Consider the following 130,802-nt stretch of genomic DNA (forward strand, 5'->3'; position numbering starts at 1 on the left):
GGAACAGTGAGTCTTTCAGCTTTGCTCTTTTTCAAGATTGTTTTGGCAACTCTGGGTCCCTGGAATTTCCATATGAATCTTGAGTGAGCTTGTGAATTTCTACAAAAAATCCAGCTAGGATTTTGAGGTGGATTATGTTGAATCTGTAGATCAATTTTAAGAGCATTGGTGTCTTAACCATATTGTCTTCTGATCCATGAACGTAGGATGTCTATTAATTAGGTGCACGTCTGATTTTTTATTTTATTTTTACTAAGCAGGAAGCTAAAATATCAGAAGGTTCTGGTTCACTCTCAAACATCTGGGTACCTTGAATAAAGCCTACTAAGCAGGTGGGTGTCATTCAGCACAGCTTGAGGATAACACTCCCTCCCTTTGCAGTACAGACAGTTGCTCAGAATAACTTGGAGTTGTTGCCACAAATGGCTGGTTTTGTATTGTAAGAAAGTTTGGGTAAGTTTTCTCTGGACTTACTTTCCTTACCTGTAAGAAAGGTAATAACTATGATTACCTCAATCACTTTAGTAAAAAATTGCTAAATGAAAAAAAAGTTTAATTATAAAAAATCAATAGAAAAAAGATTTGAACAGACATTTCACTAAAGAAGATATACAAATGGCCAATAAACAAATGAAATATGCTCAGTGTCATTAGCCAACATGCAAATTGAGACCATGTTGAGATACATACCCACCAGAATGGCTAAAATTTAAAAGACTGACAAAGCCTTTTACTGGTGAGAATACAGAACAATTGGGACTCTCATTCACTGCTGGTGGGAGTGTTAAATGGTACAACCACTTTGGAAAAGATTGGCTGTTTTTTGGAAAGTTAACATACATAACAGTATGTGGTATTTACCCAAGAGAAATGAAAATATACATCTATAGAAAGATTTGTACATGAATATTCAGAGCAGTTTTATTCACAATAACCAAAAACCAGAAACAACCCAAGACCCATTGACAGGAGAATGGATAAATAAATCGTGGTATATCCAATACTATTAACGACAAGTCAGTAATTTAAGAGAACAAATTACTGATACACACAACATGCATGAATCTTAAAAATATGCTGAATGTAAGAAGCCAAACACGATGATTTCATTTGTATGAAATTCTAGAGCAGACTAAGCTAAGCTATAGTAACAGCAGATGAGTTGTTTCCTGGTGACAATGCGGGTTGGAGGAATGACTGCAAAGAGGCTTAAGGAAACTTTCTGAGGTGATGGAAGTGCTCTGTCTTCATTGGAGGCGTGGTTATATGAGTTTACACCTTTGGAAAAACTCGATCGAGCTGCTTTTAGTGTACTTGATGTACGTTAGAATTCGTATACTTAAAAGGATACATTCGTGATAAAATAAAATTAATATACTTAAAATGGGTATACTTTATTATATGTTGATTTGAAAATAAGTCCACACTCCAGAGTTGACTATTACAAGTGCTCCAGCTATCTTTCTATCTTATCTGTATCAGGTGCTTCACTAATTATCAGAAGGAATGTTAGAAATGGGTTTTCCTTGGTGAAAATACTTATTGATCAATAAATTAATAAATGCCTCCCTCAGTATTGTTGCGAGGATCAAATGTGATAACATGTGCAAGTACCACTTTGATGGGCTTTACAAGCAAGTCTTGGCTTACGAGTCAGAAATCCCCCAGGCTTCCAGCGTCCCCACAACCCTGACCTAAATGCCTGAGAGGTCCCTCTGGCTGTCCCCTCCCAGAGTCTTGACTTGCTTACAGTCACCTCCAGGTCACTCGCCCACAATGTCTGGCCCCACCCAGTGCCCAGGCCCCTGGGGGTTCATACTCTGGTGTCTCTCCTTAGGTATAAATAAAACAGTGTCCTGAATAATTGCACATCTCGTCCTTGGCTCTTTTCTCCCTGACCCTGCAAGTTACTTTGAGTAGTGGTTGGAAGTGGTTGGGCTTTACTGTTCTTTCCCGCCGAGAGAGCAGGAGTAAAGACCCTCCCAACAACGACTCCTCTGAGCAGCCTGGTGTGCGCGTGGGCTGCCCGCTGCAGCCTCACCTCCCACGATGTGGGCTCTGTAGACCAGATCCTGGGAAAGCTAAAGCTGCTCACACCCCAGGGGTAAACACAGTTGACAGTGCTCACTATCCTTCCAGAACTTTTTTTAGGCACATGAAAATATATGGGCTTGTTTATAAGTGTGTGTTCATATTTTTTAAAAAAAGCAGACTGGGATCATATTCTTTCAATTCAACAAGTATTTGTTGATTACCTTCTATATGCTAGGCACTTTTGAATCATTGAAAATAATTCTGCAGCTTGCAGTTTTTGCTTAAAAGTATAAAAATCTTTCCATGTCAATACATAATGATCTGTCATTATTTTTTCATTATTGTAAAACATTAGTGCACTTATCACTTTGATGTATTTTATGCTGTGATAAATATGGAGTTGATAGAGGTATGCATAGCTATTTCTATCACCAGCATTGGGTGGGATACAATGAGCAGATTACCTAAGATTAAGAAATTGGGCAATAGTATGGGTTATGGACTTAAGTCATAGGATCTTTCTTCCTAATGAGTTAAAGCGTGTTTTTCAGTTTTGCTTTCTACTGTGGGTCTGTTAGATCAGTACAACCACTTATGATCTGCATCGTTGTGATAGCTGATACTGAGGGAGTTTGTTGGGGTTGGAGGATGGCAAGTGGAGGCCAAGGTAGGACTAGAGGAGTAAGATGGGCCCTGAGCACTTGGGATATTGGAGGTCATGTAAAGAGCCATGGGAGTAATAACAGAGTTTTCAGCAGGGACAATATTAGAATTTTATATTATTTTTTTCCGGTTTTAATGAGATTGACATATAACATGGTATTAGTTTAAGGTGTACAACATAATGACTTGACACATATATATATATATAAATGATCACCACAATAAGTTTAGTTAACATCCACTACCTCAAAGAGTTATAATTTTTTTTCTTGTGATGAGAATTATTAAGATCTACTCTCTCAGCAACTTCCAAATATGCAATTCAGTACTCATAATATAGTCACCATGTTGTACATAACATCCCCAGAACTTATTTATCTTATAACTGGAGATTTGTACCTTTTGACAACCTTCACCCATTTCCCCCAACCCCATCCTCTACCCCCTGGCCCTGGCAGCCACCAATCTGTTCTCTGTTTCCATGAGTTGGGGTTTTTTTAGATTCAACATGTAAGTGAAAGGATATAGTATCTGTCTTTGTCTGACTTATTCCACTTGGCATAATGCCCTCAAGGCCCATCCATGTTGTTGCAAATGGCAGGATTTCCTTCCTTTTTTGTGGCTGAATAATATTCCAGTGTGTGTGTGTGTGTGTGTGTGTGTGTGTGTGTGTGTGTGTATGTATACATACCATATTTTCTTTATGTATACCATATTTTCTTTGTCCATTCATCCATCGATGGACACTAAGGTTGTTTCCATGTCTTGGCTATTGTAAATAATGCTACAATGAACATGGGAGTATAGATATCTTTTTGAGATAGTGATTTCATTTCCTTCAGATGTACACCCAGAAGTAGAATTACTGGATCATATGGTAGCTCTATTTTTAATTTTTTGAGGGACTGTTTTCCATAGTGGCTGCACCCATCACATTCCCACCAACAGTGTACAAGTGTTCCCTTTTCTCCACACCCTCTCCAACACTTATTTCTTGTCTTTTTTTTTTTTTCTTTTAAGAATGTATTTTGGGACTTCCCTGGTAGTCCAGTGGGTAAGACTCTGTGATCCCAATGCCTGAGTTCCATCTCTGGTCAGGGAACTAGATCCTGCATGCCACAGCTAAAGATCCCACACGCAGCAACGAAGATCTGCATGCCGCAACTAAGACCCGGCGCAGCCAAATTAAAAAAAAAAGAGAGAAAGTATTTTGTTGTTGTTGTTTTATTTTTTTGGCCGCACCGCAGCTTGCAGGATCTTAGTTCCCAGACCAGGGATCGAACCCATGTCCCCTTCAGTGGAAGTGTGGAGTCTTAACCAGTGGACCACCAGGGAAGTGCCTCTTGACTTTTTAATAATACCCATTCTGACAGGTGTGAGGAGATATCTCACTGTGGTTTTTTTTTTTATTATTATTATTATTTTTTAATCTCACCGTGGTTTTGATTTGCATTTCCCTGATGATTAGCATTATCAAACATTTTTTCATGTGCCTGTTGGCCCTCTGTATGTCTTCTTTGGAAAAATGTCTATTCAGACCCTCTACCCATTTTTAAAATCAGATTTTTCTTTTTTTGCTATTGAATTGTATGAGTCCTTTATATATTTTGGATATTAACTCCTTATTAGACATATGATTTGCAAATATTTTCTCCCATTCCATAGGTTGCCATTTCATTTTGTGGATGGTTTTCTTTGGCTGTACAGAAGTTTTCTTTGTTTTTGTTTTTTGTTTTTAACATCTTTATTGGAGTATAATTGCTTTACAATGGTGTGTTAGTTTCTGCTTTATAGCAAAGTAAATCAGCTATACATATACATATATCCCCATATCCCCTCCCTCTTGCGTCTCCCTCCCACCCTCCCTATCCCACCCCTCTAGGTGGTCACAAAGCACCGAGCTGATCTCCCTGTGCTATGTGGCTACTTCCCACTAGCTATCTGTTTTACATTTGGTAGTGTATATATGTCCACGCCACTCTCTCACTTCGCCCCAGCTTACCCTTCCCCCTCCCCGTGTCCTCAAGTCCATTCTCTACGTCTGCGTCTTTATTCCTGTCCTGCCCCTAAGTTCTTCACAACCATTTTTTTTTTTTAGATTCCATATATATGTGTTAGCATACGGTATTTGTTTTTCTCTTTGTGCAGAAGTTTTTGATGTAGTCTCACTTGTTTATTTCTGCTTTTGTTGCCTTTGCTCTTAGTGTCGAATCCAAAAAAGTCATCCCCACGTTCAGGGTCAGGAGCTTACCATCTGTTTTCTTCTATGAGTTTTATGGTTCCAGGTCTTATGTTCAACTTTTAGTCCCCTTTGAGTTGATTTTGTGTATGGTATAACTTAGTGGCCCAGTTTCATTCATTTGCTTGTAGCTGTTCAGTTTTCCCAACACCATCTATTGAAGAGGTTATCTTTTCCCCATTTTATATTCTTGGCTCTTTTGTCATAAATTAACTGACCGTATATGCATGGGTTTATCTCTGGGCTCTCTATTCTGTTCCATTGATGTATATGTCTGTTTTATGCCAATACCATACTGTTTTGATTATTATAGCTTTCTAATGAAATATGAAATCAAGAAGTGTGATGCCTCCAGCTTCGTTCTTTTTTTTTTTTTTTTTTTTTCCTATTTTTTGGCCGTGCCTCACAGCATGCAGGATCTTTGTTCCCTGACCAGGGATCGAATTCGTGCGGCCTGCAGTGGAAGAACAGTGTCTTAACCACTGGACTATCAGGGAAGTACCCAGTTTTCTTCTTTCTCAAGATTGCTTTGGCTATTTGGGTCTTTTGTGGTGCCACACAAATTTTAGGAATGTTTTTTCTATTTTCGTGAAAAATGCCATTTGAATTTTGATAGGGATTGCACTGAATCTGTAGGTGGCCTTGGGATCTGTCACTTTTTTAGATAGCTGCATAGTACAACACAGCATGGCAGCATCACAACACCACAGTTTCTTTAACTGTTTCTCTAATTTCAGACATTCAGATTGCCTCTGTATACTTTTCTATTTCAAACAATGCTGCAATGATTGCCTATATATGATCTTGAGCACATTTGTGAATATTTCTGATAGACTCCTATGAGAGGAATTGCTTAATTAAAGAGAATATGATGAATATTCCTAATTGTTGTTCCCAGGTGTCGAGATTGTACCCATTTATCTCCTACTACTAGTGTATGAGAGGACCCTGCCCCCTGTGGTCTGTAAGTAATTTTGTCAATCTGCGAGGTGAAAATGGGCAAAACCTTTTCAGTAGGAATCAACCTCAGTCATGGATATTAACTGAGTAGTTTATGACCTTCAGCACAGGGCACTTCTAGACTATAAATTAAGAGAGGTCAAGCTCTGGCCGCTCCTACGGGTGAGCTTCAGATTTGACTAACAGTGGCTCGAGTTAGTTGTGCACTTTCACAAGTGAGGATTCTTTTCTCCCTTCCCATCACCCTCTAAGGTAAATGTCATTATCTCATTTATAGATGAAGAAACAGGTCCAGAGAGGCGGATGCCTCCAAATCACAAAGCTAATGCGTAACAGAGTCAGGGAGGAAGGGGCGTCTGAGGGTAAAGGGAAAAATAGCAAGGGCAAGGCCAGTAATAACCCTGGGGCTTGCGTGGGACCAGGCCTATGTCTCAAGGCCAGACCAGAGGGGTGGGGTTGGGGGCCGGGAATGATGCTAAATTCCTTCCCAGGCTACAGCATGTGGGATCTGTTCTGCCTGCGTTTGTCCTGGTTGGGCAGGAGGCAGAGGCTGCAAATATGGGGAGAGGAATGCCTTGGGTCTCGTAACTCACAAGGACCGAGGGAGGAGTGGAGAGGACTGTTACCCTAGTGATGGCGGAGGTGTCTACAAGTTGATTATATGTGTGCAGGCCTCATCTACAAGCTACTGGGAAACCTCATCCTTCCTCCCAGACAGCTGCTGCTCTGTCACTGCCCAGTGCCCTCTGTATAGACCTCGTTCCTCCAAATAAAAGCAGCCCCTTAAGCGATCCTTGTATAGCGGGGGCTCTAAGCCTGGGATTTTCAAGGACAGACTCTTGTTTAACCACTTTGTTCCAGCACTTGTAGATTGGTCCTCAGAGCTCAGTGCTCTGAAGAAACATTTTCAGCAGATTCTGGGTGGGGCGCTAGCAGGCAGCCGAGTGCCTTTCCCTTGAGATTCCATTCATTCCCCAGGGAAGCTCAGCTCCAGTGGACAAGCTTCCAGGATCGCAGAAACTTCTGTGGCCCTGCACCTGCAGAGTTTCAGTGCTCAAATAGGAGGCTCCCCAGGGGTGGTGCCAACGCAGCCTCTGCCCCCCACAACCTAGGGGAAGGCACAGTATACCTCTCCCTCTGCCAGGTGTGTTAAGGGGGCCCTGCCCACTGGCGGCGTGACTGACCTGGTAGTTTGCTGGTGCTTTCAGATCTAAGAGGCCTGAGGACCGCAGAGAGGAGCCTTGCATCCTGAGTCTAGCGGGACTGTGGTCCAGGATCTCAGGTATAGTCCCTCAACTTTCTTATTTGTAAAAATAGTAGGAAATCATCCATCCTGTGGTGATGTAAGGGAATGTTCTTTATTCTTAGGAAATTCTATATATACATGGGGAGGGGGTGGCATGGAGATAGCAAAGATGCAAATAATTGGTGAATCTGAGTAAAACGTATTTGGAAATTCCTTGTACTGAGCAACTTTTCTGTAAGTTTGAAATGGTATCAAAATCAAGTGGTGACACAGGGCTTCCCTGGTGGCTAAGTGGTTAGGAATCTGCCTGCCAATGCAGGGGACATGGGTTCGAGCCCTGGTCCAGGAGGATCCCGCATGCCACGGAGCAACTAAGCCTGTGCACCACAACTACTGAGCCTGCGCTCTAGAGCCCGTGAGCCACAACTACTGAGCCCACGTGCCACAGCTACTGAAGCCCATGCGCCTAGAGCCCGTGCTCTGCAACAAGAGAAGCCACCACAATGACAAGCCTGTGCACCGCAATAAAGAGTAGCCCTCATTCTGCAACTAGAGAAAGCCCGCGTGCAGCAATGAAGACCCAACACAGCCATAAATAAATAAACAAAAATTAAATGGTGACAAAGAAGTAGTAGAATTACAAAAATCAAAGGAGTATATTTAGGTAAATTAATTCTCATTCCCACCCAGCTAGCCCAAGAATAGACTTAATTTTTGTGTAAATGTTGAATTATTTTTACCCAGTTGTAATCATGGCAAATTTTATAGTCTTTTTTTACTGAACGTCAGTCATAAACTCTTTTACATGGTACACATTCCTTGTAACTACCACTTAGGATATTCCATTATATGTCATAATTTCTACTCTCCTGTTGATGGACACCCACGAGGAAGAAGGGGATTGATATTCGTTCATCATGAACTTGGTACCAGGTGCTATCCACCACAGGCTATGCGTTATCGTTTTTTTTTTAAATTTTATTGAAGTATAGTTGATTTACAATGTTGTGTTAATTTGCCGTACAGCAAGGTGACATGTATATGTTATACATATATATGTTCTTTTTCATATTCTTTTCCATTATGGTTTATCACAGGATATTGAATATAGTTCCCTGTGCTACACTGTAGGACCTTGTTGTTTATCCATCCTGTGTATATGCATTATCTTATTTGACCCTCACGATCCTACTAAGATAAATAGTTTTTACCCGCAATGTCTGGATGAGGAGCAGATTCAGGATTCAGTTGCAGTCTTTCTGACTCCTTAACCCATCCTGTGCCTCTGCTCATGCCGTCCTTCTGTTTTTTCATGACTGAAAGCTTTCTTTTCCTCCTCCTCTAACTTCACAGCTCTTTTTCTGCTCTGCAGTTTATACCTTGTATTGTTATTAATTCCATGTCTCAGCTTTGAGACTAGACTATGGGCTCTTTGAGGGTAGACCCACAGCAGAGTCAGCTTTGGAGCAGACCCACCTCAGCAGGCTTAGCCCAGCGCCTTACACACAGCAGGAGCTCACATCACTTATTCTCTCAACAAATCCTGTATTTCTGGAGGGCCCCCGGGCAGTGTTCTAGATTCTTGGGACACATCAGCAATTCAATACACAATGGAGCTTACATTCTGGGAGAGGCAGATGTACAATAAAGAATTTACATAACAAATAAGGAAAGTATATATTATGTTAGAAGGTGCCAAGTAATATAGAAAAATAGAACAGGGTAAGGAGAATAAAGAAGGAAGGGATGGTTCAATTTTAAATAGAATAATCGGGACCTCCCTGGTGGTCCAGTGGTAAAGAATCCGCCATCCAGGCAGGGGACGCAGGTTCGATCCCTGGTCGGGGAACTAAGATCCCACATGCTGCGGGGCAGTGGGGCAACGAGGCCCACCTGCCACTGCTGAGCTTGAGCGCCTCAACTAGAGAGGCTGCGTGCGGCAAACTACAGAGCTCACGCGTTCTAGAGCCCACGGGCCATAACTAGGGAAGAGAAAACCCGCACACCACAACTAGAGAGAAGAGACCCATGCGCCACAACTAGAGAGAAGCCCAAGTGCCTCATCGAAGAGCCCACATGCCACAACAAAAAGATCCCACATGCCTCAATGAAGATCCTGTGTGCCTGCAACTAAGACCTGATGCAATCAAAATAAATTAATTAATTTAAAAATTTTTTAATAAATAAATAGAATAACCAGGGTATGCCACATTGAGGGGGTAACATTTGAGCAAAGACTTGAGGAGATAAGGGTGACTCATGCATACCACGTGAATGAACAAATGAACAAACAAAATGGCTTTTATGATACATTCTAGCTATGCAGTTAGAAAGCAGACATTAGAAGGGCTAAGACCCTGAGTTGGGAAAGATAAATTCCAAGGATAGATAAGATCAAAGTTTAAAGATCGTACCCAACACAGTAGGGTGACAATGACGCATTCCACAAATAGTGCCAATTTGCTGCTTCAAAATAATTTTGGAGCAGAGAAAGCTGCTTTCTGTGTAAACACGTGAGACTTACCCCCTAAAGATGGTACAGGCTGAAAGCACAGGACAGTTTTCAGTAAACCCATATTGCCCTGGGGTCAATGATTGAAAGAAGCTGGGGATATTTGCAGGGTATGTCCTAACCCTTTGCTGGGATCCCAGTTAAGAGTCTAGTCTTGTGCCACGTTAGAACATAGGATCTTGGTAGATTGAGCACTGAACTGCGTATCCTACGTCAACGAACATTGAAAGTCCTTTCTTTTACACTTCACACCGTTGATGTTTGTTAAACAAATTGCAAACTAGACAGACAGAATTATTACATTTGTGGCTTTTTAAATAATACAGGAATTACATTGGATCAACTTTTTCAAACATAAGATCACACTTTCTGACCAGATCAGGATATGTCATTTTGACCGAAGTATAATTCTTAACAATTGATTTGCTTAATAAATAATTTCCAAATTAAATGGCCTTTGCTCTTCACAGAATGTTTCTATATAAATATATAAACATAATTTTGATGAAATGAATCATAACTGAAATGTATGAAGTTGGCTTAATATTTAGAAAATTTCTATACAAATAGAGGCTCAGCTTGTGAAGTAAGTACTTCCTGTAAATTTGCTTTATGTATGTAGTTTTTTTTTTTTTTAAAGATTTATTTATTGATTGCTATGTTGGGTCTTCGTTTCTGTGCTAGGGCTTTTTCTCTAGTTGCGGCAAGCGGGGGCCACTCTTCGTCGCTGTGCGCGGGCCTCTCATTCTCGTGGCCTCTCTTGTTGCGGAGCACAGGCTCCGGACGTGCAGGCTCAGTAATTGTGGCTCACGGGCCCAGTTGCTCCGCGGCATGTGGGATCCTCCCAGACCAGGGCTCGAACCCGTGTCCCCTGCATTAGCAGGCAGACTCCCAACCACTGTGCCACCAGGGAAGCCCAATGTATGTAGATTTTTGTTTATTGAGTTTTCTTAGATTAGAGCACATGCATTTGACATTACAGTTTTTTAAAAGTATTTAAACTTTTTATATACTGATATGGAATGTTCCCAAAACTGTAAAGTACAGACTGGCACATATTTTATGCTATCATTTGTATTAAAAATATACACATATAGGCTCATGTATGTGCAGAATATCCCTGGAAGGATACACAAGGAATTGGGAATAGCACCTGTCTCCAGGGAGGGAAACGGGGTGATTAGAAGACAGCGGAAAGTGGCAGAGGTATTTTTTACTTTATATCCTTTTATATCTTTTGATCTTAGTACCATGTGTATGCATTAGTATTATTATTTTTTTAAGCTGACTTTCTTTTTTTTTTATTTATTTATTTATTTATTTATTTATTTATTTATTTATTTATTTATTTATTTTTGGCTGTGTTGGGTCTTCGTTTCTGTGCGAGGGCTTTCTCCAGTTGCGGCGAGTGGGGGCCACTCCTCATCGCGGTGCGCGGGCCTCTCACTGTGGCGGCCTCTCTTGTTGCGGAGCACAGGCTCCCGACGCGCAGGCTCAGTAGTTGTGGCTCACGGGTCTAGTCGCTCCGCGGCACGTGGGATCCTCCCAGACCAGGGCTCGAACCCATGTCCCCTGCATTGGCAGGCAGATTCTCAACCACTGTGCCACCAGGGAAACCCTGTGTATGCATTATTTAGTCAAAAAATAAAATAGATTTAAACACAACATAAAAAAATAAATCATTGCTGTTTTAGGATAATTATATAGTCACCAAAATGACTCAGAAATTAAATAACGAATGTTAGTGTTAATGACACATTGACAAGGTCAGGGAAAGTATTGTCTGAGTCCAGGAAATACCTTCCCCATCTCTCCCTTTATATGTAGACTAGTATTGATACTTTAAGTTAATGGAACTCAATTTTGTTTTAAAGATTTACTCAAAATACAGCTTATTTACATGCCTCCATCAGATAGGGACCTCTGCTCTGATTTCACAGAATCCACCATATCTGCTCTTCAAGATTGCCTTTTCTTTTTTTTTTAACTGCAGCTTCTGAACATGAAGATTTTAGTAATTATATGAGCAACAGATATGAACACATATTTTACACAAGATAAAATACAAATAGTAAACCTAAGCATGGAAAATATTCCATCTCAACAGTCAAAGAAATTCAAACTAAAACAAAGAAGTATCGTATTCAATAAGCAATTTATTCAAAGGTTACCCCCAGTGGAAAGGTGGGTCTGGTGAAATCTGTATACATTGATATCACTGGCTAAAATATAAATCAGCTGAGCCCTTTTACAAAACGTATGTCAATTCCTGCAGCCATAAAACTATTCATGTCTTTTGACCTGGTAATCCCGCTCCTCGGAATTTGTCCTGAGGAAATTTTTCCAAGGAAGAGAAAAATCTCAGTGTAGAAAGATCTTCATTGCAGCTCTGTTCATCAAAGTGGAAAAGTGATGGGCTAGAAAGAGCATTGGTTTGGGTGTCAGGTGTCTGGGGTTTGAGGGCTTGATTTGGGGATGGGCCACTTGGTATCTGTGTGGTCTTGGATAAATGACTTGAGTCTGCATCTACCAGGGTGGAAGGAGGGAAATCAGGCTGGGAAAGTTGGGTGGAACCAGATTATGGAGGATCTTGACTGCTAAGCCAAGCTCTCCAGGCTCTACGCAGTCAGCAAGAGGAAACATTGCAAGTATTTGATCAGAGCTCTGCATCAGAAAAATTACCCCAGCAGTGGCCTATAAGATGAACGGAAAGAGCAAGAAGGTGGAGGCGGGGAAGCCACTTAGAGGTCTTCTGCAGTAGTCTCTATGAGAGGTAACAACTAATTAAATGAAACAGCCTAAATTGTGTGAGTACCTTGTGGGTGATGAACCATTATCATAAATCTCCAGCCTCCCCGTAGAATCTGGTTAACAGTCTGCACTGAGCAGAAATATTTCATAATAACACCTTATACCTCTAAAACTCTTTACAGTTAAAAAAAGTGCTTCCATGTGTATTATCTCATTTGATCTTCTAGGGTGTTTACAAGTTCATATTTGTAAAGTTTTCCCATGTATTGGACCCAGGTCTATGGGTTTATAACTTCCAGGGTCCACCCCTCCTCTCCTCCTTCCCTCAGCTTCCCTTTTTTGTTCAGTATTCAGGCACTCCATAGTTCTTTATTTCATTTCACTGCAAAAAAAAAAAAAAAAAAAGAAAGTGGCTGAACGCTGCACCAGCCTCCTCACTTAAGTTCCTCCGAAGGCAGGTAAGTCATCAGTGTGCTGGATTTGAGTGCATTTGGTTTATTTAATCATTTGTTGTCTTTCTCTGATTGCATTGGTGTATCACATGTTCCACCATATGCTGTCCCCCGATGCTCTGCACACACGAGTGAGAGCCCACGAGGGGGCCTAACCTTCCCTCCTCTCCTTCCAGTTCCAACCCTTCCCCCATCCCAGGGAAGGCCATCTCCCACTGGAGGCCCCAAAAGGGAACCTAAGTCAGACAGACCCAATCCACTAGAAGTGGGTCTAGCGATCACCCAAGAAATCTGGGGCCCGGGCCGGCACTGTGACAGAGACTTCCTAACTCCGGGCTTCTCTGGCTTCCAGAGGCGCTAATGAGCAGGGCTGAGCGGTAATTAAGTCTGTGCTCAGCTCCACATCACGCAGCACAGCTGCAGCCAGCCAGGAGGAGGGAGAGGGAGGAAGACGGGAAGGAGGCCCCCAACCCTCTCTTCCCACTCCGAGCCCGCTCTCCAGGGCTCTATTTAGTGCAGCAAGAGGAGTCCGTAAAGCCACAGGATGAGGGAACAGCTATAGGAGACAGCTGCTCAGGGCTGGGGGAAAGCACCCAGATGCCAGCCAGGCGTTGCTGCTCCAGCCCATGGGCCGCCAATGGGCCAAGCTGTAGTTCTGTCAGAGGTGAAGGTTACCCTGTCTTGCAACCAGCCTGGCACTACAGGACCTGCTGCAGGATGGGGCTGAGGTCTGGCAGGAAAGGAGAGGCATGACACCTACTACCCACTACTCATTGCCATGCAGGTATGCCGTTGTCTCTGGGAAGTCTGGGACCTTCTTCAGCTCACACCCCAGACCAAGGGTCCGCTCTGGGTGAGGACCAACATCAATATGAGTTACTCAGTGAGCAATCCTCTGGAAATCCACACATCTATAGGACCCAGTCCATGCCCTCCAGTGGGAAGGCAGACGTGAAAACAGAGACATGCCTTTTATTTTGAGCGTCTTTCTTTGGACTTTTGCATTTTCTCTTTCTATTTTTGAAAGGATCATTTGGCATTTTTTATGTTAGCATATTTTCCTTGGAGCAATAAAGGCGTTTGCAGTATGGAAAAAGTGACATTTGATCTGAAGGAGTCCTGAGGGGATCTTTGAGTGTGGGGAACTGACCTTTTGTAACCACCCACCCAGAGCACGGGCTGCAAAGTGTGAACTGAGCCTCCAGGAATGATGTCTGGTGCCCTCCACAGGTCAAGTCACAATAGGAGCCTTGGTGACAGCCGTGGGAGCATGTGTGTGCCTGTGCTCCCGTGCCTCTCTCCTTCGGTTTCTCTAGATGGCTGTGGCTAACCTTCTGTCCTTCCTCTCACTCTGTCGTCAGCTGTCCCAGTTCTCCGTCTCTCTCTCTCTCTCTCTCCTTTCAGCCCAGCCCGGAAGCCCAAGGGCTGGGCCAGAGGGAAGCAGTTGTTGCTGTTTTTCCCCAGCTCCCGCTCAAACCTGACACCCACAGAAAGGTCAGGCCCACGTGGTTCAGCACATCCCGGCCTGGCCCGCCCTGGCTGTTACCATGACGACTGCTGGTCTGGAAATGTCCTTAGCCACCTCTACTCAGCATGTTGGGTGGCTGTCCCAGGCTCCCTTCTCAGAAAAGCCATTCCTGCCTGGCATTCCAGAGTTATAGGGCTTCTGGGAACATGGACGGACAGACAGAGACACAGAAAAACAGACCAAGTCGGAGGCACACACACAGACTGAGACAAAGAGAAACAAGCAGACTTAGGGACCCAGAGACTATGAAGATGCAAGAGAGATGGTGACAGAGCTTTGGCAATGCAGGACAGAGGGATAAATAAAGCAAAACAGAGTCGGAGATGGAAATAAGAAAAAGAGACAAAGAGAGGCACAGAGGACCATGATGACCTAAGGAGAGAGAAACCCAGACTAAAAGGATAAAGGAGAGGGCCCGAGGGAGGGAGGGAAGAGGAAGACGGCAGAGGTGTGAGAGAAATCGGCTTTCACACCCCCTCACTCCCATCCCAGTAAATTACCTTGTTATGGGCAGGGCTTGGATCCAATATTTCTCTTTGTCTTATCCTCTCTGAGGTCTCAGGTGGGGTCTGAGATGATTTGCTGGCCAGGCTTTTCCTCTGTCTGGATAACATTTGCCACCTTAGAAGAGGGGTCTTGTCCTAAGCTAATAATGGTAAACTTGAACTCCACTCCACTCCACCCCAGCACACACACACACACACACACACACACACACACCCCTCTCCTTACCCTAGGGAGGCCCTTGGTTCCATCTCACCCCAAATTCATCACAAAAACCTACTCTCAGCCTTACTTATCCCAAGTAGTAAAATGGGTATCAGAACAACTGAATAGGGATGATAAGAAATGAGGCAAAATTAGGGAGTAACGAATGTGAACATCAGAGATGATGAAGCCCCGGGTGGTAACTAACATGAAAGAGGAGACAAGAGACGGGCTGGAAAGAGTGAGTACCAGACAGGAGTGTGGGGGTAAGAAGGTGAGAGGAACCAGGGGAGGAGGAGAGAGACAGGTTCAGAGCTCTGATCAAGGCAGCCCAGAGAAGTTACAGGAGTGGTGGGCCAGCTTGGATCAGTCCTCCAGGTCTGGCCGGGAACCCTGCCTCCACCATTAGTGCTATGATCTCCCATCTTCGAAGTGTCTCCGAGGCTTTGAGTGAGGTCTCTCGGGGTCTTTGGGTTCTTGGTCGTTCTTAACCTTTTCCTTTTAAGAAATAGTGAGGCTTCCCTGGTGGCGCAGCGGTTAAGACTCCGCCTGCCAATGCAGGGGACACGGGTTCGAGCCCTGGTCTGGGAAGATCGCACATGCTGCGGGGCAACTAAGCCAGGGCGCCACCACTACTGAGCTTGCGTGCTGCAGGTACTGAAGCCCGTGCACCTAGAGCCCGTGCTCCGCAAGGAAGAGTAGCCCCCGCTCGCCGCAACTAGAGAAAGCCCGCACACAGCAACGATGACCCAACACAGCCAAAAAAAGTAAAATAATAAAAATAATGAGACCATTAGCACCATTAGCAGAGAGGAAACTTGGAGCCTATCCAGCCTTCGACCTGTCCTGACCTGGAGCACAGTGTGGAAGGGACAATGGAGCCAGTGTCCCTAATGTCACCAAGTTCCCAGCTCACGTGTGGATGGAAAACAGGTGCCAGCTTAGAGGGCCCAGCCCGGTGCCCTCAGCCCAGAGAACCCCGTGAGGGAGCGGGGCCCAGAAGGGAGACCTGAGTCCAGGAGAGGTGTGTGTGGACATTCAGATAGGGCTGTGCTGAATCAGCCAACCTGGAGGGCACGCTGCACCACAGTGGCTGGAATGTGCAAATCAAAGGTACCACACTGCACCACACTGCCCTGGAAGATGGGTCCGGGACTGGGCGGGAAAGGGGCTGTGGCCGATGTTGTTGGTGCCCCACATCCCTTCAGCCCCCTTTTGTGTCCAGCTGCAGCAGCTGTGGTGGACAGTCCTGACACATCCTCTTCTCTGCCAGAGGCTCTTGTGAGTCCCTGCCGGGCAGCCTGGAAGTCACAGGAGCTTAGCTCTCCCAAAGCGCAAACCTTAACCAGTGAGGGATGGCACTGGTGGAATTACTTCATCACTCAGGGAATTCTGATCTGCGATCTTTATGGCTCCTCAGAGTGATCCCAGGAAGACTGAGCTATAAGTACCCACAGTGGACCCCTCAATGCAACTTCCCCGTCTCATTGCTCCCTCGCTCCTGATCAGCCCCTAAAATGCCTACATCCAAGTCCTTGTCTCATGATATGTATTCAGAGAGCATAAATAGCACAAGGGCTGTCTTTCTGTGACCTTCAGAGCCAGAGTGCGTCCCACAGAGCTGAGCTAAGATAAGCAGTGTTGGAGGGCTCTGCCCCTGACTGCTTGTTGGTAGGTGATCAGGTGTTTGTTGGAAGGAGTCATTATCATCTTGGGAAGGAAAAGAGCTCACCAGCTCTACCTCCCAGATGTTGGGGAGGCCAGGGCTGACTTATTAGCAGCAAGCCTACATAGGTCTCCAACAGACAGCCATGGACTGTCATAACTGGAGAGGACCACAGGGGTTACCTGATCCAACTTTCTATGCAATTTGGGAATCCCCTTTACAACCTCTCTGACACCTGCTTAAACACCTCTAGTGACAGGGAACTCACTACCCTTTACAAGACAGTCCTGTCCGTTCTTGGACAGCTATTAGAACGTTCTCCTTATACCAAATGGTAATTGGTCTCCTTGAGACTTCCCCGCCCTAGACCTAGTTTGTCCTTTGTACTTCAATGTCTCATCTGTCTATCCAAGACTGCTCCAAATATTCTAAAGCCAACTGTGTCCACTACATCTTCTCTTCTCTAGGCCAAAAAATCTTATTGCCTTGACCATTCTTCAAATGACTCAATCTTCTGAACCTTCTCATCCTGGACCCCTCCTCCAGGGAGCACTATGGTTTATCAACATTACCCTTTCAACGTGGTGCCCAGATGATGCCTCAGAGTAGTATGACCAGTGCAGACTGTACTTTTCACTACTATGGCCCTAAGTACATTTCCACTATTAATTTCTAGAATTATAACTTTTTTTGGCAGGTTCACAACACTGAACTGTACTCAGCTGAACTGTGAAGACAATCAATGTCTGTGCTTTTGGCTTCTCAGCATCGCTTTTGCTTTTTTTCAGGTAACAGTAACTCTCCCCCATTTCCCATTCTCAAATGGGTCTGGTGGGATTGCCAACCCCAAAGCCCTGTACCCCTTGGCATAGGTTTGGACCCATGACCTAGGCTCAGCCAATAACAGAGTATCTTTTCCCCGGTCACAGTAATTGTTTCAATGAGGAGCATGTGACCCAAGCCAGGCCAGTCAGATTCCTTCCCTGGGGTTTATTATATGGAGCTGGAAGGGAGACCTCTACCTTGGGATGTGCTCAACTGGGGTGATGTGCAGAACTCTCTGTGCTATACCAACACACAAATCAGAGTTAATAGTGGAAGAAAGATGAGACTGAAGACACTGTTTGAGTCCTTGGATCCAGCCGGCCTTGAGGCCAGCTCCACTTCTGTCCTTCCCAGTCAGTGTCCCTTTATGGCTTGATCTAGGTTGAGTCTACCTTCTGTCACTAGAACAAAGTAGCTAATTCGCAGTTCTTTGTCCTCTAACGTGTAGTTAATTTTTTTGATCCTAGATAAAGATCATCACATTTATTCCTAGTAGGTTTCATACTTTGTCTCATCATTCCAGTCTACAGAAAAATTTTAGAGTTCTGATTCTGTGATTCAATCAATTACCTATCCCTCTCACTTTTGATAAGGATGCCTCCTATGCACTCATGCAAATCATTGATAAAAATGTTGAGCTAGGCAGAATAAAAAAAAAAAAACCAACATCATGTCAATTTATCAAACAACTGAGTGTAATTTTGAGATGGTTGTTCAAACAACCATGAATCTACTCAACTGTACTCTTATCCAGCCCTGACCGTCCATCCTGTCTCCGAGATCTCGTTACTCGATCAGGCACCATGCCAGAGACCATGCTGCACCTCGGCATTCTGCCGAGCTACCACTTGATGATGTCATCCAAAAAGGACATAAGATTAAAAAACCAAAACTGGTCCTAGGCTTTAAAATGCTCAGAAACTCTCAGTAACCCATCTCCCTTATGTGCACACATGCACACACATAGACACAATCCCTCCCCCACCTCTGCCTCTGCCTCCTCCCGCCTTACTTGTCTGCAAAAGAACCAATTTTTTTTTTTTTTAAGTGGATTAGGTCAGCATGAAGCGAAAAGAGAGTCAGTCCGTTTGGGAAGAGGCAACCTTTTTACTTCAGAACAATCTGTGACAGGTAGCACTTGGGGAATGGGGGTGGGGGGAAGGGAAGCGGATGAGTATCTCTTAGCCACTCTTAGACTCATGGGGGCAGCACAGGGACAGCTTTAGTAAAGCCTGGCGCTGGAGGGTGGGGAAATCAAGGAGCAGAGGCCCACTGTTGCTCCAGTCTGGCCTGTTCGAGGCAGTACAGTGCAGCAGCAGAGAGCACAGGCTCTGAAGAGAGCTAGGCCCGGTTCTCAGTCCTGGGACTATCACTTGCTAACCACCCACCACTACCTTGTGCCATACCCAGGTGCCATGCTTCACTCTTCCCACTCTCTCACGCTTCGTTCCACTCGGTTACCAAGTTCCCGTGGTTCTTCCCCCTAAATGCTTCTCACATCCACTTCTCTCTCACCTCATTGCCGCATCCTCGTTCATGTAACCGCCATCTCTTCAAATATTTCTTCTGCCACTTTCTCTCTCTCTTCTTCTGGGACTCAACTTATATGTATATTAGACTGTTTGATATTGTCTCACAGCTCTTGGAAGCTTGGTGTTGTTTTTTCTTCCCCCGCCCCACTCTTTTCTCTCCTTGTGTTTCAGTTTGGATAATTCCTATTAACCTTTCTTAAGTTCACAGTTCTTTCCTCAGCTGTGCCTACCTATTGAAAAGCCCATTGAAGGAATTCCTCTTTGATATCATGTGTTTTTTATTTCTAGCATTTCATTTGGCTTTCATACAGTTTCCATGTTTCTGCCAAAATCCCCCATTCGTTCATGCAAGTTGCCCACCTCTTTCCAACAGACCCTTTAACATACTAAGTCATTTTTATTTTAAGGTCCCTGTCTGATGGTTCCAACATCTGTGTCATCTGTGAGTCTGGTTCTGTTGGTTTCTTTACCTTTTGACAATGGATTGGGTTTTTTTCTTTGCGGACTTTCTGTATGTTTTGTAAATTTTTATTGAGTGCCTATCATGTGTAGAACAGCAGAGACTGAGGTAAATGGTGTTTATGCCTGGAAACGAGCAGGCACCTTCTGTCAGCCTGTTGGCGTGGGGGGAGGGGGAGGGCGGGAGTCCATCTATTGATAATTAGGAGTCAGGGAGGGTTTGAATTTTGTTGTTGCTGTCATTATCTCAGTGCATCACAGATTTAAATTCATCTAGTTGTGGGCTGCTTAGCGTGGGGACTGGGTGTCAGAGGGTTTTTCTGTGTTCCTGCTCCACGCTCACCTTTTCAGCCATCCCAGCACGCCTGCCCCTCCCCCCCAGAGGAGACTGCCTTCCCTTGCTATTTGGTGCTAGTTTGGGGGCGGGGTCTCTGACATCCTGGTTGAGCTTCAGTCTTAGGCAGGTCCTGTGTGAGTTTCAGGGATGGGGCTTTCTCGTATTTCTGTTCCTGCTCCCAATGACAGCCAAACTCTGTCTCCTACCTGTGGTTGGTTTTGGGTGGGCAAATTTTCTTGCCCTCTCCCCCAACAGAGCAGACCTTTGCTTAAATTTTCAGCCCAAGACAGTTTCCCGCTTCTCCCCTTGGGGTAGAGGGCTTTTGCTTGTTCTGCCCCCAGAAGCAATGGGTTTTCAAGTGTTCAAGAAGGACAAGAAAGTTTTTACCCCTCACCCAGAAGAAGATGAGTTTTGCTTTTATTCCTCCCCCTGAAGCAAGACTCTGTTGCCCCTCCCTCAGTGGCTTAAGGCTGTTGCTTATTGGAGAAAAGGATTGTGGAAGCAGCCGAGGCATTTTGCCTTCCCCCAGAAGCTGTCTTAATCAACTACCTGCTTGTACCACCAAGGAGGGACGCTCTCTCCCATTTCCTGCCCTGCTCCCACTTTTTCTCATGAACCTCTGGGAAGACCTGTGGAAGAAAGTTTGCCTGTGAGTAGAAACCCCCTGTGTCTGGAATGGTCTCCAGCTACTCTAAACTGACACGCTAGCCCATGTGTAGCCTTTAAACGTTCGTTAAAATTTTTGTCGGTTTTGTCTTACCTGCTTGTATGACAGCTCCCCCGTTTCCCGTGCTCTGCTAAACTTGAAACTGTTCATGTGTATCTCTCTCTCCTTGAAGAGGCTTTACTTGGTTGCCTTGTGACCTCAGCTTTCTGAGGGCTCAAGAAAAGCTATGATTTTGTAGATTATCTGGCTATTTCTCATGGTTAAGGTGGGAGTGACGTTTTCTTGCAGCGTTGTTCATCCTCAGTAGAAATACAAGTCCTCAAGTCACTGTCACCTCTTTCTTAGGCAACTGCAACCACCTCACAGCTGGTGCCTGCACCCAATTTTGCTCCTCTCCGTACTGCAACCAGCATAAGTATTAAGAATTCTGTAACCATCAGAAACTATAAGGGACCGCAAATAAAATACTTCAAACTAGCTACATAAAAACTGAAACCTAGGTTATGGTGTACCAGTTATCTATTGCTGAGTGACAAACCAACCCAAAACATAGTGGCTTAAACCATGACATTTTTTCTGTTTATGAATCTACAGGGCTTGCAGGGACAGCTTGTCTCTGTTCCACTTGGTGTCAGCTGGGGTGGTTTGAAGGCTGGGGCCTGAAATCATTTGAATCACTTATATGTCTGATGCCTGGGGTGGGAAAGACTCAAACAGCTGGGGACTAAACTGCGGGAGCCCCTCTAGCTCTCGGTGGGGCCTCTCTAGTATGGAGGCTTCGAGGTAGCCAGACTTCTTACATGTTGGCTCAGAACTACCAAGGAACATATTGAGAAAGAGAGAGATCCCAGGTAGAATGTTTTTATGACCTAGCCTCTGAAGTCATATTATTCATGCTGTACTCTATTAGCAAGGCAGTTACGTAGGTCTACCCAGGTTCCAGGGGAGGGAATATTGACCCATCATCTCAGTGGAAGAGTGTCCACACCACACTGTAAGTTGAAAGTGTGGGATGTGATATATTGATATGGCCATCTTTGGAAAATACAATCTGCCATACATGATTCTATTTGTTCTGTAATAGTGAAAAAATAACTTCAAAGAAATCAAGCCAGAAAATAAAAACAAAGGAAAACCATGAGCCATCTGATTGCATTATTTCATGTAGACAGATCATTGCCAAGGGTGAATTTGTGCTCCCCTCATCAATTTAAACATGTCAAACCCATGGCAGCCATAACCATCTTTCTAGATGCAATTCTGGTCCTGTCACTGCCCCTCTTAAAATGACCCTTTAGCTTCCTGTCGCTCCCCAAATAAATTCCAAGCTCCTTAACATGGCTTATAAAGCCCTTCACACCTGGCCTTGTTTATTAATTTCTCACCTCACCTTCTGATGCTTCCTCCTTTGTCCTTTATGCTCCAGCTACACTGAACCATTTTCCAGTATCCAAACTTTATTTTGCCTTCAGGCCTTTGTACTTGCTATTTTCCTCTTCTGGGACTTTTCTCTGCCCCCATGCTCTTATCCCTCTCTTCTCTCCAACTGCTACTCATTTTTCTGGACTCAGCTTCGCTAACTCGGTCTCTCTCCTACCTCCCACCCAACTGGCCTAGGGCTCTCATATCTCCTTCCCATATGCTCTCAAAGCACTGTGTGCCTATGCTAGGGCTCTACAGAATCAGAGACTACAGCACCAGTTAACTAGGCCATTATCTCCCCCTCCATCAACCCACGTGGGAAGATACAGTTTTGTTTTATTCACCACCATGCACAGTGCCTGAAGCATGGCAGGGGCTCAACAAACATTGGTTAGATGAATGAATCTGTGCCTTAAATAGCCCTCTGGGTTCAGGTAGACAGCCCTCTCACAAGCCTAAGATTGCGATGACAGTGTCCTGTCTTGAATCATATAACTGAGGTAGGGCCAAAGCTGGTTGGGATAGTTTGGAATTTTCAGGAAAATATCAGCTGTTTTATGTGGCTGGAGCTGTTCCCAGCATTGGGGGACTCATTCCAAGGCAGGGCCAGGGAGTGCCTCCAGGGCATCTTCCCTTTTCCAGCAATAGTCCTGGTGGGCAGGCCTGCCTGAGAGGGACACACCTCGGCAACAGCTGGTAGGACGTTTGTTTACTTGCTGTGCCTACATCCAGAGCCTATTTCTGGAGCAGGTATTGGATGCAAGCCTGTGCCATTCCAGCACTGATCTTGCCAAGCCCTGTGCCAGGAGAGAACAGCGGCAGTCACTTACCTTATCTCCCTGGCTCCAACCAGCCTTCTCTGGATATACCTAGTTGTTACTGTTTTGCCCTGTTGGGAATTGCCCTTCTCTGGCTCTAAGGTTTAGCAGTAAATATTGCTCCATGTGCTCTCGCTTTCTGTCTGTTTCATCAAGGACATGAGGAAGGAAGAAAGTTAGGGGTGATAAGAAAGGCTCTCTCAACTCATAAATTTTACTGATTTGAGGAAGTCTTAACTGGAGTTCCTTGGGAGTTTCCAGGATCAAAGGAAACAGATCAGCATTTTTGGCCAATACAGTTTTTCCTATGGTTAGTCCAATTTCTGAAAGGGAACTGGAATACAAAGAGGTCATTTGACTTATTTATGATCCCACAGTAAGCCACAGCACGGATAAAGATAGCACCCAAGACTCTTGGTTTCAAATTTAGTACTACATCAATCGCCTAAGTTAAATTTATGTTAAAAAGTTAGCTTTGGGAACTAATATCAAATTTGTTTTTGGTAAATAGAGTTTCACCTTTTTTTAGAGCCATCACTTAAGTTGTCACCTCTAAACCAATTAAGAAACCATAGTTACAACCCATTAGACTCCCTTCTGTGGAAGCCTGTCTCTGTAGAGGAGTGAAGTGAGAAGGCAATGGAGATCTGGGGCCTTCCCCCACCGCCCCACCCCAGGTTTTCACTCTGGGCTAAACATCTTTCAATCCTACAATTCCTTTTCAGTTCCTCTGAATCACTCCCCACCTTTTCATATTAAGATTTCTGTTTCTTAGGTCAAAAATGGGAGGTAGGGAAAAGGCAAAGTTGGAATCCTGCCTGAATGACAGAGACGCTGTTTTCTGGTACAGAAACATTCTCTAACCATCCACGATCAGCTGCTCTTTGGGAGAGTATTTTCAGACCTTACTGCTTTTTTTCTTAAATTGTTGTTACTGAGGAAGAATAATTTTGTTTATCATGCAGGGAGAAGGAAAATGTTAGGTGGTTTTTTTTTGTTTTTGTCTTTTGGTTTTTTTTCCTTTCTAAACCTATCCATCCATCTGAAAGCCATCAGATAGCTCTGTAGGAAGAGTGAGGTTTGGCACCTGAACCCCAGGCAGAATCCCTTGCAAGCTTAGTCCAGGCTGGATGACTGTCAGTGTCTGGCTTGCTCAAAGTGTCTGGGGAACAGAGGGTCACTCTCTCTGTCAAAGGCATCATACTAATAAAAAGCAGTAAGAATAAAGCTAACACCAGTAGTCAATGGCAAAACAAAAAGGAAAGCCCATCTGGAAATTACGACAAAAATATTCATATAATTAAGCAAGTATATAGAATCACCTGGTTGGTTCCCATCCTTTTGGACAAGGCAAAATTTCTCGATCTACTTGATTTAGAAATGAGCAAATGTTCTCTGAAGGTTTTTATGGCCACCTGCTCATCATTAGGGATTTGGAACCTATTACCCAGAAAGACGCTCCACTGGAGCCATGACCTCAGAATCCTACCCTCAGGGCACCGAGGTTTGGCTTGTCAGAGGGCACATGTTAAAAAACAGGAATCTGGCAAAGGTTACCAGCTCTCCTGCATTGACATGCATTTGTCTTTACCTCCTCACTGCCTGGGAGTACCTCTCTGGGAGGAATCAGGTTAATAGCACCACACACAGCTAGTCTGATGAGAAAAGTTTTATGTGGACAATACCAACTGAACAAGAACACCATAAACAAGGTAGGAAGCATAGGCTTAGCCAGGAAAGCTGCCACAAGGAGCAGGTGTGGAATTATTCAGGAGTGGTTTCAAATACCAATACCATAAACACAAGTCTAATTTGGAACCTGGCTCTTTTTAAGTGCCAGAGGAGGTCAGGGGAGAAACCATGCATGAAATAAAAAATATACATGTATACACAGAAACACCTATATTTTCACACTTCTTTCGTTCATTTTCCCTACAAGAAACAAATCAGACGCAGGAAAAGCCCAGCCTCTTTTTCCTAAAGTCCCTATATTTATTATGGACTTGTTAGAGAAGCCTCAGATGGGTCTTGGATTCAAGGAAGCAGACTTCACTCTCTTCGGTGCCACGCATCCCTGACAATTTACCACGGAAATGCTTGGAACACAGGCGGGAACATCCAGAAGAGGCGAGAAAAAATATGGCTCACTTAACTTATACATTATACACAAGGGTATCAGTTTCTCCAAATACTTTCACACTTGGTCCTTCACTAGGTTCTTAGCAGACTTCTCACCTGCAGCAACAGAGCTCAGACAAGCTGTGAGACAGAGAGGAAGGCGGTATTTTGATCCAGCACACACTGGGTCAGTCACTTTACCCAAGACAGTCACACGTGCCAGCCCCCAGCAAGTCCTCAGGGGCCCGCAGCTGCTTGCTTGGTGGAGTGGAAGGCTGGGCTTTTTCCCTCCCTAGATTTCTCCTTGCTGCTGCCGCTGCCGAGCTCTCTGCTGTTCCCTCCGGACCCAAGACAGCTGCTGGGCGTGTGTGTGCGTAATTTATTGTTCCACTGCTGCTGGCTCGTCCCCGGGCGCTGGCTTCTCAACCTGCGACTCTGGAGGAATCAGATACTGGACCTCCTCCGTACTGATGGCTACTTTATCTGGCTGGAGCCACCTCTTGAAATGTTCCAAGGTGCTACGAAAGAGCAGGAGAAAAGGGTGGCTGCATCAGACCTCACTGATTAATTACTTAATGATTATCTCAGTTGCTCAAAGACTGTCTTCCCGCCCACCACCAATTTCTTCCTATAATTGTTTTTCACTGCTAACACGGGGAGCACAGATACTCCTCTGACAGCTGTGCATCCTGGCAGCTCCGTGGCATAATTTACCCCCTAGTGGGCACTTGGGCGACAAGCAGCACCAGGACCCCTTCAAATGCAGAGTCTCTGAAGGCTTGATGAGAACAGCTGAAGAGCTTATGCCTCAGTTCCATCTTTTTTTCCTCAAAACGGGAGAGAAGAGAAATTGTCAAGGGGAGGAAACATTCAAATAAATACCAAATTATTAGTGAGGCAGAAACCTGAGCATCTTGAAATCTCTTATACCTGAGGTAGTCTGAGGCTCAATTATACTTATAGCACTTAGTTGTACTAAGCACGATTTTTTGTGTTTTTGTTTGTTTAGTTCTTTCTACAGCAAGATGCCAAGATGGAAACATCTGAGTAGCAATGTCCCCCACAAAGGAATGGCCACTATGCCAGGGGGCTCTTTTTTGTTTGGATCTGTGGGGAGGGGGAAGTGTCCCCCTCCCACCTTCCTTGAGTACCCAGGATCCTCCACCCTAAAGCTATTAGACATTCACGGTAAATTGCAAATGACTAGGAATAATATAAACCTCATTCTGTGCTCTTCAATAGCAAAAAATCATAAGCCAAGAAATAAGGCCATAACCAGCAGATTTTAGACACCTAAAATGAGGGAATCACGTTGTGGACAGTAGGATTTCCCAGCCCATTGCTCCCTTGCCAAAAGCACGCCATGAGGAGGGTCACACATCTGGCCTTCACATACATGAAGAACCACACAATTCCACTACAAAATGGCCTGTGTTTAAAACATAAACTTTGAAGTTTGAAACCAAATGCATATCTACTGTTTCCTGGCGCTTGTTCTGAACACTGATAAAAAGAAGCATTCCCACAGATGCAGGCTCAGGGCAACAGGTGCCCACAGCTCAACAGGTGCCCATAGCTCAGGGGACTAAGGTGCTATGTGGGCATTTAATCTTCATCTACCATACTTTTCATAAAATTATTTCAATTATTTCTATAAGGAAGGGAAAACCACATTATTTTAGGTATTAATAAATACACAGAAACATGAACTTGAGGCTTGGTGCTGATCTGATTTCTGAGAAGAAGAATTCCTATTTGAGAATTATGCAGGAGAAAGTTGTCTTTTCTTCTCACAACCGGAGAGGAAGGAAATATTCAAGAGGAGAGAATATAATGCCAAATTATTAGTGGCTCAGAAATCTGTGCATCTTCATCTTTTGTGTTTGGGGCAGTTTAAGGCTCAACTGGGAAAAGAAAAGAGTAAAATGTATATTATTTTCTGAACCCTCAGAGGGAAGTTGACCTGACCTTAGATGCCACACTGATTTCTGAAGGATCTGGGGGCACGCTGATGCAATATTTGAGATAATGTAAGTGAAAATACTTTGCAAATTAAAAAATAAAATGTAACCATGAAGTTCTATTCACATACTGTCCATGATTTCAGCAGCAGTATCTTCATCTGATACCATGGGACTCTCAAAATCAGTGTTAACGCTATGATATAAACTTAGGTTAAGTCATATTCCCCTAAGACCCTGTGTTAAAATTCAGGTTTTTATTTCCCTCACTGATTTTCATTTTGAATAATTTCTTACTGAATTTTAAGATCCTATTAGGAAGAATAATATTAAGAATAGCTAACACACAGTACTGACCCTGTGCCAGGCACTGTTCTAAGTGCTTTATACATAGTAACTCATTTAATGCTCATAACAACCTTATAAGGTAAGAGGTACTACTCCTGCTTTACAGAGCAGGATACTGAGGCACACGCAGGTTACTCACCCAGAAACATACAACCAGTAAGTGGCAGAGCTCGAGCACCATCCTGCTCTTTGTGGCAGAATGCCCTCTCCTCCTTTCTGCATCCAGCCCATCTGCAGATACTGTTCTCCTTTGGTACAAAACCAGACCCCAGAGGGAGCTCAATGGTCTTTCAACTCCTAAAGCAGATGAGTCACTTCCGCTCATCTGGCTCTTTTCTTATGCTGCCTCGTTTTGTTAGGTATGTCTACATATATATTTGTCAGCTCTCCCCACCTAGTTCTGAGGACCAAGAAAAGGCTCTAAAACGTCCTTACACCTCCCCTCCATGCCTATGACATCAAGCACAGTGCCTTCATAGTAGATGCTTAAGAAATTCATTCATCTGGTCTACACAAATTTGAGTGTCTACTCAAATTTGACAGAAATATGACAGAAACTCTGTAAGGCAGTGGAGATTCATAGGTAAGAAGACTTGGTTCCAGTTGTTGATTGATTACTATTTTCTCAAGCACAGTGTGTACTTAAAATGAAGACAATAGTTTATTCTCAACTCTGTTCAATCTGTGATCAAGATGTAGGTGGGGGGGCTTCCCTGGCGGCACAGTGGTTAAGAATCCACCTGCCAACGCAGGGGACACGGGTTCGAGCCCTGGTCCGAGAAGATCCCACATGCTGCGGAGCTACTAAGCCCATGAGCCACAACTACTGAGCCTGCGCTCTAGAGCATGCGAGCCACAACTACTGAGCCCACGTGCCACAACTACTGAAGCCTGCGCACCTAGAGCCTGTGCTCCGCAACAAGAGAAGCCACCGCAATGAGAAGTCCGCGCACGGCAACGAAGAGTAGCCCCTGCTCGCCACAACGAGAGAAAGCCCGCACGCAGCAACGAAGACCCAACGCAGCCAAAAAAAAAAAAAAAAAAAGATGTAGGTGGGGAATTTGCTTTTTAGCAAAAATACTCATTCCCAAAAATCTGCCACTGGACTAAGCAAATAAAGCAACCTTAAAAAGGATGATTTTAGCTCAGAAAAGCTGATGTTGATATCAACTTATATCTGGACTCAGATGTCGCTCTCCCTGACTTCTTTAGAGGAAGAGAAATGCTTTCAGTGAAACAGACCGTCACCTGGAGCTGGACTGAGAATCAATTACCTCTCATCAGAATCAAGTCCATCCACAAAGAATTCCGATGCTAACTTCTCCTGGAGGAACCGATCCCAGCATTCCTTCTTTGCTTGGGCCAGGGTTCGAAGCATGTCCTTGGAAGTCACTTCCTGATGTAAACCTTTGATTCTTCTCAGTTTCTTCTCTAAAGAGAGAGGAAGTTGAACTTAACAAGGAAAGTGAGTATGAAACAAAACTAATCTAAAATGCAAAATGCCAGACTTCCCTGGAGGTCCAGTGGTTGAGACTCTGCGCTTCCACTGCAGGGGGCACGGGTTCAACCCCTGGTCGGGGAACCAGGATTCCGCATGCCACACAGTGCGGCCAAACAAAACAAGACAAAACAAAATGCAAAATATCAACTTAAAAATTCTCTCACTGATGAGTACAAGCACACTCCCTGAAAAAGAGCTCATTTTTTTAAGGAGGACAAACGTACATTTTTCTTTTTCCATCCCAATGCCTTCTCTCTGCATTGTATCAAATAACTGTTTAATTGTTTAACCCCAGAAAAGGGGTTTATAGGTTCTCATAAACAAATTGATGGCATGGTTTCTTTGAAATCACAGAAGCCCAGCAGGTATCTCTCTAAGAAATGCTTGTTTTCCCTGGCTTGACATGTGTATACTATTTTCTTTTTTCTTTTTTTTTTTTTTTTAACCCCACATTTGTTTATTTATTTATTTTATTTTGGCTGTGTTGGGTCCTCGTTTCTGTGCGAGGGCTTTCTCTAGTTGTGGCAAGCGGGGGCCACTCTTCATCGCGGTGCGCGGGCCTCTCACTATCATGGCCTCTCTTGTTGCGGAGCACAGGCTCCAGACGCGCAGGCTCAGTAGTTGTGGCTCACGGGCCCAGTTGCTCCGCGGCATGTGGGATCTTCCCAGACCAGGGCTCGAACCCGTGTCTCCTGCATTGGCAGGCAGATTCTCAACCACTGCGCCACCAGGGAAGCCCCTATTTTCTTTTTTCAACTCCTGAAAATAGTCTCTGGGAGGAGTAAATGGTTTTTTTGTTACAGTGTCATAAAGTGGTTTCCAAACCTCATGAGAAAGAATTAGATAAAATGAAGAGAGATTCGATGGTTCATTAGACACAAAAATTGACTTGATGAGAACTCAATAATAAGAGACCTGTAAGATCTCTATGTGTGATTAAGTTCTTGATTAAAGAAAAGGAATCTCCCAACATTTTTTTTGAAGGTTGTTCTGCTTGTGGCCTGGACGTTGGAGCCTAACAAAAACAAACATCTTGTAATCCCTGTGAGAGTGGTCCATTATGGCTTCCTGGTGATACATGTTTAGTTACTCTTCTTTGCATTTTAAGTATAATTGATGAACAGATAGCCCCTTTAAAAGAATACAAGTAAGGGTATCACCATTTGCCTTCTGCCTTAATTTAGTCTTGCCTCCAACTATAATAAATAGGTAAATGATGACTTTTTGGAGGGGAGGGGTGGACATCAAGCCCACCAATAGAAACTTTATGATTTGCAATCTTGCTTTCATTTCTAAACAAGCCGCATCAGCTGGAACCCACTGATCAAAACAAACACCTTTTGCTGCTACAAGTTACCACCAAAAGCTCACCCATGTAAAAAAAAAAACCTACAGTTGATGGATGTTAAATATTTGAGGAGTTTTTTTCTCCTGGAGGATGGGTAAAGGATTATGTATATCTCAGGTTGAACTGGTTAAAAGTTTTTAATTGTTGCTCTTAGTGGATTCTCCGATATAAGTTTATTTGGCAATAAAAACAATCTTTATGTTGTCAGGCCTTGATTGTCAAGGTGGGAGGTAGTCTTTTGGGCTGGAAAAGGTCTTCCCCTTTCTGAGGGTGCTGAGTCCCTGATCAGATGTGATCAGGCAGAAATAGGTGCCTTGCATCCTCCAAACCCGCTTACCATTATCTTCCAGACTCTGCCATAGGCATCAGGAATCCCTCTTATTTTCTTCAGGGGAGGACATTTTAATCATCATCTTAACTGATTTTAGAAAAGATCCGTGGAGTTTTAACTTTCTGAACCAGTCTTCACCAATCAAAAACATCACTGAATCCATGAAAGTTTCTTATATGCCCTGGGCACAGAGCACCAACAAGCCGAAGGATCTGGTTCTTCAGCTTCCTCAGACTGTGGCTTCTTCTCCTTATCATCATTAAACAGATATTCTGACTACTACAACAGAACTGGTAACCTCCTCGGCCATTGCTGCAAGTATTAATTACTATACTATCTCTGGTGGCTTCCCAACAAATTTCATATTACACCCTCATCTTTCTCATTAGCCATCATTCCACCTGTGTTTTTCTCATATTTTTTTCCTCCAGTACATCATTAACCAAATTCCTTCTATTTTTCCAAGAAACTTCTTAGCAATCATGTAAACTCTATTCTGACTCTTCTTTCTGTCCTTCCTCAAATGCTTCTTCTTCCTGAATTGCCTTTCCTTCCTCAAATAATTATTCTCAGGTTTGGTTTTGTGACACATTGATGCATCTCATGGATGTCTAATAATAAAGGTTAACACAATTCTGAAGATTGGCGATCACTGCCGAAGACTGATATTTGTCTTTCCCCTAGCACGGGACAATCTGAATCTCTTTCCTGTGTTAGGAGTCTCTCTAAATACTTAAGGCCACAGGACAGGGCAGTGAAGATGTGTTCAGGAAATATTTAAAAACTAAAATGGCTAACAAGAGGCAGGATGAATTTTATGTCAATATACTCCCATCCCAACCATCAATCTATTAAATATAACAATTTCTCAAACTGTAGCATCATAAATCCACATGTAGCTCTGGGACCATGACCTTCTTCTTTCAGGATGCATAAGGTATGACACTTTGGGGTTATCTGAATACATGGGCCACCAAGAGTGTACAAGAGTGTCCTACAGAATGCCAATAAATAAAGCAGAATTTAGATGAAACAGTCAGAGGCAGGAGATGACAAAGACTGTTAAGGGATGTACAAGGAAAAGGGGGCTCCTTCCCAACAACCAACCTGAAACACCCCCTAGAATTACATCTGACAGATACATGGGGTAAGGACAAAAAAACAAACAAAAAAACAAACTGAGAATAGAAAACCAGGTTTGATGTAACAGAACTTCAGCATGCTTCCTTAAAAACCACCAGCTTCTGATTAAAAAAAAAAGAAAAGCCATCTAACTTACCTAGAGATGCTAAATACACTTCTGAATCCTGCAGGGGAGCCCAAGGCTTTACAGCTGGCTGCACAGCAAAGTCTGGGGCTTCCCTCTGGCCTGTGCCTGCAGGGTAAGAATCCATAAAGGAGTCTGAGAAAGCATTGCTGGCACTATCCTCTTGGTCAGGATGTGGCAGACAGGAACAGATTTCGGCCCAAAGATCCGGGCCAGATCTTGTAGTTGTAGAGTCAGTGTTCTCAAACATTTTCATTTGGAATCTGAGCTGAAAAAACAGAAGCTCAAGTGAATAAGGACTGACTTAGGAAGGAAGGTAATAGCCTTTTATGAAGTTTCTCTTAACAAAATTTAAAATGTCTTCTATTACATTCCTATGTTATAGAGAAAAAGATGACAAAAGGGTAATTAGGTTCCTCTTCTGGCTCTGCACTCAGGTTGTTTTCATAATGAAGTTTGTCTTTTAAAATGGAATTTCTTTTTTAAATTAATTAATTAATTAATTAATTAATTTTTGGGCTGTGTTGGGTCTTCGTTGCTGCACATGGGGTTTCTCTAGTTGCGGCAAGCGGGGGCTACGCTTCGTTGCAGTGCGCGGGCTTCTCATTGCGGTGGCTTCTCTTGTTGCGGAGCATGGGCTCTGGGCACGTGGTTTTCAGTAGTTGTGACACATGGACTCAGTAGTTGTGGCTCGTGGGCTCTGGAGCGCAGGCTCAGTAGTTGTGGCGCACAGGCTTAGTTGCTCTGCAGCGTGTGGGATCTTCCCGGACCAGGGCTCGAACCTGTGTCCCCTGCATTGGCAGGCAGATTCTTAACCTCTGCGCCACCAGGGAAGTCCCTTAAAATGGAATTTCTATAAGCCAGACACAAAAGGACAAATATTGAATGATTCCACTTATATGAGGTCTATGCAGTCAAACTCATAGAGACAGAAAATAGAATGGTGGTTGGAGGCGGGGATGGTAATGGGAGTTACTGTTTAATGGGTACAGAGTTTCGGTTTGGGAAGTTCTAGAAATGGATGGTCGTGATGGTTGTACAATAATGTGAATGCCACTTAACAGTAGATCTAAAAATGGTTAAAATGGTAAAATTTATGTTATGGATGTTTTAACACACATACGCACACACACACACAGGAATTTCTAGGACATTTCCAGTGAGGACAACCATTCTGCACTTTTCTCCAAAGATCTCCAAAATGCAACCACTCTGTCCTCAGCCAATTAAATTCTGTTTTCAATAGGACACAGAATAAAGGCCCTGCACAGTTCCGTATACAGTACACCAGGATAATTAAAATGCTGCTTGGTGAAAACTGTCAGAGAGTACTGTCATATGCAAGACTCATGTGCTCATTACATGGAGACGCTGGGCTACACGGCTCATGTTCTTATTTTAATAGAAAAATGGAAAGATAGACGTTGTCATCATTTTACAGATGAAAAAACTGAGGATCATAAGGGTAACTTGTCAAAGGCACATTACTGATACAGAGTGAATCCCTGATTGGAAACCAGACCTGTGCCTCTCCAAAAGCCATGTTTTTACCCAATATCACTCTGCCTGTTTGGGACTCTATACTGAAAGTAGCCTGAGCAGAGCTAAGTGGGAAGGGCTACCCACAAAGCCTGGGGGCTTTCGTAACTATCTAGTCTAATAGGATGAATTGACACCTTCTTACAGGAGGGACCTTTGAGATTAGGAAGGCTGCCTGGGAAAAGGTCTGAATAATTCCAGGAGTGAGAGCCCAGCCAGCGCAATGGCCCGGAAGTAAAAGGGCCAGACATGTGACGGAGTCCCTGTATGAACTGTCACAGTGAGGCTCCACTCCTATCCCGAAGTCGTTTGAACCCACCCACACCAAAACTTTGCTAGCATCAGAGCCCTGGTCCCCTGGCCCCCCGGTCCCCCGCAGGAAGTCCAGACCAGCGCGGAAAACCCTGGTGTCCAGATCCCGGGCCTCAGTCACTCCGGCCTCAAGGACTGGCTAGGCGGGACGACTCAGGCCCCGAGGCACCTCTGTGGTATCTCGGAATGTGGCCGGAGCAGGGGATACAAAACGCTGGGCACCCCCGCGCATCTCCACCTACCGCAACCGCCTGCCCAGCAGCCCGCAAACGCTCAGCTCAGTTCAGTCGCTGGCAGCCGGGGAGAAATAGGGAGGCGGAGTCTCCAGGTGACGGATCCCTGGAGTCCCCCAACCACCGCCCAACCTGGCGATGTTCTGTGCGTCAATTGGTCGAGTGGAGCTCAGCTGGGTAAGGAAGCGAGAAGCAGAGTGCTAGGAAACGATGGGCGGGACTATTGTTGCCTGGAAACGGTGGAGAACAAGCCCCGGGCCTCAGTCTTCCCAAGGGCCGGGTTGATTCCGCTTATATCAATCAGTACGTTACAGCCGCGCGGACGGCGCTTTCCACGTGTTTCCTGCTCAGATAGGGAAGCCCAGTTTCCAAGGCCTTGACTTTTCTTGGTTCCCTGAGCAAGTTAATCTCCTCGGCAGTTCTCTGGGCTGGTGTTTGTCCCCGAAATTTTCAGCCCTTCGATACGCAAATTAGAGGACTTTTGCTCCTCGAATGGGGGATGGAAGCGATTACTTTCCTTACTCTCACAGGAGATCCAGGTCCCGTTCACCAAGTTATGAAGCTTTCCCACATTCATTTAGTCAATAGACATCAAGCTCATGCTGTGTTCGAGGCATTGTGTTAAGTGGGAATTCAAGACAGGTAAGACTTGGTATGGGTCCCAGCCTTAAAGCTTAGGAGGAAGCGCCATGGAGACAGACAAGTTTACAAATAACAGCAAAGAGTTATAGAGGATATGACGGAAGTGTGGCCAGAGTACATAAAGGAGAGAGTGGTCATGGGAAATGTGAGTCAGAAAGGCTTTTTTTTTTTTTTTTTTTTTTAAAGGAGATGACTTTTGATATCCTTCAGGGGTTATCCGTTCGCTGAGATGCAACCCTCCCAACCTGATCCCCAATTTCCAGGGCAGGTTACTCTCTCCCAAAAGACACATGTGAGGAAAGACATCAGCCAACCATCTGTAGAAGTAGCTTGGCTGAGGGTATAATCTCTAGATGTGTCCAAAGCCAATCAATGTGGCTATGGTGGTAATAACTACCACGATGTGAAAGGGACCTACAAGGTACTCTGTTACATTTATAACCATTCTTAGAATATGCAAACAGAAGGAAGTGGAAAGCAAGAAGGTTAGAAAACAAAGGAGCAAATAATAGGCAAGATTTTGGCAGTGCTTATTCACAGGGAATATATGAGGATGGGCGGATCCAGAGTCCTCCAACTGCCACCCGACCTGGTGGCACGAATCTGGTAGCATCTGATTCATAGAAAGGATCACTGTCATAGATTTATGGGTGCGTCATTGAGCTGCTCCATGGCCTTTCAACTCACTTATGAAGTTTTCTCTAATTTCCTGCTCACCAAAAAAACCTCTTGATTTCATATTTGGCCTCTTACATATCTTGATACCAGGATGAGGATGCCTTTAACAGTAGGCACAAACAGTGGCTGGTATAAAATTGAATACACCTTTTAACTTAAAGTTACAGTTGTAAATTAACAAATGGTCACCCTTAGCAATTCATCTGTGTCCTTTGAGTTTAATTAGTGTGTGCACTGAATAAATCCAAACCAGATCCTGGACTTGCAAAGCTGAAACCATAAGCCCTGGTGATCTCCCCCTCCCCAAGGACTGTTCACACTGGGAAGTCACATGAGGGCAGTCAGCATCCCTCTATCTTAGTCTCTGCTTTAACCACAATGTGATTAGTAGAAATATGTTTTATATTTGTTTCCTCAACCAGCCTAGGCCTTCACTGAGGACAGGAACCATGTCTTTCTTACCTCTGTATCTCTAGAGCCAAGTGATGCTTGGCAAATGTTCAAAATTTGTTTGGTGTCTGAATGTTTAAATTAGAACCCTCATGGTCAAAGACCACACTAAATTGGAGCTAGACCTTGTGATTCACTCTTCAGTCCCTTCTCCAAGTTGCAACCAGGGTAATCTTTTCGAAATGGAGATTAGATCATGTCACACACACACACACACACACACACACACACACACACACACACACACACCCCAGAAACTCTTTGACAGTTTCCCATTGCTCTTAAATTAAAGACTTAAATCCTTATCATAGTAAGTTAGATGGAGTTCTTAGTTCAAACAATAAAGCTCATTCTAGCCAGTTTAAGCAGTAAAAGGAATTAATTGAAGCTGCTCTGTACAATAAAATTTCTGTGATGATAGAAATGTTCTGTATTTGAGCTGTCCCATAAGGTATCCACTAGCTTCATGTGATTATTGAGCACCTGAGATGCAGCTTCTGTAACTGAAGAACTGAATTAAAATTTTTTTTCATTTTAATTAATTTAAATTTAAATAGCCACAGGTGGCTAATGGCTATTCTGTTGTACACGACAGGATTAAAGGATATTAAATAGTTCACAGAATCTCAAGATGGACCAAAGAGTCAGACTTGGGGTCTATACCCACTGAGTAAACCTCAGTGTCTAAACCTCACTGAGGGACTTCTCAGGGAGCACCCCAATGCCATTGAACATAGACACTGCAGCTGGGCACTGGACACAAGAACTTCCCCCACTGTTAGTCCCCCAAATCAGATACCTCCAATGCTATCTTGTCAGACATGTATTCCACACTGTGCCTGCTTCCTCTGCTATATGCCTCTGAACCAAAGGTTCTGCCTGATCAAAGGAGCCCAGGTGATGGATGCCCAAGTTGCAAGGGAGGCTGGGAAGGCCAGTTTCTGGATTCCACCTCTTGGAGGCAGTACTTAATGTGGGAAATTCCCCACACAAAGAAGAGTGTTGAGAAGATGCTGGATGTCCAAAGGGTACGACAAAAATCTACTTTGCGTGGTCTGTAAAAGTGCTTTTCAAACTTTAATATGCAGACAGATCATCTGAGGATCTTGTTAAAATGCAGATTCTCGCTCAGCTGATCTGGAGGGAAGGAGGAAAAAGATTCTGCAGTTCCAGCAAATGTTGCCCATGTTGCTAATCCACAGACCACATTTTGAGTATTTAAAAAAAAATAACAACGTTATTGAAATATAATTCACATTACATACAATTCACCCTTTTGTCATGTGGCTGGTTCTCAGAGGCCTTGGCTTCTCTTGATTTGGATGTTTCTGAGCCTGTTCTCCAGCTCTCTTGTGAATCCTATGAGGCACTAATATCCTTTCAATAATTCCGTCTCTTATGAAGTTAACAGAAGTTGGTTTCAGTATTTTGCATTTAAGAACTCTGACATCTTCTGATCCACTTGGAGTTTTAATCTCAGGACACGAGCATATGGGAGGCAAATGGGAGATCTCTAGTCCTTCTCATGCTGTTAGGGAGAAGGACAAGTGTAAAAACATTGTTTCTGAGATGTGTGTGCTTAATTACATATATAACAGCTTTACTGAGGTATAAGTCACAAAATATAATACCCTTTAAAGTATACAACACAGTGCTTCTTGGATATTCAGAGTTTAGCAATCCTCATTTTGTTTTGTTTTGTTTTGTTTTGAAATAATTTTCAAGAGTCTTTCCAGACTCTAGGGACTTCGAGCATATCTACATGGAATCTACACTTAACGAATCATTCTCACAGCCTCTCAACTCAACTCATTCTGCTCACTCCTTCACTCCTGTTCTTAACGCAGTCCCGCCTCGGCACTAGGCCTCACTGATTGGTTGGTGCCGAGTGACGTCATCAGAGCGCGACCTGGCCGCCGCGGCTGGGTGGTCATGTGGCTGGCCGGCCGCCTGTGGCTCCAGGTTTTTGGGCAAGTGTGCTCCAACCTCCGGCGCCTCACCTTTGACAGGACTTGGGGTGGCCGTAGGGGCCCCATGGCGGAAACACTCTCGACCGGGGTCGAGGCAGCGAGTGGGCTGGGGGCTCCGGCTCAGCAAAATGGAGATGCGGGTGGCGACGCGAGGGGTGAGCAGCCCCCAGGGCGCCCGGAGCCAGCGGGCCCAGGAGTGGAGCCGGCCCCGGGGGACGCGAAGCAGGCCGCAGGGAGCGGGGAGCAGGCCGCGACTGCAGCCCCGGGCCCCGGCAAGCGGAAGAAGCGGCGGGGCGCAACCGGGGAGCGCGTCGTGCCGCCCCCGAAGAAGCGGCGGGCAGGCGTTAGCTTCGGCGATGAACACTTTGCCGAGACCAGCTACTACTTTGAGGGCGGCCTGCGCAAAGTGCGGCCCTATTACTTTGACTTCCGAACTTACTGCAAAGGCCGCTGGGTGGGCCACAGCTTGCTGCACGTCTTCAGCACCGAGTTCCGAGCCCAGCCTCTTGCCTACTACGAGGCCGCGGTCAGGGCGGGGCGCCTGCACCTCAACGAGGAGCCAGTACAGGACCTCAGCGTTGTGCTCAAGGTGGAGTCCGTCCTCATGGGGCCTGCCCAAAAGGGGGCAGGGTTTTATTTCACAGTCACTAGGGCATAGGTACTGGAGTAAAATCGGGGTAATTCTGAAGCGTTCTCATTTTCACTTGGAACACTCTTTTAGCGCCCGATCTCTGCAGGTAGACAGCCTGTATGCTTCAGAACTCAGCCCACTTATCCCCTCCATCAAGGCGTCTTCGGTGTTTCCAAGGCACAGAAGTTGTAATTCTCATAGCTCCTTTTATGCACTGTCTTGTGGCACTGGCGCTTATGACTTTCTACCTTGCATTGTAGATCTCTGTACAAACAGTAATAACCGAGACTATCATTTATATCTCCTGACTGTGTGCTGGGCACAGAGTTAAGCATTAGGTACTTTAACATTTAATTCTAATGACAAACTTGTGGAGTAGATACTGCCACCTCATTTTACCTGTGAGGAAGCTGAGAAAACTAAGGTAAACCTCACAGAGGTAAGGCAACAGTGCCACCTCCAACGCCTGTGTCCTTATAACTTCTGCTTAAATTATTTATCGTAGAGCCTGATAAGATAGAATTGTGAAATGACAGAGGTTGAGACTAGAATTGTGTAGCCCAGTGCTTTGACTCTTCTTTAAAATTCCATCACAGCTGAGGTACCAGACACCCTTGTTATTAACACTGCTTCACCATAGTTGTGAGGGGATGCAAGGCATTTGGAGAGTGAGTGGTTTGAATCCCCTCTCCCATCCCAATTTTGAGAAGCACAGGTCTGGACTTACCCTCACATTTTACAGATGAAGAAACTGAGGCCTGGAGAAGTTAAATGACTTTCCTAAGAGCATACAGTAAGCCTGTAGCAAATCCAGGTGTAGAGCCCAAATCTCTGGACTTAGAGCTTGGTGTTTGTTCAAGGTCACAATAAGTGATGATTTATGGAGGTTTTTTTCCTTTATTTTAGAAAAATTTACTTTTTGAATATAACTTTGTGGTAGAGAAAATACGAATAAGCAGAATAACAACAACAAAAATCCATACTCTTACCACCCAGAGATATCACCATTAACATTTTGTGTATATCCTTCTATGAGTTTTTCAATGCCTGTTATCTACCTGTATGTCTGTGTTTTTGCAAAGTGAGACTACACTATGCACACTGCTTTTTCTGCTTAAGGATGTACTGTGACCATTCTTCCACGTCAGTAAGGAAGAGGGGAGGAAGCTGTGTGTGCTGCTGACTGATTAGAGGTGGCTGGACCCTGGGCTGACTGGTTGCCTATGTCATTGGCAGGACAATGACTTCTTACGGAACACAGTGCACAGGCATGAGCCACCAGTTACAGCAGATCCCGTCCGCCTGCTAGCAGAGAACGAAGATGTGGTGGTTGTAGACAAGCCTTCTTCCATTCCTGTCCACCCCTGTGGCCGCTTCCGACACAACACGGTCATCTTCATCCTGGGCAAGGAGCACCAACTCAAGGAGCTACACCCATTGCATCGGCTTGACCGCCTTACCTCTGGGGTCCTTATGTTTGCCAAGACAGCAGCCGTCTCGGAGAGAATTCATGAACAGGTTCGGGACCGGCAGGTGAGCCCAGCTTTTGCCTCCTGCAGGCCACCTTCTGACCTCATGAATGCTCTGTGTTGAAAGGGTGTCACTGAGTTCTAGATCTGAAGTGAGCCTTCATGTTTATCTGGTCATGCCTTCTATCTTCAGGAAGGTCAACACCTAAAGTGCCAGAGACAGGTTATTATCTCTCATGTTTCAAAAGATCTTTAGAGATGAAATATACTGCCTCTCAGTAATTTGCAGTTTTGAAGATTTAAAGTGCTGACAGGCTGAGCAAGGTTTTTAAGACTGTGGGGAGAATCTACTTGGTGGGAAGAATTCTGGATGGCGTTGGAAGATGCTTGGGTAGAAGAGTTTTAAATGGTGGTGATTGTGGTCTTGAGACTTGTAATTCTGGTTCTGATTGTAATGTATTTATTGTTTACTGTATACCAAGCACGTTAGAGCCCAGCTGACTGAATCCGTATAACAGCCCTGTTGGGGTAAATGCTTTTCTAATCAAACATTTTCCAGACAAGTTAATGGGATTTAAAGAGGCTAAGTAAGTAATGTGCCTAGGATTGCACAACTGGCAAATGGTGGAGCTGGGGTTTGAATCTTCTTCTGTCTGACACAGGTCCATTGTCATCACTGCAGAGGGTTTGGGCTTCATGCGTTTAGGCTTTGTGCTGACTTTCTCCCTCTTCCCTCCTGTGTAGCTGGAGAAGGAGTATGTGTGCCGGGTGGAGGGGGAGTTCCCTGCCGAGGAAGTAACCTGCAAGGAACCCATCTTGGTGGTGTCCTACAAGGTAGGGGTATGCCGTGTAGATCCTCGGGGCAAGCCCTGTGAGACAGTGTTCCAGAGACTGAGCTACAATGGCCACTCCAGTGTGGTACGATGCCGGCCACTCACAGGCCGCACCCACCAGATCCGAGTCCACCTCCAGTTCCTGGGTCACCCCATCCTCAATGACCCCATCTACAACTCAATCGCCTGGGGCCCCTCCCGAGGCCGAGGTGGCCACATTCCAAAGACAGATGAGGAACTACTGCGGGACCTTGTGGCAGAACACCAGGCCAAACAGAGTCTGGATGTGCTAGATCTCTGTGAGGGTGACCTGTCTCCAGGACTCCCAGACTCTACAGCCCCTTCCTCAGAGCTGGGCAAAGACTGCCTAGGAGAGTTGGCTGCATCTGCCCAGAAGATGGATGGAGCAGTTGAGGCAGGCCCTCAGGATCTGGACACAGTGCCCTTGGCATCAGGGAAAGCAACGGAAATCGATGTCGTGGATCAAGAGACAGACCCACTGTGTGCAGAGTGCCGGCTAGTGCGACAGGACCCCTTGCCCCAGGACCTTGTGATGTTCCTGCATGCCCTGTGCTATAAAGGGCCAGGCTTCGAGTACTTTTCACCAATGCCTGCCTGGGCACAGGATGACTGGCAAGAGGACTGAGGGCTGTGGCCAATGGAGGGATTACTTCTTGAACTGGAACAGGGATGGGCCATGAAGTAGGAGTTGACCACATGGGGTGGTACTCAGACTTTCTCAGGGGTGAGGTTGGGCTCTTAAAGGACCTGCTCATACTTGCTACCTCCTTCCTTCTTCTCCCTCCAGCTAGAGTTTGGGGACTTTTTGGTTTGTAAATAGATCTCTTTTTCTAATACCGTGTGTGTCTGGTTTTCTTACTACTTGTCATTTTGGTTTTTTAATTGAGGTAAAGTTCACATAACACAATTACCATTCTAAAATATACAGTTTAGTGGTGTTTCATACATTCACCATGATGTGCAGCCATCACCTCTTAATTAGTTCCAAAACATTTTCATCACCCAAAAGGAAACCCATACTCTTTAAATAGGTAATCCCCATTTCCTCTTCCTCCTAGCCCCTGATTCCATTAGTCAACCTTCTGTCTCTATGGATTTGCCTATTCTGGACATTTTTTACAAATGGAATCATATAATATGTGACCTTTTGTGTCTGTCATCTTTTGTTTAGCATAGTGTTTTTAGGGTTCATCCAGTTTTGTTTTTTTGGCCACGCCATGTGACATGCGGGATCCTAGTTCCCTGACCAGGGATCAAACCCGTGCCCCCGGCATTTGAAGCACGGAGTCAACCATTGGACCGCCAGGGAAGTTCCCTGAGTTAATCCAATTTATAGCATGCATCAGTACTTCATTCCTGTCTATGGCTGAATAATATTCCATTGCATGGTTATACCACATTTTGTAGATCCATTCATTGGTTGATGGACATCGGGTTGTTTCCACCTTTTGGCGATTGTGAATAGTGCTGCTATGAACATTTGTATACAAATTTTTGTTTGAATACATGTTTTCTGTTCTTTCAAGTATATACCAAGGAGTGGAATTGCTGGGTCATATGGTAATTCTGTGTTTAATTTTGGGGGAAATCACCAAACTTTTCCACAGCAGCTGAACCATTTTACATTCCCACGGGCAATGCACAAGGGTTCCAGTTTCTCTCCATTCTCACCAACACTGGTTATTTTCCATTGTTTTGATTGTAGTCATCCTAGTGGGATTGAAGTATTATCTCATTGTGGTTTAGATTTGCATTTCCCTTGTAACTAATAATGATAAACATCTTTTCATGTGCTTGTTGGACATTTGTGTATCTTCTTTGCAGAAATGTCTATTCAAATCTTTTGCCCATTTTTAATTCAGATTGGCTTGTTTTTGAGTTATAAGAGTTTTTATATATTCTGGATACAAGACCCTTAAAAGATACATGATTTGCAAATATTTTCTCCCATTTTGTAGGTTGTCTTTTCACATTATTGGCAGTGTCCTGTGATTCACAAAACTTTATCTGTTTATTATTTATTATGGTAAGAACACTTAACGTGAGAGCTACCTCTTAACAAATGTCAACGTGTACAATACGATATTGTTAACTGTAGGCACGGTGTGGTACAGCATCTCTGGAACTTAAGTATCTTGCGTAACTGAAACTTTATACTTGTTGAATAGTAATTCCCCATGTCCCCCTGCCCCCAATCCCTGGCATCATCATTCTACTCTCTGCTTCTATGTGTTTAAGTATTTTAGATACCAGGAAAGAAAAACTCATTTTCCTTTACTCACAGAATACTCTGTACTTCAAATATGTGGTGGTTTCCCCACATCAAGCAATTCTCTGACACAAGCTGGGTGTCCTACACTGTAACTCATCTCTGACACCATCTACCTGGAGATAGGGTCAGATGCCACAAGTTAAGGACTTGGTCCCACAGGACTTGCCCCAACTTCAAATGCCAATGGCAAGTCCAGATTGTTACCTGTGCTTCTGACCAGCTGTGAATCAAAGGTTCTCACAAACGCCTCCTCAGGTTCAACCATTTATTAGAATGGCTCACAGAACTCAGGAAAGCAGTTTCCTTACTCGATTACTGGTTTCTTACAAGGGATTTTAAAGGACAGGAAAAACAAGCAAGATGAAGAGATACACAGGGCGAGGTCTGGAAGGGTTCTGAGCACAGGAGCTTCTGACCCCATAGAGCTCAGGTGTGCCACTCTCCAGCATGTGGATGCCTTCTTGCTCACCAACTCGGAAGCTCTCTGAACCTAGTCATTAGAGATTTTTAGGGAGGTTTCATTACTGAGGCATGACTGATTATATCATTGGCCACTGATTATTAAGTCAATCTCTAGCCCTTCTCTTCCGGAGGTTGGAGTTTGGTGGTGGCGCTGGAAGTTCCAGGGTTGGTTCCTCTGGCAACCAGCTCCCATCCTTAAGGGTTTTCCAAAAGTCACCGCATTAACATAAACTTTTTTTTGGCCGTGTGGCGTGGCATGCGGGATCTTATTTCCCTGACCAGGGATCCAACCCGTGTCCCCTGCAGTGGGAGTGAGGAAGGGGCATATTTTGGGGTGACATTTTGGTTTCCTTCAGCTGGATCATATGGTATTTCTGCTTTTAATTTTTTGAGGGCCCTCCATAGTGGTTGCACCATTGTACAATTCTATCAGTGCACAAGGGTTCCAATTCTCTACATCCTCTCCAACACTTGTTACTTTGGTTTTTTGATAGTAGCCATTTTCATCACCCAAAAGGAAACCCATACTCTTTAAATAGGCCATGCAAATGGCCAACAAGCATATGAAAAGATGCTCAACATCAGGGCAATGCAAATCAAAACTATCAAAGATATCACCTCACACCCATTAGGATGGCACATGCTGAACAGTAGTGTGGGGGGAGAAACACATTTAGTTTATATGCTTTTAGTGGTTCATACTGGTTGTTAACCACCTACTATATGCCAGACATTATTTAGTGCTGGGATACAGAAATGAATGACTAGGCCCTGCCCTGATAGAGCACATATGTTTAAGTGTGCAAAATACAAAGGGAACCAGTGGACGTATGGCATAATTCAGTCTGGAAGTGCCAGCACAGATTTCCCAGAGGAAGAGGCGTTTAACAATGAGTTAGAATTTGCCCAGTAGAGACATGAGAAGGATTCCAGGTAGAGGGGAAATGTGAGAGAAGGCAGGCGTATTCCAGAGCTAGAGAAGATGGAGGCGGCACCCAAGGAGAAATGTTTTCGGGACTTTTGGCCCTCTGGTCTCCGTGCATGATTCACTGTCACTGACTATGGAAGTCTTTGCATGGCTTGTATTTCAACAGGGCGCTCTGAACTACAAAGCATAGAAACAGCCTGGATAAGACAAGATTCACATGGATCTGAGTATCTGCCCAACTTTGTGAAAACTTTATCTCTTTAATCTCTTATGAGCCAACCAATTCCTCCTATCACTGAGACCCTCCTTAACTCAGGAGCTCTGGTTTCCTAGGACTGGCAAAAATCAGATGTCTGGTAAAACTCATTCATTCAGCAGACATTTGAGTACCAACTGTGTACTAAGTTTATACCAGACTCTGGTTATGTAATGGTGAATAAGATAGATGTGGTCCCTGCTCTTATGGAGTACACAGTCTGCAGTGTACAACACGATGTGGGGAAGACCAGTAAACAGTTAACATGCAGGGAAGTCAATGTTCTGTGTGATGGGAGGAGGAAGGGGGCAGAGGCTACCTCCATACCTAGTCTGTTGTCTTCCAGGGTTCTGAATGGGAACATTAACCCTTGCCCATTTTCTTTCCCTCTCTAGTCCTGTTTGTCTTATTCGCATTCTTTTAGTCAGCTTCAGAGGTTCTTGAAGTAAGGACACATGGATGGGCTTGATAGGGTCCCTGGATCTCTTGAAATTGTATGCAAAATTTTCTGTATGTATATTTTTTTCTGAGGAGTCTATATATTTCAACAAATCCTTCAAATCTGCATTGTCTAATACTAGCCATGTGTGGCGATTTAAATTTAAATTAATTAAAATTAAATAAAATTTAATATGCAATTATTCAGTTGCACTAGCCACATTTCCAATGTCCAATTCACTTGGTCTATTGCACAGCACATGTGGAGAGCACTTCCATCATCACACGAAGTTCTATTGAGCAGCATTACTTCAGTCTCTATTGAAAACAAAAATCCCTGAGTACCATGACTCCACTAGTCTGCAGACACTTAAGAAACAGGGGTTTTGTGTGCGTGTGTGTGTGTGTACGTGCACATGCCTGTGTACTTCCACCTTCTACGTGCTAGTCAAGTAATTGGTCTCTGTGTCAGTCAGTTACTGTGCTAGGTGCTAGAACAGTTGTAGAGAATCTGTGAAAAAGTTATTGCCCTTAAGGAGCTCAGGTTGAATCCAGTTTATCTTTCCTCTAGTTAACAGTTGGCTGGACTTGAATGTGTTTTTTTCCCCTTGTAAAATGTTACCCTTTTTATTTATTTATTTTTAATTTATTTGTTTTTGGCTGCATTGGGTCTTCATTGCTGTGCACGGGCTTTCTCTAGCTGTGGCGAGCAGGGGCTACCCTTCGTTGCGGTGCGCGGGCTTCTCATGGCAGTGGCTTCTCTTGTTGCGGAGCACGGGCTCTAGGCACGCGGGCCTCAGTAGTTGTAGCACATGGTCTCAGTAGTTGTAGCTTGCGGGCTGTAGAGTGCAGGGCCAGTAGTTGTGGCGCATGGGCTTAGTTGCTCCGTGGCATGTGGGATCTTCCCGGACCAGGGCTCGAACCCGTGTCCCCTGCATTGGCAGGTGGATTCTTAACCACTGCACCACCAGGGAAGCCCATGATAGCCTTTTTAAAAATTTAATTTTTATTATATGCCCCCTCTCCTTACCCCTACTCTGGAGGTAACTACTATTAATAATTAAATGGTCCTTTTATGGACTGTTTTCTCTTCATAGATATATAAATCTGTATTTTTAAATAAAAATGGGATCAGGCCTTACAAATTTTTCTGCAACTTGCTTTTCCCTAGGACTTTTAAAAAATAATAGCTGCCTTGTGTTCCATTGTGTGACTACACCATACATTAATCCATCCCCTATTGTTGAAATTTTAGGTATTTGCAGTTTTTCATTATTACAAACTATAGTGAACCTCCTTATAATACCATACTACCCTCCAAAAAGATTAAACCAATTTACATTCCCATCAGTAAGTAGTGTGAGAGGTAGAGGCAAAGGCAGCTGAATGTAGTGACTGAAACGGCTGGTTAGGCAACTGCATTTTCAAGTTTGGCTTTAGTTCCAGCTGTGGGTTGTAATCATGGGTTTCCCAGAATGTCTGTATCTCTCAATGGATGACCTAGGTTTGCTTGGGTCAGTCTTGCTCCCAAAGGCTTAGTTTAGAGAAAATGGGCTCATTTCAAAGCCTCTTTAGGCTTTGGATCACTGGTCCTTAGGGCTGAGGATTTTCTAGAACACAGAATTATTGAAAACAAATTATTGAATTATTGAAAATGGAAGCGGAGCAGCTTAATGAATGTGACCAGGTTTGGGATGGATAAGTTTATTGGAGTCAGAGGTATCATCACCAAGGCACTCATTCTGCTTAGAACACTGCTTTGCACATGGCAAACAATATTGTCTGTGATTATGACTATTGTTTTCCTCCCCTCCAAACCCTCTGTGTACCCTCCTTTTCCTTTCATTTGAAGCTTGTCCATGTTTTCAAAACTGCAACATTTTTATCAGCCATTAACCACATCAAAACAGTTAAGAATTGCCTACTAAAGCTGACCAGTGGTTCCACTTGTAACTATATACCTAGAGAAACACTTGTATATGTACCCCAGAAGACATGTATAAGAACATCCACAGCAGCATTCTTATAATAGCAAAAGACCGGAGACAACTGAAGTATCTGTCCATAAGAGAATGGATAGATAATTATATATTCAGACAATTGTATAATAAGCAGCAGTAAAAATGAATGAATTATATGGATAAAACAGTGTTGAGTGAAAGAAGTCACAGATGAATGATTCCATTTATATAAAATTCAAAAACAGACAAGACAAATATATATATATATATATATATATATATATATATATATATATATATATATATTCCTAAAATGTTATATATATGTATGTATGTATATGTATATATGTATATTTGGTAAAAAAAAAAAAAAGTAAAAGGATGATTAACACAAAATTCAGTGAAGTAGTTTTCTCTTTGGTGGGAGGATGCGAGCAGGGAGGGGCACACAGGAAGCTTCAAAGGTCCTAGTAATATTCTATTTCTTTAGCTGGGTTGTATATACATTGTACTGGTTTTATGCTTTTAAACTATACATACACAATATATTACATGTATGTATTATATCATTGTATGTATAATATCTTTCAAGGTGAAAAAAAATTTTTTTTTAAGCGTTAAAAGATCTCTCTCGGGGCTTCCCTGGTGGCGCAGCGGTTGAGAATCTGCCTGCCAATGCAGGGCACACGGGTTCGAGCCCTGGTCTGGGAGGATCCCGCATGCCGCGGAGCAACTAGGCCCGTGAGCCACAACTGCTGAGCCTGCGCGTCTGGAGCCTGTGCTCCGCAACAAGAGAGGCCGCGATAATGAGAGGCCCGCGCACCGCGATGAAGAGTGGCCCCCGCTTGCCGCAACTAGAGAAAGCCCTCGCGCACAGAAACGAAGACCCAACACAGCCATAAATAAATAAAGAAGTTAAAAAAAAAAAAAAAAAAAGATCTCTCTCTCTCTTTTTTTAACCTTTGGCTATCTCTGAAATAGTGACTCTCCTGGTCACCCACTGCACAACTCCCAAGGTCTATTTGACCTCCATGCAGCTGGTGGGCACCACTCCCAAGTGTCTCGGCCATGGGTCGCTTTCACCAGGGATGGAAAAAGAGCACCATATGTCTGGAATTTTGAAGACAGCAATGATAAGCAATATATAATAATTTGCAAAAGTGACTGACCACTTTAATATGCCTTAGCAGATTGAAATAATGCTTCTTTATCATAACAGAGCTGAGAGATCTAAAAGCAGTTTAGAGTTCTGGTATTCTAGATTTGGCATACTTTCAGACACAAAGAGAGCCCTGTGCATTGCATTTCCTAACGCTTTATTAATGTGGCATCTAGACACAAAATTCTTGAAAATACTTCATTAATTCAAGTAAACAATAAATGATACAATTTTTCTGGTTCTTTTTTCTTGTAAACTTTCCAACATTTGAAATGGAGTAAGAATAGCTTTATATTTCAACCTAAATGCTAAATTGTCCAGAATCAGAATTGAGGCAAAATTATAAGGATTAAGAATTTTACAAGCAAAGGAATGTTAAAGATTGCCAGAAAATCACCAGAAGCTAGAAAAGAGATGTGGAACAGATTCACTCTCACAGCCCTCGGATGGAACCAACCCTATTGACACCTTGATCTCAGACTTCCAGTCCTCAGAGCTACGAGATAATTTCTGTTGTTTAAGCCAAAAGAAAAAATAATTAAGTCCTACATCATGGGCTAAAATAAAGGTTGCCTCTGTTACTTGCTGGGTTATACCAAAAAATGATTACTGACAGTCATTGAAAGGAGAGTTGATTTTAAGTGATCCTTTTAGTGAGTACATAGAAACTACTATCAAGGAGCTATTTCAGTTTTCTGAAAGCAAAATTTTATTTTAGGTGTCAAGCTTCTATATTATTCAAGTATTTAAAAATCAGAATTTAAAATCTATAGCTGTATTAGCTATCAACAGAAAGTTGATCATTGAGACGACTTGGAATTGTTACTGGTCTGTTGTTATCACTCAGTATGCTGTCATAGTTCAGAACAAATATAGCCTTCATTTGTCCATCGTAACATTTCTAAGCATTTACTGAAGGCATCTGATCTAGAATTGATAAATGTAAATCAAAAGATTCAGATAAAAATACTTAAGAAAGTCAGAATCTTTGAGAAAGCGAGAGGGGAAAAAAGCGCTTAGAGTCAATGACCTTTTATTTAGCCCAAAGAGAAATATGAAAAACTTACCACTCCATAGTACCAAAATCAGAAAAGGAATTATTGCTTCTAACTCCATGGAATCATCAGTCATGTCCTCAGGTCCTTCATCCATTAATTTCACCTATTGAAGTTGGGTTTGACCCAGTTTTACTTCATTCTGGAGATTTCAAATGAATATTTGAAATTTGAAATCTGGGGCATTGCTCATCCTCACTGTGATGAGAAGGAAAGGTGTAACTGGTTCTTGCTTGCTATCTATCCATAGCTATCTTTGCAGAAGATACAAAGCATAGGATATAAGCAAGTGTTATTCCCCCTTTCCCCTAGTCTATTGCCATTTATTCATTTTGTCTTCCTGAACAAGTTTACTATAAACTAGATTTCAATTTTTGCTCTATCGATCTTCAATATGAAAATATTGTTTACTTTTCAGCTTAGTAGGCATTCCCAGAAGTTGTTATGGCAAGGTGGATGTTTTCATATGATAGCATGCAGCTGAGGGAATAATTTGAGGAAAACAAAAGTTTTGAGTTGATGCAGACTCAGAGAAGAATGCCTGGATTCATTCTTGAACTTCTCCAGGTCTTGTCACAACTGTCTTCCCAGAGATGATTCTCAGTGGGACCATACTTCCTAATGGTAAGGAACAGAATGAATTCACTTCTGATATTGCCTGCCTCTCAAAACCAGTCTTTGTTAAGTCTTGCAGCCCTGGGTCTGAGTTTCTCTTGTAAGAGTTAAGAAACAAACTGGAGGCACACCAAAAAAAAAAAAAAAAAAAAAAAATTCCTGGATTTCACTTCTTCCTTCAGAGCTTTGTCCATGAGGGCTGCTGACACATAAGGATCTGCCCAGGCAGCAGACCATCACCAACTAAACACTGGACAGTTCTTCCCAGAGCACCTCATTCTCCACAGAGAATGGGTCTTCTTGAAGCTGGACTCAGAGAATGAAGATCCATTCCCTGGCACTGAAGTAACAGGAAAGCTGGAATATCTTGGTAATGCATCTGGCTGTGCAATGGTTCTTTCTCTCCTGGTCTTCCAGAGGTGAGAGGTCCTGCAATAGTTCAGGATAGGACTTTTGAAGAATCCTGGTGTTGATGGAGAATGATCTCCTTGAGCTGTGGTTTGTTGACAAATTTGGGGGAGTAATGGGGATATTTCAAAACATACGAGCCATTCAGGCAGAACTATCTTGTCCAAGTCTTCAGTTGCAGCTTCTCCAGTAGATGGCGCCTCTAACGCATTACTGCCTTCCTTCATTACATTGATAAATTTTTCTCCATTACTACTAATCCAAGTCCCCACACCCCTGCCCTCAGGCTTTTAAATAATCTGGCATGTTGTTAATCCTTTTTTTTTTTTTTTTTTCCCAGCTGTGACTCCAGACAGGATCCAAGAGGAGTTTTACAATCTTTTCTCTGGGTTTTAAAGAGACTTATTTTACCCTTCTGTGTTAGCCTGAATCCTTTTGATTCTCTCAGAAACAGGTAAAATAAGCACAGTTCTTATACATCAGGAGATCATAGAAATGCAAAAAACTGGGACTGTCATAGCAGGACTTACTGCAATTTCATATGAAAGAAACCACAAATGAACTAAGCATGAAAAGAGGTAAAGAACTGAGGAAAAGAAAAGTGAGCTTCCACTCACAATTTCTTTTTTTCTCTAGACACTTCCAGTGCTTTATAGTTTCAGCTGAAGATTTTCCTTTAAGAAAATAACCCACTCACTTTTTATTTATAGAGACTGGACACATTGATAGACCTTACCAATTTTCAATAGGAAGTCATCACTGCAAGAAGCAGGCAAAACTCAGAAAAATGACGGAGACTTGTCAGTCTTTAGAGAGGATGCAGCACCAATGCACAATTTAAATACTATTTGGCAAGTGCTGGGGGAAACACAGGGAGCTTCAGGAGCATCTAGGAGGGGTACGAAGGCCCAGAAGCAGGAGAGCACAGGACTAGGTGAGGGAAATCTAATAAGGAGCTGCAGGTTGCAGGGCTAGGGGAGTCTTCTTGATGGGGGTGACATCTAAGCTGAGATCTGAAGGAGGAGCAGGAGCCAGCCAGGCAGGGGTTGATGGGAAGGAGGCATAGGGCAGCAGGAGCATGATCCAGGGAGAGGAGTAGGTAAAGCATCTGCAAAGGTCTCGGGGAGAGAGAGCAAGGCCTAGTTCAGAGGAAGGTTAAGATCAATGTCTTGATGGCACTTTAGAAAAATCTCTCAGGCGCTCTTAACCTTTTTTGTGACATAGATCTTTGGTAGTCTGGTGAAGCCTATGGGTCCCTTCTCAGAATATTGTTTTTAAATGCATAAAATTAAGTTTGTTGTAATATACAGTCAACCAGTTAAGCTGGAATACAGTTATCAAAATAGTTCAAAAATCTGTGATATAATACCAAGTGAAGCAGAAACAGAAAGACAAATACCATATGATATCACTTACATGTGGAATCTAATCTAACATATATGTGGAATCTACGACACGAATGAACTTATCTACGAAACAGAAACAGACTCACAGACATAGAGAATAGAGTTGTGGTTGCTAAGGGGGAAGAGGGGTGGGGAGGGAGGGATTGGGAGGTTAGGATTAGCAGATGCAAACTATTATATATAGAATGGATAAACAACAAGGTCCTACTGTATAGCACAGGGAACTATATTCAATATCCTCTGATAAACCACGATGGAAAAAGAATATGAAAAAGAATGTATATATATGTATAACTGAATCACTTTACAGCAGAAATTAACACAACATTGTAAATCAACTGTACTTTAATAATATAAATTTTAAAATTAAAAAAAATCTGTGATCTAATAGTATAATGCATGTACTTTCTTATGAATGCATAAATTTACAAGATCTAATGGCAGGTCCAACAACTACCATTATCTTGAAGTAGTAGTAATGAGCATAAAGCAATAACAGTAATGTGATATAACAATATCTGTTATTTCTATTGGTGACAAAAATCACGGGTAAGGTTAATATTACTGTAGTTTGCTGCTTATCTTTATTGAAGGAAGTGCTTTCAATTAGAGATGAATGAAAATAAAGCTGCAGTTTTTTCCCCAACGAAGTAACCAATTGAATTCTATCCATGGCCCCCTTGGGAGTGTGCAGAATCCGGGTAGAAACACCTCCTAGCAGCAGAGTGGTGAATGGATTACAGAGCAAGGCTGAAGGCAGGTGCTGGAGTGACCCTTAGTCCTCAGCCCAGGCAGGTATCAACATTCCCAAGGGATTTGGATTGACGAAGGAGGAGCCACTGGAGCCTGAATTCCACCCTCAGGGCTGAAAACTTTGCTGAAGACACCTGCCCCGTGCCAGGTTCTGGGGTACCGTACACTGCAGAGAGAATGTGTAAACCATTACCGCAAGGGATTGATGACCACTTTTTACTAATTTCCAGCACCATATAGGATGATGTTAAGAGCCACCAGAGTTCGACAGACTTGGGTTACAATGCCTTTTCTGCAATCACAGAAGCTGTATAACCTTGGGCAAGTTTATCTTTCAGTGTCCTCATTTATAAAATGGAGTAATAAAAACGTCTCTCGTGATCACAGGGTTATGGTTAATTAAAGTGCTGTAATTCATTGTGTTGCCTGTAGATAAATACTGGATAAATGAAGGTTGTTAAATGTGACTTGAATGAATCTGCCTGATGACCTTTCAAGAGGGGAATCTATTCTTTTTCTACTCCCTGTTTTTCCCTCTTTGCTTAAATCCAAGAGAGGAATTAAGACCTTCGCCTTTGGGAAGGTAGATGTTCAGTCTCTGGCTTCTAGATACTACCAAGTTTCCACGTGTTGTCAACATCTTTTTAATGTCGAATACTTTTCTTGAACACCTGCAACCTGCTGGGGGCTGGAAGAGAATCCTCAACACTGTCTCGCGGTAGCTTTTGAAGTGAAAACCCTGGGGTAAGAATCCACAGTAATTGAAGTTCCTCAATCAGGAGCTGGGTTAATTAATATTGACCAGACCACAATTGGAACATATGGGAACAGTAATAATCGTGGAATTCTATGCACTGTTGTTTACTTCATTAAAAAGACATTAAATCCATTGTATAATTAAACTCCGAATCCCAGAAAATGTCTCTTTCCCAACTTTTTCTTTATCTGCGAGGTCACAATGCTCCCGAACCCGTCTTTCAAAGATTCAAACAGGAGGTTGATTGTGCTAGAGTAAATTGACTAGTAAATCATACCTGGAACAAATAGTCAACTGTTTCCATTCCGCAAGCAAATTTACGTTCATCTGTTCAAACCAGAGGCAAAAGCAATTCTCGACGAGGATGGGATTCGAACCCACGCGTGCAGAGCACAATGGATTAGCAGTCCATCGCCTTAACCACTCGGCCACCTCGTCGCCGAAACCTACTCCTTCCTTCTAGCTATAGGGAGTAAAACTAGGGGGATGTGACGCAATGTGATAGAAGCCGCCATTTTGTACGGAAGCAAAGCTCCTATCCTTTTAATAGCAAGAAATCAAAAGAAGATGGCCGCTCCCATACTGTGGGGGATCTGCAATGGGAAGGGACAAAGGAAAATTCGGTAGAAAATGAGATAACCTTGAAAGAAATAAAATCGGCATACAGGCTGCAAAGAAAGTTTGATTAAAGGAGTCTTAGGAAGGCTCTGGACCCTAAGGGGCGGGGCCGACGCGTTGAGCGGCTTTGCGCATGCGCTCCAGCTAGGCGGTTAGATTTGAATGCTTCACTGAGGCCGTCTGGGTGTTGTGAGGTGACGTCGAGGGGTGGCGGTGAGGTGCCTCTCTGAGAAGCGTGCGGACCCCAAACAAATCTGCGGAGAATTTCTCAAGCAGTTGGGCCGCGGCGGGTAACTTTCGGCCTGGGCTTCGCGCGGAGGCATTTAGGTTTTGTCTGAGCGGTCTGAAGGCCCCGCGGTGGGAGGTGGGGGACACTCCTACAGCCAGGCTGCCTCGGAACTCGCTGGGCTCAGGTACGGACTCTTCTCCGCGGGTGCGGGGCTCTTTCTTTCCTCACCTCGGCCTGCACATGTGCCGCCTCCCTCCTCCCTAGCAGTCTCCATCCACACCTGGGACCCACGGTGGGGGGACCCGGCTCGCTGGCCCGCGGCGCCCCGCCCCGCCCCGCCCCGCCCCGCCCCGCCCCGCCATCTTCTGTCAGGATTCCGGGACTCTTCCTCGCACCCCAGTTTCTTCTCCTTGGGGAACTCGCGGCTGTTCGCACTTCTTAATCTTTTCTTAGCTATAAGTGAAGTGACAGCAATAAGTGATTTTAAACTCTCGGCTTATGGTTTATTTACAATGTCTGATCGAGTGCTAGCAGCACTGAGCAGATTTTGGGTTTCCGGCGGATGTAATAACGTAAACAAGTAAAGCCAATATTAGTACACCACAAATAAGTTTTAAAAAAATCTTCCTTTGTCCATTATTAGGCCAGAGTTAGGAGTCTTTTCTTGCTGTTTATCTCAATACTAGAGTTTAAGAAAAAGTTCTAAAAAAATACATTGCCGATTGGAATTTTGAAGATAGGTTTATAGAGAGATGGCAGAGAAGACCAAAGCAGAGCTTACTCTAGGTATTAAGATTGAAGTTTTCGGTTGAATTGAATAAGTCGAATTCCTCAGATTTGTATTGGGTTCTTTGTTGTCTTGTGCTAGGGCTGGGAGCGGATGATTCAGTCCCGCATCTAGAGTTTACAGTCCAGAACGGGAAAGAATTAATATACACAAATAACTATAAAACAGGACAATGTAAAGGATTATAGGACATTCTAAAGGAATATGGGAGCACAGAAAAGCTTATTTGATGCTTTTTGGCAATGGAGACTAAAGGAGGCTTCTTGGAGAAAGTGGTATTTGAGGTGGAACTTGAAGGGAAGAATGATTTATAGAGATGAGGAGTTAATGTAAGATTTTGCTAATTAAAGTTTGGGTTCAAAGCAGTATAATTCTTCTTGACTATGTGAATGGCTCGGAATGTTTACAAGATGACAAATAGATGTAAACTGAGTAAAAATATTTGGAGTGGTAGTATTAATGATGTGTTTGATGCTAAGTAAGAGATGGTAGAAGATACTCTAGATATTGTTAGTAGGACAGTGCTGTCCAATAAAACTTTCAGTGTTAATGGTAATGTTTTATTTCTGCACTGTCTAACGCGGTACTCATTAGTCCCATGTGACGAAGACCTGCAATGTGGCTATTGTAACAAGAACTATATTGTAAATTTTATTTCATTTTAATTAATTTAAATTTTAATTAATTAAAATTTAAATGATATAGACTCTAGACCTGTTCTGTATTGGACAGCACAGATCTAGAGTCTATATCATTGGACACTATGAAATATATTAACTCTAGATAGTGGTGAAGTAAATGAAGGAGTGGACAAATAGCTAGATAGTAGATTTTCAGGTTTTGCAGGCTCCACGGTCTACATGATCTCTGTCACATTTCTTCTTTCTATGCTTTTTTTTTTCTCTGTAACTGATTTAAAATGTAAAAAACTACTGTTAAAGGCCCATTTGGCCCAGCAGCTGTAGTTTGTGGACCTCTGGATTATTCAGACTAGTAGTTCCCAAATTTTCTTGGCTCATGGTGCCCTTAGGACAAAAGAAATACCTAACAGTTCTATCAATATTTATTAAGTGCTTAGGCCCAAACAATTTTAGAAGTTGTTGTTAAATGATTCTAGCTGCTTAGTAGCCATTTGAAAAAAATAATATACATAAATTGAAGTAAAAGATAATATTTTAATTTTATTCATAAATAATTACAATTATTTACTAATTGGATATGTGTGCCTGTTGAATATTGCACACCTTTTAGATTTTGGAATCAGATTGGATACTGCCACCCTCATTTCCAGTACCACATTGATCAAAAGTACTTGCTTTATATCACAGCAACTGCCAAAAATCCAGCTTTGCAGTAATATGCTATCAAAACTAATGTAATGTGAATGGGTACTATTTTGAGCTAGCAGTGATGGATAGATGTTGAGAATTGTTGTTTCTCTCAAAAATTCAAAATATCCCAGAGCACCTTTGTGAGTAAGCTGTAGCACCCCTACCTGTGTGCCAGGTGCACAGTTTTGGAACCAATCAATAATCAATTAATGTGACAGTGATCAAAAGTTCAACCGTAATAGCATTTTACACATGAAGCTTAATGTGAGAACCTGGAGTCTCCTATTTCTGTTGGAAGTGGAACTTACAGATATGTACTGAATAGAATATTCTTAAAAGAGGACATCAATAAGCTTTGAATCTTATTACTTAAGTGCCAGCTGGTCTGCAGGTTAGACAAGAATGATGCACAATGACTGTTTCAAACAATGAAGATGTTTAGGTGATCCTGATTTGATAGTATTTACTATTTTTAATTTGTGAATTTTTAATTTATCACTGAATTTGAAAATATTTCCGAAAGAAGAAAAAAATGCAAGACATAGATCATGAAGGCAACTTTAAAGAATTGTTTCTTTTTTTTATTTTTAATTTTATTTATTTATTTATTTTTGGCTGTGTTCGGTTTTCGTTTCTGTGCGTGGGCTTTCTCTAGTTGCGGCGAGCGGGAGCCACTCTTCATCACAGTGCGCGGCCTCTCACTGTCGCGGCCTCTCTTGTTGCGGAGCACAAGCTCCGGACGCACAGGCTCCGGACGCACAGGCTCAGTAGTTGTGGCTCACGGGCCTAGTTGCTCCGAGGCATGTGGGCTCTTCCCAGACCAGGGCTCGAACCCATGTTCCCTGCATTGGCAGGCAGATTCTCAACCACTGTGCCACCAGGGAAGCCCGAAGAATTGTTTCTTAATTAGTCATACAACAAATATTTATAGCTCGTATTATTCACAAAGCACTGCGCTAGATTCTCAGAATATCACAGTGAACATAAGAGACACCAGCCCTATTCTCATGGAGTTTACTGTTGGGGCAAGGTTATGTTGATGCAAATAATCAATAATCAATCTATAATAAGAATAGAAGAGAGTTTTATTTTAGCCAAACTGAGGACTATACCCTGGGAGACAACCTCTCAGATAGCTCTGAGGAACTGTTCTGGAGAAGCATGATTTTCAGCACAGTTTTATATTTTGTCAGAACAAAGAACATCAAACATGACAAGGGTACTTTCCTTCAGAGTTTCCAAAAAAGACAGATTAGTAAGTACACATCAAGTCAGTATGGCCTGGGAGCCTGGGTAGCGAGCCTTATCATCAAAGGAGTACTAGCACTGAGGTCCCAGAAAGGGAGGCATTTATCGCTATCTTCAAAACAGACATTCTTTACTTCTGGACAGTATACCCTTTTCTTTAATGGTTAAAGCAGATGTACAATGTATGTTTGATAAGCCATAACACGGGCTGTTTTAATTAGAATAAAGTTCAAGCCAAATCATGTATAATCCAGAATGGCTTCCCCATACTTCAGTATGTGAACATTTCTTCCATCAGGTAGTTTGGGAAGATAAAAGGAATAATTAATTTACATAATGGACTTTTAAATTACGGTTGTGGTAATGCCACAAAGGAGACATACACAGTCTACAAAGAGTACTTTTCTTGGCTTCTTGCCAAGAGAGAATAGCAAATATAAATTTAATGACGGGAAAAAGCTTTGTGTGTGCAGCAATAAAAATGCCAGTGTGGTTAGCATAGAGAGTGAGGAAGACAGTGGTATGAGATGAAGTCTGAAGTCTGAGAGTCAAGTACGACCCAAATCTTGTAGGGCTTTGTAGGTCCTGGTAAAGAGTTTATTCTCAGTACAGTGGGAAGCTTTTAAAGGGTTTTACGTAAGGGAATGTCTTAAATGTGATTTATGTTTAAGAAGATAACTGCCTACTATGTGGAGAAAGTATTTTAGGGGGATAAGAGTGAAAGTAGGGAGACCAGTGAGGTAAAAATTGCAATATTCTACTTGAGAGATGATGGCAGCTTGAATTATGGTGGTGGCACTGAAGATAGAAGTGAATGAATTTGTGATATATATTGGAAACAGAACCACTAAGACTTGATGATAGATTGAATAGAAGTGGAAATAGCTGTCGTACTTGTTTGATCTCAGGAAAAGTTTTCAGTTTCACCATTAAGTTGATGTTTGCTGTTAGTTTTTTAAATAGATACTGTTTGTTAGGTTAAGGAATTTACCTTGTATTCCTGGTTTGCTAAATTTTTTTTTAACATGAAAGGATGTTAAAAGTCAGCAAACTTTTTTTTAATCTGTTGAAATGATCTTAGGATTTTTCCCTTTTAATTTGTTAGTATAGTAAATTGTAAAATTGATTTTCTAATGTTAAACCAATATTGCATTTCTGGAATATAACCAACATGACCGTGATATATTGTCCTTTTCACAACCTTTCCACAAATTGCTGGCTCTTTTTTTGCTATTCTTTTTAGGATTTTTATATTTATTGTAGTGAAATTAGCATGTAATCTTTCCTTTATTGTACTGTATTTTTCTGGGTATGGGGTGTCTGTGTGCGTATATATGAGATGGAGGTGGTTGCGGGTAAGAGAGCTTTTTTTTGGTTGCTTTGGGTCTTCATTGCTGCTCATGGGCTTTCTCTAGTTGTGGAGAACGTGAGCTGCTCTTCGTTGCAGTGTGTGGACTTCTCATTGCGGTGGCTTCTCTTGTTGCGGAGCACGGGCTCTAGGTGCACAGGATTCAGTAATTGCAGCACGCGGGGCCTAGGGCACACGGACTTTAGGAGTTGTGGTGCTCGGGCTCAGTAGTTGTGGCTCGAGGGCTCTAGAGCGCCGGCTCAGAAGTTGTGGCACACGGGCTTAGTTGCTCCGCGGCATATGGGATCTTCCTGGACCAGGGCTCGAACCCATGTCTGCTGCATTGGCAGGCGGATTCTTAACCACTGCGCCACCAGGGAAGTCCCAAGAGAGCTTTCTTTAGATACAAAATAAAGTGGTGAAGGTGGTTGCTTTTGGGAAAGAGGATAGTATGTAATAGCTTAAATTTTTAAATTAAAAATATTATTTTAAGTAGATATAGGTGTTATCTGTGAACAGGAGGTAAGTGAAACCAGAAGAATGGGTAAGCAGACTGAGAAAGTGATGGAGGACAAAAGGAGAGGGTCAGAGATCAAATGCTAGAAGATGCCCATCACCTTATATCTATATTAACAGCTAATTAAATCAATACTGAAAAATAAGCAGACTTTTACTTCAGGTTCAAGTTCAATATGAAGTATTGTTCTTTAATTTGACTTTTGTTATATATGATGAAAGCATGTAAAATAAGATATCTTTTAAGTACCTGTTTTTTTGTTGTTTTGGTTTTTTACTTATTGCTAGGAAGTGTAAGAACATTGATTCTGGAAGTTTGTGTATGTGGTTTTTTTTTTTTTTAATTTATTTTTATTTATTTATTTTTGGCTGTGTTGGGTCTTCGTTTCTGTGCAAGGGCTTTCTCTAGTTGCGGCAAGCGGGGGCCACTCTTCATCACGGTGCGCGGGCCTCTCACTATCGCAGACTCCCTCGTTGCGGAGCACAGGCTCCAGAAGCGCAGGCTCAGTAATTGAGGCTCACGGGCCCAGCTGCTCCGCGGCACGTGGGATCCTCCCAGACCAGGGCTCGAACCCGTGTCCCCTGCATTAGCAGGCAGATTCTCAACCACTGCGCCACCAGGGAAGGCCCCGGTATTTTTTTTTTTTCTAAGTAAGTATTTTAGTCTTTTTATCTGTCTATTTATTTTTGGCTGTGTTGGGTCTTTGTTGCGGTGCGTGGGCTTCACGTTGCGGTGGCTTCTCTTGTTGCGGAGCACGGGCTCTAGGTGCATGGGCTCCAGCAGTTGTGGCACATGGGCTCAGTAGTTGTGGCTGGCGGGCTCTAGAGCGCAGGCTCAGTAGTTGTGGTGCACGCTTAGTTGCTCCGTGGCATGTGGGATTTTCCCGGACCAGAGCTCAAACCCGTGTCTCCTGCCTTGGCAGGCGGATTCTTAACCACTGTGCCACCAGGGAAGTCCATATGTATGTGGTATTAATTTAGTATTGTGGTAGAAATGCTAATATTGTTGAGTCAGAATCTCTAGCTATTCTGTTTTTTTTTTTTTTTTTTTTGAAATCTACAATGGAATTTTTTCTTACCCAGGGTTAAAGTTCTAAGGTTAAAATGCATAAAGTGAAAATATAGGTATGGATAGGTAGGAGATAAGACCAATTAAAGAAACTTCAGGTTATGCTTCTTATTGCACACTCTTTCCAAGACAAATACTCATTGAGTGAGATTGTAAACATAATCAACTACACTGTTTAAAATGTTTTCCCCCCCAATTATTTATTTATTTATTTATTTATTTATTTATTTATTTATTTATTTATTTTGGCTGCCCGGGTCTTTGTTGCAGCATGCAGACTTCTTAGTTGCAGAAGGATGAGGGATCTAGTTCCCCAACCAGAGATCGAACCTGGGCCCCCTGCATTGGGAGTCCAGAGTCTTACCCACTGGACCACCAGGGAAGCCCCTAAAATGTTATTTTTATGTCTTAAATTTTTTTTTGCTGGAGTACTTAAAGTTAAATTTTCATAAGATAAATATGCATTTATGCAAATCCACTTTATGCAAATATCAGTATTTTGATAGCTGATTGACTATATTTTGAGATTGAATTATTATATAATCCATAAACTCATATAAACTAGGACAAATTTTTATTTGAACCATTAACGTCCATATCATTCCAATCAGAGTTAGTCACTGATTTCCTCTTGAATATGAGAATTTTCCAGGATTGGGAATTATAAGAGAGTAATTTAAAATCCTCAAAATTTCTCATGTTTCATAGCCCCATAGTGAAGTTTTTCCTTTTTTTTTTTTTTTGGCCCTCCCACAGAAAGTAATCCTGAAATTACAGCTCTGCTCTGCTCTTAATCTCTTCACAGATTACAACTTCTCTTCCTTTTTTCTCACATTTTCTCATTTTGTGTATTTGTCACAGAAACGGTTTTTCTTCGAAAATGGATGGGATGTCTTCAGAGGCTAATGAAGAAAAGTGAGTTTGGGAAATGCAGCTAAAAATGTTCAACTCTTTATCAGGGAAAGATACTTTTCCAATTAGTAAGACATGTTTATAACTTCTGAAATGTTTCCGCAGTCTGTTCCAGGGAAAAGAAGTAAATATTACAGAGTCACAGCACTCCCTGCCATATCTTTATATAAACTCATCTAGAGTCAAAACTGAGAGGGACTTTAGAGACCACTTCCTATCTCTTCAATTTAAGGATGAGAAAATTGAGGCCCAAGGAAATGAAATGATTTGCCCAAAGTTGGCGTCACAAACTAGTGGCAGTTTACAGCCTACAGGCATATATATATATATATGACAAAGAAAAAATTGTCTAAACAATAAACAATGTTTTTTAATTTTTGAATTAGTTGCCAAAATTTCAAGATTTCATACAACAATTAGATTTTCAGCTTTTCCTGAAAAATCAAGTGGTGCAACACTGGGCTCATATTCTTGTTTGGCAACAACTAACATGAGCGGAGTACATAATAGCTGTGATGATCAAGCCAGGCAGGAAGGAACTCCCCTTTATAGTCTCAATACCACCTATTTTTCTTGCATCTGCTAAGTTATCTGTTTGGCCACCATTGCCAGTTGAATATTCAAAACCTGGTCTAAAAATCACACTGTAGTAAAACCAGAACTAGAATCTCTTGATTTACGGTCCATTTACCTTTTTTTTTTTTTTTGGCTGCACTGCGGCTTGCGGGATCTTAGTTCCCTGACCAAGGATTGAACCACGGCTATAGCAGTGAAAGCACTGAGTCCTAACCACTGGACCGCCAGGGAATTCCCTTTCTTTCTTTTTTTTTTTTTTTTTTCTTTTGGTCCATTTATCTTATAATTGTGCTTATATCAATATGGTAAATTATGTTTTACTGATTGTTTTTCAAGAGATAGTCTTACGGTATACCATATGTATTTTAAAACACTGACTTTCTAAATACTGAATTTAAGACTTGTAATATAAATTTTATTAAGTGAAAGTGACGCCAAGTGTTAAGTGATGACCAATTTAAAAGCATGTAAGGGATGTTATAATGATGGGTTTTAGAAATTCAGTCTTTTACTGCTGTGTATGTAATTTTTTTTTCCTCTTTCAGTGACAATGTAGAGAGACCTGTTAGAAGACGACATTCCTCAGTAAGAAACACCTATTTGAGCTAATAATTGTTACCTTTTATTGAATGATGACTACATACCACAGTAATTTTGAATGACATCACCATCCCAACCCCGCTGGCTTCTATTGCTCTCTGGATAGACTCAAATATTTAACCTGATTACACAATTCTGTAAATATACTAAAATTCCTATTTTATGGGTTTCATGGTAATTTAATACATGCTATGCTATGTAAATTATACTTTAATAAAGCTGTTTAAAAAATATATTTAAACGTGTACAAAGCTGTAGCAAGACACACAATAATCCAACTCAAACCGATTTAAGCACAAAAGTTATTGGGTTATGAAATTGAAAAAATCCAAAGATAGGGATGATGTTAGGCACAATTTAACCAATCAGGTGTTCCAACAGTAGCACCAAAGGTTGTAGGGTACTTTCACTGTAAGCATCTTTGCCACAAACACTTTTGCCACATAACTAATTGGCAGCAGTGCAATTTAGCTGTAAAGGTTAAATAACTAATTGATAGTTTGATTTCATTTCTTCATTGATGCAGTACTCTCATTTTTATATTACATAAGTCTTAGATACGCCAGGTCTCCAAGGCAGAGTTGAACCCATTTCTCCCATAGAATTTTAGAACATCTGTCAACAGACATATGACATAATGCCAAGAGCAAACAACAGTGTGGAAGGGTTTTATAATGCAATACAAAGCTCAGTTACAAATATGTATCCTAGTATTTGGAAACTGATAACCTGTCTAATGAAGGAAGAAATTTTAATGAAAAAGAAAAAGCATGATGCCAAATGAAGAGAACGAATCAATAAACAAAAAAATGTATAAAATACTATGAGCAAAAGACAGAAGGCAAATGCATAGGTACAACCCACAAAATAAAATCAGTTATTTGCTCAGTATTGCCATGAATCTACACACATTTTAAATGTATTCAAGTATTTCATATCTTGCAATAAAGTCTTTAACTTTCTTATTCATTTTTCATGTTTCATTATGTCCTCTTTAATGTCCCTCTTTTATCTTTTATAGCAAAATTGCCTTACGGCCAGTTAGTTATGCAGCAAAAATGTTTGCAACAAAGATGTCTGTGGCAAATATGCTTATGGTGAAAGTACTGGACACGATCACCAGTACTAGGATTTCATTTTTTATGCTCTGATCACTTTATCTGGGTAATCTCCATTATCAGAACGGCTCTTCCTCGTGATTACTATAGTACATCTAGCTCTCCCAACTTCCAGGTTCAAGTCCTACATAAAAAATAGTGTCTATTTCCTCAGGATAAAAAAAAAAAAAAAAGAGAGAATACTCAGGATTGAATCATGTTGGCTTGATTATCTTGATATGGGTCAAGTCCTCATTACCAAACCAGTCACTATTGACAAAAGAATATCATGTGCAGATTGTTCTCAGCCAGGGCTACCTGTTGAACTCTAGAGTTGGAGTAGAGCTTTACCCAGACCACATGGGATGAGAGTAAGCAAAATACTTGGGGAATGTGGGCAAGGAGAAGGGAATAGATGCCGAATATTTAAAGCAGCCACAAAGTATACCACTGAGCAATATGAATTTGAGGAGTTTTAGAGGTTTTTACAGGAATTTTACCATCTCTACCTTTCTGCTCATGGTATAACTTGAAATGAAGTGATTATTAATAGACATTGCAGATTTTCTTGAATAATTCTGTTCTAGATTTTGAAACCCCCAAGGAGTCCTCTTCAGGACCTCAGAGGTGGGAATGGGAATGAAACTGTTCAGGTAAGTCTCTGGTACAAATGCTTTATAGATGACTGTTTTCAGTGATATTTTTAATAGTTAGAAACTTTATTAGCTATATGAAGGGAGAATGTCATAAATGATTCTCAGTTGAATATGTACAAGTAAGCATCCCATGGCCTTAAGGTTAAAATCCAAACACTTGAGCAAGCTGGCACTCTTGATTTTTAACCCCTATTTGCTTTTCCAGACTTCTTTCTTGCCACTCTCATACATGTATCTCACCATTCAGAACTGTTTACCATTCCCCAAACAGACATGAACTGTCAAGCCTGCAGGTATTTACATGTGATGTTACCTCTGTCTAGATGGCTAGTCCCTCATTCTTCGTTTATCTGCCAATATTTTATTAAAAATTTGTTTTTCAAAAACACTGAAAAGTAGAAAGAATTTTAGGGTGAATGTTCATATAGTCATTACCTAGATTCTATAATTAATATTTTATCATACTTGGTTTATCATATATTTGTAGTCCCCTTTTTTAAAAATTAATTATTTATTAATTTTGGCTGCGTTGGGTCTTCGTTGCTGCACACGGGCTTTCTCTAGTTGCGGCGAGTGGGGGCTACTTTTCGTTGCGGTGTGCAGACTTCTCATTGCGGTGGCTTCTTTTGTTGCGGAGCATGGGCTCTAGGCACATGGGCTTCAGTAGTTGTGGCTCACGGGCTTAGTTGCTCCGCGGCATGTGGGATCTTCCCGGACCACCGCTCGAACCTGTGTCCTCTGCATTGGCAGGCGGATTCTTAACCACTGCGCCACCAGGGAAGCCCTGTAGTCCTGTTTATCTGGTAATTCCTATTTGTTTTCAAGACTCAGTTTTGGTATCATTTCTCTCAGAAAATCATCCCTTAACATCTTCTGTTGTAATTGTTTACTAATGTCCATTCTAAATTGAGAACTCTCTGAGGTTGGGACTTCGTTATATGTTTTTAAATATATTATGCCTGGTATATAGTTCACTTTCAGTACATTTTGTTGAGTGATGAAATGTGTATAGTTTTGGAGACCATAAAATTCTGAGTGCTTATGCTACTTCTGCCTCTCTTATCTTTCTATTTCTCAAATACATCAAGCCTTTCCCTGCCTCAGGGCCTTTGCACATGCTCTGCCTAGAATGTTTTCCCTCTGCCGAACTCTTCATCTGACTACTAACTAATCCTTCAGGTCTCAACTTAAATGTACTTCCTCAAAGAAATCTTCTGTGATTATCAGGCTAAATTATTTTTTTATATACAGTGTTTATTCACACCACTCATTACACTTTGAATTTTATATTTGTGTGGATTTTTTGTTTTAATCTGTTTCACCATTAATCCCCATTAGAGTAAGGACTGTATTGTTTCCTTTACCAGTCTTTTTCCATAACTCAGCATGGGATTTGGTATGTGTGGTGTTTTTTAATTTAATGAATGTTTGAATGAGTAAATGACAGATTCATAGACTCATAGAGCTTTAAAACCAACAGGACCTCAATACTAATCTTGAATCTAGTTCCTTCATTATATAGATGAGAAATATGAGGTCCAGAGAGGTTAAATGTTTTGTCTAAGCCCACACAGTTAGTGGCAAACTTCAGATTGGAGCTCTAATCTCCTAATTTCTAACTCAGTGCTCTTTCCAATATACCACACAAATTTCAGGGGTTTTTAGTAAGAAATATAGTAGTATTTACTATGTCCATATTATTGTCATTATTAAGCTCAAAGCTGCCTGTACTGTCTGCCAAAGATCTTAACAGAGAGGATGATTCTTTGTTATAACAAAACTTGTCCTCAGTTATCCAGAATTAGCACAGTTAAAATTCTCTATGGATTTCATTTGTTTTTGTCTTTTGCTTTTTGTGTTCAGTATCTACGTGAGTAAAAATGTTTGCCGTTGTTAAGGAAGATGAGGGAAAATAAAAGTAAATTATAATGAAAAGATGCTCAGCATCACTAATCGTTAGAGAAATGCAAATCAAAACCACAGTAAGATATCAACTCATACCCATTAGGATGGCTACTATTAAAAAAAAAAACAAAATAGAAAATAGCAAGTGTTGGCTAGGATGTGGAGTAATTGGAACCCTTGTGCACTGTTGGTGGGAATGTAAATGGTGCAGCTGCTGTAAAATATAGTGGTTCCTCCAAAAATTAAAATAGAATTACCATATGATCCAGCAATTCCACTTCTGGGTGTATACCCAAAAGAATTAAAGCAGGGTCTTGAAGATATGTATACCACTGTTCATAGCAGTGATATTCACAGTAGCCAAAAGGTGGAAGCAACCCAGAGTCCATTGATAGATGAATGGATAAACAAAATGTGGTGTCTGTGGAATATTATTCAGCCTTAAAAAAAGAAGGAAGATGCAAGAGGGAGGAGATATGGGGATACATGTATATGTATAGCTGATTCACTTTGTTATAAAGCAGAAACTAACACACCATTGTAAAGCAATTATACTCCAATAAAGATGTTAAAAAAAAAAAAAGAAGGAAATTCTGATACATACTACAACATGGATGAACCTTGAGGACATTATGTTAAGTGAAATAAACCAGTCACAAAAAGACAAATACTTTATAAATTACACTTAAGAAGTACCTACAGTAGTCGTATTCATAGAGACAGAAAGTAAAATTGCGGTTGTGGGCAGGTTGGCAGGGGAAAGGAGGAGTTGTTTAATGGATATACAATTTCAGTTTTGCAAGATGAAAAGATTTCTGGAGATTTGTTGCACGACCATATAGAGGTACTTAGCATTACTGAAGTGTACACTTAAAAACAGTAAAGGGGGCTTCCCTGGTGGCGCAGTGGTTGAGAATCCACCTGCCAATGCAGGGGACACGGGTTCGAGCCCTGGTCTGGAAGATCCCACATGCCACGGAGCAACTAGGCCCATGAGCCACAACTACTGAGCCTGCGCGTCTGGAGCCTGTGCTCCACAACAAGAGAGGCCGCGACAGTGAGAGGCCTGCGCACCGCGATGAAGAGTGGCCCCCTCTCGCCACAACTAGAGAAAGCCCTCACACAGAAACGAAGACCCAACACAGCCAAAAATAAATAATAAATAAATAATAAATAAATTAAAAAAAAAAAAAAAGCAGTTAAGGACTTCCCTGGTGGCGCAGTGGTTGGGAATCCACCTGCCAATGCAGGGGACGCCAGTTCGAGCGCTGGTTCGGGAAGATCCCACATGCCGCAGAGCAGCTAAGCCCGTGAGCCACAACTACTGAGCCCACGTGCCGCAACTACTGAAGCCCACCCGCCTAGAGCCCATGTTCCGCAACAGGAGAAGCCACCACAATGAGAAGCCCATGCACTGCAACGAAATAAATAAATTAATTTAAAAAAAACAGTTAAGATGCTTCAGTATGTTATGCTAAGTAAAATAGTCACAGAAGGACAAATACTACATGATTCCACTTATATGAGCTGTCTAAGATGGTCAAACTCGTGGAAGCAGAGAAGAGAACAGTGGTTGCCAGGGACAGAGAGGAGGGGGAAATGGGGAGTTGCTAATCAACAGGTATAAAGTTTCAGTTATGCAAGATGAATGAATGCTAGAGATCCGCTGTACAACATTGTCACTATGGTTAACAGTATTGTGTCGTACACTTAATCTGTTAAGAGGTTAGATTAAGTGTTCTTACCACAATAAAATTTAAAAAAATTTTTTTTAATTTTTGAATTTTAGTTTATTTATTTTTTTATACAGCAGTTCTTATTAGTTATCCATTTTATACATATTAATGTATATATGTCAATCCTAATCTCCCAATTCATCACACCACCACCCCCAAAATTTAAAATTCTTAAAAGTGGTTAAGATGGTAAATTTTATGTGAATTGTATTTTACCCCAATTAAAAAAATTTTTTTAATCTTAAAAATAGTATAGTAGGGTTACCATAATAGGCAACATATCACTTGTTTTGTTCCCAGTCTTTCTTCTACTTAATTGCAAAATAACCATTCATTTAAAGGAGAGAGAAAAGGTAAGGGATAGTAATCACCTTCCTTAAATATGTTGTTTGTGTCACTGTGCTTATTTTTCACATTGAAAATCATATTCACGTTAAGTGCTTCTATATTGGAATTTTTTGGAGAATCAGATTGATTATCAAAATTAATGATATCACATTAATTCAGAATAAGAACTGGTCTCTGTCTATCGTAATCTTGGAGACCTAATTCACAGTGGTTTCATTAAAAATCATACCATATATTCTCTGCTCTTAGGAATCCAATGCTTTGAGAAATAAGAAAAACTCTCGTCGAGTCAGCTTTGCAGATACTATAAAGTAAGTTGAAAAGAAAAATAATTAAAATGTTACAGGTAATACTTCTTGTGTGTCACACCAAATATGTTGGTACTAACTGATTGGGATAATTTGTGTTTCAATTAGAGAAGCTTTAGAAAGTTGTTATTTAAAAGGCTGTTATGCTTAAAAGAGAAACATTGAAAGCATCCCCTCTACAGTCCAGAACAAAACAACTGTGTCTTACGGCTGCTATTTAACATTGTATTGGAGGTGCTAACCAACAAAAAAAAACTAGAGAAAGAAAATGGAGTTATAAAAATTGGAAAGATAGGGATAAATCTGTCACCTTTGCAGATTAAATAATTGAATATTAGGACAATCCAAGAATATCAATTGAAATACCTCTATAAACAGTAAGTAGCAGGATACAAAATTAATATTTAGAAATTAATATATTTCTTATATAAAAATAATAACCAGATAGAAGATAAATGTCCTTTTTTCCATTATATTTAGTTGCTGTAAATTTAATAATAAAAGAATATAAATTGTACAGGGAGTTCCCTGGTGGTCCAGTGGTTAGGACTCCGCAGTTCCACTGCAGGGGACACAAGTTCGATCCCTGGTCGGGGAACTAAGATCCCAGATGCACCGCGGTATGGCCAAAAAAAAAAAAAAAGAAAGAATTGTGCAAATGAAGACAAGTTCCTGAATAAAAAGATTTAACATCATAAAGATATCACTACTCCCTAAGTTATTAATTTAATGTAATTCTTATATGTAATTTTTTATGATTATTTTCTTGATGCTGAGCAGTATATTTGTATTTCTCATTGAAGAGTTGTTTAATTGAGAATTTTCACATTCATATCTAGGTGGTAAAGACATCTTGTGGTCATTAATTTTCAGTTATATTGTAGTGAGAGAATGCTAATTTGTATTATTTTGATTTTTATTGAAATTTTCTGTGTGGTCTTGTATATGATCAATTTCTGTGAATGATCCATCCACTTGAACAGAAGATACATTTTGTATTTTAGGGTGTAGAATTTGATATATATCAATTACATCCATTTTATACATGTTATTTGGGTCTTCTGTAATTTTATATAATTTTAGTCTCTTTAATCTGCATGAATTATGAGAGAGGTAAATTAGTCTCTAACTGACAGTGCATCCCACTCTATCCAGTAGTTTTTCTTTATGAATGTTTATTCTATGTTTATTGGTGCATAGTCATCATTGCTATATCTTCATTTGGGATTGCACTTTCTAGCATTATGAAATATTCATCTTTGCTTTGTTTATTGCTTTTTGACCCAAATTCTACCTAGACTGATGTTAAGATTTCTGTCTTTGTTATATTTTTGTTTTCATTTTTGTGGTATACCTTTGTGTAATGTTTGACCATGTATGAGCAATGGTAAAGTTAGTCTATTTCCTCTCTCCCAACCCAATTTTACTTAATAATATACTTTTGTACTATTAAAAATATGCTTAAACTTCAATTAAAACTTCATTGTATTATATAATATCCTTTGGCATTTATAATGGATGAGGTTATTGGCCTACTTCTTCCTCTTATTTTCTCCCCCTCATTCCCTACCCATCTTTTAAAAAAATTTTATTTATTTATTATTTATTTTGGCTGCGCTGGGTCTTCGTTGCAGCACGTGGGCTTCTCTTGTTGCAGTGTGCCGGCTCTAGAGCGCGTGGGCTCAGTAGTTGTGATGTGCGGCTCTCGTTGGGGCACACAGACTTAGTTGCAGTATGTGGGATTTTAGTTCCCTGACCAGGGATCGAACCTGGTCCCCCTGCATTGGGAGCACAGAGTCTTAACCACTGGACTACCAGGGAAGTTCTTCCCCCCGCCCCCCCCACCTTTTTTTTAAGTTGTATTATATCTCTTTCTCCCTTTCTCTCACTCTCTTATCTCTCTCTCTCTCTCTCTGGGTATTTGACATTAGGTCATCTGTCACATTTGTGTCTTAGTTGTATTATATATATTTAAATGTTCACATCAGTTCTGTTACTGTAGTTGCCCTAATTTTCTCTTGGTTGACCAAAGCTTTTTCTCTTATGTTTTCCCAAGAAGGGCTCATTGAAGCAATACTCCCTGAGTTCTTGGGCGCTCAAAACTGTTAGTCATAGCCTTTATACTTGAAGATTTAGCTGGATATAAAATCTTCAGTTCACATTTTCTTTTTTTCGCTTTGAATATGTTTTGTTTTGTTTTTTTGTTTTTTATCAAACACCAAAGTCACTGAGGGTTTTTGTTTGTTTTTTATACAGCAGGTTCTTATTAGTTATCTATTTTATACATATTAGTGTATGTATGTCAATCCCAGTCTCGCAATTCATCCCACCGCCACCCCACATTTTCTTTAAGGAACTTGTTAATGTGATTCTGTTATCTTCTGGCATTGAATGTTTCTATGAACAAGTCAGAGGAGAGCATGATTTTTCCCCCTCATAAACAACTAGATCTTTTTGACAGGCTACCTAACAGATTTTTTTTTCCTTTATCTTTGAAGTTTATTGACTTTACTTGGATACATCTTTATTTTGACTGTTTTGGGTCTTGAATCTTGAATTAGCCTTTAAATATCTTTTTCTATTTCATTTAAATTTCATTAGGGACTCAATAATTTAGAAACACAAATTATGTTTAAATTCTTTGCTTTTCTTCTATATTATATTCTCTCTTAAGTCCTTTTATTTTCTTTTACTTTGTTCAGTTAAAATTTTTTTCTATGTCCTTTACCATATTTTCCAAGATACTTATTCACCCTTATGTCTCTTCCAGTTTTGCCTTCATTCTGTGATGATTATATTTTTTCTTCTGCTTCTTTCATGAGTTTCATCTATTTGTGTGTCATTTCCTGTTTTCTTACCATCTTTTCCTTGAGTTCTTGTATTTCTGCTTTCATTGCTGTCTTTCATAGAGATGATTGCTTTGTTACGTTTTTTAAGTTCATAGCAAACTGTATGCATACAATTTTCATTTTCTCTGGGACAACATTTTTCTGAGTGTTTTTCTTATGTTAATAAGTTATGTTATGCTTTGCTTTCTTTTAATCTTACAGTGTCCTTATGGATTGTATACTTTTTACTCATCATTGAATGGGTTGGGTTTTCCTGAACCACCTATTTTCAAGACATTTCTGTGGAGGGAGAGGGGATGTAATGGTGTTCCAGGGTAGCTGTCTTTTTGTAAACAGGCTCTCCTTTTAGCTATCATAAAGATAGCTTGTCTACTTAATATCACCTTCTTCAAATTTTATTTTCTGTATAATTCAGACTTCTTTAACTTGGCCTATTGTGAGGTGAGCTCCTAGATCAATTTAACCTTGAATTTAAACATTTTAGGATGAGGCTTGATTGTTTCTTGTCCAGAAATCTTCCTAGGAAAGTCCTGGGCTTTGATCTGCATTGTTTCCCATTCCTCATTTGTTCCTGTCTCTCCTCCGAATTCTTTATCTTAACAAACCTTTAGGATCAGACAGATTAAAGAAATTCAATTCTGTATTTGCCATATAAAACATGATTTTGCATTAGGATAAGTTTATAGTTGCCCAGGATTTCAGTTGTGGGGCTACTGGGAACATGTTTTCTTTCTTCTTTTCCTTAGAGGAGTAGTAAGTAGATGTTGGTAAGGGGTGAAGAAGGGGGTTCCCACTTAGCGGCAGACTATGTGACATCTTTCTGTTACTGAATAGTTCCAAACAGTAGGTACCTTCTGAAATATAAATTCATTGTTGTCGATTGATAGTAATTCTAATTGTTTTATACTTCTTTTCTATCCATCTTTTATCCATAAATCAATTAACGTCTTCCTGAATAAACATGAGTTGTCAATATTTCATATGTATTGAATTCTGGGAGTGAGGGGTGGGAAAGACATAGTAAGATTTGGTATTATCAGGGAAGACTAGCTATTGCCTGCCAGTAGACTTCCCTAGGTGGTATATTCCTTGGTGACGTTGCTACTGTCTTCCTAGATCTTGCCCTTGGCTTTGCAGGCTCCGTATTGTTTTTTTCTGTACCAAAAATGGTTCTATCTCTTAGAGATGGACTTCTAGTAAACATATTCACTAGAGATTTGTGTATAAATAAGAATGCTACCACTAAATATATCATGAGAACCAAATCAAATGAATCAGAACCCTTATTTGAGTAGATCAATACATTCCTTATAGGCATTCTACCTAAGAAAGTAAATTATAATGTAAATATGGCTTGCTGATCATGGAATCTGAACTATTAGTTATTTGAATGATTCAGAATGTTTAATGGCACCAGGCTAATGAATCCATGTCCACAGTAGGTACGTACACACCTATTGCAAGCCTTGAATGATTCCGTCTGTATACTCCCAGTATACTCCTTGAATAGGTGTGGCCAAGGTTTGATTTAATAACTCATTTTCTCCCCTTTGTTTCAGACTGACTTTTCCTTCATATGCTGTTTTTTTGTTTTTTTTGGCTACGCCACTTGGCTTGTGGATCTTAGCTCCCTGACCAGGGATTGAACCCAGGCTACTTGGTGAAAGCGCTGAGTCCTAACCACTGGACTGCCAGGGAATTTCCTTACATGTTTTCTTTAGGAATAGTAATGTTAATGTAAAAATAACTATTTAAAATTTTCTGTTAAGCATTTGATTGTTCCTTGTGCTGTGTTAGATATTTTTGTGTAAATTACCTTTTTTCTTTTGAGTTACTACCTTGGGATTATAGTCCCCAAAGTAGAATTGCCAGACTTAAAAGAAGAAATGGTTACATAGTCATTATTACATTTTTGTTATTGGTTTTAGTACCTCTAGTAATGTACCTTTTTTTTCGTAAGGCACTGTAAAGATTAGATTTTAACACTTAATTTTAGCTGATTTGATTGATTTTATTGTTATCTTAGTTATTTTAATTTGTACTTTATTTTTCATTACTATTTTTTCTATATTTTGTTCATTTATGCTTTTTTTTCCTTCTCATTTTGAAACGTTTCGTTTTTTATTTCCTTGTCTACCTAGACGATATTGAAGAAAATATTTTAAAGCTTTTGTGGTTAAACCCTTTAAATTTTGTGTTATTAAAGCATGTGCCTTTCTTGGTTCATAAGTAATTTTTGCAACAGATTGTACCTTTGAAAGCTTTCCTTGTATCACAGACACTATATAGGTTGAAAAAAAAATGAGAGAGCAAGGAACAACCATAATTAAGATAAATATACATAAAGTTAAATATGGAGGAAAGAATTATTTTGCCCTTTCAGTTAGGTGTCTCCATATGTTTGCTAAATGTTTTATTAATTATATATATTTACAACTTACTCTTTGTCTACCTAATACGTGGTGTTCTAAAATTTGTATCTTGAGGCATCTAAATATATTTCTGCATTTTCTTCTTTGTATTTCTTTCATTTTTTTCCTCTGACTTCTTTTTTTACATGTAATTTGGTTTATTCATTGTTAGTTTTCATTGATAATTTTCATCTTACTGTATGATAGCAACATTGTTTAGTTCTAATACTTTTTTGCTAGGAAACTTAATGTGTTGGATGACTTCATAAATATCTTTTCTTTGTTTGTCCACAGATAATTTTTAGCTGTGAAAATTTTTAATTTGTAACCTATAGGTTGTAGATTGAGTTTAAAATTTTAAAAAATTTAGTCAATAGCCATTTTTTAATAGGGTAGCTCAGCCAATTTACATTTGTTAAAATCAGTACACCTATTCTCCCTGTATTGTTGGATAAATTTAACTTTATTGTTGCAGATTTTTGTTTTGTATTTAAACAAGAATGGATATTGGATTTTATAAATGCTTTTGACCATCTATTAAAATAACTAGAGTTTTTCCCAGTTTAATCTTTAATATGATAAAACAAATTTTTGGGTGTTGAGTTATCTCAGCATTCCTGGGATAAATCCAGTTTAGTCATAAAATATTCTTTTATTGGGTGGGCCAAAAGGTTCATTCGGTTTTTTCCGTAAGATGGCTCTAGTAGCACTTAGTCATCTTTAACTTCATTCGAAACAATTTTGTTAGATTGTATGTGACAGCTGTTATATCAGCGTGCATTTTAAAAAAGACTTATCAAAATCGGTGAATTTTTGTGTAGCCATTTTAATATTGAAGATGGAAGAAAAAAAGCGACATTTTTGGCATATTATGCTTTATCATTTCAAGAAAGGTAGAAAAGCAAGTGAAACGCAAAAAAAGATTTGTGCAATGTATGGAGAAGGTGCTGTGATCGATCGAACGTGTCAAAAGTGGTTTGCGAAGTTGCGTGCTGGAGATTTCTCACTGGACGATGCTCCATGGTCAGGTGAGACCAGTTGAAGTTGATAGCGATCAAATCGAAACAATAATTGAGAGCAGTCAGCGTTATACCATGCAGGAGATAGCCGGCATACTCAAAATATCCAAATCAAGTGTTGAGAATCATTTGCACCAGCTTGGTTATGTGAATAGCTTTGATGTTTGGGTTCCACATAAGTTAAGCAGAAAAAACCTTCTTGACCGTATTTCTGCATGTGATTCTCTACTGAAACGTAATGAAAATGTTCCATTTTTAAAACAAATTGTGATGGGCAATGAAAAGTGGATACTGTACAATAATGTGGAATGGAAGAGATCTTGGGCAAGCGAAATGAACTACCACCAACCACACCAAAGATGTTGATGTTCTGTATATGGCGGGATTGGAAGGGAGTCCTCTATTATGAGCTTCTTCCAGAAAACCAAACAATTCATTCCAACAAGTACTGCTCCCAATTAGACCAACTGAAAGCAGCACTCGACGAAAAGAGTCCAGAATTAGTCAACAGAAAACGCATAATCTTCCATCAGGATGACACAAGACCGCATGTTTCTTTCATGACTGGGCAAAAACTGTTAAAACTTGTATGGGAAGTTCTGATTCATCCGCCTTATTCACCAGACGTTGCACCTTTGGATTTCCATTCATTTTGGTCTTTACGACATTCTCTTAATGGAAAATATTTCAGTCCCCTGGAAGACTGTAGAAAGCACCTGGAACAGTACTTTGCTCAAAAAGATCCATCTTTTGGGAAGATGGAATTATGAAGTTGCCTGAAAAATGGCAGAAGGTAGTGGAACAAAAAAGGGTGAATACATTGATCAATAAAGTCCTTGGTGAAAATGAAAAATGTATCTTTTATTTTTACTTAAAAAACCGAAGGCACTTTTTGGCCTACCCAATAAAACATTGCTAGGGAATTCCGTGGCAGTCCAGTGGTTAGGACTCTGTGCTTCCACTGGAGGGGGCACAGGTTCTATCCTTGGCCAGGGAACTATAAGATCCTGCAAGCCACACGATTTAAAAAAAAAAAAAAAACCTAGCATATTTTCAGTAATCTTTATTTTGTTTTCTAGAGTATTCCAGACAGGGCCTCATATGCGCGCAGTGCAGCCAAACAAAAACAAAAACATTACTAGAGGCAGTTTGCTTATATTTGGGGATTTCTGCACTAATATTCATATGTGAGATTGGCCTTTGGGTTTTGTTGTGTGCTATTCTTACTTGGTTTTACTATAAAATCAATCAGAAAGCTTTATTTTACCTTTCTCAAAACAGACTATAAATTAACATCATAGTGTTCTAATTAAAACTTCCAGATTTTCGGGAGTTCCCTGGTGTCCTACTGGTTAGGATTCTGGGCTTTTACTGCCGTGGCCTGAGTTCAGTCCCCGGTCAGGGAACTGAGATCCTGCAAGCCACACGATTAAAAAAAGAAAAAAAACCTTGCAGATTTTCAGTAATCTTTATTTTGTTTTCTAGAGTATTCCAGACAGACCCTCATATGAAAATAGTGAAAAAGTCAGAAATTTCAGGTAAATTTGTTACTGCAATCCCTGCTAAATCTGTTTTCTATATAATTATGCTGTGGTTATCTAACCAGATAATTGGTATAACTTAATATCCATCTTATTGCTTAAAAAGTGTAACTTGAGCCATGGGGGGCAGAACGTAAGGTACATCGTTAGTTATTTTTTTTTATTGTTGTTAATGTCCTTATGCAACTTTTCTAATGCTTCATCAGTGTATTATTGAAAAACTTTAATCCTTTCTCTATTTATAGAAGCAGAAGCAGGAGGAAATGTTCTATTTATGCAGTAAGTAAAAAAATGTGATGTAAATTATACTTTAAAACTTGTTTACTCCTATTAAATGAAGTGTTTTTAAAGTTAAAATTCTTTTTGTTTTTTATTTCCATTCTCTTTTGTGGAATACTTAGGATTAATTCAGAAAACAGATTCTTTGCATAATTTAATATAGTGCTGTAGTTGATAAGTATGTGCATTGTACACCTTATCCTATTAAGAGGGATGAAACATTCTACTTTCATATATAAATCCTCAAATACATGAGCTAGTACAAAACAATAAATAGCAAGTCCTCAGATTTTTTTTATTTAAACTAGTTTTTCTTATTATAACATTAATACAAAAATTAAATTGCAGTAGGCTTGAACAAATGAAAACATGCTTATCTTAATCATAAGAGAAATACAAACTTAAACTATATTGAGACATAATTTTTCATCCAATCAGTTAAGAATATAGGTAAAAAGTCTCTCATTGCTAGTGGGTATATATTGTAGAAGGCAATTGGCAATATCATTCAAAATTTTAAATGCACATGCTCTTTGGCTCAGAGATTTCATGTCTGGGAATTTATCTTACCAATACACTTGTAAATGTGTGAAATGATAAATATATAAAGTTATTCACTGTAACATTTATTTTAATAGTAAAAGATGTAAAAGATCCTAAAGGTCCATCAGTAAGGGACTGGTTAAATAAATTACAATTTTTCCATGTAATTGACTAGTGTTGAGCTGGAAAAAAAAAAAGATTCTCTTTATATATTGACACAGAAAAACCTCTAGGCTATATTACTTAGGCTCCTCACAGATAACCACTGTTGATAATTTTGGATGTCCTTGCAGAAATTTTATATGTATATCCAAGTGCATGGTTTATCTTTAGCTTTTTTTTTTTTTAAACAAGACAAAAATGGGATCACTCAATGTCTTTTGGCACTTTCCATGTTGTTACATGTAGATCTACCTTAGTCTATTATAATCTGTTGTATGTCTGCACCAGCATTTAGTCAGCTCCCCATTGGTGGACACTTGGGTTAACATTTTTTTTTTTTTTTTGGCCGCGCCGCGCCCTGGGATCTTAGTTCCCCAGCCAGGGATTGAACCCAGGTCCCCTGCAGTGGAAGCACGGAGTCCTGACTGCTGGACTGCCAGGGAATTCCCTGGGTTGTTTCCTTTGACTTACCTTTTTTTCTAAAGCTAAATTTCTAGAAAATGAGTTGCTTTACAGGTCATTCGTTTTTTTGTGTTTTTTTTTACTTATTTATTTTAATTTTGGCCGCGTTGGGTCTTCGTTGCTGCGCTCAGGCTTTCTCTATTTGCAGGGAGCCGGGGCTACTTTTCATTGCAGTGCAGGCTTCTCACTGCAGTGGCTTCTCTTGTTGCGGAGCACTGGCTCTAGGCACGTGGGCTTCAGTAGTTGTGGCACATGGGCTCAGTAGTTGTGGCTCCTGGGCTCTAGAGCGCAGGCTCAGCAGTTGTGGCTCACAGGCTTAGCTGCTGTGAGGAATGTGGGATCTTCCTGGACCAGGGCTCAAACCCGTGTCCCCTGCATTGGGCAGGTGGATTCTTAACCACTGCGCCACCAGGGAAGCCCCTACAGGTCATTCTTAAAAAAAAAATAGGGAATTCCCTGGCGGTCCAGTGATTAGGACTCCGCGCTTCCACTGCAGGGGACCCAGGTTCGATCCTGGTCGGGGAATTAAGATCCTGCAAGCCTCGTGGCACGGCCAAAAATAAATTATTTTTAATAAAAAATTTAAAAAGAAAAAGCAAGCTCATGTATTAAGCATATTTTTATAGTGTTCTTGAAATTTAGATATCTGAAAAAATTTAATGGTAAGGTCCTTTAATTGCCTTGTAATTTTTTCTGCCAGTATTAGATGAGTCTTTTTTTAAAGATGTCTTTGGAGTTTTCTGCCAGTCACCCTATGAAAACCTTTTGCCTACCCTACTCTTTCAACTGTTGTGATTCTTGGTAATTGTCCAGAGTATAGATTTTTAAATTACTTTATTATTTTTAGGAATAAGAATCCAGAAGATGACTACTGTGAGATAACTGGTGAGTATGATCAGAATACTTTTCTTATCATACGTTTTTCTCTTTATCTAGATTCCTTGAAAAATAATATGTAAGAGAACCGTGAACAAAAAATGTAGAGAAAGTGTTCGTCTTTACACAAAATCTTTAATTTAAAATTTCACAAACTTACTAATATTTCTCTCAAACCTGCTGTTCCTCTTGTTCTCTATCTTGAACTCCCACTCACTGTCGTTCACTCAAGTCAGGAATTGAGTCATGTTTTACCTTTTCCTCCTTTCTCCATATCCATTTGGCCCTATTCTCTTTGATTTTTTTTTTTTTCTGGCTGTGCGGCTTGCGGGATCCTAGTTCCCAGACCAGGGATCGAACCTGGGCCCCCTGCTGTGGTAGCGAGGAGTCCTAACCACTGGACCACCAGGGAATTCCCCAGGCCCTATTCTCTTTCAATTCTGTCTCCAAAATATCTGGCCCATCTGTTAGTTATTCTCTGTTCCTTCTGCCCGTATTTGAATTCAAGTCCTCGCTGTTCTATCTTGGGCTATTGTATTTAGTTTCTTATCCTTCTAGTCCATTCTACATATTTCTAAATCTTATCATATTATCTCCCAGCTTAAAATTGTTCAGTGACACTATTTTGCTTATGGGATAAAACCCACACTCTTCAGCATAAACTTGGAAAACCTTTTATAATTTGGCTTGTTTTTTTCTCCAACTTTATCTCCAGCCCGTTATAGGCATCCTGTGCTATATCCCACGAATAACTACTTGCATTTTCCCATGTGGACTTTTTTCCTGCCTGTATCCATTTGTAAATGCTATTTCCTCTGCCTAAAGTGATCTTCCTAATACAATTTGTCTAACAGTCTTCTCATCTTTCACTTAGCTTAACTTTAGTGCTTTCAAAGTAGCCAGTCCACAAACTGTTATAGTCCTTGACAGAAAAGGAACTTGCAATAGAATGTAAATCAACTATGGCAGTAAGCTCCTGTTTATAGTTAGTGGCATTTTTTTCTTAGCAAAGCTCTACTGATGAAAGGAATTTTACATCAGCTGCAAGCTCCTTATCTCAAAATGAATTAATTAATTGATAATAAGCAGTTCACCATCTGGCAACATACGTTAAGTAATACTGGCTTAAATCGAGCCTTCACTGACAAAACCAAGGAGTTAGTCACTCTGTTTTGTGCTCTTACAACACCCCTTTTATTTCTCAGTCTATTGTAGATTTTTTTTTAATATAAATTTATTTATTTATTTTTATTTTTGGCTGCGTTGGGCCTTTGTTGCTGCACACAGGCTTTCTCTAGTTGCCGTGAGTTGGGGCTACTCTTCGTTGTGGTGCACAGGCTTCTCATTGCGGTGGCTTCTCTTGTTGTGGAGCACGGGCTCTAGGGCGTGTGGGCTCAGTAGTTATGACTCGCAGGCTCTAGAGTGCAGGCTCAGTAGTTGTGGCGCACGGGCTTAGTTGCTCCATGGCCTGTGGGATCTTCCCAGACCAGGGCTCGAACCCGTGTCCCCTGCATTGGCAGGCGGATTCTTAACCACTGTGCCACCAGGGAAGTCCCTATTGTAGAATTTATCATGCTGTATTTTAGGTATTTACTTTTGGCTCTCTTATTGAACTAGGAACTCTTTGAGTCCAGAAATTTTGTCTTGTTCTTTGTGCTTTAGTACATGGTTGAGTTCTGGGGCACATAATAGGTTCTGAAACAATATTTGTTAAGTAAATGACAAGAATGGAAGCTGGATATGTAAATAAGACTTTAATAAAAAGCCCATAATTACTTCATCATATTCAGTCGAGGTTGCCGTAAACTCTTTGAAATATTCTAAATATTAAACTTTAAACTTAAGTATTTTTAAATGTATTTCCTGTTTTATTATAGCATCTTCAGTCCCTTCCTTATTTCCAACATCCAGTTTGTTACCTAAACCTTTGTATTTCAGTTCTAGAATGTCTTTTTTTTCTTTTTTTTTTCAACTTCTACTCTTTTTATTTTTTTATACAGCAGGTTCTTATTATTCATCCATTTTATACACATTAGTGCATATATGTCAATCCCAATCTCCCAATTCATCACACCACCCCGCCCACCACCACTTTCCCCCCTTGGTGTCCATACATTTGTTCTCTACATCTGTGTCTCTATTTCTGCCCTGCAAACCGGTTCATCTGTACCATTTTTATAGGTTCCACATAGATGCATTAATATACAATATTTGTTTTTCTCTTTCTGACTTAGTTCACTCTGTATGACAGTCTCTAGATCCATCCACGTCTCTACAAATGACCCAATTTTGTTCCTTTTTATGGCTGAGTAATATTCCATTGTATATATGTACCACATCTTCTTGAGGTGGGCTTGTATTGCTATAAACTTCCCTCTTAGAACAGCTTTTGCTGCATCCCATAGGTTTTGTATCATCATGTTTTCATTGTCATTTGTCTCTAGGTATTTTTTGATTTCCTCTTTGATTTCTTCAGTGATCTCTTGGTTATTTAGTAACATATTGTTTAGCCTCCATGTGTTTATGCTTTTTACGTTTTTTTTCCCTGTAATTGATTTCTAATCTCGGTGTTGTGGTTGGAAAAGATGCTTGATATGAGTTCAGCTTTCTTAAATTTCCTGAGGCTTGATTTGTGACCCAAGATGTGATCTATCCTGGAGAATGTTCCATGTGCACTTGAGAAGAAAGTGTAATCTGCTGTTTTTGGATGGAATGTCCTAAAAATATCAATTAAATCTATCTGGTCTATTGTGTCATTTAAAGCTTGTGTTTCCTTATTAATTTTCTGTTTGGATGTTCTGTCCATTGGTGTAAGTGAGGTGTTAAAGTCCCCCACTATTATTGTGTTACTGTCGATTTCCTCTTTTATAGCTGTTAGCAGTTGCCTTATGTATTGAGGTGCTCCTGTGTTGGGTGCATATATATTTATAATTGTTATATCTTCTTGGATTGATCCCTTGATCATTATGTAGTGTCCTTCCTTGTCTCTTGTAACATTTTTTATTTTAAAGTCTATTTTGTCTGATACGAGTATTTCTACTCCAGCTTTCGTTTGATTTCCATTTGCATGGAATATCTTTTTCCATCCCCTGACTTGCAGTCTGTATGTGTCCCTAGGTCTGAAGTGGGTCTCTTGTAGATAGCATATATATGGGTGTTGTTTTTGTATCCATTCAGCAAGCCTGTGTCTTTTGGTTGGAGCATTTAATCCATTCACATTTAAGGTAATTATCAATGTGTATGTTCCTATGACCATTTTCTTAATTGTTTTGGGTTTGTTTTTGTAGGTCCTTTTCTTCTCTTGTGTTTCCCACTTAGAGAAGTTCCTCTAGCATTTGCTGTAGTGCTGGTTTGGTGGTGCTGAATTCTCTTAGCTTTTGCTTGTCTGTAAAGCTTTTGATTTCTCCATCAAATCTGAATGAGATCCTTGCCAGGTAGAGTAATCTTGATTGTAGGTTCTTCCCTTTCATCACTTTAAATATATCATGCCACTCTCTTCTGGCTTGTAGAGTTTCTTCTGAGAAATCAGCTGTTAACCTTATGGGAGTTCCCTTGTATGTTATTTGTCATTTTTCCCTTGCTGCTTTCAATAATCTTTCTTTGTCTTTAACTTTTGCCAATTTGATTACTGTGTGTCTCGGCCTGTTTCTCATTGGGTTTATCCTGTATGGGACTCTCTGCGCTTCCTGGACTTGGGTGGCTATTTCCTTTCCCATGTTAGGGAAGTTTTCAACTATAATCTCTTCAAATATTTTCTCGGGTCCTTTCTCTCTCTCTTCTCCTTCTGGGACCCCTATGATGCGATTGTTGTTGCGTTTAATGTTGTCCCAGAGGTCTCTTAGGCTGTCTTCATTTCTTTTCATTCTTTTTTCTTTAGTCTGTTCCGCAGCAGTGAATTCCACCATTCTGTCTTCCAGGTCACTTATCCGTTCTTCTGCCTCAGTTATTCTGCTATTAATTCCTTCTAGTGTAGTTTTCATTTCAGTTATTGTATTGTTCATCTCTGTTTGTTCTTTAATTCTTCTAGATCTTTGTTAAACATTTCTTGCATCTTCTCGATCTTTGCCTCCATTCTTTTCCCGAGGTCCTGGATCATCTTCACTATCATTATTCTGAATTCTTTTTCTGGAAGGTTGCCTGTCTCCACTTCATTTAGTTGTTTTTCTGGGGTTTTATCTTGTTCCTTCATCTGGTACATAGCCCTGTGCCTTTTCATCTTGTCTGTCTTTCTGTGGATGTGGTTTTTGTTCCACAGGCTGCAGGATTGTAGTTCTTCTTGCTTCTGCTGTCTGCCCTCTGGTGGATGAGGCTATCTAAGAGGCTTGTGCAAGTTTCCTGATGGGAGGGACTGGTGGTGGGTAGAGCTGGGTGTTGCTCCGGTGGGCAGAGCCCAGTAAAACTTTAATCCGCTTGTCTGCTGGTGGGTGGGGCTGGGTTCCCTCCCTGTTGGTTGTTTGGTCTGAGGCAACCCAACACTGGAGCCTACCTGGCTCTTTGGTGGGGCTAATGGTGGACTCTGGGAGGGCTCACGCCAAGGAGTACTTCCCAGAACTTCTGCTGCCAGTGTCCTTGTCCTCATGGTGAGCCACAGCCACCCCCTGCCTCTGCAGGAGACCCTCCGACACTAGCAGGTAGGTCTGGTTCAGTCTCCTTTGGGGTCACTGCTCCTTCCCCTGGGTCCCGATGCTACACTACTTTGTGTGTGCCCTCCAAGAGTGGAGTCTCTGTTTCCCCCAGTCCTGTTGAAGTCCTGCAATCAAATCCCGCTAGCCTTCGAAGTCTGATTCTCTAGGAATTCCTCCTCCCGTTTGCCGGACCCCCAGGTTGGGAAGCCTGACATGGGGCTCAGAACCTTCACTCCAGTGGGTGAACTTCTGTGGTATAAGTGTTCTCCAGTTTGTGTGTCACCCACCCAGAAGTTATGGGATTTGATTTTATTGTGATTGCAGCCCTCCTACCATCTCATTGTGGCTTCTCCTTTGTCTTTGGATGTGGGGTATCTTTTTTGGTGAGTTCCAGTGTCTTCCTGTCAATGATTGTTCAGCAGTTAGTTGTGATTCTGGTGCTCTCGCAAGAGGGAGTGAGCGCACGTTCTTCTACTCTGCCATCTTGAACCAGTCTCTAGTTCTAGAATGTCTTGAGTCTAATCCCTTATTTCCATTCTTATTGTCTCTTGCCCTAACACAAACTCTCAACATGTTGTATCTGAACTTTTAGAGTAGCTTCTTCATTCGTTTATCCTCTCTTGAATCTTCTTTCTTCTCCTTCTCTTGAATTATTTTTATAAAATGCATGTCTCATCCTGGAAACATTTAGATTCCTTAACATAGAATAAAAGATGCTTCAAAATCTTACCCTAACATCTTGGTCTTTTTTTTTTTTTTTTTTTTTTTTTTTGGAGTATAGTTGCTTTACAATGTTGTCTTAGTTTCTGCTGTACAGCAAAGTGAATCAGCCACACTTATGTATATATCCCCTCTTCCTTGGATTTCCTTCCCATTTAGGTCCCCACAGAGCATTGAGTAGAGTTCCCTGTGCTATACAGTCTATTCTCATTAGTTATCTGTTTTATACATAGTAGTGTTTATATGTCAATCCCCATCTCCCAATCCATCCCACCCTTCCTTACCGCCTTGGTATCCATACATTTGTTCTCTATGTCTATGTCTGTCTGCTTTGCAAATAAGTTCATCTGTACTATTAACATTTTGGTCTTATCAGTTGGTACTATTTACTATGTAACTTCTACTATCCAGGAAATAAAAATGGAGAAGTGAAGGAGGAAAAAAAGTAGTCCACACTTTCCACTTTTAGAATCCCACCTTTTAAAAATCTCTACCACATTCGAAAAATATTTCAGTCACACAGAGAATACAGTAATCACTGATCTCTCTGTTTCTAAAATGGGAAAATTTAAAAGTCTCAGTGAAATTTAGGAAGGACTTAGTAACTGAAAAAACTTTAGTAAATACTTGTAGCTGATGAAATTCCTAAGAAAAGGAAAGTCAGGCTCTTGGTGATATATATTTTTGTCATTGACTGTAGTTTTTCTTTTTACTTAATAGGGATGAATACATTGCTTTGTGCTCCCATTCAGACCCAGATGGCCCAGAGAGAGGTATGAGTTCATGCAAGTGCCTTCATATTTTAATCTTCTTTGATAGTTAAAACTTTTAAAACACAAAAAATTTCATGTTAGTGACATGACTTAGGGATTACTTACCAAAATGGACCAACATAGACTGGAAAAACTACGTACCTTTCCAGTTAACTAAGTATAGTTAAATCACTGCCAGTTTAAATAACAGGGAAATATGTTAATTATATAAGGACTTCTCAACTTTAATGGGCATATGAATCATCTCAGGATTTTATTAAAATATAGATTCTTACCCAGCAGATCTGTGGTAGGTCCTGAAATTCTATAGTTCTAACAGTCTCTTAGGTGATACTAATGCACTGGTCCACAGACCATACTTTGAGCAATAAAGAGTTAGACTGTGTCCTTACAAGTAAAACCACTGCATTCAAGGACAACTCAACCACCCAAGAGTATAGAGTGTACTATAAATTAGCCATCATGCACTTATTCCTTCCAAGTCTTTTTTACTTAGAATGAGAATGACCTATCTAATATAACAATTAGAATTTACATTATAGTTACATTTGGTATTGTCAGTCTTTTCAGTTTTTAGTCAGTCTGGGGGTGAATAATTAACCCTAACTTTTAATTTGTTCAGAAACACTAAAAGTATTCACAGACTTCAGAAAAAAATTTACATAACAAATTACATGTTGCACACCACACCACTGATTCAAACAAACCAATGTAACATGAAACCATCATCTAGGATTGTTTATATAATACTCTTTCTATATAGTACATGTTATAAAATACCTTTTTAGAAGCTTGCATTTGATTTGATCTCTTATATTTGCTTTCTTTGTAGATTTCAATTACAGAATACAACCATGAAAGGAAACATGCAAATGACCAGACAGTCATCTTTTCAGATGAAAACCAGATGGACCTGACAGCAAGTCACACTGTGATGATTACCAAAGGCCTTTTAGATTGTACCAAAAGTGAAAAATCAACCAAGATAGATACCACATCATTTCTGGCTAACTTAAAGCTCCACATTGAGGATGCAAGAATGAAGAAAGAATTAAATTTTTCCAGGGATCAAAGCACTTCTTCAGAAAAGAAAATAAATTTCAATGACTTTGTAAAAAGATTGAAAACAGGAAAATCGAATGCTTCTCCTTTTACAGGACCTGATAAAGAAAATTCTGAGATGCCTATTCATTCCAAAGAATCAAATAGGGCCTCTTCTATGCACCAAATGCATGTATCTCTTAGTGTAGATGAAAATAGCAGTAATATGACTAGACTCTTTAGAGAACAAGATGATGGGATGAATTTTACCCAGTGTCATACAGCCAATATTCAGACTTTGGTTCCCACATCCAGTGAGCCCAGCTTAAGGGAATTTGAAGGTGATGATATTACAACTTATGGCAATGACTTTATGGACCTGACAATTAACCACACAACACAGAAGTTACCTTCAGCAGATAATCTGTCTGAAATAGAAAATCAAACTCAGAATGTCATGATGGATGTTTCAACAGGTCATGGAGCTAAAGCACTAGGACAGAAGACAGTCTTTAAGGATAAACCGAATGATGCTTTTCAGGACCCTTCCTTAAACCCTGAAGGTGACATACATATTACCAGCAGTCATATTACAGGGAGAGAGATTCAGACAGTCACACAGACTTCCAACCAGGATATCAGAACATTGGCCATGATCCCAGAATCTAAACATTCCAGTCCAGCTATTCAAGATTATAAGACATTTTTCTATTCTAGTTGTAATGATGCCATGGAACTGACCAAGTGTTTCTCAAGTATGAGAGAGGAGAAGAATTTGCTAAAGCATGACAGGAGTTATTCTAAAATGTATCCCAATCCAGATGCCATCTCTCTTCTCAGGGAGAATACTATTTATTTGGGAGAAGAAAGCATGGACATTACCAAGAGTCACACAGTTGCAATAGATAATCAAATTTTTAAACAAGTTCAGACAAATGTACAGATAGCAGCTGCACCAGTATCTGAAAAAGAAATGATGATCCAAAATCACATAATCGTGTCAGAGGATGGGGAAATGAATATAAATTATAGCTCAGTTCCTCATGTATCTAAGGAACGATTACAGCAGAGCCTGGAAAATCCTTTATTTATTTCATTGACTGACAAAAGGACTGAAATCTTCACAGATGAAAATATGGATTTGACTAAAAGTCACATAGCTAATGTAGGAAGTCAGTTTCCTCTTGCATCTTACAGTCTGGCATCTGAGAATACCAGTAAATCTCACTCTCACAGCATAAGCCCTTCAGATGAATGGGAAGAAATGACCAAAGGTCATATTGAACCATGCCGACAACCAAACATAATATCTAAAAACATCCCAACTGACACCTGGGACAAAGGAAAAGATCAAGTTTTGAATATTTCACCCTATCTTGATAAAGATTCTCCTCAGTCACCTGATACTAACCAGAACATAGCAACAAGCCATAATATAGTATACTCTGGTGGAGATCTTGATAAACAAGTACCACTGAGAAATAATAGAAATACAGTTTCTTGTGAGCAATCTTTGTTTCCTACTACAAAGCCATTGTTTTCATCAGAAGGACAGTCTGCCATGAGAAATCATAATACTGCTGTTAACAGTCAAACAGTGAAATCTGTACCAGGCCAGAATTCTAAACTGCCTGAGCCACTGAGGAAAAGTTTAGGCAGTCCTACACCTGACTGTTTTCATGACAAGATAATTATTTGTTCAGAGAAGGAGCAAAATATGGACCTAACCAAGAGTCACACTGTTGTCATTGGATTTGGTCCTTCTGAAGTACTAGAACTAGGTAAGACTAATTTAGAAAACACTAACAACCAGCTAACAACAGTAAACAGACAGAAAGCTGTAAAAGTTGAAAAATGTAATGAAAGTCCTGTAGAAAAAACTGGAGTATTTATTTCTAATGATATCATGGGTGTGTTGAAGGACAAAACTGGAATTCTGAATGAAAAGCAAGATGTCAAAATTTGTGAAAGGAAAAGTCTTGGCAGACTAAAAATTGATAATACTGTTGTATTTTCTGAGGGAGATGAGAATGATATGGATATCACCAAGAGTTATACAGTGGAAATAAATCATAGACCTTTACTAGATGAACATGATTCCCATTTGGTGCCTTTGGCAGGAACTTCTAAAACTGTTTTGTATACATGTGGGCAGAATGACATGGAAGTCACCAGAAGTCACACAACTGCTATAGAATGTAAAACTGTCTCACCAGATAAAATAACTACTAGGCCTGTGGACAAAACTGTAATGTTTATAGATAATCACGATGAACTAGAGATGACAAAGTCCCATACTGTTTTCATTGACTACCAAGCAAAGGAGAAAACTGTGCTTCCAGACAGCCCTAACTTTGAACTATCCAAAAGAAAAAGCCTAGAAAAATCAAAAGTGACACCTAATCCTGCTAAGGAGGGTGTTTTCTTTCCAGACAATGGTGAAAGTGATCATTCAGTAGCAAAAGTCAGCCAGCTAACATTACCGGGGGAATGGTCTAATAGTGATCCTTTAGAGAAAGCTGAAGCATTTATATCTGATGATAACATGGAAGTATCTAAATCAACCATTTGGAAAAATGACAAAGATACACAAAAGCCTGGATTTCTGAATGAATCTCTATCAGGCAAAAGTCAGAGAAGGAAGAGCCTTAAACTCAAAAATGGCAAGACCATTGCATTCTCAAAGAATGACAGAAATGATATGGATGTCATCCAGAGTTGTACAGTGGAAATAAATAACAAAGGTGTCCTGGAAGATAGAGAGGACTCCCATTGGGTGCCTTTGGAAGGAACTTCTAATACTGTTTTACATACATGTGGGCAGGATGATACGGAGATTACCAGAAGTCATACAACTGCCTTAGAATATAAACCTCTCTCACCAGATAAAAGAACCACTGGGCCTATGAACAAAACCGTTATGTTTGTAGATAATCACAGTGATCTGGAAGTTACTAAGTCTCACACTGTTTTCATTGATAGTCAAGCCATGGAGAAAATACTTCAAGAGTACCCTAAATTTGGAATAGCAAAAGGAAAAACCTTGGGTGTTTCTTTTCCTAAGGATGGTAGCTCTGTTCAAGAAATCACTAAAGAACAAGCACTGGCTGTAGAAAACAAAATTGTTCTTCACACTGAGCAAAAGCATCATGTGATACCCTTTGTTCCTACTGATACGTTGTCTGGGGGTCAAGGTGAGACAGAAATCAAATTCCATAGCACTGCTGTGGATGAAGAGGTCATGAAAGTTGTAGTCCAGGCCCATGTATTGGAAAAAGCCAAAATTGAAAGCTGTCACTTAAATAGTACAGATAGAAGTAATGTGGGTTTTACAGGCAGTTCTGCAGCTGCTATTTGTGGATCCAGTGATAATTATTCCTGTTTACCTAGTGTTGTTTCCTTTTTTGATAATTTGGAGGAGAATGGCATGCCCTTATGTGATAAAGATGATGTAAAAGCCAGTCATTGCCCAGTGCAAAATGATCTTCCTTATGCAAACAATTTAGCTAGTGAATATTATTTGAAATCTGAGGGACTGCCTCTTTCTGCTCCTTGTTCTTTGTTAGAGAAGGAAAAAGTTGTTCAAACCAGTACCCAAGGACAGTTAGACTGTGTCCTAACAGTACTCAAAGATCAAGATCTGATTAAGGAGCCCCCAAATCTATTAGCTAATGAAACTTTAGTATATGGTGAAGATTTGGGGGAGATGACTAAACTTAACTCAAAGCAAGTATCTTGTAAGCTTCCAAAGGATCAAATGGAGGCCTTTGTTGATAATGCAGAGCATAGTTTAAAGAAGACCTTTGTTGATGATGTTTGTGTTGCTTCTCAGCATCATCTGTCAACCCAGCAACGTCCATTACCTCAACAAGGACAGAGTATTGTCAGTAAAGATGAAACAATATTGTCTAAATCAGGAAATAAGAATTTAAATATTGTTAGAGGAAATTCCTCTGAACCCATATGTGAAAACAATTCCACAATGCTCAATAATGAGAAACAGTTTACTATGGCCTGTAAAAAAGAACTAAAGAAAAATATTCAAACAGCTAAATGTAATACAGCTATAGATTTCCACAGTAACTCAGACTTGACTAAGCAAGTTATTCAAACTCATATCAATCCTAGAGAAGCATCAGATCCTGTAATTGCATCTAATGCTGCAACTTTTAGTAGTATCAAACCACATCTGAATAATTTGAATGAAAAAACTGAAGAATTCTTAGATTTCCAACCAGTTCATATACCACCTTCTCCAGAACAATTACTTGAATTAGTAAATAAGGCACACAGTAATAAGAGTATAGTGCAAGCTACAGAAATACATAATGTTAACATAGCGTCCAGCAGTGTTAAAGATCATAGGGATGAAGAAAATAAAATTTCTCATAATGGAGCTGAAACCATCTCTGTACCATTAATGACGACTATAAAAGATAAAGTGAGGAGATGTTCTTTGGGAATATTTTTGCCCAGATTGCCAAACAAGAGAAACTGTAGTGTCACTGGTATTGATGACCTGAAGCCGATTCCAGCAGACACAACTGATTTAAATAACTTAGAAACTCAGCCAGTCTCCAATAAACATTCAGATACTGGATTTGTTGCAGCTAAACTGAACTTAAGCCCATCTCAATATATAAATGAGGAAAATCTTCCTATATATCCGGGTGAGATTAATTCCTCAGACTCTCTTAGCATAGATACTGAGGAAAAGGCTTTGACTGAGACATACCAAAAAGAGATTTCACCATCTGAAAATAAACTGGAAGAAACCTGCAATAGCCAAAAAAGAACCTGGGTACAAGAAGAAGAAGATGATATTCAGGATGAGAAAAAAATCAGAAAAAGTGAAATTAGGTTTAGTGATACCGCACAAGATCAGGAGGTGAGCTCTGTCTTGAATTAAGAAATGTTCTTGATTTTTTATGAGTATTCTTGAATTTTAATTTTAGTCTCGGGTAAGCAGGAATTGATTATTTCCAATTATAGACCTGGAGAAATATTCCTATGTAGAATCTTAAGAAATTAATTGACTAGCATTATACTAGTCATCTTAAACCTTTCTTAAATATTCCCATGTAGAATCTTAAGAAATTAATTGACTAGCAGTTGGACTTAAACACAATTTGAAGTGACAAATGGTCACAAAAAATGAAATGGCAAGTAGTACAAAAATTAATATCAAAATTGTGTAATTAATTCTAAATATTCTGTCACTTCTAGTGATTTGTCATTTTGGCTTTGCATATGAGAATCTCTAGCCAGGGTATATGTGGTTTGACAAGTCATCTTCAGTGTGAAAATATTTGGAGGGTAAAAAGTTTTTTTATTATGCAAACTGCTTAAAGAAAAGCTGGACTGAATTTTCTTGGCTAATGAGGATATATAGAAGCTGAAAGTCCATTTCTTTCGAGGATGGGAGAATGCCTAGATCAAGCCCAGTATCTCAAAGTGAAGTAAGTGAGATTTTGTGTTTATTTAAAAAGTCATGGAAGGTTCTTTCTTTATTTTGCAACACCTAGGCTTCTTAGATGTCCTGAGGTGACAATGTATGATAAAAAGTAGAGCTAGTGAATTAACCAATTTGTAAATATCTTCATTATAATTGATAAAAAAGCAACATCTTGGACATGGAATTGTTAAACCATCACTAAGAGATGTATGTCAGGACTTGTTCATTAGGTTGGCAGCAGAGGGGCAGAAGGAAGTATAAAGGGAGGGCTATATGTGGATGTGTTCATATTTAAATTTTGATGATAACCACTGATGTGTGTGTATCTCTTGGCTGTACTATAGGAATATGTTGTTAAGTAATTCAGTGGAAACATACCTCCTTGCTAATACTTTAATAGTTTAGATAATGAATCCTCTTAGAAGCATTATACTTTATGTACTCTGTTGCATTATGTCTCATTTTTAATTGAACATTAAGGGAATGTAGTATTTTAGTCATAACTGCCAATATCTTTATCTAGAGGCCTGTTGCCATTTTTGTCTTTTATGAAATTTTTGTTGCCAAGAAAGGCAGGATTACATTTTTTCCTTCCAGATTGAGTTGGTTTAGTGTGTTCTTGGTTATCAAAATACTCATAGCTTTGGGACTTTTAAATGGTAAATATTCATGGTGTGTGAAAAAGCATGATACATAACTGTATGATCTTAATTATATAAAAATGGATGCTAAGTTTTGTAGGTACACAAATGAGACCTAGGATGACACATCAAATGGTAAACTGCTTGTGATTGTGGATGACTTTGTCTTTTCTTCTTGTGTTTTTTGGTTTCCTATTTTGCACATGTTAACTTTTAAGAAATAAGTGTTATTTTAAAAACCTTTAAAAAAAAAAAGGCATAGACTTTAAAAGTTGAGGGAACACTGATTTGGATAACTTGTCACTGAAACTGAGTTTTACAGGTGGAGAAATAAAGATTAGAAAGTTTCATAGGATCACAGGGGGCTTCGGGCTTCCCTGGTGGTGCAGTGGTTAAGAATCCGCCTGCCAGTGCAGGAGACACAGGTTCAATCCCTGGCCCAGGAAGATCCCACATGCTGCAGAGCAGCTAAACCCGTGTGCCACAACTACTGAAGCTTACGTGCCTAGAGCCCGTGCTCCGCAACAAGAGAAGCCACGACAATGAGAAGCCCGCGCACCACAACGAAGAGTAGCCCCAGCTCGCCGCAACTAGAGAAAGCCCGTGCACAGCAACGAAGACCCAACACAGCCAAAAATAAAAAAACAAATAAATTTATTTAAAAAAAAAAAAGGAAGTATCATAGGTTCATAGAAACAAAGTTTAAACTCTGTTAAGAAATATGTAAATAAGCTTAGAAGATGATTTCAGTGGTTCTTTAAGGTGAGGTCCTGAGGAAATTGTTCATCCATGAAGCTTTGAGAAAGTTGTAACAGTAATGTAAAATGTATAACTGAATAGATTCTATGAAAATTAGTATTATTTTGTTCAATAAATATTTATTGGGTATCTGCTATGTCCTAGGTACTGTTTAAGTCCTGGGAATGCTCCAGTGGGAATTTACGGACAAAAATCTGTTCTCATAGACGTCACATCCTAGCACTTAAACAAGGAATATATTGCCCTTAAAAACAAGCAGGGCTTCCCTGGTGGTGCAGTGGTTGAGAATCCACCTGCCAATGCAGGGGACGCGGGTTCAATCCCTGATCCGGGAAGATCCCACATGCCGTGGAGCAACTAAGCCTGTGTGCTACAACTACTGAGCCTGCGCTCTAGAGCCCGTGAGCCACAACTACTGAGCCTGTGTGCTGCAACTACTGAAGTCCGCACGCCTAGAGCCCATGCTCCGCAACAAGAGAAGCCACTGCAGTGAGAAGCCTGCGCACCGCAACGAAGAGTAGCCCCCGCTCACTGCAACTAGAGAAAGCCCGCACGCAGCAATGAAGACCCAACTCAGCCAAAAATCAATAAATAAAATAAATTTATTTTTAAAAAAAACATAAGCAAGTAGGTAGATGAAAATGGCATTTAAGGCTGTAAAGTCAAATGGTTAAAATTGTCAAAGCAGGACCATATGACTTATTTGACTTCATCCAAAGGAGTCTTGGTCACCTGGGGAAGGAAGTACTAAAGCCTGGAAATAAATGCCTTCTCTGTACTCTAGACAGAGCCATCGTGTACAGCCGGTATTCTCTTCTGGTTTTCTGCAGTGTGGTAGTCCTGACCGTGGTGACTAGTAGTTGAAAAATTGGATAGGTCAACATTTGGTAGCTCATAGGATATGGCTGTAACCTAGATACCTCTGGGGAACATTTGCCTATATAGTATAATGCACAAAGTTATTTCTATATATTTTTAAATAAAATTACTTTGAACTCTAAAAGCCTAAAAAGTTACCTGTTGCTTATTCTAATTCTTTACTAAGGTATTTTATATGATTATAGATAAATTTTATGTTAGAAGTATTTCTCTTAACATTGAACATTTAGTCATTATAAGTATACACTGTCATAACATTATTCTTATGATGTTTCTTTATTGATCATTTCAGATTTTTGATCACCGTGCTGAAGGAGCTATAGATAAAAATGCTAACAGTGTGTTGATAAAAAGCCTGAGCAGGACCCCATCTAGTTGCAGCAGTTCTCTGGATTCAGTCAAGGCTGATGGGACCTCTCTGGACTTCAGCAGTAAGACCTTCATGAAGGCTAAATAATAGAAGTCATCTGCTTACTTGACTAATAATAAATGTATTTCAGTTCAGGAGATACTTGAAAGTTGTATAAGCTTTTTGGTAGTTGATAAGTAAAGTCATACTTAGTTTATTTTTAATTCTTAGTTATTTTAATAAATTGAGAAGTGTATATTACAAAAGTGAGTTTCTTAAGAGGCTTATAATTAGTAGAGAAACATGTATGGAGCCTTAAAACTGTAATACACTTTGCCCTACAAATGACTGTCTTCCCAGAAAAATCCTAGTGGATAGCTTCAAGAGCATGAACCACACATAAACCTGAACAATAACTAAAATTAAGTTTACAATTTAATTTTGACTTTTTCATCACTTGAATTTGCTTTACTTGTAGCACACCCCAGTAGTCAAATAGAATCACAGTTCCTCAGAGATACCGTTTGTGAAGAGAGCTTGAAGGAGGTATGTTAAAGTAGTTCTCATTTCTAATGCAGCTTATTTCCTTATTTTGTTTTCTCGTTTAATTTTTTTTTAATTATGAAATATTTCAAATATACAGGAGACTAGTTTTCTTTTTTTTTTGGTTAAGGATCCAACATGGCAATTAATTATGTGGAGTAGAATCACAATTGGAAGACCTACGTTTTGTTGGGTTTTTTCCCAATTTTACTGTTACTGAATAAACTTAAGAAATAATATTAGATAAAATCTGCTCATGTATAGCCTACAAATATCTGGATAGTGTTTCCACAAATATATGCAAAGTACTTTAAGCCATTTAGAAACAAAGGAGGTGGTTATAGTCAAAATGACTCACTTTGAATGGTCATGCAAACTTTTTTTTTTTCCTCAGAAACTCAAAGATGGGAGAATAACAATAAAGGAGTTCTTTATACTTCTTCAGGTCCACATTCTGATACAAAAACCTCGACAGAGCAATCTCCCAACCAAAGTAAGTTCAGTTTCTTGGCAAAATAGTTATCTCAGTTAAAATATATTGTACTTGTTTACTAAACTGCATCAAAGCAAGCATTTATTAAAAAACAAAAAAAGAATCTAAGGAAGCAAATTTTCCTATATAAGGTTTTCCTGTAGAAGGTACATTTGGGGTTAGCATAAAAATTGATTTTTTAAAAAATAATCATGAATTTTGAAAACGTGAAATTTTATTTTTTTTTTCATTTCTTGCCGTCTATTTTGTTTTTTATACTTTTTCCTGAACATATGGTTTTTTAAAAAAGTACAGCAGAAGTTTGTTTTTTCGGTTTTTTTTTGGTTTTTTTTGTTTTTTTGTCTGCTTTGGGTCTTCATTGCTACGTGTGGGCCTTCTCTAGTTGTGGCAAGCGGGGGCTACTCTTCGTTGCAGTGTGTGGGCTTCTCATTGTGGTGGCTTCTCTTGTTGCGGAGCACGGGCTCTAGGTGCACAGGCTTCAGTAGTTGTGGTGCACAGGCTTAGTTGCTCTCCGGTATGTGGGATCTTCCCGGACCAGGGATCGAACCCGTGTCCCCTGCATTGGCAGGTGGATTCTTAACCACTGCACCACCAGGGAAGTCCCCAGCAGAAGTTTTTAAAACACTTATCAAAATCAAAAATATATAAGGTCATAGAATACTTAAATAATACAGTCAAACTGAGTTTAAAAGATTAATAGACAAACGTATCACTTACATACAAAATTACATACTATTTTTTTCACTTAAGTCTGTCGAACATTTACAAAAATTAATTATGCCCTTGGCCACAAAGAAAATGGAAAAAAAAAAATGGAGATTTCGTGGCCATCATCTGATCTTAATCCAATAAAATTAGAACTAATAAAAGGACAAATATCTTAGCTTCTTGGAAATTAAGAAACACATTTCTAGATAACTCATATCAAAGAGGAAATCAAAACTATTTAGAAAGCAAAGTAAGGAGAACATTTAATGCCAAATATATGGGATATACAGCAGAAATTATACTTACCAGGGAATTAAAAGCCTTAGATATCATTGTTATAGAAAAGACTCTAAAAATAAAGGATTTTTTAACACTCACTTTAAGAAATTGGAAAATGAACAATAAAATAACATCCATTAAAAGGCAGGAAGACAGATATAATCCAGGTAAATAGTAAAGTTATTGAAATAGAAAACAAAAATTAGTAGAAAAGATAACAGATCTAAAAACTGGTACTTTGAAAAGACGATAAAATAAGAAAACTCTTCAAGAGCCTAATTAAGAAAAAGGAGAAAGCTAAAATATATATAGTTGAGAAAGAAGACCTGTCCACAGATTAAAGGAGAGATTAAAAGAATTTTTTTTTAATCCACCAACTGTGATGATAAATTTTAAGACCTAGATGGTTTTTCAGAAAAATATAAATTACCAAAATTAACCCAGGAACTGGAAAACTCTAATTAACTACCATTGAATTTTTTTTTTTTACAATTTACCATTAAAATTGTCTCTAGGACCAGATGAGTTCTACCTTTTAAAGAATAGATCCACACATATATGAATATTTGCTTTATGACAAAGATGCCCCTGCAGAACAGTGGCCTTTTCTATAAATGGTGTTGCATCAGTTGGATATCCATAGGAAAAAAATGAACCTTGATTCATACTTCACCCGATACATAAAAATCAGTTCTATACAACACCAAAAGCACAAGTGACAAAATTAAAAATTGGAGCTCATCAAAATTTAAAACTTGTGTGCTACAAATGATACCATCAAGAAAGGGAAAAGACAACCCACAGAATGGGAGAAAAATTTGCAAATCATACACCTTATAAGAGACTTGTATCCAGAATATATACAGAACTCTTGAAATTCAAAAAGACAACCCAATTAAAAAAATTGTCTGGGACTTCCCTGGCGGTCCAGTGGTCAGGACTTCGCACTTCCAATGCAGGGGGTATATCCAATCCCTGGCTGGGGAACTAAGATCCCACATGCCCCGCGGTGTGGCCAAAAAAAAAAAAAAGCCAAAGGATCAGAATAGACACTTCTCCAAAGAAGATATGTAAATGGCCAATAAACAAAATGATGATTAAGGAAATACAAATTAAAATGAGTTACTACTTCACACCCACTAGGGTGGCTGTAGTCAAAAACACAAAATAATAAGTATTGGCAAGGATGTGGAGAAATTGGAATTTTCATACATTGCTGATAGGCATGTAAAATGGTGTAGCCACTTTGGAAAAGAGTTGGGTATTTCCTCAAAAAGTTAAACATAGGGCTTCCCTGGTGGCGCAGTGGTTAAGAATCCACCTGCCAATGCAGAGCACAAGGGTTCAAGCCCTGGTCCGGGAAGTTCCCACATGCCGCGGAGCAACGAAGCCCGTGCGCCACAGCTACTGAGCCTGCGCTGTAGAGCCCACATGACACAACTACGGAAGCTTACGTGCCTAGAGCCCGTGCTCCGCAACAAGAGAAGCCACCGCAATGAGAAGCCCACGCACCGCAACGAAAAGTAGCCCCCGCTTGCCGCAACTAGAAAAAGCACGCATGCAGCAAGGAAAACCCAACGCAGCCAAAAATAAATAAATAAAATAAATTTTAAAAAAAAAAAGTTAAACATAGAACTATTATATGATCCAGCAATTCCACTTCTAGGTATTTACCTAAGAGAATTGAATACATACATCTACACAAAAACTTGTATGTGAGCACTATTCATAATAGCCAAAAAGTGAACTGATTAGTAGTTACTTGAAGCTGGGATGGGGTGGAGGAGAACGGGGAATGACAGCTAACGGGTACAGGGTTTCTTTTAGCGGAATGAAAATGCTCTAAAATTAGCTGATGCTTGATGTTGTACAACCCTGTGAATATGTTTTTAAAATCATTTAATTGTATACTTAAATGGGTGAATTATATAGTGTGTAAATTAAATCTCAATAAAGCTGTTTAGAAAGAAATCAATTATAGGAGGATTGTATATCTAACGTGAAAAGTAAATCAAAGATGGAAACTGGGAAGATACTTACGCATCTTTTGGGTTGCCAACCTCATTATTCTTATCACCATAGTGCCCCTTCCTAGTAGAATCTCCTTGCCTCAGCTGAAGATGGGGAGTAGAAAGGTGCCTAGGTATGCAGCCAGAGTCTTAGGAAAAGCAGAAAGAGTACCAGGGGACCAGAGCAGAGGGGAAGGGTAGGAACAGAGAGGATGCTGGCAGGGTGGAAGAGGGAGAGGATATGTAGGAAGCTAATCTTTGAGGGTATGAATGCTCCCCTTTCCTCTCAGGCCTTACGGAGGTCAGGAGGGGCAGTGTTAGGGAAATATATCTGGGAACAAACCCATCAAGATAGTAAGAGAAATCAACTATACTTCAATAAAATAAATTTTTAAAAAAAGATGGTAAGAGAATTCAGGCTATATCAGGAAAGAAATTTTAAAATCCCAAAGTAGAGGAAGCCCAAAGAAATGGAGTATGTATGGGCTGTGGAAAATGAGGTTCACAGCTATGGGCATCTGTTCCAGGACTTAGATGACTATGAGTCTCCTTTAGGGTAGAACTGGGGAGAGCATTTTTGAGGCAGGTGGGGAGATGTGTGGCAGCCCTCATAGACAGATGTACAGCATCCATATGTGTGTGTGCAGTTGTAGGAGCTCAGCTGGCAGCACCGGCAAAAGGTACTATGTAGAAATATCAAATCACTATATTGTGTAACAAGAACTAATAACATAGTGTTGTAGGTCAGTTATATTTCAAAAACAAACAAACAAACTTATTAAAAATGAGATCAGATTTGCGGTTACCAGAGGCGGGCAGTGAGAGGTGGGGAAATAGGATCAAGGCAGTCAAAAGGTACAAACTTCCAATTATAAGATAAATAAGTGCTAGGGATGTAAGGTACAACATGATAAATATAATTAACACTGCGGTATGTTATCTATGAAAGTTGTTAAGAGAGCAAATCCTGAGTTCTCATCACAAGGAAAATTTTTTTCTATTTCTTTAATTTTGTATCTGTATGAGACGATGGATGTTTATTAAACTTGTGATAATCATTTCATGATGTATGTAAGTCAGATCATTAGCTGTAAACCTTAAACTTATTCAGTGCTATATGTCAATTATATCTCAATAAAACTGAAAGAAAAAGAAAGGTGCTATGGTAGTGCCCCAAGACCTCCTGCATGCCCAAGGAGTGGCTCAGGCCAAAACACTATAACTTACACCTTTTCAGTGCGGTTGAGGAGCTACTGCAAGTACCCCTGCCAGGCCTGAAATACCCAAGAGCTGATTGTGCATAAATTGGGCACTTAATCAAAATAGATAAGTCAAGTGAGGAGGGTGACCTGTGCATATAGTCCTGGACTCAAGGTACAGCAAATTACCCATGTATTGCATACAGCATGGGCAGTTGCATCCAGTATGTACCCATAGTGCATGAGCCTAATATCCATTGGCACTTGGCATTCCTGGTGAATCTCTGAGAATGTGGTCCCATGTTTCACTTTGTGGTTATGAAGGTTCAAGAGGAAACCTACTCTTTTTTTAAAAAAACTTTACTATTATAGGAATTGTCAAACATATACAAAAATAGATAATAGTTTAATGAACTCCCCGTGTATCCATCACCAAACTTCAAGAATTATCAACTCTTTATTCTCTACATTTTCCTACCTCCCCACCCCTGTTATTTTCAAGCAAATCCCAGGCATCATCAATTTATCTGTATTTCAGTATGTATCCCTAAAAAGATGGGGACTCTTATTTTTTAAATATCCAAATACCATAATCATATCTTAAAATGATTAATTATTAAGTCAGTATTTCTATTTCTCTGATTGTCTGCATTATTTTCCCATTTGTTAAGTTGCAACCCAAGTGAGGTCCAAACATTATAGACACTTGATATCTCTCTCTCAATTATCTTTTAAAGTATAAGGTCCCCTTCCATAACCCTCCCTTCCCCCCCGCTTCTCTCTCTCTCCCTCTCTCCCCCTCTCTCCCCTAACCCCCCCTTTTCATGAGGAAGCCAGATTTTTCCGTACTCTGCTAAGTATGGATTTTGCCCATTGTGTATACCCAAACTTTCATTTTAACGTGTTCCTCTGTCCTTTGTATTTTCTGTAAATTGGCAGAGGCCTTATCAGATGAAGGGTTTTTTTTTTCCAAGTTTACTTTATAGTTGTACTTTCATCAGGAGATAGTATCTGGTGATGATGTGATGATCAACCATTATTTAATGATCAACCATTATTACTAGATCATTATCTAGATCTAGTAATTCATTAGGAGTTGTAAAGTAGTGATATCCTAATTTTCTTCTTTTTTTTTTCATTTATTGTCTAAATACTTCTATAAAAAGAAATATTCCTTTATCAAGTATTTGGTTCCTATATGAAAGACAGTCAGCCATTTTCCCAAGGAGGCCTGATTTCTTTGAGAAGAAGTATAGAGCTTTGATTTTTCTTTATAAATTTAGCCTTAAAAATATTTTTTAAGAAAGAGAGTCAACATCAGTTATAATTGCTTTTAGCACATTTTTACACTTTCTGAGCACATCTGTTAGAAAGTTTGTTACAGATAGAGAAATGAGATTAAAATCTCATTTGTTATTTCCTTTTAATTTGTCAACTGAAAGGGGAGAATGAGAGGAAACTAACATTTGTTAGATTACTTCAGCAGGCCCTGAGCTTTGGTACTTTTTTTTTTTTTTTAATATTTATTTATTTTTATTTTTGGACACGTTGGGTCTTCGTTGCTGCATGCGGGCTTTCTCTAGTTGCGGCAAGCAGGGGCTACTCTTCGTTGCGGTGCACGGGCTTCTCATTGCGGTGGCTTGTTGTGGAGCATGGGCTCTAGGCTCACGGGCTTCAGTAGTTGTGGCATGTGAGCTTGGTAGTTGTGGCTCGAGGGCTCTAGAGCGCAGGCTCAGTAGTTGTGGCACATGGGCTTAGTTGCTCCGTGGCATGTGGGATCTTCGCGGACCAGGGCTCGAACCCGCGTCCCCTGTATTGGAAGGTGGATTCTTAACCACTGGACCACCAGGGAAGTCCCGCTTTGGTACCTTTTAAAAAAACTTTTACTTTAATCTTAAGAGGTTGGTCAATATTGTGCCCATTTTATAGATGAGGAGACCAAAGCTTAGAGTGGTAAAATGACTTATTCCGTGCCACACTGCCTATAAATAATGTACAGTTGTGGCGTTTTGTTTGGTTTGGTTTTTATATGTAATGAGCCGACTTGGTTTTTCCAATACTGCATTAAGGACATCGGAAAGTCATTGGATTAGAGCTGTAAGACAGTTAAAAAATGTCCAAAAGACACTTAAGACATTTTAAAATAACCAAAATTTTACTGCTTTATTTTATGTATATCAGAAAAATTTGAGTTCAACCTGGGATACAAGTAAGGAACAGGGCTAGAGAATGAAAATAGAAAAGCATAATCTTGGAAACTGGCATCTTTTTTCTTTCTTTTAAGGGAGAGGTTTTTGGTAAGTTTGACTTTTCAGGTATTGATAGTTTTTAAAACAATGCATAGCCATTTTCCTTTCTCCTCAATTTTATTGAGGTATAATTGACAAATAATGCATAGTCATTTTCAAATCACTTTCAGTCCTATGAGTGGAACATCCACAGTTCCTCTAAACATCTGTGAGAAATTGACTTTGAGATCAGAGACTTTATTTCAAATTCCAACTAGTAGCTTACTAGGTGTATGAATTTAACAGAGTTTTCGAATTTTTCTTTGTAGAACTTTTTAAAATAGGCACTCTGAGACTTGAAACAGTTCTTGAACATGGTTTGGTTCTCAAAATACCAGTTTTGAGGGACTGATTTTTTTTTTTTTTCCAGTTTACTATAAACACATCACCTACTCCAGAAGACCTGATGTTAAGTCAATATGTTTACCGACCCAAGATACAGATTTATAAAGAAGATTGTGAAGCTCTTCGCCAGAAGATTGAAGAGTATGAAAGTTTTCTTTTTTGTGTGTGTTTTGTTGGATGGGTAAATTATCTGTGTGGCAAGGTTTTGATTAGAATAACACCGGCATAGGAAAAGTTGATAGCATTAATTGGCAGTGTGATATGGTATATGGGAAAGAGTTTCAGCTTTGTAGTCAGACAGATGGAAGTTCAATCCTGGCTACAACAGTAGCTGTGTAACCTTAGGTAAGTCATTTAACCTTCATTTCCACATCCATCAATTGAGGATAATAATACTTACTTGGTAGGTAGAAATGAGCAGCAGAAATAGTGTACATAAAAAGGTTGCATGACATTCTTAGCAAAGAGTAGGTCCTTAATAAGCAATCATTATTAGATTATGATATCATAAATTGCAAAAGAACATCTTTAAAAGAAGATAATATCCTTTAGAGATTTATATATAGTGCCTAAAATCAAGATTGACTTTGGGTTTATAATTCTATCACATTTGCCCTTGATTTGCATTTATAAAAGAACAAGGTTTTCCTAAGACTATAGTCAGTGGTTTGGTATAAGTAGATGCTGCAGACTAATTTACAAATTAGGTATATCTAGACTTTCGCAGTTAAATCAAGACTTGCGACTCAAGACAATGTTTATATCATACTTATCTAGAACTGTCAAACTAAATTTGAACCAATCTAACAAATAGAAAAGAAATGAAATAATCTTTTAAGAATCGTGTAGTTTTAAAACTTTTGGTGATGAGCACACTGTAGTGTACATAGATGTCAAAATATAATTTACACATAAAATTGATATAATGTTATAAACTAGTTACCTCAATAAATAAAAATAATTCAAGGGAATTATGTAGTTTTAAAACTAGAAGTTTAAGATGCTGTTAAATTATAGTACTGCAGATTTGCCTTATTTCTGGCTCGTTCATTCAAGAAATATGTATCGAGCACCTACTATGTGCCAGGCACTGTACTAAGTCCTAGGGTTCATCACTGAACAAGACAAGTTTCTTATCTTCATGTTGTTTAAAAGAGTTGGGTGTCTCAGGATTTGTCTGAGAATGTTTTGTTTTGAATGAAGTAGGCAGATCTTGTATGCAATGAAAAGTCTGTTTAGATGTGCTCTACTGTTTGATTTTGCACCTATGTGCCTGTATATATTATCTTCTAACTCTGATAAAAATGTATTTCCTCTACTTATTAACAAGAAACTAATATATGACTTTGCTACTTTTATTAATGGTATTCTATAAAGGTGAGATAAGACCGAACTGAATTGGAAACCTTTACTTAAAATAATAGCTACGGGGCTTCCCTGGTGACGCAGTGGTTAAGAATCTGCCTGCCAATGCAAGGGACACGGGTTCAAGCCCAGGCCCAGGAAGATTCCACATGCCGCGGAGCAACTAAGCCCATGCAGCACAACTATGGAAGCCCACGTGCCACAACTACTGAAGCCTGCACACCTAGAGCCCATGCTCCGCAACAAGAGAAGCCACGACAATAAGCAGCCTGCACACCGCAACGAAGAGTAGCCCACGCTCACCGCAACTAGAGAAAGCCCGCGCACAGCAACGAAGACCCAATACAGCCATAAATAAATAAATAAATAAATAAATAAATAAATAAATAAATAAATAAATAAATAACAGAAAATAATAACTACAACTTCACAACAATAATGCATTCACAAGCTTTAAGGATTCTCTATAAGCGACATATTTTCATTTTGGAACAAGTTGATGCATTGAGATGAGAAATCTATTTATTTGGGAGGGAAGTTTTTTTTTTTTTTTTATACATGTCAGTGAGATATTTCCTTTTCTTTTTTTTATTTATTTATTTTTTATTTTTGGCTGTGTTGGGTCTTCGTTTCTGTGCGAGGGCTTTCTATAGTTGCGGCAAGTGGGGGCCACTCTTCATCGCAATGTGCGGGCCTCACTATCGCGGCCTCTCTTGCTGCGGAGCACAGGCCCCAGACGCGCAGGCTCAGTAGTTGTGGCTCACGGGCCTAGTTGCTCCGCGGCATGTGGGATCTTCCCAGACCAGGGCTCGAACCCGTGTCCCCTACATTGGCAGGCAGATTCTCAACCGCTGCGCCACCAGGGAAGCCCTGGGAGGGAAGTTTTTTTGAATCATGACATTCTTGAACTGTTCTACAAGTGTTGAAATAATCAGGCTGGCCTCTGTTCCTGAGTGAATTCCACTCTTTATGTAGAAAAGAACTAGGAAAAAGTAAGTATGCCTGTAGATCTGAGCTGATTCATTCTAGCTGACTTCTGAACTCCATGCTAATTAACTTTTCTATGTTTTAGATTAAAGCTTTCTGCACTGAACCAAGATAAACTGTTCACTGATGTAAATAGGAACCTATGGGAAAAAGTGAGACACTACTCTGATGAGGAGGTACTTTTGTCTCATTTTCTGAATGGGAATCAGTATAGACATTTTGAAAAATGTTTATTGTGAAATTAGTACCTGTTACTTGATAATTAGTGATGAGTTCTTTAAAATTTACTTCTCAGATATAATATGTAAACAAGATTTTATTATACATGAATGATTATTAATATATAATCTTTTCAAACCTTAAGTGATCAATTTAATATATGAAATATATTTGAAATTTATTTAGAGTTCCCTCCTTGTTTGCTTTTCTCTTAGATTAAGATGGGGTAGAGATATACTTTAATTCATTAAATAATAAGCAACTCATTTTATATTTGCCCTAATTAAAGAATTTTATTAACTAAGAGCTGGTAATTTTCTAATTTGTAATATAAGTGAATTAAAAGTAGGAATCAAAATTGAAATCTTTAGTTCTGGACTTAAACTATTAAATGGTATTAAATTTGCAAATGAGAAGCCTTAGGAATCAGAGTCTAGGATGGGCAAAGCTTAGCAGGTAGCAGCTGAACCAGCCTTCCCAGACTATTTGCCTTCTCTAACTCATTTGTTTGAGTGCAGTGTAATCTTTGACTTTCCCTTACAGCTGAAGGCCTTTGGGATTTACCTGAACAAAATAAAATCGCGTTTTACCAAGATGACTAAAGTCTTCACTCACCAAGGAAAAGTGTCCCTGTACAGCAAGCTGGTACAGTCGGCTCAGGTAATTTGAGACAGTTAAGAGCTTAGAAAGATCTATTAAAATTACTTTATAGTGGTTATGGAATACGAAGCATGTTCCTTAGGAGACGTGAATGAGAGCTGGGCAAAAACTTAAAATTGTTCATAAGAGGTGGGGTTCAATTTATTGAAAGTAGTAAATCCTGGCATCTTGAGTAATTCTAGAATATATTTACTAATATGTGCCTATGTGTCATCTCAAATTTGTTATTCATTATACATACTGAAATAAAACAATACAGGATTCTGATCTTCCATTGCTAAGGACTGTGCTGTAGTATTATCTTCCTCATAGTCCATACTTAGCTGTGTTTGTGTGTGCATGTGTTTAAAGTAGCATTTCCCAAAATGATCATCCTTTAAGAAAGGTGTTGCACAAAAAAACTTTCCATTGACAAATAAGTCTGGGAAATGTTACATGCAGTGTCCCCCTTTTGGAGGAATATAATAACTAGCATATTAAAGTCTAAGGTCAGAAATATATATATATATATATATATATATATATATTTTTTTTTTAGTCTAAAAAGAAAAAAATGCTATAATTCTATTTGACCAGTGTTTCCCAAATTTATTTGACCATAGAACATTTTTCATGAACTCTTTTTAAGTAATATATATTAACATCTTTTATTACATGGAAATGCTAAAATAAAGTACAAAATATGAACTTATATTAATCTGTTATATATGCTTTAAAAATTTTTTTAAGACCAGACTTGAAGTTTTGATCTTTGTTTTAAGATTTGCCTGTTCATGACTTAGACACAGCAGTTATGTTAGCAGTTTGAACCATTTATAATGTTATAATGTTTTGTTTGGAGTTTTAACTTGACAGTCTATGATATTGTGTGTTTAGAACAAGAGGGAGAAGCTTCAGACAAGGATAGATGAGATGGACAGCATACTTCAGAAGATTGATAACTGTCTCACTGAGGTGGAAATAGGTAAAGTATCTTGAATACTTTTCCAAAAGAAAATTTAGTTGTATCTACATGCTTCCCTACAGTACACATTGCTGGTAGCACTATGCTGAAGCCTTGTATTAGCAGCTTGAGACATTAAATTAGAGCAAATTAAAGCTCCTTTACTGTGGTCATTCAGAACACAATCAACAAGAAATGCCCAAGATAATAAGTCTCTTTGGGAAGCTCTTCATAACCTAGACTGTGATATTGTGTTGTTGTTGTTGTTTTATTAAATGAATTTACCTCTGTTTGAAAATTATCTATCCTTTCAGTTTGATCTCTCATGATCCCGACTTGTTAGTATTATCTTGAAACTACTCTCTCAAAGATCACAAAATTTCCCATAATCATCAAATTTGGTAGCTCTCAGTCCTTAGCCATCTAGATGTCTTTCATCATTTGACACTGCTGATTATTCTTTTCTTCCTGAAACTTTCTTTTCCCTGAACTCTATGATACTGCACTACCCTGACCCTATTCTTTTCTCCTAGCTCTTCCTTTTAGCTCCTCTGTTGTCCCTTCTCTAACCTCTTGTGTAGGCATTTAGATTTTATCATCTACTCATTTCTATATTCTTTCCCCTAATGCTTTCATCTTCCTTAACAATTATGTTATATGAATAATTCCCAAATTCAGTGAAATTCATCAAGCATTTGTTGAGCACCTACTACATGCCAGATACTGTGCTTAGCATCAGAAAAAAGATATACACAGATTTTTGCCTTTAAGTGGCTTATAATCATTTTGGGTGAGGGCATCTTTAGCCTCTTTCTCTTGAGTTCCAGACTTAATGTTTCCAGCTTCTTGCTGAACCTCTCGGCAAAAGTGTCCTTAAGCACCTCAAACATTATGTGAAAAAATGGAATTTATTGTCTTCCCTTTCCAAAATAAAATCTGAAAACTTGTTCTCTCTGTAAACAAGCTCTCTTTCTCATCTCTAACGGCATCACCATTCTTATAAATTGTAAAAGGCTCGAAATTTTATTGTCTTTTAGTCTCTCTTATCAAGTCCTGTCATATCTGCTTCTTCAGTATCACCTGTGTTCTTTCCCATTCCCCTTAAGGCTGTCATTAATTCTGACATGTGCTATTTCAAGTCTTCTAACTAATCTTTCTACACTCTTAATTTCATTCTATCTCTTTCCTGTCCAACGTGCACATTGCTGCCAGATTAATGATTATGAAAGACAGTTTTCATTATGTTACTTCTCTGAAAACTTTTCTGCCTTTCCATTTATTACAAAATAAAGTCCAAACTCCTGATCTTGACATTTAACAATCTCTACAATCATTTTCAGATATTCCTTTCTTATATGATTTTACCATTATTCCCTTATACATCCTAAATTCAACCAAATTTTGTCATTTCTGTGCAGTCCTGCCACTTTGTCTTTGCCTAATGCATTCTCCCTCTATTTTTACCAAAGGACATGTTCTCTCTTCCTTGAGCTACCATGGCTATTTTGTTAGTACCTCTTATATTACCTATCATACATACTTGTAATTATGGTTACTTTTGTATAGTTTATTTTCCTAAGTAAATTGGAAGCTCCATAGGGGCAAAGATCAGCTTTTATTTTTCTTCATATCCTTCAAAGTTCTTAGCACTATGCTTTGCACAGAATAAGTGCCTAGTACATGTTTTCTGCATTGAATTGATAAGTATATGAATTTCATAGTCTTAAACTGTACCACCCCTTTGTTCATTATTTTGCTTTTTTACTTCATGAAAAAAAATAGAAGCCATTAAGGCCAGAACTTCTAAACTTTCTGCTACCAAACAAACCAAACTTTTATATATTTGTATCAATTCTTTCATCCTTCCTTTTCCCTAAGATCAATGTTTCCACCTAAACTTTGAATTGCAGCCTCTCTTGTCTTCTCAGGAATCTTGTAGCACTGATTTTCCCTTATCTGTTGTATATTCAACCTCTCTGCCTCCTCCAATGGATATGTTCACCTCTCTCTTATCTTTAAAAATACCAACAACCACACTCTTTTTCTAGGTACCACTGAATGGCTCCCTATTTCTTTCTTCATTATTCCTTGAGCAAATTACTGAGTACCTGTTATGTGCCTTGTATAGTGCTCGGTGCTAAGAATACTATGGTGATTAAAAACAAACTTTATGCCCTCGTGGAGCTTTTTTTTTTTTTTCTTCATTTATCAATACTTCCATTACTTTCTTTTTTTTTTTTAATATTTATTTATTTATTTGGCTGTGTCAGGTCTTAGTTGCGGCACACAGGATCTTCGTTGCAGCATGCAGGGTCTTTCGTTGCAGCGTGTGAGCTTCTCTCTAGTTGTGGCGTGCAGGCTTAGTTGCCCCACGGTATGTGGGATCTTAGTTCCCTGACCAGGGATCAAACCCACGTCCTCTGCATTGGAAGGCAGATTCTTAACCACTGGACCACCGGGGAAGTCCCCCATTACTTTCTTTTAATTCAAACATTTATACACAAAGAAAGGTTTCCATGCTTTAATTTTTTAACATAATATACAGAACCACAATACTATTTCAATTGCAAATCATGGGAGATCACATTCAAATATGCTTGGATTTGACAAGTTGCTATTACAATACTGAGAAAAGATTATAAGAATTAAATAGTTTTATGGTAACTGCTATGGAAGAGTGGTTCCATGGTGCTATAAGTTCCTGAAACAGAAATCTGACCTAGTCAGGTCAGGAGAGGCTTCCCTCTGAGGAAGTGGTATTTAAGTCAAGATCTGAAGAATAAGTAGGAGTTAAAGTGAGAAGGGAGGGGAGAGCCAACTATTCAATATGAATAGCACAGGCAGAAGCCCTTCTATGGGAAAGAATATACCAAGTACAAGGGTCTGAAATAAGGCCAATGTGACTAGAATAGAAAGAGCAAAAGGGAACACAGTCTGAGATGAAGCTGGAGATGGCAGTTTTAGGGGCCAGGCCAAGGAGGGCCTCTTAAGGAGTTTTGAGTTTTTCTAAGAACAGTGAATAGCCATTTGAAGGGTGTTAAGCACTGGCTGCAGTGTAGATACTGGATTTGAATAGATCAAGAGTAATTATAAGAAGTTAAGTAGTTATTGGACTGGTATGGTTAAGAAAGGACAATAGCTTATATTAAGGGAAGCTGGTGCTGGCAAAGGATAAAAGTGGATTCAGAAAATATTTTTGAGGTAAAAATCTAAATTTGCGTTTGGATGTGGGGAGAGAGAAGGCTTTTAAGGATGTTTCCAAGGTTTCAGAAACAAATTAAATTTAAAAATGTAAATTTGTGTATGTGCATCTGTATATGTGTATCTGTTCCTGCTTAGTCCATGGGGTTTCCTAACAATAACTTTAATATATGCAAATTATATATAAACAGTTTCCATCTCAGAGTGTCCCCTAAGAAGCTGCTATTGGAGATCATTGCCATATGGCTCAAAGTTCACTTGTCTGCCACTAGAAGCAAGTCTTCGTATGAAATTATTATTATAGCTCAGTGCTTTTTTGGCAAGGAAAGGTGGGGAAAGATGAATGTGAAATATTCTTAACACTTCATTTGGGGACCATCTATTCTTTTCATCTCTGGTTGTTTATTTTTGACTGAGTTATTCTAATGCATGTTGTCTACTTTAGAAACTAAGAATTTGGAGGATGAACAGAAAGACAATCCTGTGGAAGAGTGGGATTCTGAAATGAAGGCTGCAGAGAAAGGTAAGTGAATTAATTAAGGAGATAAATGGGGAGAAAAAATCCTCTGTTCTGAGTTTATTTATTTATTTAGGTAAGATTAGTGAGATAGACTTTTCAATAAAACAGATGATTTTTGTACCAATATTGTAATGTGTACATTCTGATAGATTTGTTTTGTTTTTCTTTTCAAAGAACTGGAACAGCTGAAAACTGAAGAAGAAAAGCTTCAAAGGTTAGTCTTCTTCTGTTTGAGTGTTAGAAAATATGCTAAACTTCACATGGCTAAGTGACTTCCTACCTCCAGAAACTGACAAGATTGAGGACATGAGTATTGACTAAGGCTGAGTCAGGGCTTCTACTGTACTTTGAACTTGACCTTGGAGGCCATCTTAGTCAATAGTATTTTCTAAGCATTTATTGTTTACAGAGCATTAACCCAAGGCAGTAGTTCTCAAGCTTGTAAAATATCAGGATCCTATTAAAGAAAATCTAGCATTAAACTGCTTTTATATGGCACTTAAATATAAATAAATATAAAATCAGGTATGTGTTTCTTATACTCTGGATCTTATTTAACTGTAAGACTAAAAGAAATCAAATACAAATAATGGCAAAACCAAAAAAATTCCAATTGAAAATGTAAATTTGACAGGTGATAATATCAATATTTGGCTAAAAATAAATTGATGCTAGCAAAATGACTAACAAATTATAAGTTCTATTTAGCTCTAATAAACTAAACAAAACCAAACGCAGGCACCGAAATTATGTCATGTCTCAGTTTTAAGGTGGGCATTCTTTTTTTTTTTTTTTTAAATCATTAATTTATCTATGGCTGCATTGGGTCTTTGTTGCTGCGTGCGGGCTTTGTCTAGTTGCAGTGAGCGGCGGCTACTCTTTGTTGTGGTGTGCAGGCTTCTCATTGTGGTGGCTTCTCTTGTGGAGCGCGGGCTTCAGTCGTTGTGGCTCGCGGGCTCTAGAGTGCAGGCTCAGTAGTCGTGGCGCACGGGCTTAGTTGCTCCGCGGCATGTGGGATCTTCCCAGACCAGGGCTTGAACCCATGTCCCCTGCATTGGCAGGTGGATTCTTAACCATTGCGCCACCAGGGAAGTCCCAAGGTGGGCATTCTTACGATCTACATTATGCTTACATTTTTAACATCAAAATGAAAATGTAAATCTTAATAATAATCTTAAAGAACATGTGAACCCCTAAGAATATCTTCATGGATCCCAATTTGAGAGCCATTGATTTAGGCCTTTCTTAATTAGACCCAAACTTCTAGTTTAATGCTTATTAAAAAAAAAAAAAACAACTAAGAATGCAAAATGGATGTCATACATCTCACTGGGGAGCCATTTAGCACATGACTTTTTGTCATAAACTTTTAATGAAGTCTGAACTCTCTAACAGTGGCCTTATCTTTCTCTAAATACCTGGTTTGATTTGCAGAAATCTCTTAGAGCTGGAGGTACAGAAAAAGCAGACCCTTGCTCAAATAGACTTTGTGCAAAAACAAACAAATAGAACTGAAGAGCTACTGGATCATTTGAGGTAAGGAAAAGTAGGTGGCATTAATTTGTGTTTTATCCTGTACCTTCATGGTTGTCTAAATCCACTAGTGCAGTTGACATGTGTTTGTAATGTGTATCACTGTTTTTAACCTATAATACAATGCATTCTCAAAAAAAAGAGTTAATATATTCAACACTAAGCTGAAAGTATAAATGGTGGGAGAGCTATGGAATTATAATTTTAAAATATTTAATATTTTATATTTCCTAGACTTGGTTTTTCTCTGATATACAACTCAAGATTGAGTCCATTCTTATTTCTTTTAAAAGCGTAAGTTTGTATATTCACAATATTGGAATTAAAATAATGATTGTCTCCCAAGCCAGTAGAAAACTCCAGCAGCTGCTTATGGTACTATTCAGCTGATATAAGAAGTTAACGCTCTTCTTTTATCTCAAAAAGTGGGTTTTTTTGTCTTGTTTATTCTCTCTTCAGCTTGTCTGAATGGGATGTCATTGAGTGGAGTGATGATCAAGCTATATTCACCTTTCTTTATGACACAGTAGAACTCACCATCACCTTTGGAGAGCCAGTAGGTGAGTAGCAAGAATAAGATAATTCCCCTGCACATAAATGTATGGCTAAACTTACTAAAGATTCATATCTCTATTTTAATATAATAACTATTGACATAATAAAAGCACTGCTGAAAATCTTAAAAGAGGCAATCACTTTAGTGATAATAGAATTTTATTTTATTAAATAAAAAATAAAATAAAAATTCAGCTAGTGAAAGTTGCCCTTTGTCAAATTACATTAGATAGAAATTTTGCCTATCCAAAATAATAGATCAACATGCTACTCACATCTGTTTACTCTGAGTTCCTTTTTTCCATCTGTCTTTTGTGATAGGGAATTTACTCTAATGGCTGATGATTCTTGACTGGTTGATTTTTGTATATAAGTTAACCTAAAAAGCTAATTGGAAATTCTGTGTGTATTGGTAGGTTTATCAAAGTAGGTAGACATCACTATATGGTAACTTAACAGAGTCCTAGCTATTTTGTTAAAATCTCCTGTCAGTATCTTTAGATCTTTTCTCTTGAAACAGATAGCTTCAGCATGGCCAACCCTGGGTGGTCATGGCCAAATTGAAACTTAGGATCTTTATAATCTCCCAGCCTCCAAGCCCAATTCTCCTTAAAAGTTCCTGGGAATTCCCTGGCAGTCCAGTGGTTAGGACTCGGAGCTTTCACTACTATGGCCCCGGGTTCAATCCCAGGTTGAGGAACTAAGATCCCGCAAGCCGCATGGTGTGGCCCCCCCCAAAAAAGTTATTTTTCTAAGTGAATACCATCAACTTCTGTTCAGGTTCAAAATTAAAACTTAGGAATCACTCTATACCTCTTTCTTTATTATTATTTCTTTATTTTTGGCTGTGTTAGGTCTTCGTTGCTGCGCGCGGGCTTTCTCCAGTTGCGGCGAGTGGGGGCTACTCTTTGATGTGGTGCACGGGCTTCTTATTGCATGCGGTGGCTTCTCTTGTTGCGGAGCACGGGCTCTAGGCGCATGGGCTTCAGTAGTTGTGGCACGCAGGCTCAGTAGCTGTGGCTTGCGGGCTCTAGAGCGCAGGCTCAGTAGTTGTGGCACATGGGCTTAGTTGCTCCGCGGCATGTGGGATCTTCCCAGACCAGGGCTCAAACCGTTGTCCCCTCATTGGCAGGCGGATTCTTAACCACTGCACCACCAGGGAAGTCCCTATACCTCTTTCTTCCTCACCAGGCATATCTAAATCATGAATAAGACTTATTGATTTTAATTTAATATTCATCTACTTTTTTGTGTCTCTTCTGTCAATAGTCATCCCTAATCTAAATGACTACAGTAACACTACAGGTGGTCTTTCTGGATCTTTTCCTTTTCCTCTCCAATTCTTTCTCCTTCCTGTAGCAATAGTGATTGTTGGGCTTCCCTGGTGGTGCAGTGGTTAGGAATCCGCCTGCCAATGCATGGGACACGGGTTCGGGCCCTGGTCCGGGAAGATCCCACATGCCGCGGAGCAACTAAGCCCGTGCGCCACAACTACTGAGCCTGTGCTCTAGAGCCCATGAGCCACAACTACTGAAGCCCATGTGCCTAGAGCCCATGCTCCGCAACAAGAGAAGTCACCACGATGAGATGCCCGTGTACCGCAACAAAGAGTAGCCCCTGCTCGCCACAACTAGAGAAAGCCCACGTGCAGCAACAAAGACACAGCACAACAAAAAATAAAAATAAATAAAATAAAATAAAATTTAAAAAATAGTGATTGTTTAAAATTTTATCATGCACCTCCTACTCTTAGACTAATGATCAAAATACTAATATAGCCTATAAGGCCCTGCATGAATTGAATTTTTCCTCCTTTTCCTGCCTCATTTTACACTGTTCTCTGCACATCAGCCACAATGGATTTCTTTCATTTCCTTAAAAGATCATGGTCTTTCATGCTCAGTCATATTCCATCCTACCTCAGGACATTCATACTGATGTTTCTTATGCCTAGAAGCTCTTTCCCTGTCTTAGTCCTTCTGGGCTGCCATTTTTAAAACACCATAAACTGAGTAGCTTATAAACAACTACTGGAGGCTGGAAGTCCAGTTCTGGAGGCTAGAAGTCCAAGATAAGGATGCCAGCAGAGTCAGGCAAGGGCCCTCTTCCAGGTTGCAGACTTTTCATTGTATCCTCACATGACTGAAGGCCTAGTTAGCTCTCCAGGGTCTCTGTTGTAAGAGCACTAATCCCATTTCTGAGGGCTCCACCCTCATGATCTAAGCAACTCCCAAAGGTCCCAGCTCCTAATACTATCACACTGGGCATTAGGATTTCAGCCTATGAATTTCAGACCATAGCACCTCCTCTTCACTAAATAAATGTCTACTAATAGTCCTTAAGAGCTCAGCTAAATTATCACTTTCTCAGGAAAGTTTTCCCTGACTCTCCTTTACTCATTCCCTCCACTACTTGCCCTCCTGGTATGTGTTATCATTGCTTCCTGCAGTTTTCTTAATTGAGCTTATTATAGTTTGTAGTTCTTGGTATGTTTATTAGTACAATTATCTGTGTGTCCCCCTGAGTTGTAAGCTTCTTTAGAGCACAGACTGATCATGTCTGTTTGTCTCACTGTCATATCCACGGTGCCTAATACATAGAAAATAATCAACAAAGTGAAAAGAATCAGAATTTGAGATACAGGAGATAACTCTGCTGTATGGAAGAGCAATCAGCTCTCCTGGCTACCTAAAATTCATTACTATAATGCTGAAAGCATACATGATTTTCACTGTATTGTTACAAAGATAGTAGGTCTGGGGAGGTCATAGTCATTATCTTTATATGGTTCCTGAAAATAATATAATCTTCACACAGAAGTTAGGGATCGAAGGAGGAGGCCCTGATAAATTACAAAAATGTTCCACGCCTTAAATGTCATTTAAAGGCCTGCCAGTTAATATGGTTCAGCATTCTCATGGGAAACTTTGCATACACAGAGAATAATATGATTCAAGGATAAACCTTCAGCTGCCTATGAAAAAAACCTTGCTACCCAGAAAGAGGAGGAGTCTAAAGCACTGAGTTATATGTGGCTTTGAATCAGATAATAAAAAGAAATACTATCCTTGTGTTGGTTTTTCCTAGTTGGTCTCCATTTCCTGGACAAGGCTTGTAGGAAGATTGTTGACCTGAATTTTCAATCTCTGTTAGATGGTAAGTTCAAAACATTTAAACCAACAAGACTTTGTTGGAAATTTACAAGTGTATATTGCTCCTTGAGAACTCTTTTACATACTAAATTAAATATAAACACCGACAATAATAATAATTTGTTCTTAGAAATGTGTATTAGACCTAAAACTGCTTGGGTATTGTTCCAAATATTGGGTGGGTTTTAAAAGAAATTTTTCAAAAAAGTTATTACTAGATCTTGAACAATGGTTAATAATAGCTATTTCCATAATTTACAAATTACCATTATGACTACTTACTCTGTATCAGGCATGTGTACTACTTACATCAACACTACTCCCCATTTTACAGTTAGGGAACTACAGCTCAAAAGAAGTAAGTATTGTGTTTAGGATCACTCAGGTAGTAAGGAAAGCCAGAATTTAAACTCACAGTTATGTTACATTTAAGCCTATACTTTTAACTAAGTTCTAGTCTATATGTGATAAAGGCTTGAGTTTATATCAGAATGTCTTATGTTCACTATATATGTTGATTTATGTGTTTGAAAATAAAATGGAGAAGATACTTAGACACCTAGTAGTTTGAAGGTATTTCTAGTTAATATTTCTAGCTTGTGTTTATAAATATATATAAAATATATGAATAATAACTAATACCCTGCTTTTGATTTTTTTTTCCCCTTCCTCAGAGGATAAAGCTCCTCCTTCCTCCCTTTTAGTTCATAACCTTATTTTCCAGTACATTGAGCAACAGCAATCCTGGAAGAAGAAATGTACAACACAGCATCAGGTACCCAAGGTAAATTCCCATTGAAGTATTTAAAGGAAAATTATGTTAACTGTCCCGAACAGCAGAACTGAAATTTTATATATGTAATAGTGTATCCTGAAATGATAAATATAGTAAAGTGTTTAACTTTGGGGGGTTCTTTATAAAACAGCCACTAAACACTGAAATGTTTTCATACTCTCATTTTTTTTTTTTTTCCTATTTTTCCCAGATGCTTCAAGAAATCTCACTGGTAGTGAGCCATTGCAAACTTCTTGGAGAGGAGATTGAGTTTTTAAAGCGATGGGGACCAAATTATAACCTAATGAACATAGCTGTGAATAATACTGAGTAAGTGTGTTAGTTCCCTAGGGCTGCCATAACAAAGTACTACAAACTGGGTGGCTTAAACAACAGAAATTTATTGTCTCACAGCTCTGGAGGCTGAAAGTCTAAGATTGAGGTGTCAGCAGGGTCAGTTCCTTCTGATGGCTGTCAAAGAGAATCTTTTCCATGCCTCCCTCCTAACTTCTGGTGATTTGCTGGCAGTCTTTTGGCATTCCTTGGTTGTAAATATATAATCCCAATAGCTCCTTTCATTTTCACATGACATTCTTCCTGTGTGCATGTCTGTGTCCAAATGTTCCCTCTTGATTAGGACACCAGTCATTCTGGATTAGGGGCCCCCACCCTGCTCCAGGAGGACCTCATCTTAATTAATTAAATCTGCAATGACTATTTACAAATTAGTTCATATTCTGATGTCCTGGGGATTAGGGCTTCAACACATGAATTTTTAGGGGACACAACTCAATCTATAACAGTAAGTAATTTGTTGAAAACTTATTAAAATAATTTATTTTATTAAGTTTCATGACTAATGAAAATACAACCATAAGAACACTTTGTTGCAGTTGTTTTACTCTCTGTTTGTTTGATAAGGACAAGAAATGATGTATACCAAAGTTTCTCATGCCAGTATAAAAGGAAAATGTATTTGTGTTTCATTCTATTTTTGTTTTGTATTTTTAATTGAGGATCTTGTCTTTTACAGATTGAGGCTTTTATTCTGCAGCTCAGCAGCATTTGCAAAGTTTGAGATAACTTTGTCTCTCTCAGCCCATTACCCATCTGTCCCATTACCTTTCTCTATTCAAAATCACCTTGGAAACATTGGGTGAGTAAAAGGCCAGCAGAAAAGGGCCCCCAACTACTTTTTTACCTTTGTTATATCTTTTGAAAGATCTCTCAAAGTGGTCAGAAAATGGATAGACCATAGTGAAAGCCAAATGTCACCTCTATCTGACTTCATTTTGAAGAATTTGTTCTTTTAAAGTCAGTGACCTTCATTGCTGTCTCCAGTGGATGCTGGAGACAGCTGGTCTATTTTTTTATACTTGCTCCACTTTTTGAACACCCCTACCTAAACAGGAATCAAGAAGGATAAAAATCCTGCATAAGCTTAGCCCAGATCATATTTGAACAACTTTTATGGTGCAGTCGTAGTGCTTTTCTCAATTAGTCTGTGGAAACAGACCTAAAAATATTTCATTTCTACTGTATATTTTGTGACTTTTTGGACACACTGCTGACAGATTGTAAAGTGACAGAATTTAGAATATGCCCACCTCAAATCCATCAGCAAACACCAACAGATATTTATAGCCAGAGAAAGCAGCTAAGTCAAGATACCTCACAATTATATACAGAATTGGTTCTTAGGCCTTATTTTTGGAATCTCAGTTTAAACTGGACAATCTAGTTATTTCCAGAAATACCTATTTGTGCTTCCTAGCAGACTCAGAAACTGTACTCAAAAATTTGAATTCCACTGAAATTAAGACAAGTTTCCAGAAAAATTAAGTAACCTTTTGTTCTTTCCAGCCAAGATGAAATTGCTGCCATTCTATCTAAAGCACCACTGGAAGACAACTACCTAAAGAATGTAGTCAAGCAAATTTACCAAGTTCTGCTTCAGGACTGACTGCCCTTTCTACCAGTAGACCCATGGACTACAGTTGTAACAATCAAGCACAGTACACTAAATAACAATGTTATGTCAGAGTCTCCATTGCTGTTTAATCTTCATCTTTAGGTCACAGAAGCCTAAAATTTCTTCTGATGATGTTATAGTTAATTTGTATGGTTTTCAAATTTCTAGAGTCAGGAATAATGAAAGGCCTCAAATAGCCTGCTGTCAAGTTACTCACCTTTCTACCAAAGGTTTAAGTAGTAGAACACTTAGGGAAAATTTCTCCTAACTAAAGTTGTGCTCTCCGCTTTAGTACAAGCCCTAAGGAGTAACTTTTAAGTATAAGAAGAGGTGTCACCACCGACAAAAACATTAGCCATTTTCCATATATAGGGCTATGATTTTTAGTTGCTGGCTTCTGCCTACCAGGTATTTCTGGGGTAGTCATGTCTATCTACCAACCACTCATCCTCCTTTTGCTCCATTCCAGAGATGTTATTAAGAGAAAGCAATAGCACTCAGCTATTGGAATGGTTGCCGTCTTTTCTCGAAGACCTTGCCTTTTAAATAGTGTCTATTAGTATTTTCCTAATAAATATAATTTTGTAGGGAAAGTTAATTCATTTTTGGTCCAACACATATATGTAAATATATTAATATTGTTCTTGTGTTTGTGAGGTAGTAAGGAGATGTATATAGAAATACAAAAAGATGTATAGACACCCTTCTGCCTGGGCAGTTTCTATCTTTCTGAAGGATGCTTTACAGCAAGATTCTCAGTCTCCTTTTATTTAATAACCAGCTTCAAACAATATTACACCCAAAATACAGGTTTGTCAAGTTTTGGCAATAGTAATGAACTTAATATAAGTATTGGTTTCTGAAGCCATACATTTCTCATACACAAAGATAAGCACGTCATTGATATTGAATGATCAGTATTATCTGTAAGATAGACAAATATGAAAAAACTTCACCCAATCTTTAGTCAAATCCTAATCATGATAATTTTTGTTTCTCTTATATTGAAGCCTAAACTAAAATATATTTGCATTTTTCAACTAGTTCGTCTTAATATTTTGCTTTATACTTTAGGATGGGGTTAAAGACCTATGGGTCCCACGAATGTTATCTGCCCTCTTGATTGGCTTTTACTTCGGAGCTACTTTGTCAAAAGAGCAACTGGTCTTTTAAGCTTCAAAAGTCAACATAAAACTCATTTGCCATAAAAATCAAGATGTAGATGTTCCCTATTTCTGTGAACTCCTTGAAAAACTTAAAAGTCAGCAATATGGTCTATTTCTCATGAAACTTAACTTAGTTTTCTTACTGGAGTTATTTCTTTTCTGTAAAGTTAAAAAATAGAAGTTTTGTTTTATGCATTTTGGTAACCTGGAATGACCAGTTCCCAGAATGATTTGGCTTGTAATGATGGTCTCTGCTTTCTTGGGCTTGGAGTACATAATTGTAATATTTACCTAGTTATTTGCTTTTGTATTTGTTCAAAGTATTGGTTATTTTTATAAAATTCTTTGGAAGTTTTTCCTCTACTGATTGGAAGCAGATTAGTTTTTGTGCTATTAAAATGAGCTTATTATATGAAATATTTTAAAAACAGTGTCTCTTCATGAAGTTTTTTTTTTTTTTTAACCATGTATCCAATACATCTTTGACGATATGCCAACGAAAGCTCCATTTAGGAACACCCACCTATTTGAAAACTCAGCTAAGATTAAAGTATGTCAGGACCTTAATGAAAGAACCAGGTACAAACCGTAGTTATCCTTATGTCTCTAAAGGACAGTAAAAGAAAACTATTTTGAAGTTCCTTAGGAAACTATCACTTCTTATGAGTTAATGGAGCGGTTCTCAAAGTATAGTCCCTAGACCAGCAGCAGCAGCCTCACCCCAAAGCTGCTGAATGAGAAATGCTAAGGGAGGGGACCAGCAATCTGGGTTGTTGGGGTTTTTTTACTTTCCTTTTTTCAAAACAACTTTATTGAAATATAATTTACATATGATTCATCATTTTTTTTTAATTAATTAATTTATTTTTATTTTTGGCTACGTTGAGTCTTCATTGCTGTGTGCGGGCTTTCTCTAGTGGCGGCGAGCAGGACCTACTCTTCGTTGCGGTGTGCAGGCTTCTCATTGCTGTGACTTCTCTTGTTGCGGAGCACAGGCTCTAGGCACGCAGGCTTCAGTAGTTGTGGCTCACAGGTTCTAGAGCGCAGGCTCAGTTGTGGTGCATAGGCTTAGTTGCTCTACAGCATGTGGTATCTTCCTGGACCAGGGCTCGAACCCATGTCCCCTGTATTGGCAGGCGGATTCTTAACCACTGCGCCACTGGTGAAGTCCCTGACCCATCATTTAAAGTGCCCAAATGAATGGTTTTTAGTATATTCACAGATACGTGCAACCATCACAATTTTAGAAAATTTTAATCACCTCAAAAAAGAAACCCCACTTTTCAACAAATGGTGCTGGGAAAATTGGATATCTACATACAAAAGAATGAAGTTGTACTCTTACACCATATGCAAAAATTAACTCAAAATGGATCAAAGATATAAATGTAAGAGCTAAAACTCTAAAAAGTTTTAGAAGGAAACAGGGGAAAAGTTTCATGACATTGGATTTGGTAATGATTTCTTAGATATGACACCAAAAGCCCAGGCAACAAAAGTGAAAATAGATAAATAGAACTATCAAAATTTAAAACTTGTGCATCAAGGGACATAATCAACAGAGTGGAAAGGTAATGTATAGAATGGGAGAAAATATTTGCAAATAATGTATCTGATAAGGGCTTAATATCCAGAATACACAAAGAACTTCAATAACAAAAACAAAACCAAAAAAAACATATCACCCAATTTAAAAATAGGCAAAGGACTTGAATAGACATTTCTCCAAAGATGATACACAAATGGCCAACAAGCACATGAAAAGATGTGCATTATTTGCATTAGGGAAATGCGAATTGAAACCAAAATGAGATACCACTCACACCCACTACAATGACTGTAATCAAAAAGAAGATGGGGACTTCCCTGGTGGTCCAGTGGTTAAGACTCTGAGTCCCCACTGAAAGGGGCACCGGTTCGATCCCTGGTCGGGGAACGAAGATCCCGCACGCCCACGCAGTGCGGCCCCCAAAAAAGAGGGAAAAAGACAAGATAACAAGTGTTGGCAAGGATGCAGAAAAATCGGAACACTTGTGCACTGTTGAATTGATGGGAATGTAAAATTATGCAGCTGCTATGGAAAACAGCATGGTAGTTACTCAAAAATTAGAAGAATTACCATGTGATGTAACAATTCTACTTCTGGGTATATACCCAAAAGACGTGAAAGCAGGAACTCTAACATATTTGTACACTCACGTTCATAGCATATTTACTGATAGGCAATTTCAGTGTCTTATCAGTTGATGAATGGATAAATAAAGTATGTTATATACATAAAATGGAATATTATTCAGCCTTAAGGAAAAAAAAATTCTGACACATGCCACAACATATATGAATCTTGAGGATATTATGCAAAGTGAAATGAGCCAGTCACAAAAAGATAAATACTGCATGATGCCACTTACTTGAGATACTGAGTGTGGTCAAATTCATAGACACAAAGTGGAAGGGGCGGGGAATGAGGAATTCTTGTTTAATACGTATAGAGTTTCACTTTTGTAGGATGAAAAAGAGTTCTAGAGATTGCACAACAATGTGAATGTACTTAACACTACTGAAATGTACACTTAAAAATGGTTAAGATGTCAAATTTTGTGTATTTTACCACAATTAAAAAAAGAAATCCATAGGTGTTGCTATGGAAACAGACAGGACCTAGGAACCAGGCTTCATGGTTATTATATTCTGCCAGGAGTGTAACATGTTTTACCCAAGGAGGACAAAGAGAACCGCATTCTTCTCTACGCATGCCAGAATTGTGATTACCAGCCAGAGAAGAAAAACGAGGCATCATCTACGTCAGCAAAATAACACAACTGACCCAGAACATCACTGACGTGTCCCAGGACCAGACGTTGCCCGGAACCGAGCACTACCGCTGCCAAAAGTGCGGCCACAAGGAGGCAGTGTTCTTCCAGTCGCACAGAGCCAGGGCTGAGGATGCCATGAACCTGCACTACCTGTGCAGGGCCCCACACTTTGGCCACCACTGGAGTGAGTGAACCCCTTCAGCCCCACATGTATAAATGCTGGGTTCCTGCGTGCAAAACAAACAAAAAGCAAAACCCGTAGCCTTTAGGTATTGCCCCCTATCTTCACATCACTCTGACCCACCCTACCCCTAAAGCAACTAGTAATCTACTTTTTTTTTTTTTAAGTAGCTCTTTATTGGAGTATAATTGCTTCACAATACTGTGTTAGTTTCTGTTGTACAACAAAGTGAATCAGCCTTATGCATACACATGTCTTCATATCCCCTCCCTCTTAAGCCTCCCTTCCATCCTCCCTATCCCACCCCTCTAGGTCATCGTAAAGCACCATATAATCTACTTTTTATTACTATGACTTTGCCTAGTCTAGACCTTTCATATTAATGGAAGCATATAATATGTGATATTTTATGACTGGTTTCTTTCATTTAGCATAATGTTGGAAGGTTCAGTCAAGTTATGTATCAGCTTCATTCACTCCTTTTTATGGCCAAATAATATTTCATTGCTTGAATATACCACATTTTATTTATACGTGATTAGAGTAATGGGATTTTAGAGATTACACAAGCAACGAATATATATATACAAATTAGACTTCATCAAAATAGAAAACTTTTGTGCATTAAAGAATATCAAAGTGAAAAGACAATCTAAAGAATGAGAAAAGATAATTATGAGTCATATATCTGACAAGGATCAAGTATCCAGAATATGTAAAGAATTCTTATAACCTAACGATAAATAGACAACTCTGTTTTTTAAATGGACAAAGGACTTGAATAGACATTTCTCTAAAGATCTGCAAATGGCCAAAAAGTACATGAAGAAGATGCTTGACATCATTAGTCATTAGGGAAATGAAAATTCAAACCACATTGAGATACCACCTTAAACTTACTAGGATGGGTTATATAAGTTTTTAAAAATGGAAAATAAGTGTTGGATAGGGTGTGGAGAATTTGGAACAATGTGATTGCTGTAAAATAATGCAGCCACTATGAATAAAATGATGCAGCCACTATGGAAAACAATTTATCAGTTTCTGAAAAGGTTAAACATAGAACTACCAAATGACTGAGCAATTCCAATCCTAGGTATATATCCAAAGGAACCGAAAGCAGGAACTCGAAAAGATATTTGTACATTAATGTTCATAGCAGCATAACTCGCATTAGCCAAAACCTGGAAACAATTCAAGTGTATATCGACAGATGAATGGGTAAACAAAATGTGGTATATACATACAACGGAATATTATTCAGCCATAAAATAGAATAAAATTTTGATACAATAAGAATGGACCTTGAAAATACTATGCTTAGTGAAATAAGCTAGACACAAAAGGACAAATATTGTATGATTCCACTTATATTAGGTAAATACAGACCTTATTCAGTTCCACTAGTTTTTATATGCAACTCATTTGTGTGTGTGTGTATGGTTTTATACAATTTTATCCCGTGTGTAGGTTTGTGTAACAACCACCACAATCAAGATACAGAACTGATTCATCACCACAGAGTTATGATCCCTTTTGTTTCCACTTTATAGTCACACCCACACCTGCATCCTTATCCTCTGGCAACCACTAATCTGTTTTCCATCTCTACAATTTTATCAGTTTTAGAATGTTATATAAATGGAATTATAAGGTATGTGACCTTTTGATACTGGCTTTTTTTCACTCAGCATAATGCCCTTGAGATCCACCCAAGTTGCCATGTGTATAAATAGTCTGTTCCTTGCTATTGTAGAGGGTTATTCCCACTGTAAGGATGTATCATAGTTTGTTTAATCATTCCCCCATTGAAAAATACTGGGCTGTTTCCAGTTTTTGGCTATACTAAATGATGCTGCTATGAATATTCATGAACATATTTTGTATGATCATACATTTTTATTGCCTTGGGATAAATGCCCAAGAGCTTGCTGGGTCATAAGACAAGTGTATATTTAGTTTTATAAGGAAGTACCATACTATTTTTCAGAGTGGGTACACCATTTTACATTCCCACCAACAATGCATGAGAGATCCAGTTTCTCTACATCCTCATCAGCATTTAGTATTATTAGCACAATTTTTACATTCGCCATTCCAACAGAGGTATAATAATACGATTGTGGTTTAAATTTGCATTTCCCTAATGGCTCACATCTTTTTGTGTGTTTATTTGACATCTGTGTGTCTTCTTTGATGAAATGTCTGTTCATGTCTTCCGCCCCTTTTCTGACAGTCTAAGCAAATTGGATTGTTTTTTTATTTGTTTTTTTTTTTTTTACTGCTGAGTTTTGAAAGTTCTTTATGTATTATAGATACAACTCCTTTGTCAGATATGTGGGTTGCAAATGTTTTTTTCCCAGTCTAGAGCTTGTCTTTTCATCCTCTTAAACAGGGTCTTTTGCAGAACAAACTTAAAATTTTGGTGAAATCCAACTAACAATTTTTCTTTTATGGATTGTGTTTTTGGTGGCATATCTAAGAACTCTTCACTTAGTCCTAGTTCCTGAAGATTTTCTCCTCCATGTACTTCTAAAAGTTTTATAGCTTTATGCTTTACATTTAAATCTTTTATCCATTTTGAATTAATTTTTGTAAAAGGTTTAGATTGAGGTTCATTTTTTTCCTATGCCCGTAGAATTGCTTCAGCACATTTTTTAAAAGCCTATCTTTCAGGCTTCCCTAGTGGTGCAGTGGTTAAGAATACACTTGCCAATGCAGGGGACACGGGTTTGAGCCCTGGTCCAGGAAGATACCACATGCCACGGAGCAACTAAGCCCGTGCACCACAACTACTGAGCCTGTGCTCTAGAGCCCGTGTGCCACAACTACTGAAGCCCGGGCACCCTAGAGCCCGTGCTCCGCAACAAGAGAAGCCACTGCAATGAGAAGCCCGTGCACCACAACAAAAGTAGACCCCGCTCGCCACAACTACAGAAAGCTGCGCACAGCAGCGAAGAACCAAAGCAGCCAAAAATTAATTAATTAATTATTTTTTCAAAAGCCTATCCTTCTATTGAATTACTTTTTTCAATTAACTTTTTTGGTGTGCAATAGTTTTTATTGTGGTAAAATACATAATACTGATCATTTTAACCATAAATGTACAATTCAGTGATAGACATTCTAGTTGTTTCTGATGCAAATGTTTCTCTAGGCCCTAGAGTGTAGGGCACATTCTAAAGAGAGAAGTTTCTAAGTCAAAAGATATGTGAATCTTAAGCTTTACTAGGTAAAGCCAAATTGTTTTCACAAGTATGTCAATCTTTCCCAAACCCAGTCATGAAGATAGTCCTTTATTTTATCTTCTAAAACTTTATAATTTTTCTATTCACAGTCAGATCTTTAATAAACCTGAAGTTGGTTTTACATATGATGTGAGGTAGAAGTTTATTTGTTTTTTTTTTTCCATAAGTGCATACGCAATTGTCTGAGCATCATTTATTGAAAAGACCATTCTTTCCCTACTGAGAAATGACATGTGATACCTCTGTCATAAATGAAGAATCCATATATGTATGGGTTCTTTATTTTGTTCCACTGACCTATTTGTTTATAGCCAAGCCAATAAAACACTGTCTTAATTACTATAGCCTTAAGATAAATTTTAATATCTGGAGAGGAAAGTCCTGTCATTTTATTTTTCTTCAGTATCACCTTGGCTAGTCTTAAGCCTTTTGCATTTCCACATAAAATTTAGAATCAGATTGTAAAGATGCACAGGGGAAAGGGAGACTTGTTGGGGTTTTTGTTGATAACATTGACTCAATAGACCAATTTGAGAGAAATTGGCATATTTACAATTTTGAGTCTCCAATCCCTAAATGTCTCTTCATTTATGTAGTCTTCAAGTCAAAGCCTTTTGATAAAGTTTTATAAGTTTCCCAATAGAGATTGTGTATATATTTTGTTTCTTGTTACTTTTTTATGTTATTATAAAAGATATCTTTTTCAAATGTCATTATTTTTGCTATTATATAAAATACAATTTTTGTATGTTGGTTTTTGTAAAGCCACCTTTCTAAAACTCTTGATAATTCTAATAGTTTATGAAATTTCTTTTTAATTTTTTTATATACATAATCATATCATCTGTGAAACTGAGTTTTATTTCTGCCTTTACAATAATTATTCTTTTTCTTTCTTTTTCGTGCCTTAATGCACGAGATTAAACCTCCAGTACAGTGTTGATTAGAGATGGTGATAGGCAGGCACCTTTGTCTTGTTCTCACCTCAAAGTAAAGCTTTAAAGTTTCATGATTAAGTGTGATGTTTACTGAAGGTTTTGTGATGTCACTGTTGCTGTTGATATACCCTTTATGCAGTTAAGAAAAGTTCCCTTTTACTCTTAGTTTCTAAGAAATTTAACATGAGTGGATACTAAAGTTTTATCACATAGTTTATTTTATTTATCATGATGATCGTGTGATTTACACTTTTATCCATTAGTGTGGTGAATTCTAGGAATTCATCCATTTAATCTAGGTTTTAAAATGTATTGGCATAAAATAGTTCATAATACTATTATATATGCTTATTATTTTTTCTACAATGTGAAGATATGTTCCTTTTATTGATCCTGACTTTGGCTATTTGAACTTATTCTTTTTTTTCCTTGATCAGTTTAGCCAGGAGATTATTAGCATTTTAAAATAAAGGATCAAATTTTGGCTTTGCAGTTTTCCAGTTTACTAATCCTTGATTATATCTTTATTTTGTCTGTCCTACTATTTTTAGGTTTATTTTGCTGTTCTTTTTCCAACTTCTTGCGATGGTAGATATCTAGCTCAATTTTTAGTCTTCTTTTCTACTATGTACTTAAGGCTACATATTTCCTCTTTTTATTATTTATTTATTTGTTTGTTTGTTTGTTTTGCTGTACCGGGTCTTAGTTGTGGCACACGGGATCTTTGTTGCCGCTTGAGGGATCTTTGTTGTGGCATGCCGGATCTTTTAATTGCGGCATGCGAACTCTTAGTTGTGGCATGTGGGATCTAGTTCCCTGACCAGGGATCAAATCCAGGCCCCCTGCATTGGGAGCGTGGAGTCTTAGCCACTGGACCGCCAGGGAAGTCCCTATATATTTATTTCTAAGTAATATTTTTGTTATCATTTAGCTTTTCTACATGATGTTTTAAATATATATTATGTTTCTATATCATATTAATATATACCATATATTTGTCTTTTTTCTTTTGTGGTCAATAAGAAAAAGAGATCATTATTGTACTTCATAACAGAACTCAGTCCCAAGGTTACAGATTGGACTTGGAAAACAGATGAAATTTTGAAGGTAGGTGTTTCCACAAATGAAGAATACCTGAGGGGCAAGAGATTGACTTGCAATACTGATATCTTTGCTCTTAAAATGTTCATATCTTCAGTTTCAAAGTTTATGAAAATGAACAATGAATAACATATCAGACTGAGCCCAGGTAGGACCTATATAGCTGAGAGTAATTACACTCACAGCTGAAGAAAGTCAAGATGTTTAGGCTGAAAATGGTATAAATCCCAAGTGGCACAAATATATATATATATATACATATATATATATATATATATATACATATATATATATATATATATATATATATGTGTGTGTGTATATATATATATATATATGTATATATGTATATCTATATATTCCAACCCTTTTAAAATATTTCACTAGAGGGAATTCCCTGGTGGTCCAGTGATTAAGACTCTGCACTTCCAGTGCAGGCGGCACGAGTTGGATCCCTGGTCAGGGAACTGAGATCCCACATGCCGTGGTGCAGCTACAAAAAAAAAAAAAAAAAAAAAAAAATTCACTAGAAATATTTAACAAGGGCAAAAAAGTAATGAGGTAGAAAATTTTAATCACCACGGTAGCATTTCCTTGGAAAGAACCTCAGAATCCAGTCTGATGCTCAGATTTGCAAGTACACGAATTACCTTTACTGGAACTCAGCAAGATATTTAGACTTGCACTAACCAAATTCACAAGAGATTTTTTTCATAGCAGCTATTATCCAGTGTAACATGCACCATCCCAGAAGATCTTAATAGTTATTAACAAAATGTTAAGTTTATGTATCCATATACTTCAGTGTAAACTGCTGAGGAGGAAAATTTTTTTCTCTACCCTGCTAGGTTTGTTAGCAAGACAGTAATAAGGAAGGGCTGGGGTTAAACCAGAGTATGCCATACCTTGCAGAAGTAGAATACTGTACCAGGCAATAACAGAAATTGTAACATGTGCTGGACAAGCTTAAGTTAAGAACCAGAGTGTGAATTTCAGAAACCTCTTTGTGTTCTCTTTACTGATGATTGAAAGGAAGGAGAACTATGGCCTCCTAGGTCTTCATGTGGAACAAAGAACAGGTCTCACTAATTAATGATTTTAAAAGATCAAAGAGGACTTCCATGGTGGTGCAGTGGTTAAGAAACGCTCAGGGGACACGGGTTTGAGCCCTGGTCCAGGAAGATCCCACATGCCACGGAGCAACTGAGCCCATGCGCCACAACTACTGAGCCTGTGCTCCAGAGTTTATGAACCACAGCTACTGAGCCCCCATGCCACAACTACTGAAGCCGGTGCGCCTAGAGCCCATGCTCCGCAACAAGAGAAGCCACCGCAATGAGAAGCCTGCGCACCACAACAAAGAGTAGCCCCGGCTCGCCGCAATTAGAGAAAGCCTGCGCACAGCAACAAAGACCCAATGGAGCCAAAAATAAATAATAAAATAAAATAAATAAATTTATTTTTAAAAAATCAAAGAATGCAGGAACAATTATTGGGCAAGAGAAGTAATCATAGCAGATAAAATAAATCAGTCACAAAACCTCCCACTTCCATATCAAAGTTAAAGACCAGCCATAAGCACATCCTTGAGCTGTTTTTGCAGAATCTTAAACCCCCTTGAACACTCAACCACTAAACTGACTAGAGCTTAAGGATTGATTATGCTGACCTTTGCTGACCCTCTTGACTTCACTCAACTAGGTGCCTCGATTTTTTTAACCTAGAGTAAACTTTGCCTCATTTTAAGACTAAAATGTCCACCCCAAGGGCAGGGATTGCTACCATTTTTTAACATGCAAGTATGTTTGAACATGTTGTTGTGCTGCTCAACTAGAACTCCACCTCTACGTGGAAGAACACACTCACCCTTTCATGAATATGCATGCACCCTTAGCTTAACACTTCCCTGATCTTGCTGTGCTGGGAGACAGTGTTTTGAGAGCTATCTCCCTGTCTCCTTACTTGTCACAAGTAAAAAACACCTCTGCTTTGATCAAAAGTACTTGGCGTGTTCATTGGCTATGCACCCCAAGCCACGGATCCATTGAGTCTGGTAACAATTTCTGGCGACGCTGGTGGTTCCTGATCAGGGACTAGGGTGGCCGGCCACACTGGGGTGAAGCAGTAGGTGGGGGCAACTCCTCCAGGGCTTACTCACCTCCGGTACTGATCAGGCCGCCTGGGGTCTCTCGGTAGGTCAGAGGTCTGCTTGGTATCTACCAGCTCAGAGACTGCTCACAGGCTGATCTCTGTGGGTGGAGTGCCCACCTGAACAACTTTGTTCAGTGCCAGCAGACTTCAGAGGGTGAGTAGAATTCAGAACCGGTGCTATAATTAAGTGCAAGTGTTGGGATAATTTCACTTTTTGATTAAAGCAGAATTTCAGGAACGTGCAACTGGGGTTTCAGGTGGGACAAATTAAACCTTGGGTTTCTGTAACTCTGGGAGGTTGTGTTCTTCCCACTCTGTGAGTGGGAACTTCGTTCCTACTGCTCTGGGGTGTTGCATTCCTCTTGTGGGAGACTAGAGACCTCTGGGTTTAGAAGCCATGTTTTCTGTGACTTGGGGAGGTTAAGTTCATTTTTTAATAAGAAACAAGCAACCTCTGGGTTCAGGGAATGCAGACCTGGATAGGGTCCCTATCAAGTTTCTGGGACACTGGAGACTGGGCAACTTGTTGTCGCAGTTTTTTGGGGATCAACAGAAAACTTGCCATGACTTAGGAGTTCCCACCTGAGATCAGTTGGGCCAGATACTCAACCACATCAGGTTTTTCTTTTCTTTTTTTTTTTTTTTTTTTTTTGGTTGCGTTGGGTCTTTCTCTAGTTGATGCGGGCTTTCTTTAGTTGCAGTGAGCAGGGGCTACTCTTCGTTGCGGTGCCCGGGCTTATTGCGGTGGCTTCTCTTGTTGTGGAGCATGGGCTCAAGGCATGCGGGCTTCAGTAGTTGTGGGGCGTGGGCTCAGTAGTTGTGGCTCGTAGGCTCTAGAGCGCAGGCTCAGTAGTTGTGGCGCACGGGCTTAGTTGTTCTGTGGCATGTGGGATCTTCCCGGACCAGGGATCAAACCCGTGTCCCCTGCCTTGGCAGGCGGATTCTTAACCACTGCGCCACCAGGGAAGTCCCAGGTTTTTCAATCAGGAGGATGAGAGGTGGGAAACTATTTTCAGACTCGGGAGGAACAGACTCTGATGTCTGTAAATTGTATCAGTCAGCCCCTGAGAATGGCTGCTTCCCTGTGGTACATCAGAATGGGAAACATTTCTGTTCCCGAATGTAGTCTGTTGAGATGTATTACAAGTAATTGTAAATCTTTTGGGTAACAACCCATGACAAAGAAACAAAGATAGTGATCTTCTGTAATGTTGTCTGGCCCCAATGCTCATTAGGAAACCAAGACAAATGACCAGAGAATGGATCTCCAAATCACAGTATCATCCCATAGTTAGTTCTTTACTGCAGAAGGTTAGAAAAATGGGTCAAGATGCCACATATACAGTGCTTTATGGCCCTTTGTAAAGTGACAGCAATCCAAAAGCCAGGAAGCATTGGGAAACTGATTCTGCCAATCATAGAGGGCCTATATATCAGAGGGCCCTGTAGATTCAGGACTTCCCATGGGACGGGCCCAACCTCTTGTACCACCCCCTTACCCGGCACCTCTTATTTTTTTTCTTTTGGCCACACCACCATGCAGCTTGTGGGATCCTAGTTCCCTGACCAGGGATCGAACCCGTGCCCCCTGCAGTGGAAGCGCCAAGTCCTAACCACTGGACTGCCACGGAATTCCCTACCGGGTACCTCTTACCGGGTACCAACCCCTGACCCTGTTCCACCTTCCCTGTCAGCACCACCTCCTGCAGAAGTGAAGAAGGACCTGACTGTTCCCTCTCAAGATTTTTGCCTGCCCCTTCCTCCTGGGCCCTCTGTTTCAGGGGGAACCACCTGAAGTGGGGCTAATTATCAACCTGAGGTTTCTGTTTGCCGCCTCAGGCAGGTC

General features: G+C 39.7%; 3 protein-coding genes, 2 non-coding genes and 1 pseudogene across 8 annotated transcripts; 3 read left to right on the forward strand and 3 right to left on the reverse strand.

The window, feature by feature from the left end:
* Positions 1 to 24,698: 24,698 nt before the first annotated feature.
* On the reverse strand, positions 24,699 to 33,856 carry CCDC32 (coiled-coil domain containing 32). Of its 2 annotated transcripts, none has more exons than XM_068549368.1 (4): positions 33,787 to 33,856; positions 31,706 to 31,961; positions 28,521 to 28,677; positions 24,699 to 25,455 (listed from the first exon to the last, which is right to left on the reverse strand). In XM_068549368.1, exons 2-4 carry the CDS (start codon positions 31,947 to 31,949, stop codon positions 25,317 to 25,319), a joined length of 540 nt encoding a protein of 179 aa, XP_068405469.1. In that variant the 5' UTR covers positions 31,950 to 31,961; positions 33,787 to 33,856; the 3' UTR covers positions 24,699 to 25,316. The 2 variants fall into 2 exon arrangements, with proteins under 2 accessions (XP_068405469.1, XP_068405477.1); XM_068549376.1 differs by having other exon boundaries at positions 31,706 to 31,956; positions 33,787 to 33,854.
* Positions 33,857 to 37,479: 3,623 nt separating this feature from the next.
* Positions 37,480 to 41,305, forward strand: RPUSD2 (RNA pseudouridine synthase domain containing 2). Its single transcript, XM_068535487.1, has 3 exons — positions 37,480 to 38,106; positions 39,385 to 39,681; positions 40,362 to 41,305. Exons 1-3 carry the CDS (start codon positions 37,480 to 37,482, stop codon positions 41,094 to 41,096), a joined length of 1,659 nt encoding a protein of 552 aa, XP_068391588.1. The 3' UTR covers positions 41,097 to 41,305.
* A 9,058-nt stretch (positions 41,306 to 50,363) lies between these two features.
* On the reverse strand, positions 50,364 to 50,483 carry LOC137752641 (small nucleolar RNA SNORA26). The gene has a single exon (XR_011071247.1). It is a non-coding gene; the product is annotated as a small nucleolar RNA SNORA26 (small nucleolar RNA).
* A 2,814-nt stretch (positions 50,484 to 53,297) lies between these two features.
* Positions 53,298 to 53,379, reverse strand: TRNAS-GCU (transfer RNA serine (anticodon GCU)). Its single transcript has one exon. It is a non-coding gene; the product is annotated as a tRNA-Ser (tRNA).
* Positions 53,380 to 53,753: 374 nt separating this feature from the next.
* Positions 53,754 to 118,827, forward strand: KNL1 (kinetochore scaffold 1). Of its 3 annotated transcripts, none has more exons than XM_068549390.1 (26): positions 53,754 to 53,972; positions 60,949 to 61,002; positions 62,121 to 62,160; positions 63,860 to 63,925; positions 68,167 to 68,228; positions 75,990 to 76,042; positions 76,291 to 76,324; positions 78,339 to 78,376; positions 84,433 to 84,485; positions 85,318 to 90,414; positions 93,553 to 93,691; positions 94,088 to 94,155; positions 94,547 to 94,645; positions 101,499 to 101,614; positions 103,911 to 104,001; positions 104,588 to 104,704; positions 105,581 to 105,668; positions 109,294 to 109,371; positions 109,543 to 109,582; positions 110,803 to 110,904; positions 111,361 to 111,461; positions 114,544 to 114,612; positions 115,283 to 115,392; positions 115,595 to 115,713; positions 116,417 to 116,539; positions 117,247 to 118,827. In XM_068549390.1, the coding sequence occupies exons 2-26, from the start codon at positions 60,968 to 60,970 to the stop codon at positions 117,344 to 117,346; spliced, it is 7,038 nt and encodes a 2,345-aa protein (XP_068405491.1). In that variant the 5' UTR covers positions 53,754 to 53,972; positions 60,949 to 60,967; the 3' UTR covers positions 117,347 to 118,827. The 3 variants fall into 3 exon arrangements, with proteins under 3 accessions (XP_068405491.1, XP_068405499.1, XP_068405508.1); XM_068549398.1 differs by having other exon boundaries at positions 53,754 to 53,849; XM_068549407.1 differs by lacking the exons at positions 53,754 to 53,972; positions 60,949 to 61,002; positions 68,167 to 68,228.
* A 2,338-nt stretch (positions 118,828 to 121,165) lies between these two features.
* On the forward strand, positions 121,166 to 121,529 carry LOC137759355 (DNA-directed RNA polymerase II subunit RPB9 pseudogene; annotated as a pseudogene).
* Positions 121,530 to 130,802: the final 9,273 nt, after the last annotated feature.

This window comes from Eschrichtius robustus, chromosome 1 (genome assembly GCF_028021215.1).
Source record: "Eschrichtius robustus isolate mEscRob2 chromosome 1, mEscRob2.pri, whole genome shotgun sequence".
Lineage (NCBI taxonomy): Eukaryota > Metazoa > Chordata > Mammalia > Artiodactyla > Eschrichtiidae > Eschrichtius > Eschrichtius robustus.

What these genes read in the sequence shown, in the direction of transcription:
- RPUSD2 (XM_068535487.1), top strand. Translation starts at nt 37,480, where the DNA reads ATGTGGCTGGCCGGCCGCCTGTGGCTCCAGGTTTTTGGGCAAGTGTGC. An exon ending in ACCTCAGCGTTGTGCTCAAG is followed by an intron (nt 38,107 to 39,384) that starts GTGGAGTCCGTC and finishes TGTCATTGGCAG; the next exon opens with GACAATGACTTCTTACGGAA. An exon ending in AACAGGTTCGGGACCGGCAG is followed by an intron (nt 39,682 to 40,361) that starts GTGAGCCCAGCT and finishes CCTCCTGTGTAG; the next exon opens with CTGGAGAAGGAGTATGTGTG.
- KNL1 (XM_068549390.1), top strand. Translation starts at nt 60,968, where the DNA reads ATGGATGGGATGTCTTCAGAGGCTAATGAAGAAAA. An exon ending in TTAGAAGACGACATTCCTCA is followed by an intron (nt 62,161 to 63,859) that starts GTAAGAAACACC and finishes ATTCTGTTCTAG; the next exon opens with ATTTTGAAACCCCCAAGGAG. An exon ending in GAAAAAGTCAGAAATTTCAG is followed by an intron (nt 76,043 to 76,290) that starts GTAAATTTGTTA and finishes CTCTATTTATAG; the next exon opens with AAGCAGAAGCAGGAGGAAAT.
- CCDC32 (XM_068549368.1), bottom strand. Translation starts at nt 31,949, where the DNA reads ATGAAAATGTTTGAGAACACTGACTCTACAACTACAAGATCTGGCCCG. An exon ending in AGTGTATTTAGCATCTCTAG is followed by an intron (nt 28,678 to 31,705) that starts GTAAGTTAGATG and finishes CTCTCTCTTTAG; the next exon opens with AGAAGAAACTGAGAAGAATC. An exon ending in GGACTTGATTCTGATGAGAG is followed by an intron (nt 25,456 to 28,520) that starts GTAATTGATTCT and finishes GCTCTTTCGTAG; the next exon opens with CACCTTGGAACATTTCAAGA.